We start from the raw sequence: 144,179 nt of genomic DNA on the forward strand, positions 1-144,179 counted from the left end.
CCTAATTAACTTAAAGTGCACAACATACTTCAGTTTTTAAAATAACATCTTACCTTTCAAAAAGAAGTTTAAGTTGTCAGTGGAAATGCACTTGAAGTGTACTTCAGGAAGTAGTAGTCAAAATGGCTGTGTTTCTCTCTCTTTCTTTATATATATTCAGGTACATAACCAATCAAATGTCTTGAAATAATAGAAGATAATGAAAGTAGCATGTTAAATGGTTGTCAATTCTAACACGTCATAAGTGTTTTTGTTAGGTAATTTACCCCAGGATATTTAGTCAGGCCTACAGCATAATTTTCTCAATGGAATTCCATCAAATTTGGGTAAATGGTAGGGACTGCTATGTAGTAGGGCCTATTCAATATTTGATGGAAGTGTCTCTAGTGGTTTTTCTGTAAATTACTTTCCCACCTTTTTTTAGCGAGCGCTCACCGGTGCGCTCCCCGGTACGCGAACCGGCAGCGTTACGGGAGTCCTCCATTTTGTGTATCGGTAGAATTGAGACACAAGATGGAGGACAAACAATGTTCGGAATGGGTAGAAGGGGGCACGGTGGACACTTTGTGACCCTCTAGGTTTTCTGAGGGGGACGTAGGACGCTGATATATGCAAAAATAAAAAAATAAAAATGTGAACAATTTTGCGGGGGGAGCGCCCGGTACGCGCACCGGTAAGCGAACCGGGGAGCGTACTTTGGTGAAAAAAAAAAGTTAGAAAAAGATAAACGTTTTGAATGATCAGAGGTAGGGAAGCAATGAAAAGAGCTATTGGGTTCTGTGGCTAATTAAGGTACTTACAAGTAAGTTCCAATGCACAGTTTTAAATTCAGGATGAATATTCTATTCCCCTCATCGGAGAAGTGCACACCATCTCCTCTGTAGATGTCTTGCATGTTGTAACGCAAGTTATTGTTGTATATTAAACCCATTGTAAATTCTCTCATGTAAGCAGAAACAGATTTATTCACATGTTTCCATGCTTTCTCAAATTGTGGAAACAATTGGTTGGACCACTTCCATTTCTGTCATTGGCATATATTGGAATATACCAAGGCAGTTTGGGGAAAAAGTGTCATCAATTGAGGAAAGGTGTCCTTTAAAAGCATTTCCAGACCAACCCCAGTCATAGTCCCAAAATCAATTCCACCACAGAGCACTATTAAGAGGTTAGGGTTTGGCAGATGCATAAAAAAATTATATTACAAACATATAAAATATATTTTTCATTTAAAAGAATAATACATTTAACAGTTTTTGATATTTGCAATAAAAAAACATTGAAATTCACTGAAAAAACCATAGGTTATAGACCATATATAGTTAGGAATTAGCATTTACAAAACCTTGAAAATTCACTGAAACAACCATAGGTTATAGACCATATATAGTTAGGAATTAGCATTTACAAAACCTTATTTTACTCACACAAAACCATTGTAATTCGCATATATAGTTAGTCGCACTAACTATATATCGCGCACCCGCAATCCACTGCTGATGATGTCACATATTACATCATTCATGACATGGTCAGTGACATCACTGATGACATCACTGATGACAACTCAAATGACATCATTGATGACATCACTGATGACATCTCAAATGACATCACTGATGACATCTCATTTGACATTACTCATCACATCACTGATGATATCATTCATGTGATAATACGATGAACCTCTTCAGATTCTAATATAACCTTAGATACAATCAGTGTACACAGACACTCACAGACTGTCACTCATCCATGGAGTTACTCACACACCTAGTCAGTTATGCAAAAAATCAATCACACCTCCATTTCCTTAACTATACAGTTATACACAACTTACTTATTCAAACATATACTAACACATATTTACTCTCTTATACAATCCCTGATACAAGTTTACAATGATCCATACAGCCACTCACACATTTACTGGCTCTTATGCACAGTTATTTATATATGTCAACACTCACATGTACTGTGTTTTACATATGTTCTTACTTTGACATGTAGCACTGAGATATATATTCACTCACCAATACACTCATGCACACAGTCAACCGCCCATACAGCTGATTCCACATGCACTTTTGAACCCATACATCTAGTGAATCAACTGTTCACACATCTATGCACAGAGTCACACACCTCCCAGCCACCCACACACACACACTCAGTCTCCCATACAAATACTTGGGCAACCAATCAATAACCCATATAGTTACTCATATAGCTACTGATCAACACATGCAGCAGTTTACAGAACAACAGACATAATGATGCACAAATTAAGACAGTTTAGTCACTAACCCATGCACTCAGTGAGACACATTTAATCACTCACTCACACAGTCAGTCATGCACCTACTAAATCCTTCATCCAGACACTTATACATCCACTCATTCTTCAATATGTAAGACATATTTTAACTTTACAGAAACATACAGTCACTGGATGTTGTCATCAGTGATGTCATTAGTGATGTCACTGACCATGTCATGAATGATGTAATATGTGACATCCTCAGCAGTGGATTGCGGATGCGCGATATATAGTTAGTGCAACTAACTATATATGCGAATTTCAATGGTTTTGTGTGAGTAAAATAAGGTTTTGTAAATGCTAATTCCTAACTATATATGGTCTATAGCCTATGGTTTTTTCAGTGAATATATATATATATATATAAAGATATATATATTTATATACATATATATATATATATATATATATATATATATATATATATATATATATATATATATATATATATATATATATATATATATATATATATATATATATACATATATATATATAACCTACTGGCGGTCGCCAGTAGGTAGTTATAGTTAGGATTGTTTTCCATAGGAAATCCTCAACATTCTATTTGGAATAACTTTGGCCCTGGTGGATGAGTCTTTGCGAATTTCTCAAAGAAGATGGCTAGGTCCGCTGCACTCCTTCCCTGAAAGTTTGGGGGGGATTGGTCAAGTGGGGGCTGAGATATAAGGGGGGTCCCAAAACGTGTTTTCTCCATGTTATTTTCCTGAGGACCTTTAGACTCGGCTACAGTTTGAATGGGTGAATGAATTTATAAGAAATTTGCCAAAACTGTAGAGTCTTGTTCGCAGATTACGCTTTTTTTGGAATGGTGTAAATCCGTTCAGTAGTTGTTGAGAAAATTAAAGTTAAAGTCAATTATATATCTATAGGCGCGCACACGTGCGCGCACCCATGCGGCTGCGCGTGAGCGGTATTTTTTTTGGCTGCGTGACGTCTGTTAACGTTCGATTCCAAGGAAATCAGGAAGTTTTGTCCGCCATTTTGTCACTGCGAGTAAATATATTGTTCATTTCAAAGCGTTGAAACATGGAAAGGGAAGAAGGTAGAGATTGTCTTGCTGCATAGCTTTTCTCGGGGTGTGCAGTAAGGCCCTTAAACGCAAAAAGATATAATTTTTCTCCGAAAAAAAATACGGGGTGCGCGCACCCGGTCGCGCACACCTATTTACAAGAGTGTGAAAATGGAGGTAAATCAGAAGCTTGAGTGCTTAGATATAAGGTGGCTCTGAAAAGAGCCCTTGTGTTAATTGAGTGTTTTCTGCATTTATAAGTAAGTACCGATGCAGAGCCTGATGTTGCAGAGGAAGATTCTGTTTCCCTCATTCGTGAAATGAACACCGTCTCTCCTATATACGTCTTGCATGTGGTATCGCAAGTTGTTGTGGTAAATAGAACCCATGCTATAATCTCTGAGGAACGCAGAAACAGATTTATTTACATGTCTCCTTGCTTTCTCAAATTGTGCACAATGGTGATTGGACCAATTCCATTTCTGTCTTTGGCATATATTGGAATATACCAAGGCAGATCGAGGAAAAAGTGTCATCAATTGTCGAAAGGTGTCTTTTAGAAGCATTTCCAGACCTACCCCAGTGATTGTGCATAGATCGTTCCCACCACAGTGCACAATTATAAGGTCTGGTTCTGGGAGATGCATAAAAGTTTTCACCAAGGGAATTAATTGGTGACATTTCAATCCTCTTTTGGAAATCCATGTTATGTGTACATTTGGTAAGCTGAGGTTGCAAAGTGAATATAACTGTGTCCTATTAGCCAGACCTTAATTTTCAAGGGATTTGTAGTCGTCCTCCGATCGGTTCTGGAAGTGGAATGGTAGTTAGAAGTTGAAATTCTAAATAAAGAAAAAGGAAGAGGCTGGGTGTGGTTAAAAAAATAAAAATGATTGGTTGATTGTAACAAGTGGAGAGTGAACAGGTTAATGTTTATGTTAAACGAAAAGTACTATTGGGTGTGAAAAAACAAGACATGTAACAGAGTTGTGGATTGGCAGGTGTTTCTGGAGGGAAAACAGTGTTCTTAGTTTGCTGTAGAAGGTTGAGACATGAACTTTTGACCTCTGCCTTCAGCAAGGTGCAGAATGAGGTGTAACCATGGAAACAGCCGGAGATGGCAGTTGGTGATGGGTTCACTCTTTGGTGCCTCTGCATCTGAGTCTGTTCTCTGGTGGCTGGCGGACAACTGTTTGTTATTGTGGAGATGAAAGGGTGATAAGGAGAGAAATACGACATAGCGTCTGGCCTGTAGAAGCGTGGGAGCAGTGATTAACTCTGAGTGAAGCGGAACTGTGTCGGTGCTTAGTAACAGTAAAAAAAAAAATGTTAACAGTGGTATAACTGTCTTTACGGTGCGCGACCTACTAAGAAAGAGTTCACGGGCCGTATTTGGCTTGCAGGTTCTAGTATCAGTAAGTGAGGTCGAGAAAAGAAAATATTCAGGACTTTATTTATGAAGGCCTTGCGCCACCGGTGCGTTACTTTTTCCCATTTTAAAAAATGAGGCACTGGCGGCGGAAGGTCTTCATAAATAAGGTCCTCAGTGACTACAGTTAAGGTTATGTGGAACCCATGAATAGTTTTTCAATATGAAATCATTTCAGTTGAGATTATGGATTAAAAGAGAAACCGTGAATATTTGAAATGTTTATTTAGAAATGTACTATTTTAAAGGCAAATCATTATGTAATATGAGTACAGAAATTGCAAAAAACACAGTAATTGGTATTGTCAGTAGTACATGGAATACAAACGCTATAGTTGAAGAAAAATGAATATAGTTGGAAAAAAACATTGTACAGTCTTATAAGGAAGTATATTATATTTTAATAAATGGAAGAAGGTTTCTGGCCTTTCAGTTTAGGAACGATATATGAAAATGCAAGTGGTTATACATCATTACTTTATGAATCAGCTGTCTAACAACACGAAATCATAATGTCCACTGTTAGTAAAGCAAATAGGTCTGTTCTTCAAAAGAAAATATGGAAAATAACATGAAGAATATAGAAAACCAAAAGGAAATGGGGACGTCAATGGCTTGTTTGAGAGTTATTGAAGCATTGTTTAGGCAAAATAGGTAGCTTCTGCTTGTAACAGGAAATCAGTTTTATCATTTGAAATTATGTCAGCTATCCAATAGAAAAGAGTAAAGCAGTACTGATGATCTGTTATAATCGGAGTCTCTTTTACCATCAGAGGGCAGCTCGGTGGGTTTTCGATGTAGCTCGCTGTTAGGAAAGAGTTAACCGTCCATTGTGTAGGCAAAGTATGCAGCAAGTGCCTCTAACATGAAATCATTGTTATCATCTGAAAAATGTCAGCCATCCAATTGAGAAGATAATAATAATAAAGAGCTTATAGAGCGCTCAGTAACGCCATCACGGCGTGTCCCCGCGCTAAGCTACCAGAGAACCTGCCAGAACAGCCAGCTTCTATGCAGAATATAGGTGAGTTTTGAGCATAGCCCTGAAACGCAGTTCATTGTCCTCCAATCGCAGCACAGGAGGTAATTTATTCCAGTTTTGGGCTGCAAGTAGCGCAAAGGAACGTCCTCCTATTCTCGCCTTCCTAATCCTGGGGACTGTCAGCAGACCGGTACCTTCTGAGCGGAGGGTCCTGGTAGGCTCATAACGGCTGACTAGGTCCTTCAGATATGCTGGTGAGTTGTCCCAGACAATACGGTGGCAAAAAAGGAGGCACTTAAATAGCACACGCTTCTTCACCGGCAGCCAATGAAGCGCATCCAGCGCCAGTTTTGAGCTAGCTCTCCTGGGTCTTCTTAACACCAGTCTGGCGGCGGAGTTCTGGATGACTTGTAGGCGACCTATGCTGCCCTCGGTTGCCCCAAGGAACAGAATATTGCCATAATCCAACCGCGAGGTCACTAGTGCCTGCGTTAGAGTTCTTCTGGCTGATATAGGCAGGAGGTCTAAGGTTTTGTTTAGGGTCTTTAGGACTCCAAAACATTTGCCCACCAGGCGCCTTATGTGGCCTTCATAAGAGAGCGAAGGGTTCATCCAGATTCCCAGATTCTTAGCCTCCTGACATGGTATGGGGGTAGGGCCCAGGCATGACGGCCACCACTCATCCGACCATTTTTCGCTTTTTCCCCCTACCACCAACACCTCTGTTTTGGAGCCATTGAGTTTTAAACAATGGACATCCATCCACTCTGCTAGTGCCTGCATACAAGATTTAAAATTTTTTGGGGTGTTGGCGGTGCTCTGAGAAAGGGAGATCAGCAGCTGAGTGTCGTCAGCGTACGACACTAGTTCCACCCCAAAAGAGTGTACAACTTTCGCCAGGGAGGCCATGTATAAATTAAAAAGAGTGGGGCTCAGGGCCGAGCCCTGGGGTACTCCCTGGTCTAGTGACATCTCCCTTGAGCGGCATGTCCCCTGCTGAACCTGGAAACATCTCTCTGTAAGGAAAGATTGTAGCCAGCCCAGCGCAGGACCCGCGACCCCAGCTTCGTTCAGACACCGTAGCAGGATGGAATGCGCTACGGTGTCAAAAGCCGCGCTTAGGTCTAGCATGATAAGGGCCATTGTGTGGCCAGCATCTGCCCCTGCTCTTAGAGTCTCAGTGGCTCTTAGGAGGGCCGTCTCTGTAGAGTAGCCTGCCCTAAAACCTGATTGTGAGGAGTGGAGTAGATTACATTTTTCCAAGTGCTCCGTGAGCTGAGCATTAACCACCTTCTCGGCTACCTTCGCCACGTACGGCAATAAGGAAATTGGTCTGAGGTTTTCTAATACCTCCATGCTGACGTTGGGTTTTTTCCTTATTGGGAGTACAGTGGCCTTCTTCCACTCTCTGGGGACTTGTTGAGTGGAAAAGGAGGTTTGAAGGACGTGCCTAATGTGAGGTTCCAAGGCTGTCAGACCCTCAGATAAGACCCAGGCAGGGGCCGGATCATTGGGGGAGCCGGACTTGACGCTCCGACAGATGGTTGATAGCTTGTCAGCTGTCGGAACCTCGAAGGTTAGAAGTGAGGAGTCCGGGACTGCCAATGAGCTGTTTGCTCTAAAATCAATGCCCTTAGTTGGAGTATGGGAGAAGGAAGCATAAATCTTCTTGACTTTACTAGAAAAGAAGTCAGCGATTTTATTACATCCCTCCTTGGAAGGATTTACAGGGGAATTGGAGCTAGAAACCAGCGATATTTCTTTGTATATTTTAAACAGTTCCCGTGAGGAGCTCTCGGCATCCTCAATACGAGTCTGAAAATATTTGGCTTTAGCTCTACGCACTGCATATTGATAGCTCCGGTGTGCTGAGCTGTAGCTATTTTTAGCTTGCTCACTCGGATTCCTTCTCCAGGTTCTTTCTAGCTTCTTGCATTTGGATTTGGTTTGCTGGAGTTCAATCGTGAACCATGGGGCCGTGCGTTGTCTACCAGTTCTAACTTTGCCTGAGATGAGATGAAAGGAGCATTCATGATCTGTCATTATTGGGGCGTCTTTTACCATCATAGGGCAGCTCGGTGGGTTTTTGATTTAGCTCTCTGTTAGGAAATCTTGCGCCGCTGCGAATATATTCCAATGACCCAGAACTCCTTGTATCGCTGCAAAGGCCATAAACCCTCCGTTGTAACAAAGCTGTTCATGATCAAGTAACGGATTCATGAGGTGATTGTAATTCGGTTCAGGAGGTACCAAATTGCAGAGACATAAATCTAGGGCCCACGTGAAATCACAGCTCAGGCAATGAAATACAGGCTGCACACAGGTGAAATACGAATATCGAAATGATAATCGATATGAAGTATTCAAAGTTGAGAGTGGTAAGGTGCCGTAGTATAGAAGCATTCTCTGTCGAAATAGTTCTAAGTGGCCCGGCTCGTTTGCGAAGGCAGGAGGGACATCCATTTTGAATTTCCCAAGATGGTACAGGAAACGGCGCAGCACCGCTGGTTGTATAGCAACTCCACAGAATTAGGTCGCCGGCTATGCAGTGGAGAGGAGCAGAATGACTTGATAAATTTTCTAGGAGTCTAGTCACTTATATATTGCTTAGTGGTTATTAAAAAAGTAGCTTTTTTTGAACTGGAGGATGCGTTAAAAAATAGGGGAGTGATTTGAGGGAGTTGTAAAGCAAGGTCAATTTTTTTTACATCAATGCTGTTTTCTGTGAATGTTAGCTTAGTGAAAGATATGTGTGTGAGCAGATGCAACGTTCAGTTTTAAATGTGACAATGGCGGTCTTGTTCATGTCTTCCGATTCAAGGTCGGTATTCGCTGCCAAATACAATGATTAAGAAACGCATGCATGGGGTACATAGTGTGCATTCTTAAAGGAAAGCAAATGAAGGGTTATTTTTACCGCGTTAGCATTGTCGTTTAAAAAGTTATAGTGATTTCTATTATATGTGAAGAAAGTGTCACTGATGAAGACTGAAAATAAATCCTTATAAATGATACGGACTGGTGTATTTTAGAAATGGTTTGTAACATTACATGAATTGTAGAAAAAAAATAATGTAATTGAAAGTGTATGGTTTGAAAATGAAAAGTAGAGGTTTATAGTTCATGTTTTGAAAGCAGTTCTAGAGAGTCAGATGAAAGTGTATGGTTTGAAAATGAAAAGCAGAGGTTTATAGTTCACGTTTTGAAAGCAGTTCTAGAGGGTCAGATGCATGATAGATTTATTAAAAATAGAACATGTTTTTAAATAGTATTTTGGAAAAAATATGTGCCTTTATGTACTATTTACATTATGTGCCTGTTGCGTATTCTTTGAGTTTTAGTAATCCTGTGTCTTATAAGTTTTCTAGGGGCGGTTTGAGGTTCATGGTGGGCTTGGGCAGGGAGGGTAGGTTGGGGGTTTGTAATAGGGGGTTCGGCTGGGGTGGAGTGCGGAGTTTAGTGAAAAGTGAGGGGGGCGGGGAGTTACGGTGTTTGGTAATGGAGCAGAGTCAGAGGACGCCACATTTGTGTTATGGGGTGCCACGGAAATATGTATTTATTCTCAGAGGCTTATTATATTAAGGATATATATTAGCATGGTGGCTCTTGTCGTTTTGTGGTTCTGTGTATGTTTATAATGCTGGCTCTGTAGTTTTTGTTTATGGACCTTATTACGACACACAGGGGACCTACGTTGCACAGTTGGAGATCAGAGACTTAGGAAATAAAACTTTATAATTGTAAGGGCTGTAAGCGATAGAAATCGCCCGTTCTCGGTGTAAAAAATATCACCGCTATTGGTGGTATTTTCTACGGTGTTAGTACTCGAAGGAGAATAGTAACATATATGTGAAATAAAATTATGTAATAGGCTCAGCATTTCACATTATCGCATGAAAACAAAAGTTGCTTTTACATAGCAATAAGTCTCTTATAATTAAGGGACGGAGTGTATATAGTGCTATTTAGTACTCTGCTATGTGATTGATGTCGAATATTTCATAAGAGGAGGCTTTAAAAGTTTTTCGATAAACTGGTTTTCTAGGGAAGTGGGTGGAGTGTTCCGTGTAAATTGCAGAATAGAAACTAGTAAGAACCAATTGGAAGTGTTGTTTTGAAGTCACATGACTGCACATGCGTGTCTCGACGCGATAGGTGGGTGCGCGCACCCGGTCGCGCACTATAAGAAAGCGGCGAGAAAATATCAGCTAATATGCTCTTGAAGCTTGTTTTGGTACAAAGAGTTAGTTCTGAAAAGAACTTTTTTTTTTTTTTTTTTTGGAAACAAGTGTTATGATGGTTTTGATTTCTTAAAGTTGCGACGACATTTTTCAGTATGTCATACTATCCAAATAAAGTGAAGAAATTTAACTTTTCTTGGAGCATTTATAACTCTCAATTGTGTGTTTAATTAGAGTAAAGCTTTGCTCTCCGTATACAAGAAGTTCTCCACAGTTCGTGCATTTCATGTGCACGTTCGCCAGATATGGTCTCAAGTCCATCTCAGCACTCGATGGAGATACAGGTCGTCCACCGGAAGATGTGCTGATTACTTCTGATGGTAATAGCGTGGCCTCCGTTTTTCTTGTCAAAGGTGGTCGCTCATTTTCATCAGATTCGGAAGATGAATGCGGAATGGTAGCCATTGTACCGAAGTCTTCGGGAAGATGTTCGACGTTGTTGTCTCTTGAGAGTAGACAAGAAAGTGATGGTAGTGGGTGGAGTGCTGTGTGTAAATTCCAGAATAGAAACTACCAAGAACCAATTAGAAGTGTTGTTTAGAAGTCACATGACTTCACATGGGAGTGTCAGGTCCTGTACGCGATAGAAGGTTGCGCGCACCCGGTCTCGCACTAAAATAAAGCGGCGAAAAAACATCTTATAATATGCTCTTCGAGCATGTTTTGGTGGAAAGAGTTAGTTCTGAAAATAACTTTTTTTTTTTTTTTTTTGGAAACAAGTGTTTTGATGCATTTGATTTCTTAAAGTTGCTACGATATTTTTCAGTATGTCATACTATCCAAATAAAGTGAAGAAATTTAACTTTTCTTGGAGCATTTATGACTCTCAATTTTGTGTTTAATTAGAGTAAAGCTTTGCTCTCCGTATACAAGAAGTTCTCCACAGTTGTTGCCTTTTATGTGCACCTTCGCCAGACATGGTTTCAAGTCCATTTCAGCACTCGATGGAGATACAGGTCGTCCACCGGAAGATGTGCTGATTACTTCTGATGGTAATAGCGTGGCCTCCGTTTTTCTTGTCAAAGGTGGTCGCTCATTTTCATCAGATTCGGAAGATGAATGCGGAACGGTAGCCATTGTACCGAAGTCTTCGGGAAGATGTTCGACGTTGTTGTCTCTTGAGAGTAGAAAAGAAAGTGATGGAAGTGGGTGGAGTGCTGCGTGTAAATTCCAGAATAGAAACTACCAAGAACCAATTAGAAGTGTTGTTTAGAAGTCACATGACTTCACATGCAAGTGTCAGGTACTGTACGCGATAGGAGGGTGCGCGCACCCGGTCTCGCACTAAAATAAAGCGGCGAAAAAATATCTCATAATATGCTCTTGGAGCACGTTTTGGTAGAAAGAGTTAGTTCTGAAAAGAACTTTTTTTTTTTTTTTTTGGGAAAGAAGTGTTATAATGCTTTCGATTTCTTAAAGTTGCTACTACATTTTTCAGTATGTAATAGTTTGAAAATGAAGTGAAGAAATTTATCTTTTCTTGGGGCATTTGTGACTGTCAATTTTGAGTTTAATAGGAACGAGGCTCTGCTCTCCATACAAAAGAATTTCTCCACACTTGTTGCATTTCATATGCACCTTCGCAAGATATGGTCTCAAGTCCATCTCAGCACTCAATGGAGATACAGGTCGTACACCAGAAGATGTGCTGGCCACCTCTGATGGTAATAGCGTGGCCAGGGCTCTTGTCGATGCTTTTGCATAATGCTCAGGATGCCTTTGTTTAACATGCCGCTGCATGGTGTGTGCAGAAAAGGAATATTTTTTATTTGGATTTCCCCTTGAGAGCTCCGAATTGCATATCGTGCAGGTTACTTTTGGCGCATTCACTTTCTTTTGATCTTCAGGATAAGTGAAAAATTGCCAAATGAAAGATTCCTTTTTTCTTCTTAACGGTGGTCGCTCATTTCCTTCAGATTTGGAAGATGAATCAGGTAGGGCAGCCATTTCAGCAAAGTCTTCCGGAAGATGCTCGACGTTGTTGTCTCTTGAGAGTAGAAAAGATTGTGAGGAAAGTGGGTGGAGTGCTTCGTGTATATTCCAGAACAGAAACTACTAATAACCAATTGGAAGTTTTGTTTTCAAGTCACATGACTTTACATGCACTTCTCAGGACGTGTAGGCGGTGACACTATCTAGTTACCAACGTTATTACATACTTAGGAACTAGCATTCAAAAAAACTATGAAATTCACTGAAAAAACCATAGGTTTTACACACGTTATAGTTAGGAAGTAGCATTTGAAAAACCTATGAAATTCACTGAAAAAACCATAGGTTTGACACCAGTTATAGTTAGCTGGAAATTTTACTGACATAAAACCAATGAAATTCCACGTTATAGTTAGTTGGACTCACTATAACTTGCGCGTGTAATGCACTGCTGATGACATTACATATTACATCACTCATGACATGGTCAGTGACATCACTTATGACACCATCGAGTGAATGTGTGTCTTTCTAAAAAATAAATATGTTTTATATATGTATATGTAAAGGTCGAGGGAAGAATAAATGTTTAAATTATTGTCTTAATGAATGTTTTTTTCAAAAAGAAATGATTGGATAACTGGCTTATTAAGTGTACCTTAGTGAATACATATATTAGCGAGTAATGTTTAAATATTTGAATATATGTATCAGTGTTTCACTTTGTGAATAACTGGCTGCATGGATTGATGAGTACCTACATGTGTAGGTATTTGGGTTCTTAGATGTTTTTTTAGTATCAGTATGAGTGTTTCTATGGTTTTATGGGGGTATTACTAATCACATAGATGCATGAATGACTAACTCTCTCTTTGTATGTGTTTAGAAGACACCATATGTGCAGGACTGTATGGGTGGTTGAGTGTGTATAGTTTTATATGCAAATAAATGGATGTTCAATAGTTTATTTGCATGTGTGAGTATGTGTGTGAGTAACTTTTGGATGATTGTCGGTGTGTTACAGGATGTATAGGTGTATCACTACATATGATGAGTGAGTATATGTATGAGTGGCTATATAGAACTGTTGGTAAATGAGAGAATGTGTATATAGATGGTGGAATTACTGAATTGGTTGTTGTAACTGGTATGGGTATCTCCATTTTTTTGAAAATGTTAATTTCTATTTTCCAATATGTGTTTTAAGGGTTACATTACACTTAAAGGAGGTCTGTCATCAGTGATGTCATAAGTGATGTCACTGACCATGTCATGAGTGATGTAATATGTAATGTCATCAGCAGTGCATTACACGCGCAAGTTATAGTGAGTCCAACTAACTATAACGTGGAATTTCATTGGTTTTATGTCAGTAAAATTTCCAGCTAACTATAACTGGTGTCAAACCTATAGTTTTTTCAGTGAATATAGATATATGTAGATATAGATATATATAGATATATCAATATTACCTACTGGCGGTCGCCAGTAGGTAGTTATAGTTAGGACCTAGTTTCCATACGAAATCCGCAACATTCTATTGAAAATAACTTCGGCGCCGGTCGACGAATCTTCGTAAAATTCTCAAAGAAGATGGGGAGCTCCCCTCCTATCCTCAAAGTTTCGGGGTGATTTGTCAAGTGAGCCTGAGAAAAAAGGGGGGTCCCAAAATGTGTTTTTCCCATGCAATTTTCCATAGGGACCTTCAGACACGCTGAACAGCTCTGAACAGAATTACACCAAATTTGGCAAAAAGGTAGAGTTTTGTTCGCAGATTACGCTCTTTGTTAAATGGTGTAAATCCGTCCAGTAGTTCCTGAGCAAATCAAAAGTAAAATCATAGATATATCTATAGACGAAGTACCATACGCGTATCCTCCCGAGCACGAGCTTTATGCTAATTGGCTGTCAACACTCCAAACCAGGAAGTGTTGGATGCCATCTTGTGCCTCGGTAAAACCGAGGCACAAGAAAATAGAAAAGAAACGCGAAAAAACAGAAAAACGGGCAGGGTAGAAACACTCTGACCACCTAGGCCTGCTTAGGGGGTCCCACAGGACCCCCAAGGCCTCTCAATTATTTTTTTAAAATCGCGGGATACGCGTAGGGTACGCATACCCTGCAAATCCCTCCAAAATAACGAAGTGCGGCTCCTGCGCTTTAATGTAAATTAGCTCCTAGGGGGCCACATCCCGGGGGTTTTACACAAATAAAGTGTGGGGGGCCCAATCCTCCCCCACACTGCCCCAGGGACCGCCACCCCCCAGGGCAAAGTACGTATTATAGCTGGGGAGCACACAGCCCCCTCTGCCCCGGGGACCTCCATCCCCCGGGGCTTTAATATGAAGTATGTGGGGGTTCACAGCCCCCCGCAGCCCCAGGGACCACCACCTCCCGGGGCTTCTTTTAAAAAAAAAACCTGTGTGGGGGTTTCAAGGACCCCCACACGCCCTGGGGACCGCCACCTTCTCGGGGCACTACATATTTAAATTGGGGGGTCCGTGATGGACCCCCCAGCTCCTTGACCACCACTCCCGGGGCATTTAAATGTTGGGAGGGGAGCCCCCCTCCTTGAACATTTTTTTAAAAATGTGGCCATGCCCCGGGGTTGGAGTCCCCGGGGCCTAGATTAGCCATGGGAGGGGGTCCACGCTGCCCCCTTCCCGTTAAAAAAAATTATAATATTTTTTTGGGGTCAGACCTTGGGAGATGGGGTCCTCAGGGCCCAAAAAAAAGAAGAAGAAGCGGGAGCCCCCCTTCTTAAAAACAAAAAAACTGAATCAGGGAGGAGGCCACACCCCCTCCCTGCACCACTCTGCAAACGCACCCCCTGGCGCATTTGCAGAGGGGGAAGTAATTCCCCTTGAATACTAAGGGTCCCTAAGGGCCAAGTAGCCCACCAGGAACCTCCAGTATGCGCCAGGGGGCTGCGTTGCAGAGAGGTGTATATATATATATATATATATATATATATATATATATATATATATATATATACATATATATCAGAATACAACTATCCAGCTCACACACCTTGCAGGTCAAAGGAACGCATGCACCACTACTACTGCACACCTTGCAGGGCAAAGAAACCCATGAATTCCCTTACCACTAGTACATACACTGCAGGACAAAGGAAGCACACATCACCACTACTGCACACCTTGCAGGACAAAGGAACCACACATCTCCACTACTGCACACCTTGCAGGACAAAGGAACCTACACACTCCTACTGCTGCACACACTGCAGGACAAAGGACCTATGCACTTCCACTACTGCAAATGATTGGTAACTTCCAACCTTTCAACCATAGACATTACACTAGCATAAATATTTGCTCAGGGTATCTTCTCCTAACCTCTTCCCACACACAATCTGTTTCACAATCTGCTCCAAGTATTTTCTAACACAGATACACGGTCTCAATATTAAACATGACCAAAACACACTCCTACACATAAAGAAATGTCACTGTGCAACAACAAATGTAATACACACCATACTGTTAGAGACACAAGCACACATCAACAGCACAACACTCACTGCAACAAAAGCTTCCAGATAAAATACATAAGTATTGGCATGAAGTTGGAAAAATTCTTAATGTGGATGTGAAAGCAGCATGTGACAACTGTCCAAAAGTTCAGATAGCGATTTACTGCTCAATCGCAGGCTTCCTGTGAAACGATAAATTTATGTTTTTTAAGATGAGCTTGACATGCTGCAGAAATGAACGGGAACCAGCTTGCAGTTCTCGACCTCAACTTGTCTCCTCCAGGTCACGGTAGAGTAATTACTAAGTTAACAACATGAAAAACATGCCGTCATACAGCTTAGGCAAGTACAGTTTCTGATTGGCTGGAATCACCAACGTAGGTACAACCAGCACGTTCTGAGCCACATGCTTAACTGCCGTCAAGAGATGCCACAGCAATAGCAGCATGTGCACAAGATTTCAGTGAAAAGCATGCTGCAGTCTACTCAAAGAATGACGGGCACCACCCCACCTAGGGGGCGTGGCGCCTTTAGTGGGAGCAAAGGGCTGAGCTAGGGTAGAAATCCCTTCTGGGTAAGGAGTCCCGGAAGAGGAAAGTGAGGTGTTAAAGGCAGGGAAGACAGTAAGCGACGAGACCAGATAAGTGACACGCTGGGGACCCTGATGTAGTAATTGGCGGGGGTTTAAAATACGGAGGGGCAATAACGAATCCCTCTTTGTCCACTCTCCTGCAAGAAGGTCGGAGGTTGCGTGAAGAGTTACACAGGAGGACCACGTGGGCACTGGCGGTCCAAGTGGAGCGACCGCGCGATCCATTTGCAGGTGAGAGGGCCTCACAGTAAAACTAACTGGTGATGTGAACGTAGTATGTTAGTACACTGAATTTAATCAATTTATGATAGTTCGAGTGCGGAGGCGGGAGGGGCTGTGGCCGCGAGTTGTTGAAATGGCTGGTGTGCGAGTCGCACGAATGGGCAGAGAATTGCTTTCAATCCCCCGATCGTGGGACGAATCACAAGTGCGGAGGGGGTGGTGAGAGGCCGCGGTGAGAGGCGGCAGGCGCCGTAATGAGCTTTGGTTAAGGGGGCACTAATAAAATGAGAATTTACGAATCGGAGAGACGGGCTGCTCGTGGGGGGGAGTCGGCTGCTAACCGGGTGGTTGTCCCGTCGGACCAATTTTAAGAGCACTAGATGGTGCTCTGGCCCTTTCTACGCATTGAAGCACTTTAAGGTTGGCAGCGCACTTCTACGGAACCAAATTTCAGTGTTAAATTCAGAGGTATTGGGTTTAGTCTTGTGTTGCCACATAGTTATGGTTTTAATGCATGTAGCACAAAATTAAACATTAGCTGCATATTTTACTCATTTCAACCAAATAAATCAGTTTCTAGCTCAAATGGATCAAGTTACTAGAAAGCTACAGACGTGGTGCTGCATATTGGCGAACCAATTGCAAAGGTTGACTGGAGACATTCCAGTTCCTGGTTTAATCAGAGCTGGGGAAAGAGGCTCATAGGCGGCATTGGGCAAAGGCAGGGCGACAAAGGGGATAAGTACATGGGTTATCAAAAGGGATGAGAGAAGCAAATGGAATGCAGGGTAAAGGCGGGTACTGGTGAGTTTTACTGGCACTAGTAAAGGGGTGCATGCGTCATGGGGGAGCCTCAGGTCCCAGGTCAAAGAGAGAGAAGAGAATGAAGACTAATGCTTTTCTGTTTCCATTAAGTACAGAATGCCACCTAGACAGGCCCGAAAGGGCAAGGACGCCCAGGCCACAAAGAATGACTTTCGCACACTGGCAGAGCTGTTGGAGGTCACTAAAGAAAAAGGCGTTAACTGGGCGTTAAAGACACTGACGCAAGGGGCCGGAACAAGCGCACAGGAAGAGGCAACGCGGGCCAAGCGGGTGCGGCGTACACCAGAGAGATTTAAAGATGCACAACCAGAAAAACGCTTCAGAGCAGGGGACTCTCAGGCCACTACCTCAGGTGAGGCAGGGGTGAAAGACACAACAATCCTGGTGGCTAACACAGTGCAATTGTTGAATGTTTCCTCCATGGGCCTGACTGGGGGATCCAATTCAATGAACAATGTCTCACAGATGGGGGGCTACCAGTCACAACGGTTGCAGCGCCCCCGATGCATATCGCCCCGCAAACCGCTCCACCGGTGGTTGTGCATCAAGGCAGTGGTATAGCAGAAGTGTGGGTTCAGTCAGGGGGTGTGGCTCAATCCCCAGTGGTGGTGGCGGCAACGTCGCAAGGGCAAGCGCACAGCTATAGCGCAGCAGGCTCAGTCGTCCCTACAATGGCTTTTCCTATGGCCGTGCGGTCAACAGTCATGGGGCAGGCAGAACTAGCATACAGCCCACTAATAAATGGGTCGGCATCCATGGCGTTTTCCCCCTTGGCAAGGATCACATGGCACATGCCGATGGAAATCAAGGAAAAGATATTTAGGGGAGAGAATATAGATGTGTTTGATCTCATAAACGCCGGGGTGGTCCCGGGGAAAAACCAGGGTTAGAAGGGAAGGAGAGTTCAAACAGAAAAGGGTATGGGTAGATTGGTCGATCAAGAACTGGATTACAGGGTTCGCAATCTACGCGGCTGTTATGGTAGAGAGGTACCCCACAGTAGCAGCCCAAATAATCAGTTACATATCCATGATTCATGGGACGGCGTCAGAATTCCCACGGAGGGGATGGCTCCAGTACGATAACAAATTCAGGCAAATGAAGGCAGCTCATCCAGAGGTAGCGTGGGACCAGCGCAAGATTAAAATATGGCACTCGGTATTTCACTCAACAATACCCGTGAACAAGACTAGTCAGTCCTTTCGCGGGGACAGGGGGTCTGGAGATGAAAAACTAGCCTGCTGGCAGTTCAACAAGAATGAGTGCAACCGGGGCAGAGCATGTAAGTTTAAACATTGTTGTTCCTTCTGTGGCGTCCCGGCACACCTAGAAATTAGATGGTACAAGAAATTGGGGAGGCCAAAAGAGCAGCCTGCCCACACTTAATCCCAAGCCAAAGGACGCCCTCCACAAGCACCCTAGGTGCTTACCAACGCCCATCCAGCTTCACGTCCTGACACACCTCCTTAGTAAGTATGACAAGTTGCAAGAGGCTCAGTTTTTACATAATGGCTTTAGTTTTGGCTTTCGCATTCCATCCTCGGCTACCCCGTCCACAGCTCCACTGTGCAACCAACGCTCAATGCTCCAAAACCTAGAAGTGGCTAGGCAGAAAATCGCCAGGGAGGTTTCGTTGGGGAGGGTGGCGGGACCCTTCCAACATTTGCCGAGGCCTGACCTTGTATGCTCACCATTGGGGTTGGTACCTAAAAAAGAGAAAGGGAAATTCTGTTTGATTCACAACTTGTCGAGCCCACCAGGGTTGTCAGTCAATGACAAACTTGATCCAGAGCTGTGCACGGTGCGTTACATCCCCTTTGACATGGCAATCCGGAAGTTGCAGGTGCTCGGGGAAGGATCGTTGATGGCTAAATCAGACATCAAGGCAGCCTTCTGCCTCCTGCCGGTACACCCTGAAGACACCAAGTTCCTGGGGTTCACCTTTGAAGGGGAGTATTTCATTGACCTCTGCAAACCAATGGGGTGTTCCATCGCTTGCGCAGTGTTTGAAACTTTCAGCAGGCTTTTAGAATGGGCGGTTCAGCAATTTCTAACATCTGTGACAACTTGCGAAGTGGTCCATTACCTGGATGATTTCTTGTTCCTGGGACCACAGGGGTCCCTTGCGTGCAGGAAGGCCCTGCTGGGCTTCTAGCATCTGGCAAAAAGCGCTGGGCGTGCCTATGGCCGCGGAGAAAACAGAGGGGCCAACTACTTGGTTAACCTTCCTAGGCTTTGAAATAGACACCAGGGAGGGGGTCTGCAGGCTTCCTCAGGAGAAGGTAGCAGCTTTCAAGTCAGCCATTGAGTTTTGTTTGTTGGCACAGAAGGTGACGCTGCACCAATTACAGGTTATGGTGCGGCATCTGAACTTTGCGCTTCGAGTCATATCTATGGGCAGGGCCTTTTCTAGTAAAGTGAGGGCAATTTCTGGTTTGCGCGCCAAGCATCATCACACCAGGCTCTCTGCGGACGTAAGGCACGAGTTAGCTATCTGGAAAAGTTTTTGGGAAGAATTCAACGGGTCGGTGGTCTGGCAACAGCCGAGTCTCCTCAATGCTGATTTGGAATTGTACACAGATGCAGCAGGCAGTAGGGTCTTTGAGGCTGCCTTGGGTCCCAGGTGTTGTATACAGCATTGGCTGGGGGAGTAGGCAATGTCAGGTCTCACCCGCAATATCACCGTCTTAGAATTGTTCCCAATTATTGTTGCATTGCATTTGTGGGGCGACATTTTGGCAAACAGACATATTGTATTTAGGTCAGATAGCATGTCTGTAGTGATGGCCATTAACAATCAGAGAGCGAAATGCACCTGGGTCCTGCGTCTATTGAAGGAACTAGTTTTGTGATGCCTGCAGCGCAATGTACACTTTACTGCCAGACATGTGCCGGGGATGGACAACACAGTCGCTCACGCCTTATCCCGTTTTAAGTTGGTAGAGTTTCGCACCCGATGGCCGCAGGCAGACAGACAGATGACGAAATTCCCGGAGGGATTATGGAAGCTTGGTGCCCCACAGCCCCTGAGTTGATAACGGCGTCTTTGGCCCCCAAGACCAAGAGTATGTATGAGAGGTCATGGCAAGCATACCTGACTACCTTAAGGGGGGAAGGGGCAGTAGAGAGGTTCTCACCACAAAGTGACTCACCACAGGAGTTCATAGTGCAGCAGAAAGCGAGCGGAATCTCACCAGCAATAGTGAGGAGACAACTGTCAGCAATAGCATTTTATGCAGGTTTAGGGGGGGGTGGTAGACCCCACAAAAGTCTCAAGGGTGAGAAGAGCTATGAAGGGTTGGGAGCAATTGGCATCAAGAGTGAAGGACAGTAGGAGACCCATAGATGCGAGCATGTTAACCAGTATCTTGGAAATACTGCCCAGAATTTGCTTTACGCCTTACGAGACGCAGTTAGTTAGATTGGCAAACTCATTCGCGTTTTTTGGGGCATTTAGGATCTCGGAATTGTTACCAGCATCAAAATCAGACAAGGAAGGGGGCATACGCTGTGAAGACGTAATCCTGACCATGGAGTCCTCTCAGGTCAGGGTGCGGAGATCTAAAACGGACCCGTTGGGTAAAGGAACCTAGGTCCAGTTAGGGTCAATAGTGGGGGCAATCTGTTGCCCCGGTAAGCTTGGCCAATAATTTTCTCCAGATTAGACCAAAGGGGGTGACAGCAGGGTATTATTGCTCGCTGATGGCATTCCTCTCACCGGATTTCAGTTCACTAGGATATGTAAGCATGCTCTGGAAGGTCTAGGGGTGTACACAACGCATTTCACATCTCGTTCATTCCCCATTGGCGCAGCTATGACGGCGGCCGCCCTAGGCCTCCCTGAGGAAACTATTAAGAGGGTGGGTTGTTGGAAGTCGACATGTTTTGAGTGTTATTTACGCCCCCAATTAGCATGAGTAGTAAGTCAGTCTTCTCCACTTGTCCTGTATCATGCTGAGTGTTTCCATTTTCAATTTGATCTAGGTCCAACGTTACAGAGGGCCCAGACATGCTGGTGTGGCCACTCTTTTATTCGTAGATCAGGGCACATCTTCCAGAAGTCACGCGAGGAAAGAGTACAGAATGCAAAGGGAATTGACCACCATTTGGTGGGGGTAGGCGGACAATTACTAGCGGAGGTGCCTAACGATCTGCGGGGCGCCATGGCCAGGGGCATGCCGATTCCCGATCTATTGGTGATCCATTCAGTTGGCAATGATATGATCCCAGCAGGAAGGAGGAGTGTAAAGGAGGCCATTTTTTCAGTTTTGTCTGTGGTTAAGAACATGTTGCCCAACACGAAAATACTATGGTGCGAGGTGATACCGCATCAAGTATGGGCGAAGGGAGCGCCTCCGAAGGCAGTTAATAAGTCAGTAAGGAGACTGAATCAGTCAGTGGCCGAAATCCAGCATCCGTACCATCAGGCACAAGTTAATACAAACTTCAAAGGCAGAGCTGTATGCGGCGGATGGGGTGCACTTGTCCAATGCAGGTTGGGAGTTGTTTATGCAGACGGTATTGGGAGCCCTTGCCAAGGAGATAGAATGCGCAGGGGGGGAGGTCGAGTTTGCCAGTGAGTGCCTCGCCCTGTGGTGGGGTCCTGGGCAAGAGAAATGACAAGGACTTCGTTTATCGGTGGCTGCTTGGCCCCAGAACAGGGCTTGAAGTCTATTGGGGCTCCGGGCTGGCGGGAGAGGGGGCTGACCTGCTGGTGGCTCTGGACTCTCTGGCTCTACCCAGGAAGCCGGTGCTTGTCACAAGCAGTGGCAAATTATCTACCTGCTGTTCTGTTGGCCGGTGGGCGGTCAGCATAAGGAGAGCAGGGTATATTGGTTGTGGCCTGCTGGCACAGCCTGAATGTAAAGCAAGAGGACCTGTGGAGAGGCAATTGTAAATACAATGGAAATGTATAACCTGGATATTTTATTTGCCTGCTGTGGTGTTTTAAATAAAGCAAGAATAAAGGATGGTCACAAAATAATAGAAGAGAGGCCAATGGAGTAATTGACCGTATCTCTAAGTTAATAAAGTTTACACTGTGAAGACCAAAGACTGACTCAGGTGTTTCTATGAGAAGGGGAATGTGAGAGGAATGTGCTCAGAAGGCCTGCATGTCAGCTGCCACAGCATGCGCACAAGATTCAGGTGAGGAACACGCTGTGGCCCAGTCAAACAATCACATGTTGCTGTGCATGCGCTGCCAGGAACGGCACGTTGTACAAACCTCCAAAGTCAAATGTACACAAGGATGCGCTAAAGAGGTCAGATTTAACCCCCAAAAGCCAGTACCCTAACCCACATATGTGACCCACAGTATATCCTCAGAAAGTTTGGTTTCACAAAGTTTGCTCGCTTGACACAACTTGCCTGGTCTGGCACATGATCCACATTAAAATGCTTCCAAATTCCCACACACAGCCAGACTACACTGCACCTCACCTCTGAACAATGCTGGTATACGGTTTTGCAACAGTACACCCCGTCGCACAGCATGTAAGTCTGCAACCGCTACCCAACATACACCTCCAATTCAATGCTTCCTGAACATTTGAATGTTGCTAATTGCACTTGAAATAACACTGCCAGTTCACTCCAAATTACTACAGTAATTGAAGTCATCAACACACTCCCTAAACGTGCCAGTGGAGGTTTCCAAATTCCAGATGGCTTCAGATGACTATCTGAAAGATCAAAACGCCCAAAACTTCAATTCAGTGAGCAGTCTGTCTTCAAGCTCCAGAGGTCAAATGTCTGTCGGCTGTCTGTCTTCAAGCCACCTATGTCAAACGCCATTTCTATAGGCTGTCAGTCTTTAAACCACACTGGTTAAATGCCCAATACTTCAATTCTGAAGGCTGTCTGTGGTAATAGAGACATGTGGGGCACCCAGGGTGTTACTTAGGTTTCACTTCAGACTCCAGCTTGCTTCTCATAGGTTTTTGTTGCAGTTTCTTAGCTTTTCACGCATGGTTCTTTTGTTTCAATCATCACCACTTTTGTAAATGAAGTAAGGCCCTTGTAGTTAATCAGTCCAGGAGCCAGTAGTGTACATTATTTAAGTAGGTTCATTTAGTAACAATTGAGATTGTTTGTATTGCCCCACCGGTGGCAGCATTCTGCTGCTCAGCCCATTCATTCCAACTGACCACTCATCCAAACCATGCAGTAATGAACCTCACATCACATTCACACAGGCCGAGCAGCAAGGTACTAGGAGACAACAGGATATAACTGAAGGTACTGCTATAGTGATCCATAAGCATGTAACGGCTCCCGTAAACAAAACCTGGATGGAAAAGGATAGAGGTTATGTTTTTGCAAAGCTAAAAATGAAATCCTCTATATAAATGCTAGGAAGTATATAGGTACTGTTAGAAATGGGATTCCTGTTTGGCTGAGGTATGCACCCAGGCCAGGCAAGAACCACCACTCTAGTTAGGGTAAGCTAGATACACACTAAAGAATAATCTATGCTCACCCTTTGATAGCTTGGCACAAAGCAGTTAGGCTTATCTAAAGAGGCTATGTCTAAAGTATTTGTGCACACACAAAAGAAGCTACTCTGAATAAGTCTCTGATTCTGTACACATAACCAAGCACCTTACATTAAATTGAGTTGGGTACAGGGCATCTCAAAAAATGTAAAGGACTGTCCTCACACACCACCAGGTGTCATGTTTCATCAATGGCAGCCCTCCCTCTGTAGAAGCTGCATTTGGTAGAGAGCAGGCCTACACCTAGAGATAGGGAGGCACTTCTACAAACTAAGTGGGGGCCTGTGATCTAGTAAATGGTTAAAAACCAATTTAAACAGCAAAATACATTTGTTTGTTAGGTTCTTACTCAATATTAATATCAAGAGTGGGGGTATAGGGAACTAGTACCCCATCACCACCAGTGTCATCAACATGTTTCTGCCGTGTTGGCTCTGAAGGCCTGTGGCATTCATCAGGACAAAATAATTAGGGCTCCTATCAAATCTCTTTTGATTGAGCCATTACCACAATGTACGATGACCCATGTTAGCCTCTACCTAACGTTGGGGTTTCTTGAAACCTTTAAAAAAAAAAGGTAAGCAAAGTGTCAACAAAGGTTTATTACTCCAGCATGTAAACAGAATCAGAAAAAGCACTTCATGCATATTACCAAAATTACGCATGTGGATGTGTAACATGTGTCACTGCAAATGTGGCACACATACATGTATCAATAAAAAAAGTTCTGTGAGACCAGCCCACAATCTTACCCCAAGTCAGGAACTGAAATGCCCCATGGGAAAAAGGGACTGACGGACTCCTGTAGTCACACTCTAAAGTCAGAGGAGAAAAGGATGAAAATATATACTGGAAGGTAAATAATAAGATACTGCACTATGTTCACTTGCTTGGATCAGAGTTTAGAGAAAGTGACACCTCTAATATTTCAAGCACACACCCATACACACTCTTACTGCCTCAAGGCGCATCCCTCGTATATCTCCTAAAGGTGTCTTTTTCTCTTCCCCACTGGTAGTGGAATGGGCGAGGACCTGCTGTTTTTATAGGTACCGAGAGTTTAGTAAAAGTAGGTTAATTAGATTAATTAGCGGCACATGATGTGTACTTATGTTGCTTACTCGCCGATGTCCCAGCGATTGCCTGGACATTGCTTATAGTAATGCCGGCGTTCAGTAATTGTATTCAGCTGGAGCCCGGCTGAAGCGGGAGCATGCCCGCCCAGTGGAGATCCGGTGTCCCATAATGATGTGCCTGGAGGCAGCGTCATTTTTGGGAAAGAAGGGCAATTGCGTGTCCCAATCTTCAGTATCAGTGTGCGCTGATGCAAGGACGGGGACGTGGTTAAGGCAGCGCATGAGATTGCCATTGCGGTCGTGTTGCCAGGCGGCTCATGCAAGCAATGTGCTCACTTCACTTGTGTGATAGATCAGCTCACCCTGAATACCATGTAGCCTCTAGTTCCTTCCCCTAGCAAACTCTAGGGGTATGTGTATGGAGATAAAGTATTTGTGCAACACACACACACAGTAGCACAATGAATACACCACAAAAAGACTCTACACAGGTTTAGAGAAATAAATAATATTTATCTGTGTGAAATAAGACAAAAACAACAAAATCCAATTATTAGAAGTTAAGATATGCATTTCCAAAATACGAAAACAGTGTTAAGAAGTCACTAGCAGTCAAAAGGTTACTCAAGGTTGCGAGGGATCAGTGCAAATCCAAAGTTAAGGCCTACCGCGATGGAGAGCAGGCTGGCTACAGGACTCATGCAGGGCCCACTGAGAAAGTACCTTGGATAGAGCAAAGTGTTGATGCTGAGGGCTCGATGCTTCTATCTTTTCCATGCAGTCGGTTTGCTGCATCATCATTGAGCTTTGCTAAAGTGAATGCAATGTGGTGTTGTTGCGTCGCACAGAGAGTTGTCGTTGGACCACACAGGCGAAAGCTGATGAGCTTGACTTTCTCATGTTTATGGCTAGAGGGAAAGTACAAAGTGTGGCTATCACACAACCCAGACATCCATTGAAGACAGGCAGTAAGGCACAATGGCAGTAAGTACCGAGAAATTTCCACGTTTTAAAAGTATAATTTCTAAAACAGTCATCTTAAATCTAACTTCACCGGTAAGGAGAATTTATCATTATCATTCCAAATATATGAAACATGAAAAAGCTGCTCCTCTCTGATCAGGAATTACAGCTTAAATGTGTATTCTGGAATTCCCACTGCTAACCTATGAGAGGGGTAGGCCTCACAGTAATGCAAAATAAAATAGGCTGTTTGTCACTACTAGGATATGCAAAACATACAAGTACATGTCCTATCTTTTACTTACCCGGCACCCTGCCCTTAGGGTTACTTAGGGCCTACCTTAGGGGTGATGTATAGATAATAAATGGGAAGCATAAGGCTTGGCAAGAAGTTTTAAATACCAAAGTGAAGTGGCAGTGAACTGCACACACAGGTACTACCGTGGTAGAACTGAGACAGGTTTAAAAGGCTACTCCTTGTGGGTGGCACAATGAGTGCTGCAGCCTTCTAGTAGCATTTAAAGTACAGGCCCTGGGTATATGGTGTATCCCTTTACGAGGAACATACAAGTACAACAAATATGCCAAACAGGATACACCAATATCTTCATGTTTAGTGGAGAAGAACATGCATTTTTACACTGGTTAACTGTGGTAAAGTCCATAGAGTCCAAAGGCAAACAAAATAATCAGAAAAACGTGGAGGCAATAGGTCTAGAAAAAGCCCACCCAAAAGGATGTCAGGTCTAACAGACTATTAATGATCCTAAACCCACTTTGTTCTCCCGATTGCACTGACCACTGTTAAAATTCAGTTACAGCAGAGTTATATGAGGGGAAGACTGGAATAGTACACAAATTCTGATCCTAGACAGAACAGGCCCACCAGAGACAGGCTGGAACAAAGATACAAAGGTCCTATTGGTAAAGCTCTACGCTTGTATGGATCCTTGGTGCCTACTACACCCAGAATAACAGGAATTCACATTTTATATGTAGCCACACAGTATAGAGAGTCAAACTGATTACTTTTAGTAACAGTGTTGCTATCTTTCAATCTGTCTCAATGTAATATCAATCGCAATGGCCTTTCGGACTACTCTCCTATCCAACTTGAGCTAGTGGTGGGAATCGTCCGACCATCACAGAAGCAGTGGAACATGCCAGTCTGGAAATTTCAAGAGCCAGATGCATTGCAGAGACTAAAGCAACACCTACAAACATACATGATGACAAATGAGGGCTTTGTGGACTCTCCACAAACGTTATGCCCAATCGATTATGAGGAGATCAGCACTCCGTTGAAGACAAATATCATAGTACAGACAACAACTGGAACAGCATGGATGCTATCTAGCAGCTCAATGTCAACGGAACCCATCAGTATAATAATTTTGAGATCTTATTCAGGCCAGAATAGATCTCAACTTCACTGACAGAGAAAGCGTGTGGACAGATATAACACTGGCCTGACGAATTTGGAGAAAAGAAAGGACGGATGACCTCTTGCTCACAAATTAAAACAGATGGAGGATCACAATTCCACACCTTTTATACAAAACCTACTAGGATTAATCACTGACCCAGTGCAAATTTCAGGGGAATCTGTAACCTTTGACAATGACCTGCATTCGTCTACTGAAACTGACATTCCCACAATGGAGGAAACATCCTTTTTTTAACATCTCCCTTTTTTCACCTCACTCACATTTTAGCAAATTACTTATAGGGTGATATAAATGCAAATGAGATCCAGGCCAGCAGGGAAACCCCCATAGGAAGATAGGCTTCCCATTGAGTATTACATAATAAATGCACAGAATATATTTCCATTGTTGGCCAAGGTTTTTAGAGATATGTGCTACAATGATTCAATCTGACTAAATTCAATAGGGCCAACATCACTTTTCTCTCAAAACCGGATAAAGACTTTCTTCAGTGTGGTAGCTATCAACACATCTCTTTAATTAACGCACACTCTATATTGGTGAAGGTGCTGGCCACCTGATAAAAAAAATACATTCCCTCCCTGATACTGAGACTATTAGCACACTTATTTTAGAAAGCAAGGACAGGCCAGGGCAAAAAAGGTGCTATCTCGCCAGACGTCATAAAGGCATTCAACAAATCGAATAGCCATATGCATGTCACACCTTAAAAGGGCAGTCTTTATAGTGTTTCCTCCAAAAGTTCAGATTTCTCTACAGCTCAACAGCAAAAATATTTTGCAACATATTTCAGTCAGTACACTTCAACATAATCAGTGGTCATGAGCAGGGCTAACCCCTGTTGCCACTTATATTCCTATTGGAACCACTGATGACAGCAATATGTACATCCACCGCCTTTGTGGGAATTGACATCCTAACTCTATTCACTAAGCCGTCAATCTCCCGATCTCCTCTCTTAACCATGATAAACACCTTTGGTAACTTCTCTGGAATCAAAATCAATTGGTAAAAGAGTGAGGCATTGCCTCTAAGTCAAGCAACACTGCTGACAACAATGTATGGGTTGCACTGTAAATTGTCTAGCGCCAACATCAAATAATTGTGCATCCAAACTGGCAATGATTTAAAACAAAAAACATATAATTATATGAACAGAATATTGGCCAGAACAGCCCTTGTTTAAAAAAATAGTCCACCTGCTACTATCACTATGGGGTCGAAAACAAACAGTGAAGAGGGTGATCACTCCCCACTGTAATTAAATTTCCAGAATGATCTAAGCAAGCTTCCTGACATATCTGATACATAAACTCAACAAACACCATGGGCCTGACCACGATGTGGGATGGATACACATCTGTCTGACATCGCCGCATTCTCTGGAATGACCAACCTCTGGTCGGCGGTCCCACATCACCATTACAATACGACTGCACATGGTGCGTTCATATACTCCCATTTCCTTAAGGGAGCTTGTGCTGCAGATGTAAACCGGCAGTAGAACAAGCTTCCCTGGAGAAATGGGAGATTCGGTTATTCCTTGCACTGCATGGCGGGAGCCTCAGGGTGCCTGCCACATAATGCAGGGATTAACAGGGGGGCACCAAAGGTGCCCTATCAGCCCCCAACCGGATGCCATGGATGAATGGAGGACCTGCTAGGGGCCCCCAAGTTTCTTTCCATGTCAGAAAGCCTGACATGGAAAGCATGTCGGAAACTGACATTGTAATTTTGACTGTGGGAACACTGTCCTCAGGGGTTACGTTGGGGCCTCCAACTGGTCGCCGAGCTCCCTAAACCCATCTCCCTAAACCCATCTGCTTGGTGCAGGGCTGACGCAGCAGGGCTGCGTCAGTCTCTTTTTTTATTTTCAAAAACAAAATCCTGAAACTGAATTTTTTTGTTCAATAGAAAAAATATAAATGTCGTCGCCCATGGGAAGGGGGTGTTATTAGCATTTTACTGTTGCTCAATACCAGGGTTTGCCTGGCAGTGACAGACAGTAAATAAAAAGCTACATGTCCCCTCATCTTGATTAGGGGGTCGGACATATGAGCGGCGCCACCCGCGCCTAGAGGCGTGGCACCCTTAGTGGCATCCGGGGGCAGAGCCGGCAGGGATGTTTTTAAAGTAGGTAACCAATCAGGGCAGGGAAGAGCCAGCATACGACGTCAGGGAGGCAGGGCTGACCGCCCCTCCCCCGAGGGTACAAAGACCCGGGGGAGGCTGAACTGATCCTCTTTGTCCTCTTCCACCAGCTCCGGCGGCAGCAGAGCAGCAGAAGAATCACGGCGCCAGCAAAGGAATTACGGTGTTAGCTGGGCTGCTGCTCGGGGAGGAAGGAGAGGGCCTCACAGCGTAGTCATGAGGTTTTAGGTGAGTGTTATTGCGACATGGTGTGGCTGATAATGCCGAGCGCTCACCGAGCTCAAGTTGCGCTTCACGTGTGATAGTGCGAGAGTATTAGCCTAACCGATTTTCATTTCCTTTACTTCGAGGAAAAGCGCTGTTTTTTAAAGAATGCAGTCCGAGAAGAATCCCAGGAGCAGGAGCCAGCCGGTAATATAAGCACCGAACAAAGGAGGAATCCACAGAGCGGCATGCAATGGCGGGAGCTGAAGGGATAGCATTTAATGGAAGCGCTCCAGCCCCTGCCGTGTGCTGCAAACAATCGCGGTAAAGTACATGAATGGCGCGAGTGTTCCTTTTGCTGCGGGAGAATTGCACGGTGTAATTGTTGTGATAGAGCCTTTTTGTGTGCAGAGGTGCAACCCGTCCGGTGGGAACTTAATACGCAATCCTTATGACCTGCCGACTGTGGCATATTAGCATGGTGAAAACATTTTAGTGGGTGCCACACAGTTCCTTATTTATACTAAGAGTCACATTATTGGTGGAAGTAGCACACGGAGTTCAGTCTGGAATTGTGTAGTTTTAAGCCGTGGAATGAACTGTGTGCGCAAGCCGTGAAACGAACTGCGTGCGCAATGAACGGAAGTTATAGGGAGTCAGCAGTGGTCTGCCTGCGTGTGCCTCTTAATTATCCTGGCGCAAATACTTTAACCCTCTCTGTGTGGGGCACGGGTTCATAAATATGAGGTAATTCAGTTAATAAAGCGTCTTGGAACTTGCCATCCGTTTTCACAGTGAACCCGGGCGTATTAGGCGTTTTATGGAGTTCAGGCCACAACATGATGTGGGCCCCTTCTCTGCGAGCTGGACCTGGTGAGTTCAGGTCATCTTTGGAACACTTTAAAACTGTTGCATGTACAGATACAACTTGCTGCCTAGAGGGTTCTTCTGTGCAAATGCTGCCTTAGAGTTCTTCTCCCTGTACCTCTTGAGTGAGCGAAAAAATGGCCTGTTGAAATGAAAACTAGCTTCGGTTGGCTGACAGATATAATTAGTGATGCACTCTCTGCCCCATATCGAGCTTACCTTTAGTTTCCTTGGTAATGCGTCATCCAGTAAACAAAATACCGCAGGGTGATGTTTAATATTAATGAATCATGCAGCATCAGAACGGAGGGTATTGCATGTTCCCACATTCTGCGACATTTCAAAACTGAACATGTGAAAGCTCAGAGGTTTGATATTTATGGTAAATCTTAGAATCTCAGGCTTTATGAAAAACCCCCTTTGTTGCATCCGAATCATTCGATGCACAGACTTAAGTTTAAGTTACAGCACAAGGATATAATACAGTTGGAAAATATTGGCATGCAGCCTGCAGGGTTGGCACCATTCCCTCAGCCAATCTTTCCCTTTTAACAACAGATCTGCCTTTTCCAAAAGAGCCCAACAGGTCAAGGGGTGTCGCAGCTATTATCAAGGGCAGTTCGTAGCATAGAGGCTTAGCGTTCCGGGCAATACATGCTTAATAGACGTCCCGAATACCTTCACGCCGCTAGAAGTAGTGGCCAGCATGTTGTAGCGCCAGGAGTTTCCGCCGCGATATGCGGGCGACGTGCTCCGGGTGGAGTAGTGAATAAAATACACCGGAGCACCGCTTTTTACTCGTGTGTGTACGAGCACGGGTTGGCCTCTGTAAATATCGACAGGCAGCCTGGTTAAGGGATGCAGTCGTAGGGGTCAGGGCCAGGTGCGGCCATTTTGGGAACTTCGAGTGGGTCGATGTCCCTACGCGTCCATCTTCTAGGATCGAGCCCAATAGGTCAGGCCTTTGGTGAACGGCAATTTCCTAAAGTGATTTCGTCACGTGTGGCGTTGGTGCGGAGACGGTTCGGGACGGCCTGTTACTTTACAGCCACTCCGACACTAGCGCATCCAGATGGGCATTGGTATGTTCCCTGGCAAGTCTTAGGAACAGATGCGACTTTACGGCACCCATGGTAAGTGTGTGGGGTGTGAGCCGTTTATCGAACGTGTGCCCTGCAGAGCAAAGAGAAATGGTCCCAAGAACGCGAATACCGTTCTGTTAATAATTAGTTTTTTACATAGCGCTGTGCGTCATACTTCTATTTTGAGGCATTCTTAGCACTGTAAATAATTCATTTATGTTGCTGCTACTCAGTTAATTGAACTCACTATATCAACCTCAGGAAGATGAACTACTGGGTTTGCCTATCTGGAATTCTCACTTGTGACCTGCAGCTCAGTGCAGATATCAGCAGTGAGCACTGACTCGCCTTCGTAACTTGCAGGAGAGAGGGTAGTGAGGCGGTGGACAATCACTAACCTCTGCTGTAGTTCAGAATAGGAAATCTAGGCGGCAAGAGACAGAATTGCAAGAATTGTTCCCCAGCTCTTAAAAAGTGTGTTCTGGGCTGCGCCGTGCTCTGCACTGGAACTAGGGTGAATGTTAATGAGAATCACCCGTCGTGGCAGCGCTTTCCTACACAGGGCTCCAGCGCTCCTGTGGGGGAGCGGGGGGTGAAATAGCAGTAATAATTGGCTGAATATCTGGGAAATCCTAACAGCCTGTGAAGGTCCGCCCATCAAAGTCATCCCCGCATCCTAATGGGAGCGATCCTCGAGTCCGGAGGCGCTCAGTTAATCCTGTCTGACGCCGACTGCCTAGAGGAAGAATGGGAAACCAGCCCCTTTTGCTGTAACTGTTAATAGATCGGCTGGTTTTTTGCGCAGTTCTGCAAATAAGAGACGCATCTCAAACTCGCACAAATTGCATATGGTATTATTGCCAGTTTGGGACAATACAGGAATGGTGGCATAATAAAGGGGTGTATTTGCATTAAACACAGTTCAAAGTCAATTACCAACCTCCCTGTTGAACGAATGTTCCCTAAAGAGCTGTTTTAAAGAGCTACTGGCGAAATAGATACTTCTCTACAGTCTTAAAAGCAAACTGGCTTCCTTGGTTAAAACATCAAATGGGTTAGTTAACGGCGTGCGTAGTTGGGGTAATAAGGTGCTGTATGTGAAACTGATCCCCAAAAATGCTCATAAATTTCAGAGTAAGTGTGGTATTCGGGGGTGGAGTTTGCAAAGGAGTCATGGCTCATGGCTTCTTAACATGCACCTGAATGCAATATTTCATATATGCCGACATGTTTGAAAGGGAAACATTAATTTCTATGGTAATAAAGGCAAAAGAATAGAATTTTGTATTCAGAATCAGGAGTTTTACGACTGAGTATGGTCAAGGGGCATGTAATATTGGTATCAACATAACTTCACCCAGGCAGTATACGCCTATCTTATTAGAAGTCATCAGGGCTCCAGGATGGCGGGAGATTTGGGGCTGACCTGTGGAAAATTAATACGATTTGGTAAACATTATCTGCGCCATCTTGCCTTCTCTCCCGATGCCACACTTTTTTGTCGTGAACTCCCGCCATTTTAGGTACCTTGGTCAGAACCACCCTCTGCACGCCACTGACCCCCAGCACGGCTCTTCGCCCTCACAAGCATCCCCCACGCACTGGTCACCCCCGCTCTCTCATGCATGGGCCATAAACCCTCCCCATCTGCGCGACTCTGCCTCGGAATCCTATCCTGTTCCCAGCGCGACACCTCCCTTCATCCCTTTCATGGTCCCAGGTCCTTTGACGCAAACCCCCTTTTTCTGTGCCCGTTTGTCTTCCTCGTTCCCAGACCCCCACCTGGCCCTGCGGATACTGTTCATTGCCCCCTTCCTCCTGTACAGTAGGAAACACCCCCCCCCCCATCAAAGGATCCTTGAGCTAATCAAAGCCCCCACCCCATGAGATCCGATCAACCTCACACATCCCGTGAATCGGCGGAATGTCCAGCTGCGCGATAATCATCATCTGTTGTGGCCGGGGTGGGGACTTTCACTGTAAATGTGTGTGGGAACGGGCCTGACGCGGGGATTCCGAGGATGTCTTTCCGTACATCAAAGGGTTGACAGAGATGTGTTTTATGCAATAAAGTAATAAACCTGTGTATAAGAGGCCAGGCCTCGGAGATGCAGTTAGAGCACCTCGTGACGATACTTGCTGTCCGAACTGATGTGTTTCTCCTCCGGAGAGAATAAAAACTTCTGTTTCCTGCCTTCCAAGTCTCCAGCGCCTGCCTCTTTGTTTGGTAAACTTAAGTGGGTATAGAGGCGGCTAACGCCGGGCAACTTCGGAAAAGGTCTTCTGCCTGTACCTTTTTCAACAATTGGCGTCCCAAACGTGGGGCCCATCAGCGACACGTGGATCCAGTGAGAGAGGTACTGACGACAGAGTGAACGACTGCAACGATCGGGAGAGCTTCTGCCCAATAGACCCTCGTCTGGCAGCCGATCATCCGAACTTCACTGGTTCCGAACAGACCTCTCTCGAGTGATCTACGGTCCTGACTGGGAACCATCAGGAGTGCCGCGAGGAATACGAAGAAAAGAGGACGATCGGGCGCTGGATTTGGAAGACAAGAAACTGACCATGCGGTCCGGGTAAGGTCGTGTAAACACGACAAATTGCGAAATGATTGTTTGATTGTTTGGAAAATACTAGTATTACTCTTTGCTGATTTGTTTGGAGGCTCGCTGTCTGCAAACGGAGAAACAACCGGCTCTCTCTTTGCAAGCAGTGAAGGATAGGAAACGCAGCCGTCGTGCCTATCTTTCTCCCCCACTGATTGATTGTTTGAACTCGAACTACGGTTCGTGGATTGTTTTCGGGAGATTTCCCTCTCCCACACTGATTAATTGATTGAACCCGAACTACTGTTCGCGGATTGTTTTCTGGAGATTCTCTGTCTACAAACAGGAAAGAACAGATTCCCTCTTTGTAGATAGTGAAAGGGTAGGTAACGCAGACCTTTGCGGGCCTACTTATTCTCCCCACTGATTGTTTTGATTGACCGAACGTTTTGATATTGGTTCTTGAGATATTCCCTGCCTGCAAACAACGTAGAATAGAAATATTCTGTCTAGTCTTTGCACGCAGTGATGAGATAGGTAGTGCTGACTTTTGACCCCGTTGTGATCCGTCATGTCTATCTTCTCCTCACTGATTGGTAGCTGGTTCAACCCGGACCGTTTATTAGAGGTGGACCATCTAGCTCCGCTGGAAGGCACCCCTAATAAAGACATGTTCACAAAGTATGGATTAGTTACCATAGCTTATAGTAAGCTATGGCACAAGTATACCAAAGTAAATCAAGAGAAACAGTGGCCACTCATAGGATCCTTCGACCTTGATAAAATAGAAACGTTAGAAATACTCCTTTGTAGTAGTAAGACAACGCCTATTATGCTCGACAGTCTCGGTATGTGGCGCAAAGAAGCAATGCTACGAAAAGAAAGAGACAAAGTCAGAGTAGGTAAAGAAACGAGACAGACAGCTTTCCAAGCACCTGATAGGCCAAAGGAAGAGATAGCGGCGACACGGTTTCAAGGAGTAAACACAGGAAGGGAACGGTGTAAAGGGATGTACCGACAGGACAACCCCAAGACACGACGACCGGAACATAATCCCCCGACATAACGCGCAGGACGAACAGACTTAGGACAAAATCAATGTGCTTTTTGTAAATATTCCGGGCACTGGAAAGCCCAATGCCCGACTCTACTGAACACAGGTAAGAGCAGAGAGCCGACAGAGATAACAGGCCGGCAGAAAGGGAAAAAGCGTGAGACAAAGATGAATCAGACTGATACAGACAGGCCGGATAGAACCACCACGTTTGATTACGCCCGATGGCACAGATTTCGCCAGACTGATTTCAGCGACATGTTTGAGTTCTCATAGATCGAACAGCGCTAAGACGGGAAAACCAGTCAAGCTCTAGGTTACCCGGTGACGAACCCCGTACTACCGCTACTGTTCCCGAACACAAAAGCCACCCTTTCGGATAAACATACAGAAACAACACACAGAGTAGTTTCGGACAGATTAGTACACATTCCATTAATGAACTCAAACTTTGAGCGCAATGGGACTGATTACTCTCTGCTGCCCCCACTCTGTGGACAAAAGCAGTTACAGGCCCGCGTAGACAACCCCCCGTTCAGGAAAACTGTCCTTGTGGACACCCCACCCCCCCATTACCCAGGCATAAACACCTACCCCCACTGCAGTGAGGTTCTCGTAGTAAAAAGATTCAAGGAAGCCAAGTCTCTGTCAATATAAGTTAAGATTTAATTCCAGTAAAGTAAAACCATACTAATAGGAGCAATACAATACATATTATGCCCACTCCGGAAGTTCCCAAAATGCAACAGGTCACCGGTCACGCCCATCCGGAAGGTGAAACACACAGCACGTGTGGGGCGGGGTCCTGCCGACAGCCAGCAATCACGGAGGTCGCCGGTGGGATGCCCAGAAGGCACCATGGGCCCGGCATGTCCCTTCCTCTTCTCCCATATGGTCTAGCGGTTAGGATTCCTGGTTTTCACCGCCGCGGTCCGGGCCACGAGTAGGGAGGGGGCGGATGCAGATGACCCCCTCCCTCGTATCTTCTGGTCAGGCCATCACGAATACCTCCGCTGAAAATTGGTGCAGGGTGGGCTGGGAGAGGGAGGTGACGCGAACGAGCCTCCCTCGCCTCCCCAGGTGGAGGTTTCCCAGCCCCGGCCCGGCGCAGAAATCCTCCAGCCGGGCGACGACCCTACTTGCGCAGCACAGAACATGGAATGGCTGGCCACCCTACTTGCGCAGCACCGGACATACGATGGCCGGCCACCCTACTTGCGCAGCACCGGACATACAATGGCCAGCAACCTTATTTGCGCAGCACAAGACACACAATGGCCATCATGTAGACCCGCACAAAGGGGCGGCGTGGGGTGCACTGGGAGAGGGAGGCGGCATGGACAAGCCTCCCTCGCCTCCCCAGGTGGAGGCGCCACAGCTACACCCTAGCGCCCCGGGCTTAATGTCCTGCTCCTTCGGCACGGTGTTCCATTTTTTTCGCCCTAAGAAGTCCATGTAACCAGGACGCTTGCCCACCTGGGCACGAGTCCCCACCTCCGACAGCATCTCCATGACCTTGAAGATTCTACAAGAGTCCCAGGAGCCCTCGGCCCCTACAGGCTTCCGGTGGGGAACAACTGCTTTGATCACTAACGACGTAGCCGCAAGATGGTGGTGCTCTTGTGCCAGCGCCAGCTTCAGTCTGAACCATCCAGAAAGATTGTGGGCTAACAAATTCGAGCAAGTTCCGGCTGAACCTCAACGCGACCCGGTAGGGGAAATTTTGCTTCCCTCCCCACCCCCTTTTTTGATTGATGGTCCACATTGCCTGCCCCTTCTGTTAGCACGAGTCTTTTTGAACTACCGAAAGGAACTCTGGTCCAACCGCCGGTTGTTGGAGACATTTTGTCCCTGATGCTGCTTCCGGACTAACCCGGCCTCGCCCAAAATGGCGCCGGTGTCAACAGGAACTCACGAACACCTCGTGGTGTTTTTAGCTAATAAGACTTGATGTTCTGAAATATGTATATGATCGTTTGTACACTTGACGAAAAAGGAGGGAGGGTTCACTTGGCGAACATGTAAAATGATCCCGTTAAAAATGTTGATTTCAATGTACGATTTATTATGATATTATTGTGACTGATACATAACGTTGCTTATGACACCCGCCCACGGTATGCATCTAGGAAATTTGATTGCGACTAGTCTAACTATGCTTCCAATTACGAAACGAATGCCCCCTGATCCCTCAACTATTGATAGACGTTTTATTCTCCTGCAAAATGACAAAACAAACCCTTTTTACACGTTTTATTAAAAGCTGCAAAATAACCCCCTACTGTACGTGCTTCAACCAACGCTGTGTCCGGCCAAATACGATTGCACTCTCATATTTTACATGCTGATCAAATCATGTTAATAAAGGTTTTTCAAACTATGAACAGGTATCGCATACTTTTGTAAATGTGGGATCAGCGGGAAGGTTTTTCTGCGCAATCTGTTTTGTTCTCTTTTTAAGGTTATTAGAAAATGGTTACCCAGCCCTGGATTAACGATCGAATCTAAGGCACGTTTCGTTGCCCCCAAATGTGCGACTGACCCAGGAACAAATGCATGAAGAAGGACCTCGACTTCTGAGAACGGGTAAAGTGACACGGTGTAAATGATAAAATGTTATAAAGGTATGATACACACAGGTACTAAGGAACAGGGTTGGCCGAAGAGCCGATATGCCTTAGGACATCACCGCATTGGGAATGATTTAAGGATCCCGATAGCTAGATACATCTACCAACTAGATACCTCGCACTGAGCACCTCTGATTTTTAATTTTTCCCTACACACGACCTATAATGCCACACTCGGACCGTCTCCCTCATGAACAACCTATCGCTTGCCATCCTTACCGCACTGCCCGCCCCCTGGCTTCGGAAACCAAGACCTCAGGGATTATAACCCGAGGGGATAAGACGAGTAGGTGGTAAGTAAAGGACTTTCGTGCCCGTACATGTGATATGCTCGAATATTGTTCCCCTCCCTTCCCTTCTTTTCCTCCCTCTACAGGTTACATTGGAATCCCGACTGAAGTATAGCGAAGATCTGAAACCACGCCATGTCTGATACATGAAGCGGACTCACGCTGCAAGGTGGCACCTAAAGACACCCACAGACTACTCTTGTGACGAAAGAGCCAGTAGTTGTATGATATGATGAGACGCGATCACCCCTAACCCGTGTTGCGTGAATGAGCACGTGTCACGTATGTCTGAAACTATGAGGAAATGTTTTCTGTGCGACTGAAACAGTGACTTAACTAGGCAAAGGACCGAGAGTGCGAGAAGCGCAACACTATGGTGCTTTTTACTCAATGCATGTCCCTCTGTGCCAGACCTAATGCTCGTCTGTCCCAAACTGCATGCTTTCTATATTCTAACACAGATCTGTGATGTCTCATGTTGTGTAACGCGCTGAATGGCCTATCTTAGTACACGGCCACTCTCCATGTTGCACGTGTACTATTTAGCCTATTGTTGCATATCTCTCTCTCTCTCTCTTTCTCTCTCTCTCTCTCTCTCTCTCTCTCCCTCTCTTTTCCTCTCTCTCTCTCTCTTCCACACTCCCACTCTTCCTAACGACTGGCACCTAATTGGCGAACCACCATCCCTGGTGCACCACCCAATTGGCTCCAAATACCGCAAGTATTTGAACAAATTTGTCCTAAGTAAAATCACATTGATAACATTGATACCTCTCCTTTCTGCTAAATATTGATGTAACTTAAATTGGCCAAAAAGGAAAGGACAGGTAAGACGACTGAGGTTCCCTAATCTGGCCCGTAATCAGGGAACTACATGTCAGTGGCTTCTATGATAAAAATGCCTCAGGTAACGCGACCCTTCCCCGTCCCGAATTATCTCAATGTCCAAACAGTAAAAGTGATCGAAGCATCCCCGTCTTCCCAGAACGCCCCCAGTCTTGTATCAGCTGCCCCGGACGAGAGTTTGAAAAATGTGGCTCACCCCTGGTCGTAAGAGATGGGTCGACTTACGGCTGACCCAGGCCAACCGTTGTTCCTAGAAATGATTTCTGATAAACAAGCTACAAAATTTAGAATTTAAGAAATGTCCCTGAACGCTTACCAACTGAACTATAGCCTTCTGCTAGATAACGCCCTTGCGACTCAAAGCAAGACGATAGTCCCTCACCCCAGTTCGCTATGTTCCTAGTTGTTTTTCATAAAACCCCGGTCACCCCAGAGATGAGTCGAATAGTTATCGCAAGCCACCCCCCGTTTTTTTTTTATGAAGTAGCCAGGTTGTAAGAGACTACGTAGAAATTAGAATGATGTTTGCAAAGTTAAGATTAGATTGAAACGAAGAAATTGTTGCAGTAAACCCTGTTGAGAGTAAAATGCTTAGCTGAAAGATAGGATGCATCGATATAATGGAAAATTGTTTAGCCCATGTTCATTTCTCAGAAAGATATCCATCAGGCCATGGTGATAGCACGTTGCACTTTTTCATAAAATACACAGCCCTGAAGAACGGTATAGCCTTGTAAGACTCGTACTAGAAAAGTGGGTCTCTGCCAGTAGAGCTGACGTGACTGTAATAAACGAATGCAATGAATAGGTATCAGACCTCGTACCACGACAATGAATGTAATACTGACAAATGCCAAAGAAATAGTTACGATGGAAAGTTGTAGAGAATCCAGCAAACCTATCATCAATTATTTATACGTTGGTCGTAAACCCCAATGTAACGGATGTTTCCCCAGTTGCTTGGAGTTGGGAGAGAAATAGACTTATGTGATTACCTTCTTCTGCCAATTCTCTAAAGACTGTCTTTTCAAAACTCATTTAAGGGTACCCCTGTCGGAGAAGAGATGGACCGGATGTGGGAGCACGCGGCCTGACTACAGATCGCGGAACACCTGCGACATCGACCAAGGCGGGACTGCAACAGTAAGGAGTCGCAGGACAAGGCACTGTTTCCGACAAAATGAAAGGAAAGGGCAGACCTGATTCCCCTGCTCGATGATCAACATGTGCCGAAAAGTCCCCGCCCTCTGAGCCCGGTCATGGGCCCACCTACCTGAAATTTTCCGTCCCCTTGGTCTGTTCCCGATCTGGCCCTGCTCCATCCCCTCTTCCCCCGACCTACCACAAGGACTACCCACACACCCCCTTCTTCCACCTGAACTCTTTGACAATCGACTCGAAAAAGAGCAAGAACTGCTGTCCGATTGACTAGGGTTTTGTTGCAAACTAAAATGAAACTTGGGTGCCCTGTCTAAGGTACCCATGAAAGAACAGTGAGGACACAGGGCGAAAAAAAGGACCTTTTTGACCAGAAAAACAAGGAAAAGGTCATGCCCTGCAACGCAGGACCTGGAATAGAGCTGGACGCATAGCTCCACCGCCGGTGCTCAACAGTACCAACAGAAAACGACAAAGAATGCTGAGAACTCACTAATAATGGTCCACGACAATAAAACACTGGAAAAAGCAACACCTCTCCTCTTCGAACAATGACACCCCTGATTATCGTTTTTACTACGTCTCATTTCTCTCCCAGCTACCATTGTATTGATTATGCTCCAACCAAGTACAAAATGACCTCACATATGTAATCGCCTATCAGTTCATATTCCGAATGACTATAAGCATCTATGAAATGTACCCAACGCTTTCACTACAAAATCATTCTTGTCCGATATTGCATTACTATGACTTTCTTGCAACGAGCTCAGCGATGAGCCCGCCTCCTAAGATGAAAGATTTTAAATGTAATGTTTATGCATAACTCCTTCACCTGGGTTCCTACTTCTTTACTTATGACTGCCACAATCGACATGATAGGAAATAGGCCAGCAAGATGTCTTAGGAATGTTAAAGGGAGGACTGTGGAAAATTAATACGATTTGGTAAACATTATCTGCGCCATCTTGCCTTCTCTCCCGATGCCACACTTTTTTGTCGTGCACACCCGCCATTTTAGGTACCTTGGTCAGAACCACCCTCTGCACGCCACTGACCCCCAGCACGGCTCTTCGCCCTCACAAGCATCCCCCACGCACTGGTCACCCCCGCTCTCTCATGCATGGGCCATAAACCCTCCCCATCTGCGCGACTCTGCCTCGGAATCCTATCCTGTTCCCAGCGCGACACCTCCCTTCATCCCTTTCATGGTCCCAGGTCCTTTGACGCAAACCCCCTTTTTCTGTGCCCGTTTGTCTTCCTCGTTCCCAGACCCCCACCTGGCCCTGCGGATACTGTTCATTGCCCCCTTCCTCCTGTACAGTAGGAAACACCCCCCCCCATCAAAGGATCCTTGAGCTAATCAAAGCCCCCACCCCATGAGATCCGATCAACCTCACACATCCCGTGAATCGGCGGAATGTCCAGCTGCGCGATAATCATCATCTGTGGTGGCCGGGGTGGGGACTTCAACTGTAAATATGTGTAGGAACGGGCCTGACGCGGGGATTCCGAGGATGTCTTTCCGTACATCAAAGGGTTGACAGAGATGTGTTTTATGCAATAAAGTAATAAACCTGTGTATAAGAGGCCAGGCCTCGGAGATGCAGTTAGAGCACCTCGTGACGATACTTGCTGTCCGAACTGATGTGTTTCTCCTCCGGAGAGAATAAAAACTTCTGTTTCCTGCCTTCCAAGTCTCCAGCGCCTGCCTCTTTGTTTGGTAAACTTAAGTGGGTATAGAGGCGGCTAACGCCGGGCAACTTCGGAAAAGGTCTTCTGCCTGTACCTTTTTCAACAGACCTGCTGGTGGTCCTGGACTCCTTACACATACCTGGGTAGCCGTTGGGGCCACAGGTGGTGGCACTTATTGATTATTGACCTACGACTCCGTTCCCTGGGAGAACGGGCACTACAATAGAATGAGTACGTATTTACGTGGAAGTATTTGAGTATGTGATGTTCCTGAGTGATACTCAATCTATTAAAGAGTTTACAAATTAAGGAAGACAATGGAGTAATGGGGCTTCCCTGTTTGGGATCTATGCCCTAGTTAAGCAGCATCCTCAATCCTAGTCAGTTAAAGGCAGGTAACCCCCAAATTAACCTGCGCTTGCCCTATGGTAGCTCGGCACAGAACAGTCAGACTTACTTTGGAGGCAAGGGATAGAGTAGGCGTGCAATTTTCCTCAGCAAATCAGAGTATGTTAAATGTAGTGACCTGATGCTTCTGCACTATTGATTCTGCCGGAGGGACTCAAATTTCAGACGGCCTCCATTAACAAATAATGCTTGGTAAACATTACTCTATACCTTTTCTTAATAATCCAAACAATGTTTTAAATGCCGTTATTATTTGGGTGGGTTACTAACGGGCAATGTGCTTTTCCGCATTAAGTACCCACCGGGCCATGGCTATCCCGTTCACGATATATCGGTAAACAATTGCTTTACAGGCCAGGCACTGGGCCTTCGCCAGTGGCGTGATAATTTTATACAATGTTTACATAATCGGTTAGATCGGACCTCCGTACAGGGTATGCTTAGAAAGTTGGACGTCATGAGTACAATTAATACGCAGTAAAGGGTTGCATCCCCCCCCTTTTAAGCAGGAATATGGACATATATGCAATTGGCCCATAGGCGTCATTCATTGGTGTCCTTACTAACCAGTGATTGCATTCACAATAAAGGTAGGTTAAACTAAGTAAAGCAAATCCTGTATAGCGAGGGGAATTGAAGCATTTACTTCAGGGTGTAACATTGCGGAGCTCCTCTTCCGGGGGTCCTTTACGCTTCCTTCTTTGCTCCGGTGTCAGGGATAGCGAATAATCGAAATAAATACACAAAAAGTCATGGACGGAAGGCCAGAATTAATGGCAAATACGTATTAGCATCCATCCCAGTTTATTGGAATAGCCGAACATGGTACAAAGTTTCCATTTTCTGCATAAACAAACGAGCCTATCTGGAAGTGTCCATGTCACACGGCCGCGAAAGGTTAGGCGTGGGTTTGCAAATATCAGACTCATGTGATTATGGGCGATATGCCCTGATGGTAAAGCGCAAAGGTCACTGACATCATGGGTCATGGCTCAATTACCAATAGATTAGCTCCACCTCATCTCCGGGAAGAGATGCTTAATTTGTGTCCCATTCTTTCAAGTAGTATGATAAGTGCTACGTTAATAAGTACGTGTAACTTTTTTAAAAGACGGTAGGTCCTTACTACGAATAATTGGTTAATCAGACTATTTACCAAGGGTTCATATGGTAATGAAGGAAGAATGCGTTCATTAGACATGATGTCCTTTATGATGATTACCCACGGTTACTAAGGGGCAGATGTTGCAGTTACTACAATACCCCATTGGCTAAGATTAGCTCCGCAGCCACGGGTTATGCGTCACATTATTCATGCCCAGCATCATCTTTCCTTGGGCATCATATTCGACAATGAAGTAAAGTAAACTCCTAGAACATGGAATTCCCAGAGGCGTCCCAGGTCTGCAGTCATCTATGTTTGTATCAGAAGATCAGTACTGCCAGGTAGCTTGGCAAGGAAGGCATGTCAATGCAAGAAGTTGCAGCCGACCCGGAGTTACTTTATCAACTGTCCACCTTCGACGTAGTTGATGTGAGGCCTTGCGTGCTATCAGCCCTGTATTCATACATGAACAGGGAGTGGTGTGAAGTGGCTCCCAGCAACTAAGGTGGGTAGGGCGGGGGGAGGGCAAGCTCTCCAGTTAGCTACTCGCCCTGTGGCGGGGTCCCAGGCAAGAAAAGGGTGTGGACTTCCCCCTTTTGGTATGGACTGGCTGCCCATGGAAAAGGGCAAGCAGTCGTTGTGGGCCTCTTGGCTGGCGGGAGAGGTGGGACTGACCTGCTGGTGGTCCTGACCACTCCTGCCCTACCCGTATGACGGGTTGTCAGTTTATAAACATTGGAGGGGGTATACCCCAGTATGTTGGTCACCAGTAGTGACAGATTATTTACCTGCTGCTCTGTTGACCGGAGGGCGGTCAACTTAAGGGGAGCAGGCTATTTTGGTTGTGGCCTGCTGGCACAGCCTGAAGGACAAGCAAAAGGCCGCCTTGGAGAGTGGGGTCTAAATATAATGACAATCTATAACTTTGAGACTATCTAATAAAGTGTGTTGATAAGCGAGTAATTTTAAAGATTTACCTTAAACCTTAATCAAGAGGAATAAAAGATTAATGACACTGCTTGAAGTTTAAGTTAATAAATAAAAGACTACGCGGTGAATGACAACAACCTGTTTCATGTCTTTTATGGGAAGGGGGGCGACTTGCACCCGGTAGGCACACTATGAGCGGCGCCACCCGCGCCTAGAGTCATGGCGCCCTTAGTGGCATCCGGGGGCAGAGCCGGCAGGGATGTTTTTAAAGTAGGTAACCAATCAGGGCAGGGAAGAGCCAGCATACGACGTCAGGGAGGCAGGGCTGACCGCCCCTCCCCCGAGGGTACAAAGCCCCGGGGGAGGCTGAACTAATCCTCTTTGTCCTCTTCCACCTGCTCCGGCGGCAGCAGAGCAGCAGAAGAACATATAGATGTTTCTCCAGTTGTGGAGTAGTCAAACATACAGTCCACTGCATCTAAATCGGATAGGGCAACCATTATGTAGGGGTAAGGATCCTACACTACTGATGCAAACATAAATCATCCCCTTGGTAATTTTAGATTGTTAGAAACTACCAGTAGTCACCCCAGAGGATTGAAGGAAGCAATCCTACTAAGTCGTCGGACTGTTGGAGATGTGGCCATCCTGATGGCGACAAAGTACATTTGTTGTGGTCCTGCACTTCTGTAATACATTCTGAGCTGATTTTTCTCCATGATACCCTGGAGATGCCTGACCTCGATCACCACACAAAAATGTGGATTTACACAGCACTGTTGGTGGCCAAGATTGCTATTCTCAGGTGATGGAAGCAACTGTCACCTCCCATCCATGAAGACTTGATGCATGACAGTGGCATTATCCCATGAAAAAATAATTATTCGGATGCTAATCAAACTCCTGTATTCAAACGTATTTGGTTCTCTTTTATTACAAAGGCAACCATATCTCTAACTTTCCTTACTGTCAGCCCGCAAATCCTTTACCCCCTCATCACACCTCTTTATATATATGGAAATGTCTGTATTCCTGGTTTCTGAATACCTTGATGTGGATTTAATAATCTACAGAATCCCAATCTATTCAACTTGCAGACCCCTTTTGAATTCTAACAGTATTCTTTTATGTCTGTATACACCACTTACATCTGGAGATGAACAGTTTGTAAGTCATGCAAAATGGTTATAAAATTTGCAATAAAGAAATAATTCAAAAAATATTATGTCACTTTTTAATCTAAAATCCTAATAGAAATAGCAGACAGGAGAGAAATTGAACAATGCTTAGTTGGGCTCAGGTATTAGCTAAATGTGTGGCACGTGGGATGAAAATGTGAAAAAAGGAATAGACTTTACAAGCTGTTCTTTGGGCATGGTTTTTCAAGGTCACGTGACCCAGTCTCGAGCGAGCTGTTTGACCTTGTTGGCCAATGGGAAGTGGGATGGAGGAGGGAGGAGAAAGTATGCGGTTCCCTAAAAGGCTTTCAGCCTTAGTTCGAGGTCCAAAATCTGGAAAAGATACAGTCAAACAAAAAATGGTACACTTTTTCCCTTTGTTGATGAACTTCTAACATTTCCTATCAGAATCAAACACCTGTCTATTATAGGTAGTATATATTATTCTGAATTATACTGTTTTCTGAGTTATTGATGGTTGCACTCAATGTGCAAAAATGAAAAAACTGGAATATGAATCATGAAAAAAGCATTGATTTGATTTAGCAAATTGTCAAGTTTTTATTCTAAAGTCCGAAATCATCTGTATCATTTTTTCGAGGCCTTAAACATTAGGATAAGTGGAGACTACTGGATAACAAAAACGCATTTGAGGATTTAGGGTTCTTTAAGTTATATATAGCTTTTAAGGACTTAAGAGTTAGGTACAAGACACCAACCACCTAGGGACGTATTATACATTGTAGCTAGGAGTGCAACAGGCATATGCGTCTGCTTTTTAGGTCTCGCCTAGCATTCCAGTGCAAATGTTCTGCTATCGCTTTGCGAGGCATGCAGTATGCACTATAGTGTGGAAGCTTCGTGGAAGCTCTGCCCACTCTCTGGCTAATCTTCTTTATGGACTTAGGTTATAAATGCTGCCTTCTGATTGGCTTTAAGCTTGTTAGTCCCTCCCCATTACAGCCATGTCAGTCATTTGTATCCTTCCATGGGTAATGGTCCCTTTACTCTTCAGACTATTTTCTTCCCGTCCTTCTCCCGCTCCCACAGTCCTTGACTTCTTGGGGCCCCCACCCCACTCTTGGACGCTCCCGGTCGTGCTTGTGCCTTCTCACGCCCGCCAGCAGTCCTGTTTTCAATGTAATAGGTCTCGCGTAAACGCTATTCCATTTGCATTGCCAATGCTTGTTTTACAGGAGACCCTTCTTTTTCTGAGTTCAGCCCATGGGACACTGTTGAGTTGAGGATTACAGAGGTCTCGGCTGGCCTGATGTAAAGAGAGGGGGTTTCCGCTCCTTCTCTTTCATTTGTCATCAACATTTAGCCTGCCGAGACGAGCAGTTTAACTTTTTAGATAGTAAACACAGAGTCACGAGTTCCGTTGTGTTTACTAGTATTGTAGGGCTGACAAAACAGGATTGAAAACCACTATCCAGCAGGCACGCAATGCCCATTGAGCTCAAAGGGCTTCAGCCCCCAGGGCTAACACATACGAATGTGTTAGCCCGGGCTGAGACAGCTTCCCAGGCACACCCGAGTACCTCATAGGTCTTTAAAAGACCATTTGCTTGTTAACTTAAAAGCTCAAACAGCGTCAACCCTACAAGATGGCTACCACTTACGAGTGCTCAGAGGAGGAACTTGAGCCGACAGTCCCTTTTCGCTGTTTTGTGCTTTGATCGTGAGGCAATGCCTGCAGCCTGGCTGGGCATAGACCCATCGGGCATGTCTAACGCAGCAGGATAGTAGGTCGTGGGTTACAGCTGCAGGCAAGTGGGTGCATTACTTTAGCTAACCTAATCTCAGCATCGGGCAGAACAGTCACACGGCCTGGGGGTTGGGGGTGGGGGCTCTAGGTAAGGTGCTAACACACAATAACACAACGCATATAGGCGCAAGAATGCAGAGACACCCTGCCACGGCCTGGCTGGCTGACGGGGACGGGTATATGTGTGTGATGGGGGCATGGGCAATGAGGAAAAGAACCCGGTGAAGGGGATGGGTTAAGAGCCGAGCCGGGGATCCACTGTCACCTGTAGGGGGCAGCTGCACAATAGACTTCAGTGTTCTGATCCTCTCGGTTGTTGGTGTGAGAAGCAGTACTACCAGGTCCACAGATGCTCCTGAGGTCAGAAGTGCATGCCTGGTGATTTAGGGTTGCAGATCCCATGGGGGAGGGTGTCACCATCTCTAGGATCTTTGTGGCCCTGATGAGTGCCCAGGTAGCAGGGTTTGTTGAATAGGATATAACCTGTACCCCTATCCATGGTGTCTTCTTGGCTGATGGTGGATGTGTACAGAAACACCTACGAGGGGCCTCCTGGGATGTGGCTAGTGGTGGTGAAGGGTCGGCAGTGGCTTTCTGCACAGCCCCCTCCCCGAAGCTCCACACTTCGAGGAAGGCACTGATGCCCCCATACACCGCTGTCTATTGTTACTGTGCATCTGTGCAGTGTGCCTGTATCTGAGGGTTACCCTGAAGGACTCGTAGAGGGCAAGAGATGGCAACCAACACCCCATTGGTCTACTGTGGTCTTTGTGCCATCAGCCTTCTTGTGCCTGGTTCCGCTGCTAAGAGGATGGGTACCTCGAGTCCTATAGGTGTGTTGTGTGTCATGGAGCATGTAAGCCTGTGCCCATGGCCAGTGTCACACAGGATGGGTGATAGGTAACCTCTATCACAAGAATATATTAGTGGAATGTGTTTTCATATGGCCACGATATGGAAAGTTGAACCATAGCATGCTCTGTGTACATGTACGTTAGCGCTGTCTCTGTGTTTGTCCAATGCCCATCCTGACTGTCTCAGTACATCTTGATAATGGCGTTTGCACATATGGGTTCCTATCGGTGTCTCCGGGTGTGCTGTGCAGGTTTCTGTTATCAGCAAGAATGAAGGCTCGCGTTCGAGAGCTGTGTCTCGATGGAAACTACCCAGGAGCGCTGCATGAGTGAGTAAAGTGTGTCTGCGACTCGAGTACTCCCTGCTACTGTCACAGGTCTCTGTGTGCTCTGTATATGTTATGTACTTGAGCTGTGTATTGTCTGTTGGCATTTCTGTGCTCAACTCTGTGCTCCTCGTTTGATGTATGTTTGACTATGTATTCGTATATCCCAGGTCTGAGCATCTGTTTATGTACCCAGCGTCGGAATGTGTTATGTTTGTGTGCATCTCTGTGTGCTTATCTTATGTTTGTGTGCTTGTGTGTTTGTGTATCAGTCTATGGTGCCTCATTGTACAACGTCTGATTGCACGCTCTCTGTGTATAAGTGTTGCCTGTGTACATTGTGTATAGGCATATGTTGGTGCTGTCTGTGTATATACTTTGTGTCGACATGCTCCGTGGGTACATTGTTTTGTGTATTCGTCGTTCTGCATGTTTTGTTGTGGTGTGTCTGTATGCTTCTTTTATGTCTTTGTATCTCTTTGCATTTGTTATGTTTGCTCTTCGGTGTCCATATCTTGCCTTTGTTTGTTCCTGTTAGATTTGGGTCTCTCTAGTTGATAGAGGTAGGTACCTTTGACCAAATAGGGACCCTTGTGTCCAGTCAAGGTAAGGGGGTACACTCCTAAAATAACCCCTGCTTATCCCCTTGGCAGCTTGGCACGAGCAGTCAGATTTATCTCAGAGGCAGTATGTAAAGCATTTGTGAACACATAGAGAAACCCAGTGACAACCCTACAGATGGGTACCACACAGGTTGTATAAAATAAGTATTTTTATATAGGCTTATCACAAGACCGTAAACAACAAAAATCCAAATTCTGCTTCAAAAATTATGCTCTTTGTAGGAATACTTGAAAATCAAAGTTCATAGGAGTCAGTAGCTTCGTCCGGCTACCACTATGTTAAAAACAACAGAGTCTAGCAATTTCAGCTGACCGCGTCGATACGGGTCAGCACCAGCGTGAACAGACTCAGTAACAGTACCTTTACTTGTTGTGACGGGCACAGGCGTTCAAGCCGGATGTGGCAACCATTGCAGTTCCGTTGCAAGATGGAAGCGGTGCAGGGCACGGTATCTTCTCAATGCGGTGCAGGCAACTGCTTGGTGATCTCGTCGGGAAGGCATCGGTGAGACCAAGGCGTGCGGTGCAGGGTGAGACGGTGCTCGGTGCGGTGCTGGCAGGTTGCATTGCAGTGACAGAGTCGGTTGGCGGGAGCTGGCGTCGGCCTGCCCAGATGTGGTGTCGAACGAGGTGGTGCATCTTGAAACTTACGAGCAGGGCACCCGTCACAATGCGGTATCGAGAATCGAAGTCAGCAGTAGCGACAGCGTCGGTCAGACCAGTTCGGTTCAGTGAAGTGAGGCGGTGCGAAGTGCAATGCCCACAGGTCACGGTGCAAGCAGAGGCTCGGTGGCGGTGTCCTCGGACGTTGTCATCGGTGAGACCAGGGTTGCGGTGCGAGATGCCGGGCATCAGAGTCGGTCACAGCTTCTGTGACCGACTCTGACTTCCTCTGTTTCCAGAAGTGGTTGGTGAAGTCTAATAGCCCTGAGACTTAAGTCAGGAGGCAAGCTCTCTCTCAAGCTCATGGAGATCCTTTACAAGTTGACGAAAGAAGCACAAAAGTCCTTTCTCCTCTCTTTGACAGTCAGGCAACCACTGCAGGCCAATCCCTCACGCTTAGGGATAGTCTTTCCTCAGTCTCTCTGGTTCCTCTCCTCAGCAAAGATTCTTAATGTTTCCCAAAAGTGATTTAAAGTTCTGGGGTTTGGGTCCCCCCTTTTATCCTCATTTTTTCTTTGTTCTTTGAAGGCAGAGAGGCCTTTGCCTAGTCCAAACCAGTTCTGGTCAGTCCTGGAGCACTTTGTTGACAAGACTCCTTATTTCCTTTCACAGTGTAGGCCAGAGACATCAGTCGCGCCACAGGAGGTGGAGTCAGCATTGTGGAGGTAAGGCACAGCCCTATTCAGGTCCCAGGTGCAATTCATCCCACCCATCTACATGCATATAGCTCTATTCATCCCTGTGCTGATTCACCCTGTCTCGGGAATCCCCCAACCCTGTCACACAAACTCCAGACAAGGAATACACAACCTAGCAGAGGCAGGCTTGGATAGTTAGGCAAGAAAATGCCTTCTTTATAAAAGTGGTATTTTCAAACCAAGAATGTTAAAACCAACTTCACTAAAAGATGCATTTTATCATTCTGAGTTAAGGCATACTAAACTCGAATTTCTTCCATGTTCCCTGGGTCAGTTAGGATTATTTTAATTGTTATAATCAAACTGCCCATTATGGCCTATGGTAACAGTTAGCCTTTTAATAGTGAGAAACATAAATTGATGTAATTCACTATCAGGACATGCCACACACATCAGTGCATGCCCTACCTTTTACCTACAATGCACCCTGCAGTTGAGCCTCCAATAGGGGTTACTAATATGCAGAAAAGGGAAGGTTTGGGGACTGGCAAGTGGGTGAACTTTCCCAGTCAACATGGTAGTACCAGACTGTACACAGGCTCTGAATTGGCAGGCCTGAGACACACTTTACAAGCTGGTCCGATGGGTGGCACAATCAGTGCTGCAACCTCACCAGCAAAAACAACAGTTGATGGACAGAATGCAGAACAATGTCATACATTCACCCCAGTACAGAGATCTGGGCCTAAATCCATAGTTTTGTTGCACTCCACACCACCCCAGTTCAGACATGGCCATATGCAAATCAGCCTTGACCCTGTGCCTCATGGGAACAGTCCAGCCCGAACTGCCAAGCCATGTCTTTCCTGGACCGGAATCAAGCATCCTAGGACCGGTTTCTGGCTATCAGCCATCTTCAGCCAGGATAGCTTTAATCCAGTGGTGTGGAGAGCATGGGACTCACGTCTGAGCATACCCCTCCCACTCGGGGTGACAAAGGCAAAAACAACAGTTGATGGACAGAATGCAGAACAATGTCATACATTCCCCCCAGTACAGAGATCTGGGCCTAAATCCATCGTTTTTTTGCACTCCACACCACCACAGTTCAGACATGGCCATATGCAAATAAGCCTTGGCCCTGTGCCTCATGGGAACAGTCCAGCCCGAACTGCCAAGCCATGTCTTTCCTGGACCGGAGTCAAGCATCCTAGGACCGGTTTCTGGCTATCAGCCTTCTTCAGCCAGGATAGCTTGAATCCAGTGATGTGGAGAGCATGGGACTCACGTCTGAGCATACCCATCCCACTCGGGGTGACAAATGCAAAAACAACAGTTGATGGACAGAATGCAGAACAATGTCATACATTCACCCCAGTACAGAGATCTGGGCCTAAGTCCATCGTTTTTTTGCACTCCAAAAAAAACGATGGATTTAGGCCTACGGGTCTAAATATTGTATATTCATTGATATGACCATCAAAGGCCCTGCTTTTATATTAAAAACAAAGCTTTTCCAGTTCAGAAGCAATATTTCTCTCCATGTGTTCCCATACGGCATGCCACGCAGTTTGGTGCTTACTTTCCATCTATGTTAAAGTACAGTAGTTTTTTCAGCACCCAGGCTAATGTGCTGCATAGCTAAATACATATAAGGTCCCAAAGGAGAGACCAATTGCATTGCAAATGCTTGTTCTATAATACTGATAGTGCTCGGCACATGTGGCGCGGGAGCTATAATGAGAGGGCATTTCCTCATGTTCATGAGGGCGTGCCTCCATGCAAAGGAGGAACTCACTATTCCTCTGCTGCTGTCCGGAATTACCAATGAGGGCACAGAGGTTAACATGCCGTTTGGAGGTGCACTGAAAGCGTGACACAAAAAGATAGCGCACTTCAGGTCACCTCTTAAAGACAGCCCTCTGCGGAAGAGATAGGGGGTCCCAGGGACACCCCCCCCCCCCCAGGCATGCCCCTGCAGGCAGGAGCAGTCACTGTCTGCTCCCCCCTGCAAGGGAATTTCTCTCCCCTCTTGAACGTATAGCAGGCATGATGCTTGCACTTTGAAACACAGGGAGGCCTTGAAGCAGCTCCTCTGTATTTCACTTGAATGCAGTGCACCCAGGGCAGCGCATGTTCACAGCTGGCCTGGGGCAGCACATTCTCCATTATACAGTGCACTTTCCTTGTTTGTGACCGACGCACCTTTTGAAAGGTGTGCCATGTTGCAAACCGAAAGTGTGCTGTATATGTAGTACTGCCCCTGGTTGTCATTCAGTTGTACCTAACTGAGTTATTAAATCATTTGTCTGTGTCTGCAAGTCATGGAATAAAAAAAGTTTCACTGAAGCCTTTACAGATATGGAACTGCTCTATCAAATCACTAGCAATCTCAACATTTCCCCTTTTCATATGTGAATCAACTACAAATACTGATGCGTAACATGGAATAGAATATCAGAGCAATTGGAAGACACTGTTAAAAGACAAAACTTGCAACCCAGACTCATCTTAATTGATGTAGTGAAGTGCTACTTAGAGTCGAAATGTTAGAAGCAGTAATTGCAAATTCAACAGTAGATACACTTCACTTATGGTATGGAGTATCTAGCTTCATCATTGGCATCAACGCTATTCCCCACAATAATTAATCTCCCACCAGCAATGCATAGAGGGGGGCACCCAAAAATGTTTTTAGATCAACCACATTTAACTAAGTGACATAAAAGCTGTGAAGCTATTTGTAACAAGCACTAAGCAATTTCCTACAGTGGAGGTGATTGGGGGCACAGGTAATGTATGGGGCAAAGGAGCTTATGCGTGGTTTTGGAGGTGGTGAATGGGCTAGGATTGTACCTGAGCCCCTGCACAGAGGTCCCCTGATTTTCATGGTGCAGATTCACACCCGGTAATCTCAGGTCCCACGCCAAACCTCTTGTGTTCAGGCAGAGGGGTAATCCTTTTGGGCACACAGCTCTGAAAATCTCGTAATCGTGGCCTATATGGGCTCAAACATAACTTAATGTGCTGAACTTTCAAAAGGTGGCCTGTCAAGTGCTACCAAAGTTAAAATACAAAATTGTTAACAGAAATATGCATGTTCGTGTTGAGGCAGATGGCTGTGCTACAAGCTTAAAGCTGATCAGTTAAATGAAGTTAATGTAAAACATTAATGCAAGCACATATTAAGAAAATGTATCTATTCTGGATTTGGAGTGGAGAGTAGGAAAATTAAGGTAAACAAGCACCAGGGAATATTTTTAAGTGTTCCAGATATTATTTGTGAAAAGTCCTTGTCTTGGATTTCCGTAGTCCAGCTTTGGATAAGGGAACGGTGCTAGCATGCCCAGATAAAGGGCACTATATACTGATGCAGCTGCTATTGGAGCAAGGAATGCTCACATTGGAACAAGGATAGCTTCGAAAAGTAGCTTATGGCTTTGCCTTTATTGACGTTTGTAATAACAAATTACCGGCAATTTCTCCTCCTTACGAAACTAAATAATTCCTAGTTTATTCTTCTCAATGGTAATGGAGGACTGTTTACTCGTAAAACATGGTGCTTGTAACTGGATCGTCTGCAGTGATTAGACCTAAAGAAATAAAATAATGGCAGCACCCGGCTCTATAAATCAACGTTTTAGGTCTTGTCTGAGACAGCGCATGTGCTGTCTCTTCGAGAAATTTAGTAAGTGGCTTTTGAAAGTACCACAAGAGGGTTTTGCTGGCCTACAGCTTGCGTTCATGAGCTTGTGCACGTACACAGCTGCCATCTGTGTGTGTATTGCTGTAATCAAGGTCCTCTGCTTGCACTACCCCCTCCCTTTTCCCCCTCCCTCCTGGTCAGCTTCATTTGTGTCTTCTAGATGTGAATCATGCTCCTCTGCTCGCACTTCCCCCTCCCTTCTTCCCCTCCACCTTCGTCAGTTTCATCTGTGCCGTCTATAACTGTGAATGCTCCTGCTTCCACCTGGCATACACACCATCAGTCGTCAGTGCACCCTTTCACCAGGCACGCACACCATCAGCCGTTAGTGCATGCTTTCACCGGGCACACACACCACCAGCCTCACTGCATGCTTCCACAAGGCACACACACCACCAGCCTTCAGTGCACGCTTCCACCAGGCACACACACCACCAACCGTCAGTGCACACTTTCACAAGGCACACACACCACTAGCCGTCAGTGCAGTCGGCAGGATCTTCTCAGAGTTTTTTGGTAAATATGTGTTAGATGCCTGGGAGGAAGTGGGTCGAGTTTCCTTAAACCATGCTGAGTATGCAGGTGCAGTGCATGAACTCTTATGTGAGTGAGTCATGCTGCCTGGGGCTTACTCACTCCACACTTGTAAATTGTGCCTGCACCAGACTTTTTCTCATTTGCAAAGTTTGGCACATGCGCACAGCTAGGCAGCCCCCACACCCCCGGGAATGACTGCTTCCTACAACCAGAATGGAAACAACATTCAGAGCAATGAAAACAAGTTCATTTGATGCAAAGAACTGTTAACAAAAACAATGTCCAGCTTTTGTAGATCTGGCAACTTAAAAAAACAGCAACCAAAAACAAATAAGCATTGCCATAGCCAATTAGGTCTCGCTTTTTGGACCCTATAAGTATGTAGTTAACTGTTGCTTTGCTAAACACTTATAAGGTCCCAAATGCGAGACCTAATGGCTATGCCAATGCTTGTTTAGACATATTGCACAGCAGCGAGTGCTACTGTGCATTATGTCTTAAAGAAAAAAAATCGTATAACGTGTTCAGCATTAGCAGCAGCATTGCGCTTTTTTCTTTACTTCAAATCTTGTTGCACAGTCGCCCACAATACTAAAAGATCATTGATGATCCCAAAGTATCTTGCATATGAGAAACCTATTGGCTTTGCCAATGCTTATTCAGAATACAATGTCACGCAGCCTGATCACAAACCTGTGCAATCTGAAAGAAACTCAGTAGCACAGATAGATTTTAAACAGAGTAAGCAAGAGTACTTGGTTGGACCTGTTTTGAAGAGATAAAATATATAACTAAAGTATGCTGCTCCCTAATGAATTACTCATGTTGAATTGTACTTCAGTGTGTCAAGACAAGCTACAAACATTGTTGTAGAGTATCTGCACTCACGAAGATCCAAAACACTAGCTAAAAATCAAACATTTGGAAAATATTTCAAGGAATATTCTAAGGCCTCAAATATAACTTTTTTTAAAGTACACATGCCAATATTTGTTTTTGTTAATAACAAAGAACCCAGCCGTTTCACAGTAATCCGTGTGTTCTTTTCTCTAGGCCCTTTTCTTTATCCTAGAGGCAAAGCACTAGTATGAGGCTGCTGAATAAAGGATTCGGGGGCATATTACCAAGCAATAGCGCTAATTATCGCTATTGCTTGGTTAGCGGTAAAAAATTATTGCCGAGCTGCGGCGATTTTTATCGCAGATAAACCTTGGTATTACCAAGGTTTATCGCAAATGCGATACAAAATCGACACTAATGCATGAAAGCGATATTCAGGCATTACCGAGCTAATGCTCTTAGCCATGTTATCCACCTCCCATTGGATAACATGGCTAAGAACTGCTCCTGGGCAGGTGTTAGTTTTTGGAGATATTCGCGCTTAGCGCGAATATCTCCAAAAGTTGGTAATAGGATAAAGCGATGTTAGCGACTGTTTCCAGTCGCTGACATCTTGGCACGCCCACTTTGCATGTCATTAGTGATACATTTTTCTGACATGCATAGCGGGGCCCAGTCGCTATCTCCTACTAGCTGTCGCTAACTGGTGTTAGCGACAGCTAGGTAATAGGGAGATAATTTTATCTCCGCTTTCTAGGCTTTTAAAGCCAAAAAAGCGGAGATAAATCCCTTGATAATATGCCCCTCGGATCGGAGAAATTAAGCAGCATACATTGAGCAGTTGTACCTACACTGTTAGTAATTATTTTCCTTCAGCCTGTTCATTCGCTTTACATTTTTACCAGAATCTTCTCTTATTGTGCCTCCCTCTTTTTCTCTGCTTTCTTTCATTCGCCTCTGAAGGCGGAACAAGGGTCTGAATTTTCAAGGTAGCAGAAACCCCTTTAAGTTAGTTCTACTGTAATGGGAAATTATAGGCACAGAGGTCCCTCTCTTTCTGAGCCCACCCCCTTATGAAGAAAGTGTCGAGGGGGAGGGAAAGAAATCGCTGTGAATCATGAATAGCCAATGAGAGACCCATAGTTGACTCTCAGCAGCAAGAAATGCGGCACAAAGCCATGTTTCTAGGCGCTATTCTGCACTTAGATAGCTTATGCTATTAGATTCGTCAAGAGAGTAATTCTTAGGTCAATGTAGACTTGTTCTTGTACTGATCTGTGACATTTTGAGATATTAGCAAAAGTAACTCAGAAATGCTGTTACGCTGACAAAGGACCTCTTGGCGATCGATCAGGAACATTTTCACAGTTACGGATACTGCTGTACAGACTTGCCTGTCCTGCCACCACTTAAGTCACCCTGCGCCCTGGGAATATAATCATGTGACACATCAGGGTTTCTGATATTTCTCTAACAATTCTGCTTCTCAGTTCCCTTTCTTCCTGACATGTCTTTAAAAGGACTGCCATCCTTCCATAGCATAACATACCATGTATTTGTAAAGCGCAAGTTCGCCCAAGCGTATCTTGAAGCTGAATAAAAGATGTTTGTTGTTACCCAACACATTGTTACTCATAATATCGACCTCATAAAGATGAAAGGCTAAGTGGACCAACCAGGATTTGAATTCTCATCCTCTTCAAATTATATTTATCCAGCACTTTCTTAGTCTTTCATCAACCTCAACTGTTCTGCTCTTTACTAAGTCACATATCTGTCTGAAGGAATTCTAGAACTCAGAAATCTTCTAAAACATTTCTTGTACCGCCTGCTTGTTGTAGTGTCCAATCCACCTTCATTATCTCCAGCATAACTGAAGTAAGCCTTTTTTCACTTTCCACTTTCCCTACCCAGTCCAAATTGGCAGCCCCTTAACACGTTGTGGGCACTACACAAACATATTGTCCCTTTTGTGTGTATCCCTTCGTTGAGGACTCACTATGCTCACCATCCTCAACTTTGCACCTTCTGCTGTTCATCCACCTTCCTTTGTGTGTGATGGCCAGTGTTGAATCTGTGATAGAATCAGTGCTGGTGCCCAAAGCTGTGCACTGAAGCCTGCGGCTAGTGCAATTAAATGTCAGCACGCCAAATACTAAGGCTGCATAGTCTTAAATCTACCTCACACCAATTTAATCCACTACTAAGCATCCCTGCCCCTTTCTCTAGGATCCTAGGACTCTGCTTTCACTCCTTCTGAGGGTTTTTCCTTATTTATTTTCCTCAATCTTACTGCATTGTGAGCTTTTCCTTCTGCTCTTCTGCGTATGGGTCCCATGGGGAAAACTAAGTGTGAGTCCCCAAAAGTGAGCGCCGGGAGCCCCCACCGTAAACAGCCAGCTCAATTAAGCGCTGATGAGGGCTAAAAAAGGGGAAGAAAGCAAAAGCAATCGACCAGTGATAGGTCCAGTGACCAGGGTTGCTTGATCTGATCTGGAGGCTTTCCTACATTGTAGTCATATTGCTGCATTACATTTCTCCCATACTATCAACTGATCTTCATTCATCCTGGAGCAGAATTACTCATCATTCTGCAGCTGGGTCACTCCCCGAAAACAAACTTTGAGAACTTTAGTGCACCCAAACACATGAACAGCAATAATTTAGATGATTTTTGCATTGAACACTTTAAAAAAATCTAAATGTATGTTAAATGCTTGATGGCACTCTTATTTCCTCGCCAAGACGCATTTGTACTGCATTACAATATATTTATCTAAATAACATTTACATATATACATTGATTCCCTTTCAAAAATGTTCTCTATGGTGAACATTATAAAATATGCTCCTAGCAGATTTTCCCACATTGTCTTCCTCAGTAGGAGTCTTACCCTCTTTCTTGCATCACTGACCCTGCTGTGTCTGGATTTTAAAACTCTCGAGGAAGAGGTTGTTTGAGTGCAGGTGGAGATAGAGTCTGGAATGCCTAACAAGGCCTCCTACATGGTATTTACGACCATTTCCATTCATACCCATACTGGAGGTACTACACATTAGTCTGCCATCAGCCGCGGCTTGTGCAGGTAAGAGCGTTGGGGTGGTGGGGCCGGGTGGGGGTGGATTTCAACAGGCCACGACGAAGGAAAGATAAATAAAGAATTAATTTACCCTTGTCGCCTGTCAAAATTCCCCCACTACCCGGCCCCACTACCCCATCCCTCTTACCTTCATGGGGTGCAGGTGGCTGCCATATTCTTAGCGCACCCTGACCAGCGTCTATAAATGGTCTGTTAAGATTAGCATTAACATTTGTCACCCTAAAGCACTTTCCTGCCTTGCTCCTGTCTGCTATCCCGATGAACGTCTTTGTTTTAGTTTTTTCCCTGTGTTGCCTCTTTTCCCTTCCCTTCTGTGCTAGGTTGTGTTACGACATTGCATTTTTAAAGTCCTCTGCTCGCTTTACCCATTTCTCCTACTTACTTCATTTTTTCATTTATCCATGTCTCTTTTTTTTAAAATCCCAATGTGCCACACTATACATGTATTTTTTCTAATCTAATTGTAACCACTCCTTGAGGCACTTTATGACACTTTATGCACTGCTTGCTCTCTTTTTCTAGGCTTCTCTCAAGAGTTCCTCCATAGCCCTTCAAAAAGGCGGGCCATATTTTGTTTCCCCTATTGTAGCCATCTTGTCCACTTCAATACCTGCTTTTTTTGGGCATTGCTCGCATGCTCTCGTCGAGGGAGACTTTCCCATCTTTTTTTCTGCTGAACCTTGTGTAATTTTCACTCTCGGTCGTATTGTATGTTTTTCAGCTCGAATTCCATTTATTCTTTACTACACCCTCCTGGGGCATATTCTCAAGAACTTGTGATAACCATTGCAAAAGTAACAATGCAACCTCCAATATCGCAGTCTATTGCGAGAAAATTATGCCATGTTAACTAAGTATTCACAATTCAGTGGTACAATGCGGTAGTCTACAGATAACGCATCAAATGACCGCAGTAAAATCAATGCCATGCCGCAAAAAGGCGAAACACGAATGCAAAAAAACTTGCGATGAGGCCAATTGCGATACAAAAAGCAGCAAAAACCAGCGACAGGCCTGCAAATCCCACGCGTCTGGTGGGAAAATGCACCATAAAAGCAGAGTAAAAAAACTGTGAGATGACAACGTACAAGCACAACCCCACAGCTGTGACGCATAACAAATGACCATTGTACAAATCAGATAGGCATTTCCCTAAAAACAGCCAAAATGTACATGGACATGCATTCAGTATGTAACTTGCGCCAATGTGGAAACAAACATGGAACGCACTGTGAAACCGCATCTCCACTTCACAATGCAGAAGGACAAACAACACACCCTGTACACCAAGGTGCCATGTCCATGCTCAAACAATAATGAAAGCATGGACCAATGTAGGGGCAGTGACTCCCCCCTTACACACAAGTCGCCCATGTCATGGGAATTGAGTCACAGGGTGCATCCCTGCATCATGGCGGCACAAATCAGAGCCCTGTTGTCACTTGTAGGTCACAAATGACAGCCAAAATGGAATTAATTGGGACATATGTGAAACGCCAAATAGTGTGATACCATAACAACTGTGACACACAGAACTGGCGATTCGAATACGTGACACCCTAAACAGCCTCACTGCACAGAGGTGACACACCCACCATCCATCCACATATTCCCAAATTTACAGCACAACATGTCGCACCCACACCTGCCTGAGTGCAATGCCTGAACAGATAAGTGACATGAATGCAGGGAATGTGTATTGGAATGCATTTATTTGCATATGCTGCTGTCATCGCACTGTCCCATTATTGCTAAGGACCCCCACAATGTGAAGTCAACCAGAGAAGAAATTGTCAATGATGTAGTCCAGACCCGCTATTCCTGCTGGTGCTGCAGTGGGGTGTGGTCCATCGGCCTCATCTTCATCATCATCGTCTGGTGCATCTGGCCCTCGTATCCATGGGTCTTTGCTGCGTACACATATGTTGTGCAACACACAACATGCAATGATCATCTTGCACACAAAATCTGGGCTGTACAGGAGCCTTCCACCTGTGATGTTCAGGCACCTGAAACGTGACTTCAACATGCCAAATGTGCGCTCCACGATGCCCCTGGTGTGTTTGTGGGACAAATTGTACTGCCTCTAAGCCAGCGTGTTTGGGGCTTGGAGGGGAGTCATCATTGAAGTGCATAGTGCATATCCTTGGTCACTTGTGACAGAGAGACATGAGTCAAGACTAGGTACTGCATGATATGTTGGCAGGCTCACTGGTTCATTGTTGGGGGAAATGTGTGACTTAGTGATTCCTGTAGGACATATACTGCGTGTTGCACATGAGCGGCATCTATGTGTATTATATAGCCTCACTGCTTCACCTCCCTCCCCTCGAGCACCTACACTAATGTGTGCAGCGCGATTGCATCACATGCAGTGTAAACGCACACCATTGTCATGACTGTCTGAGCATGTCCACAAGCCTGACTATGACACAGTGATGATGCTGTGCAGAGTGTGGTCGCCCGCGTGTGCATAGGCCCATTGCAAGGACAGGGCTGACACAGATGTAGAGCACCTGCCTGGCTGCACTCGACATGCAGTTGAGAGTACATCTCCGGCTTATGCTGCACTAATAGCAACACATAACAGTTGGCATGTGTGATCCCTGACCCCGAGCGGGCATGCCCTCACTTATGTACCCCTTCAGTCGAGCACACACACCGAGGGCATGCCACAAAGCTACATTGTCCATTGTGGTACGGCGGTGCAGACACTACAACAGAGACACACGCTTCAGCCACATCCTTGGCAAGGCCTACATTGAACCACACCCTGTACCATGTGTGGAGGAGCCACATACCTTCGCTGTACTGTCATATGCCTGTCCACCCGCCTACGCTCACATTGAGGTACGAGATGGTTACATGTTCCAGGTCTACACCACTGCCTGCAGTGACCTGGTTGTGCAAGCTGTACACAGCACAATGTAATGTGGAATGGCCCCGTTCCCTCATGCATACATAATGACCACACGGACACACTGAGTAAGTTTGTGGAACTGGCTACGGGCACGTGCACCTGGCCTTATTTATTGCCAGGGTCAAATCTCCAGTGACTCCTGTGCTGGATGGGTGTTGGGTAGTGTTAGCCACCACTCAGGGGTTTGGTAGTGGTGTAGGAAACTACAACAGTGAGCAGAAAATCAGCAGTATAAGGTACGAACAGCAAGGGTCCCTGCCTTGAGCAGCACAGTGTTATTGGCCCCGGTTACACAGTGGCCAGCACAGGCACACTGCCACAGGATGGTGACTTGTGGGGCACTGAGGTAGGGACACGCAAGCTGAGCGTGAACTCGTCGATCTCCAAGAGGAATGTCGCGGAGGTTTGCGGGGAACAGGGGAAGATGTTGTTTCAGGGCATGATGCAGAGGGCAGAAGCGAGCAGAAACAGGCACATGGTTAAGTTGAATGCTACATACTCCTATTTTTCACCAAGTCAGTATCAGCTACATGAAGATGAATACAGCCCATGGGTTCAGACTCCACCGACGTTCAACCAGAGATTGCCCATGAATTTCAGAGCACACACTCAGTGGCACCAGAGCTGGAAGGGGATGCAGTCTTTGATGAGGCCTGTACAATGACATGGACTCTGCCATGTAGAGAGCAAGACTCAGTTCAAAGTGTGTGACCCACTCCACCACAGTGTGTGCCTGAGGCAGCAGTCAGCAGTGGCACACAGCCACATGTCTTAGGCCTGCGCAGCACAGAGTCAGTGTCATCAGTGCAGTTGTTGGTAGTGTCCCATCACCTCCATAAGGATGAGCCTTCTTCTCCTCTGGACTGAAGCGTGTCTTCCTCTTACTCCTCTCCTTGCGTACTGTGACATGAACACTGCCATTGAGCTATCTAGACTTAGTTCCACAAACGGACCTACTTCTCCGCTGTGTGTGCTGGTGGAGTACATCAATGAGAAAGGAGTTCCATGGGCCTGTGTCGCGGAGGCCACGATGGTCTGAGGAGGCAGCCAGGGCCAGGGGCCTCGGACTTGGGGCTTGCAGCGGCACATGGTGGGCCCAATTTAACAGACGCCGGTGTCGGCAAGTGAGCAGTGAGGCCTTGGATGTGCAGGGGCGGGCATGGCGGCTTCAGGGAACAGCGTCCTGGGGTACAGCAGGCGCACAGGATCCTAGGCCCAGCACTCACGGCATAGGCCTCGTGGTGGAGTGAGAGGTGCTGCCATGGCAGGGACATTGTTATAAAAAGGGGGGTATGCCCAAATGACCCTCCTATACCTGGGCATGAAATATCAAATGTATAAACAAAAGAATGGTATGGAGGGATTAATCACTCATTTATTTTCCACTCAAGGCACAATTAATTACCCTGATGGTATGAATTATTTTCAAAAGTCACTAAGAGCAATTCAGTAAGATACATATACTATTCGGCAGGACAGTGGGATACAAAGACACAAAAATTCATAACAAAAAACATCAAACTTAATATACATACGACATAAACAAATACATACATCACTGATATAACATCACTATAATACATATACTCAATATATACAATCTAAACACAAACCCTAATATCTACAACTACTGGTGCACACTCCTTAATCTAAGTGATGCACTATGAGGTAGACCTCATAGCGCCAGAGTTTTCAAACCTCTCTCTTATTCCCTAATCAGTGCCCAAACTAAAGTATCCAAAGAATGAAATTCATTGAACTCCTCAATTGTCTGTCGACGCGGTTGCGTTTCAGCCCACAATTTCTATAGGCCTCTACAGGACAAGGGAACAATATATCTAAAAAACAATAAAAATGTGAAAAATTACATATAATTTGTCTACCCAACCTACAGGGTCCTCTCTCTTATCCGCCCATACTTTGCTCAGAAAAAACTCGGTGCAAACAATTCTAAATAGAGGTGTAACTTAATCCAAATAGATCCAACCATCACCAAAAAACAGTGGAAAGAACACCTCAAACGAGCCCCAACTGAAATGTCCTCTTTCTATAGAGGGACAGATCTGTGGTCAAAACATCTCGCCGAATCTATATAATGACCACGACACCCACCAGTGGTCTACTCTCTAGAGGTAGGGGGCTAATACCTGTATTCTTCTCAGAACTCTCAATTTCAACAACAGTTCATAACCCCTAGGGAATCAACCCCCTTCAACTGGGATATCCAAAGTACCACTTTTTTAACCTAAGTGAGAGACAAGGAAGGATAGTACATCAATCAAGCTCCTGAGCCTGAAAAATAGTGGAGTAATAACATTAACTTTCTTTTTTTGCCGGAGCAAGAGCACACATTACCTTTATACTTCATAATGCTGTGTTAACAGGAAATCGGTCGCCCTCCGGAGCAGGCTTTCCAATCGCCTATCCCTTTTATCTGGAATCACATATATAACAAGTCAGGCGCTTAGGGGCCGAGTTACCCCCTTGGCAAATACAAAACTATCGCTCTCCTTTCATGAGTGCCTACCTTCCGAAACGCACCTCTGGTAACTCTCAACAATCAGCCAAACTCCTGTCAGGTTGCATGCTCGAAGAACGCACTTGGCAAGAAAACAAACACTATGCGTGCGTCATCGCGCCTTGCGTCGAATAGCATTAGACATGGACAACAGACTGATTCTCACTGGTGCGATTGCCTCGTAGTCTCACAAGTTGTTTATGAAAGAAAGACTCAACGAGTCTCAAATGGCATTCCTACCAATGCGCAATAAAAGCTCATCATATAAACAGCGCAATAAATTATCACTGACAGTCCTTCATATAAACGGGTTTCTATCTAAAGAAGCTCCCACACCCACCCACAAGGACTTTGGGCATTCCAGAAGAGGACCACGGCCAGAGTTACGTGCTTTTTATTCAAACCCCTACGCTGGCCTTGCAAACGCTGGGCCAGACCACGCCGCTCACCCTTATGGGGGGGGGGGGCATAACAAGCTACATTTCCTTGATCTCCCCACTGACTGGGGTGACATGGTTGCGGCTTCTGTCCACCACACTCCAAACACTATGGGTGTGTGTCGACATGGATATGTCTGTTTTCTGCATACTGCAGTCTGTCTAGCACATCCACATCACACTTGGCATTGTGAACATTCTCATTCATGGGTCACTTGCCCCCTTCACACGTGCCTAGTTCCCACCTCTCCCCACAATCTGCTATTGTGTGGCTGAGGTGCCATGACGTTGATGCCTCGTATACATGGCTAGCCCAGGTTCCCACAGTGAGTTGTGCTGTTGTGTCTGGTGTGTGGGCATGTTGCATGTGACGTTGTGACTTGTGCATTCCCAGAGTTGTTAGTTGCATGATTGTGGAGTTGAGGTGTGTGGTGTGTTCATTTGGTACTTACCAACGAGCAGTGCATTTCCGTAGGTGCCATCCTGGAAACGCTGGTTGATGATGGAATGTCAGAAAATGTAGGAATCATGCACACTGCCTGGGTAGTTGGGGACGACGTTGGTGAAGAGTGGTACACTATTGCCTGCACATTGATGAAATGCGTGTGCTTTCTATTGCGGTAATTGTGTGCAGTGTCAGAAAGGGGCACAAGTGTGTGCAGTCAATTGCCCCCAACACGTGCAGGAAGTCAGCTATGGTGTTGAAGACTTGCTTGGTCTCCAGCTATTCCTGCGCAGTGTGGGGGAAGTATAGGTACTTGGCTACCAAGCTGATGATGGCATGTTTTGTGTTATTATCGCCGATCTGGCTGGTCATTGAGAATGTTGCCGGGTGGTGTTGTCATGGCTTTTTGCAGGGGAATGCCTACACAGCATCTCATTAGCGAGAGTTGCGGGGGTCCTCTATGGCGATGTTATTTGCGACTGCAATCACAGGTAAACCAGTGATATGGGCTGTTAGTACCAGCTTGTGAATGGGTGATAAATTTATCGTGACTTTGGCTGAGACAAAGTGCCAATAACTCGGCGATAACTCCTTGAGAATATCCCCCCTGTCTCCTTTCTTTCTCTGGACCTTTCGTCTCTCTCACTGTATCTTTCGAGATATTACATAACAGACGTTCAACTCTTGCCTGACTTGCTTCTGCTTCTCTGTTCATAGTGCATTATACCTCACTCACCTCAAGGCTGTTTGAGTTGAAGTCAGTCCTACAGAATTTTTAACTCGCCATTTTGTCAAGCACTCTTGTAATACCTTCTCTTCCCTCTGCAATAGCTCCAGCTATGACTTTCTTTAAATGTAACCTACGTTTTTTACTTGTCTCCACTTCAGCATATTATCTGCACCGGAGCTCCTGGCCCTGCACCTTTATAGTCTAATGAAGTAAGCACCCAGACCCTCCCATCCTTCTCTGGACTAATCTGCCATTTGTGCCAACCATCACCTGTTCTTTATATGGGGGCAATAATACGGCCAGTGTGCTACCACAACTTTTCTGCTCTACAATAACAGTTGAATCCTATCTGGCTTTTCCCATGCTTCTTACACCATACACAAAGGTATGTTTCCCTTCCATCATTCCCTTTTTCGTTGCTCATGGTACATCGCACAATAAAATGTACTCGCCTTGACAGTGAATTTCCCTGCTTCTTCTTTTCCAGTTGCTGACTAACCATCACAAAAGCCTGGCAGTTGTGCCCCATGTCCTTCAGTTTCTGACCACATCCTTTACCCCTTGGTGCTTCAGAGCAGAGAGTGATTTTGATTCCCTTGATTTCTTGACACCGTTTTTACATCTGTCCAATAAGAACAATTCTCCACATTATATTTATACCTAGCATGGCACAGCATAGTAGATCATGCTCTTGCTATAAATATGACATAATTATAGTTCTTCTTTTACTTTACAGTGGAACTGAATTCAGCAAAGTCTTGTGAAGTCATTTCTGTGTGGAGAAGGGTGTAATATTTGCCCATTTCAGATTCTTTGTAAACAGCAAGTCCCTGATGACATGTCTCTAGTAATTCACCTGACCCCCTTTCACCATGGCACAGCAAGGATGTTATGATCCCAAAAGCAAGCAAGGAAAATGGGTTTCCTGCCCACTTGTTGAGCATAGCAAATGACAGCCATAAATGGAGTAGAGTGGGTGTCTCACAAAAGACCCATGGTACCACTGTACCTAGTGTACTATTGATGATGATGCCTTTTGTAAGCAATGGTGTTACTGGTTGAGAAAAGTGGAAGTCCCACTCATGCAACAACCACAATCCTTGTCAGGTTGAACCAAAAAAGTCACTAATTTAACTAGTGCATAACCATCTGGCAGCTTGGCACAACACAGGCAGGCTTAGCACAACACAGGCAGGCTTAACTTAGAGGCAATGTGCTGGAATGGAAATGTCCATTGCATGGTAATGACCATGCACCCCTGATCTGAATGCCCAACTCTACTGATGTCTGGATCCTTAATGCTGATTATTGCTGTCATAGACAAACATAGATCATTATTGTGTGCCATGATATAGGCCTGTCTCTCTGACTGTGGCCTTGCTAGACAGGGAGGAGTACCCAAAGAGCTATCCCTATAGTAATGTAAGGCTAATTCATCAAGAGCTAGGCAGCACATGCGTGGTAGTGGCACCACACCATATAGTGATCAGTAGGAATGAGCAGGTCTTTTTTAACCTATGTTACTAGAGCGAAGCCTACAGGATCACTCATTTTTAAAAGAAGTTATTAGGATACGCCAGGCAATTTTTACTCACTCTTAGTCCCTAGACCATAGCTTAAGAGCTCCGCTTACAATTGCGTTGAGCCCACCCACCCACCCATACTAGGTGAGTAGGTTGTGGATCTGATAATGAAGCAGGCCAAAAGTGGTACCTGTGGGTGAGGACCCAACAAAAAAAATCCCAGAAATGTGCTGATCACACCGATTCACGGACATACTAGGTGCCAAATAACTATCTTGCACAACAAAACCAGATTTAAAAAGATAGGTTAACCCTCCTTAATGTAAATACTTCAGATAGATTGGGAGGTTGAGAATTCTTACCTAATCATAGCTGCTTACTCCTCTATAGGGTTGGTCTATGAGAGAGACAACAGTGAAAAACGACTTTAGGAATTTTCACTATCTTGACATGTAAAACTAAAATACACATGTCCTATATTTTGAATACCATGAATTATGCCCTATGAGCTCTTAGGGCCTATCTTAGGGGTAAATTATAAGTATTGAAAAGGAAGGTTTAAGGCCTGGCAAAAAATGTTCTTGTTCCAGGTCGAAATTGCAGCTTAAAACTGCACTACATATTGCAGTGGCATACCTGAGATCTGTTTTACAGTGCTACTTTAGAGGGTGGCACAATGAGTCCTGCAACCCACTAGTAGTATTTAATTGATAGGCTCTGGGTAAATGTAGTACAATTTACTAGAGACTTACAAGTAAATTATATGTGCCAATTAGGTGTAGTCCAGTTTTCCCATGTTTGAAGAAGAGAGCACTAGCACTGGTTAGCAGGGGTAAAATCCTAAGGCCAACAAAATGAGTCCAGCAAAAATCCAGGAGTGAAGGCAAAAAGGTTGGGGGAATATTTTTTCAAGAAAGTGAGGTCTAACAGCCTCGCCCATACAAAGTACATTACTCCTTCCCATTTTTGTTGGCTGAAATAATATAAATTGTTGTAGTTTTATTGTTTCATTGGCGTCAGATTCAATACTATGTTTAGACTAAGCATGGGCGAAATTTGCGAATTCCCGATCCGCGAATTTGCGGATTTGCGAATTCGCGATCCAAATTTTTTTATTTATGCGTGTTCGCGAGGCGTTTTGCGTGTTCGCGGGGCGATTTGGCTGTTCGCAGGTTTTTTTTGTGCGAGACCACGATGCGCCCTCTGGTTAATCACTGCCACCCTTTCATTTTTTGTGCCCTTCTGCCCTCTGTACCACTCGTTTTTGTGCATTTCTGCCCTCTGCCCCACTAGTGTTTGTGCCCTTTTTGCCCTCAGCCACACTCGTTTTTATGGTCTTTTGCCCTCTGCCCCACTCGTTTTGTGCCATTCTGCCCTCTGCCCCACTCGTGTTTGTGCCCTTCTGCCCTCTGCCCAACTCGTTTTTGTGCCATTCTGCCCTCTTTCCCCACTCGTTGTTGTGCCATTCTGCCCCTTGTCCCACTCGTGTTTGTGCCCTTCTGCCCTTTGCCCAACTCGTTTTTGTCCCATTCTGCCCTCTGCCCCACTCGTTGCTGTGCCCTTCTGCCCCTTGCCCCACTCGTTTTTGTGCCATTCTACCCTCTGCCCCACTCGCTTTTGTGCCATTCTGCCCTCTGTCCCACTCGTGTTTGTGCCCTTCTGCCCTCTGCCCCACTCATTTTTGTGCCATTCTGCCCTCTGCCCCACTCATTGTTGTGCCCTTCTGCCCTCTGCCCCACTCATTGTTGTGCCATTGTGCCCTCTGCCCCACTCGTGTTTGTGCCCTTCTGCCCTCTGCCCCACTCGTTTTTGTGCCATTCTGCCCTCTGCCCCACTCGTGTTTGTGCCCTTCTGCCCTCTGCCCCACTCGTTTTTGTCCCATTCTGCCCTCTGCCCCACTCGTTGTTATGCCCTTCTGCCCCTTGCCCCACTCGTTTTTGTGCCATTCTGCCCTCTGCCCCACTCGTGTTTGTGCCCTTCTGCCCTCTGCCCCACTCGTTTTTGTCCCATTCTGCCCTCTGCCCCACTCGTTGTTGTGCCCTTCTGCCCTCTGCCCCACTCGTTGTTGTGCCATTGTGCCCTCTGCCCCACTAATGTTTGTGCCCTTCTGCCCTCTGCCACACTCGTTTTTGTGCCATTCTGCCCTCTGACCCGCTCGTTGTTATGCCCTTCTGCCCTCTGCCCCACTCGTTGTTGTGCCATTCTGCCCTCTGCCCTACTCGTGTTTTTGCCCTTTTGCCCTCTGCCCCACTCGTTTTTGTGCCATTCTGCCCTCTGCCCCACTCGTTGTTGTGCCCTTCTGCCCTCTGCCCCACTTGTTTTTGTGCCATTCTACCCCCAGCCCCACTCATTTTTGTGCCCTTCTGCCCTCTGCCCCACTCGTTTTTGTGCCCTTCTGCCCTCTTTCCCACTCGTTGTTGTGCCATTCTGCCCTCTACCCCACTCATTGTTGTGCCCTTCTGCCCTCTGCCCCACTCATTGTTGTGCCATTCTGCCCTCTGCCCCACTCGTTGTTGTGCCCTTCTGCCTTCTGGCTCACTCATGGTTGTGCCATTCTGCCCTCTGCCCCACTCGTTGTTGTGCCCTTCTGCCCTCTGCCACAGTCGTTGTTGGGCCCTTCTGCCCTCTGCCCCACTCCTTGCCTTTTATGTTAGAATGGCGCCGGCAAGCTGCCAGCGCCATTCTAAAATCGTTACTAAGTTAGCTTCATCATGAAGCACTAATAGATAAAATAAAGCAGGTGCTCGAGTTGGAGCTCAAATTCAGTTAAACTCGAGCACCTGCTTCATTTTATCTATTAGTGCTTCCTGTTGAAGCTAAGTTAGTAACTATTTTAGAACGGCGCTGGCAGCTTGCCGGCACCATTCTAAAATAGTTACAAACACTGCGCTTGAACTTTTGACCCCCGGATCCGTTCCGCTCGCGGATTTGCGAATTTACGGCAAATTCGTGGGAATTCGCGGATCGCGAATTTGCTGAAAATCCGCAAAATACGCGAGCGGAACGGATTTTGCGCCCATGCTTAGTTGAGACATCCAAGTCAGACAAACTTTAAATACATAACAAATCCTAGTCTGCCCTCATGCTTTCTACCAGTCCGTGAGGGACAGCAGCGTTCCTGCAACATTTGGGGACTCCAGTTCCCAGAGTCCCCCCGCAGCGCCAGTTGAGAGCGTCATCTGCCAGCGCCAGGAGGCACGTTTAAACCGGAACAGAGCTCCCGCTGCATGGGACGCGCAAACCGCCCGTCCTCGCCAGGTCGTGGCAGAGCAAGGCAGGGCCACGTTATTTATCACTGATCTTCAAACCCTTTGGAACTTATAATTAATAACAGAGGACAACTTTCATCTGGACATTACAGGGACTGCAAGAATCCCTAATTATTAGAAACAGTGAGTAGCGTGTGGTTTGACGTCCTGAATAGCAACCTGTGTAATAGTGCCATCCTTGTGTTACCAGAGCATATTTCTAATCCCAGGCGGGATAGTAGAAGTTTATACCATGAATATTGTTAGTATCGTTTTCATCCATTTATGTCTTTTTTATGCCTGTTGCAACTTTTATGTAACCAAGGTGCAAGGTTGTTGTCTCAGCCTCCATTAGTTTGCTCCAATATAAGTCCCCAGGAGGTTGTTCTAATTCAATATAACTAACCTCTAGTTTTGTGCAATTCCATATATTTTACACATTTGTTATAAGGGCAGAATGTCTAAACGTAAACTTTTGAAGACCCCTAAAAATAAGGATATCCATGGCCCAACTATTGATGATTATTTAGTTAAAGTGGTTAGTGCCATTGATGTCAAAATCAATAGGGCAGAACGCCCCCTGTCTCTCAGAGTTGGCAACGGTATGGAGAATCAACCGGCCCGGGAGTTAGTTGACGTCATGCCAGATAATGCCCAGGAACCCACTACCATGGTGTGTCCTGAGAGCCTTAACCACCCTCAAACTCTACCTATGCAAACTGTGATCCCCCATACTTCATCTCCAAGTGGGTCCCCAGTACCGAAAAGGAAAAGAAATTGTAGGAAAGACCAAATTAAGCCAGGGATTTCCTGTAAATCTAAAAAAGGGCCATCCTCTCTCGTTATAGGTTGATGGAAGAACAAACAAATTCTATCATATCTATCCTGACACAAAAAATAGAAATAATGATTAAACCATTGGTTGATAGAATAAATTATCTACACGCGAAGGCGACCAAATTTGGTATTATTCTTAAAGACGTTTGTGGACCTGTAAGGTTACCGGCGAATGATCCTCTTGAAGCGCGTAATTTAAACCTAACAAATGCTGCTATAACCAATCCACCCTCTTGCAATCCAGTTATACACCATGGTCCCATTAGCAAGATTGTTGATCCAGGTCTATCAATTATATATCTATGACAGCCAACAATTTGTTAGTAAGTGTGAAGAGACAGAAGGGATCCCAGAAAATTGGGGATGTAGCATTAAATAAACACCAAACTCCGGCCCGAATAAATCCAGGAAGAGAGATGAGCCTGAAGGACCCATTGCAATATCTATTAACCTACCACCAGAATGTAGTCCATATGTGGCTGTTATGGTTAATGTACCACCATTAGAAGTAGAACAAAAAGAAAGGTATGACACCTTAAAAAAAAAGGTGGGGCACTGGTTGCACCAAAAATTTGATTTTCCTGTGGGTCAGGCGGACCAGGTACTCTTCACCAGAAGGGTGAACTGTATAAGGCCCTCAAGAAAGACCCTGTATGGGGATTGTATTATTATTATTAACTTTAACAGGAAACCACCGTCGCTGTTCAGCAAAACCTGCCTTGAACGCCTTGCACTGGCTGCCCGTTCAGGAGAGAGTACAATTCAAGGCTCTTTGCAATACATATAAAATCCTACATGGCAAAGCCCCACCAATATTACAAAACCTCATCACACCTCACACCACCAAAAGAACGCTTCGCTCCTCTAACTGCAATCTAGCCTCTGTTCCTAGAATTAAGAAAGCCCGCTCTGGCGGTCGAATGTTCGCATACAATGCCTCCAAATTATGGAACACACTACCTCCAGACATCAGAGCCCAACCCTACCTTCTCTCATTCCGCAGAGCTCTTAAAACTTGGCTGTTCCCGTGAGGTTCCATCTACCTCTGGTTCCTTGTCATTTAGCGCTGGGACGCTCACGGGCAGCCATGCGCTCTACAAATCGGTAAAATAAATAAATAAATAAATAAATAAATACACTTTAAGAACCCATCTTGGGTACGAACGTCCCTTGAAAGAGCAGCTATAAGTCCATATGTTGAACGCATTGTTTTGCTGTATCCCCTTGGCTACTTTTATAGACATCTAAACCATCCATCGTTAGGGGACAGGAATACTGGTTTAAGTAGACCTAACACAGTGTCCAATCAACAGATATACTCTGGCTTGCCTACATCTAATAGCTTTCAATTACTTAGCACCTTGGATTGTAATGATTGACTGGGTACAGTTATTACACAAGAAAGAGGAGTGGAAGCTACCAGGGCCTTGGATGTAGGTCCGCCAATAGATAACGGGCCTGTCAAACACTTTGATGCCATCACTGTGTCTAACTTTCCTTTAAGCGATAATATTGTACCCACACCCCAAGATAAATATGAAACCTCCCAAAACAGGGATAACCTTGATATGACTAATAGGCATAGTACAACTGTGAATTCATGCTCCAGTGTTTCATTAGAAGATAGTATAGAGGTCATAGGTGAAGCCATCATCAGTGTCCCTATTTGTCAAGAAACCACTCCATCGGTATCAAATCGAGGAACCCCTTTGGCTGAAGGTTACACCATTGTTAGCTTGAATATAGCCGGAATTGCAAAAATGTTCGATGAGCTAGGGTGGAAGGAGTATATCAGCTCATTCGATATAGTATGTTTGCAGGAAACCTGGAGTACTGTAAATGTTTATTTTGACGGTTATACTGCAAATAATCTACCCATACTTTGCTCCCCATCGGGAAGAGCAGAGGGCGGATTGCTAATCTTATTAAAAAATAACCTACCGGTGAAAGTTAAAAGAAGTAGCAATATAGGGCATCATTCACAGTTACTCTGGTTGCAAAATGGGGAAGACCAGGATGTGTTGTTGATTAGCTTCTATAATAATATACTTGATTCTACCCGCCATAGTATAGTTTTAGAATTGAAATTAGAATTATGTAATTTGGTTATCAGGGAAAGTATTTATCCAAATGTAGTTTGGCTCGGCGATTTTAAGGTTAATATTTGTCCTTTATCGATGAAAAAAGTGTGAGGGTGCCAAAATGAAGAGGGTTATGATTTTTTACATTTTACACATACTCTTTATGGTAATACCCTGAATGCAGTACTGACTGAATTTGTTTTGGATATTCTGCAATGTGCCAAGGACGGGAGTGGACAGGAGATCCCAACTTTTACAGGAAGGTCTGCACATAGTTGTATTTACCACGTTATAGTCTCTGCTAATATTACAAACCTATGTTCCACCCTGCAGGTCGTTGATTTGTTTATGAGTGACCATAATTCGATTACAATGTGCATGCATATATGGGGGCGCAAGTCAGCCGAATCATATACTGTTATGAAGAACATCAGTTTGTCACGCCTCAATGGTACTAGAATAAAATGGAGAGGCGCCAACTCCTATGAAATGTAAGAAAAAAATTGTACAGGCATGTGGCATCGAAGTAGACAATAGCTTATTAGCCGGGACTGAACCATACATGATCCTGTCTAATATTCATAAGATCAATGCTTGTATCACTAAACTACTGACCGTGACGTCAACAAGGAAACAAACACAGGCCAGGGGCTGGTTTGATCACTCTTGTACTTCCTCTCTGAACCGTTTGAAAATAGCACTTACCAATAAACCAAGAGACAGTACAGCAGTCCACGCACTTAGATTAGAATGGAAGTTTAACTTAAAACGTAGGAAGAAGGAGCTTCAACAAGAGGCTTGGGACAACCTTGTGTTCGCATCTGAAACCTCAAACAATAAACTTTTCTTGGATAAAGTGAATTCTAAATTACTTAAAACTGATTCTGTCCCAGAACTTTTGACCTATGTAAGCTGTGAGGAATGGGGGACCCATTTCTCCTGTATTTTTAATCCTAGCTGTATAACCTCTGTAGATTTCAATACTCAACACAATTGGCCTATTGGCCCACTTGACATAACCCTGGATGAAGTTTTGTTGGGCATAGCAAATAGTAAAGGGGGAAGTCACCAGGTGCCAATGGTGTACCCATTGATGTATACAAATCCATACCGGAATTGTGGGGACCCATTCTTACGAGAGTATTTAATGCAGCTGTAACTGTGGGTTGTCTGCCCTCTTGGCGGGAATCTGTTATTATTCCCATTTTTAAAAAAGGCGATAAATCTGAAGCAAAAAATTACTGCCCGATCTCTCTACTCGACTTCTCAGTAAAAATTATGAGTAGAGACATACTGTTAAGATTGGAGGAATGAATTTTGGATAATGATATTATTGCACAGGTGCAATACGGTTTTAGAAAAGGGTTAAGCACGTTGGAACTGTGTATTAATTTGGAGCTTTTAATTGGTAAATATACTAAGTCAAACAGCGTCGGCTTTTTCTATGTTTTGTGGATTTAAGTAGTGCATTTTATTTGGTAGACCATGGAGTTTTATGACCTGTTTTACTCAATCTTGGGGCCCCTAAACCTATTATTTATTTTTTGGCCAGGTTGTACGAAAACCTATCAACCAAAGTCCGCTATGATCAGAAGGGTGAATGTACCCCCAATTTTTATGTAAAACGCGGCATCCGCTAAGGCTGTGTTCTTGACCCATTACTTTTTACCTTATTCATTAATGAAGTTGATGCTATACTTAAGAAGATACAGGCAGACTCCCCAATAGTGGAGGGCAAGGACGTGACAGTTCTGCTTTACGCGGACTCTGCCGTGCTTTTATCTAGAACACCGATTGGCCTTCAGAGGTTATTAGATGGTTTTGCAGCTTTTATTAAAAAGAGGAAGATGATGATTAACAAAACAAAAACCTTTTCAATGGTTTGTGGCCAAAAACCTAAATGGCGGAAACCCTTTTTTATAGAGGGTAACAAAATACAAAATGTGGATAACTTTTGTTATTTGGGTATTTCCTCCTCTACGGATGGGAAATAGAATTACGAAACACCTCAGGTTAAGGCCAAATTGAGGAAGACCGTATACGGTGTTTTAAAATTTGCTACTAATCTGGGGGATCACCGTATTAAAGATATGATTGAGATTTATAAAGTGAGATGCACATCTGTGGCACTTTATGGGGCTAGTCATTGAGGATATGAATCTTGTCATGATATACAGGTGGAAGAGAACTCCTTTTTAGAGAAGCTTTTATGCCTCCCCGCCACAGCTTCCTCAGAACTTACCCATTTCGAGGTCGGTCTTAACTATCTGAGGGATTTAATAGCCTTGAGACAGCTTCAGTTATGGAGATCACTATGGCTAAAAGAGGAGACTATTTTTACTAAGTCCATTATAAATGATTGTTTACGCATGGAAAATTACATGAAGATACTTTGGCTAAATTATTTAGCTAAAACTTAGGGGTTCATCTTTGATCAATCTATTTCAGGATTGCATAATGAAACTCCAACCATGTCAAAACAGGAGTTAAAAAGCACTTTTTTGTCCCATAAGAAAGTATGCAGGAGGGAAACAACAAGGAAACAATCCATGTAATCAGTTTTACCATCAATACATAGATACAGTGGGTTTCCAAGCCTATCTTTCATTCATTACAAGATCTTCCCACCGTTATGTTTTAACAAGATTGAGGCTAGGTCTTGTGCACCATTTGGTTGTGTTTCCTATGATGAAACAGTACCCTGTTTCCCCTGCCCCTGCGATGGGATTACCAAACAGAGCACGATGCACTTTTTGTTTTTATGTGACTTATTTGTGTCGCTTAGGATTGTATATTTCAAACCTTTGATTAAGAAATACGAAACTAATACCATCAATGCTGCTTTGACCCTACTTCTTGCACTTAAAGAACCAGATATTTGTTTTTATACTGCCACATATATCTTAAGCGCAATAAAGACCAGAAAGAGTATGCTGTTCTAATGTAAATGTACCCTATGCACCCCGCACTTTAGATATTGCACTTTAAGCCCATGTGTTCTGACCCTTTGTTTTTATAACCATGTTTCGCTGCTATGAGTCAATTGTTTACATCTGGAGTTATGATACAATTTATGCACTTTAAACTTCTCTTTGCTAAGCCCTGGCGATCTTTTCAAGTTTAATTTTGTAAAGTTGTTGCGTGCTTATAATTTACACTAAGAGAACCAATGCAATGTTTGACACATATTGGAAAATAATTAACTGTATATCATTTTATCATGTACGTCGATTTTATTAATTTTAAACTGTCACATGTTATATTTTGCGCTTTTATGGTTATTTGTCTCAACCGAATAAAGCTTGTTTTGAATTGAATTGAAAATACATAACAGATTGCTGTGCTTTATGTGTAGCAATGCAAAAATCACAGTTGATGGACAGAATGCAGAACAATATCATACATTCACCCCTTTATGTGTACAGCCACTCTAAAAGGACTGTTGAAGCGCCAGCGTTCTCCCCCATTGTGTTTCAAATGAAACAGCAATTTGCATCATCACAGTGGCGAAATCATCAGCTGCATGAGCACCGTGATTCAAGTATTTATGCGGAAAAAGGGGAGGGCATTGTAATTATCTCCACTGTAATTAATTTTCTGAATATTAAGCATAAATTATAACTCCATGGGAAGCCAGCAACACTGTATGAATAGCAAGCCAAGGGGTGCCTTTCCCTGTTTCATGGGTGAATGTTTTTTTGAAACACGTGAAATCGTGTTCATGGATTAATGCGACACAAACTAAACTTTCAAAGTGGATCTCTTTGTTTCTCTCGTTAGATCTTGAAGCTCGTAATTGCTTTTATGCTGGCTGGGTAAATCCAGTGCCACGGGGACTCTCGGCGGAGCTGGCTTTGCAAAGAGAATGTCTGCAGCCAGGATCTACATTTTTATGGGGTCGTAAAAACCCCTGCTCTTGATGAATGTTCGCCCCAGTGGCCCATCTGCCTCGGATGCAGACCGCACAGAGCACTGTAATCCGCGAGCAGGTACAGGATTTTGCTTGATAGCATTTCAAATGTTGTTTATGCTCCGTAGTGGTTTTACAGCTTTCCATATGAAAACCTATTTCCCCTCTAAATACCTAGGGTCTAATTGAAAACAATAGTATTGATTTGGCTTCATTCTCCAGCGCCGCGTGCTGTCCAATATTGTCTGTGCAAACAGGCTCCTTTAAAGCCGCAGTGCTTTCAAAGCTTGACAAAAACATCACTTCGGTAGCTTCTGCTCGCGTTCTCTCTAGCTTCTTGGTGTTCGCTTCGTTTTTGGTCTTTAATATAAGCAACCTCTTTAATTTCTTTCTCAAATTCAAATTTCATTTTCAAAGTGCAGAGCTAATTAAAACCATTACACCGACGAATCACGAGGGCAAAAACATTTATTTATGAGCGGTGCTGATAAAATCATATGCAATATAGTTACTCGTTCATTTAAGCCTAAAACAGTTCAAGTGCATTTTAATTTTTTTTTTTTTTAGTTCAGAGTGTTTTTATTGAAAAATATATAATACAATACAGTACAGTATCGATGCGGGGCACTTACAGACGGTCAAAGGGATTACACAGTTGAACCACCTCCTGCTGGGTGGTCTAAATATCCGGAATTTCAAGACCTTCCAAACTACGTGCCTAGCGAGACAGGGAATACAGTGGCTGACCTCCTCCCCGGACTATGAGCCAGTATTGCTTGAATTATAGAAACATATCCTAGAAGGCGCCAACCCCGTAGCAATGCTCACGGCCAATAAGCACCCAAAGGCGAATAACGCAGTGCTCAAAAACACTAAGGGGCAGATTTATGAGGCTGTTGCGCCTCTTTGCGCCGCAATTGCGTCACTTTTTTTGACGCAACTGCGGCGCAAACAATGCACCCTATTTACAACGTGACGCATCTAGGAGATGCGTCACGTTGTAAAGCACTGCGCCATAAGGAGGCGTTCCTGCGCAGGGGGGGGGGGCGTTCCTGCGCAGGAACGCCTCCTGAAAGTGGCTGAGTGAAATCTATGAGATTTCACTCAGTCACTTTCAGGGCAATGCTGCGTCAAAACCCTGCGCCTGCTTGAAGCAGGCGTAGGTCTTGACGCAGCATTGTGCACATGGTGTACCCCCGAGCCTTGCTGGAGCTGCGTCGCGCTTGCGACGCAACTCCAGCAATGCGCCACATTTCCGGCACAGATGCGTCACGCATCTGTGCCGTTTTGGCACCATGGTGCGCCGCATTATAAATGCGGCGCACCATGGGTGGCGCAGCTGTGGCGCACTGTGGCGTATGTTAACTGGCGCATCCCTGGGGATGCGCCGGTTAACATAAATCTGCCCCTTAGATAGCACTGTTGCAGGTAGACAAACAGATGGAACACCGCATTAAAGGTTCAAGGTGGGAGTCGATAAAGTGCATTTTAAAATACGTCTGATCATAACAGGCATGGCCACTCGAAGGGCATGGAGCTCGCTTGTCGCTGAACTGGCCCGCTGTGGTCACGTTGTTGACATGATCAGGCTCGAAGTCTTTTTGAAGAGCCACACCTCTTCAATCTCCGCTGTAGGTTTTTTTTTTACTTTTATTTGTATTTAGTGCATTTTTATAAAGCGCGGACATTAACAGAAAGTGTCAGAGCGCTCTAAAATAGAGCCAGTTACGTTACAAGAGAAAAACGTTACATAATAGAAAATTACAAAGATAAACAGGAGACTTAAAATGAAGGGTACACAAACACAAAATCCAATGCAGCACGCAGGGGTGAGGAATGTACAAGAAAAAATACAAATTTACAATGAAGAGCGAACTTCCTCGAGGCTCCTGAGAATGAAAGAATTGGTTCTGAAAGTGCCTGGAAAAGAAGAGATTTGAGGTCAGATTTGAAGGTCCGGGTAGAGGAGGTGACACAGAGCAATGGGGGAAGCGAGTTCAAGATTCTCACCGCATTGCCTGAGAAGGGTTGTGCCATCGATCTTTCCCTTTTGAAGATGGGGGCGCACAAGCAGAAGCTTTCCGCATTGTGAAAAGGTGGAGCCTCAGGACAATTTTAATTTATTAGCCAGGTAACGAGGGGAGGACATGTGTAGGGCTTTGTGTGTGATGCAGGCAGGTTTGTAAATAGATCTTGCCTCGATTCGAAGTCATTGAAGAGAGGACAGGATAGGAGAAGTGACGTGATCGCTTCGTTTAGACCCTGAAGTTAAGCCTGGCTACTATTGTGCGTGCAACTCTCGCTAAGGTGCAGTCACATTTTTTTGGGGGGCAACTCCCGGTGTCAGGTCTAATTTACCAGAACTGCAGGGGACCTATATGTCTTTCTTGTACCTTCATTCTGGCTTCAAAGATTTTCAAGCGCTTTGGCACCCTTGGTGAGGTGAGTGGGTGAATTCTGGATTGAGTGCAGTAATAAGAGCTCATCTGCATGTAGGAATAGATGCCTGTTTAACGACGTCCTGCAACATAATTCTACAATCTTGTAACATGGCCGGACAGATGCAGAGCGCGTGTTAGCGTCTTTTTGTCTGCACCTCAGAGTCTGTAGATCAATTTGGCTGGTGCTTGCCAAAGGGGTGATTGATCCAAGGTTGAGTGAATGCCTAGGTGGGGTCGCATGAGCTTGCATTTTGGTGGAATGGTAGTCCCAGGTCAAAGTATACTTGTGGCTTTAAGGGCTCATAAGAGTTAATATTTTGCCACGGCATGTGCGAGCTGTGACAGGCTCACATTGGGCCATATGTATGAAGCAGGTTTGCGATCGCATACACTGCGCTTCACAAAAAAATGGTGTATGCAATCGCAAAACACAGCTTTGCTATGCAAGAGCCACGATCTGTACACAAAATTGCTAATCGCATAATCAGCGATTAGCAAATTTGCGATTCATACAATTTAGCGATTATTCTGCGAATTTGGAAAATATAGTTCAACTATAGCGAATATTGCTAATGTTGAACTCGCAATTTGCTAATTCTCAAAACGGAATGCATGAAAAGAATCGCAAAATGTGATTTGATGAAATTCGCATTTTAAAGAATCGCAATTACCACCAAGTCTGAGCAGGTGGTAACCAGGTGCAAACTATTTATGGAGGCCCACAATGTAACAGATTTGTTCCACAATGTGATAGCCAGGAGGCTGTGACTCAGAGCTGCTGCTCAGAGAAGGAGACACCAGGAAAGGATCTTTCGCTCACGCATCACCCTGTTCCAGCGGACTGAGGAGGAGATCCATACAAACTACAGACTGGATGAAGAGAGCATCCTGGATTTAATAGAGGAGCTTAAACCTATACTTGAACACCCCACGCGCAGGACACACACCATCCCCACCCACATCCAGGTCCTGTGCTCACTGCACCTCTTGGGATCAGGTAGCTTCCAGGGGGGATAGCCTTAGCAGGAGGGGTCTCACAAAGTGCATCGTCGCGCTTTTTCCACGCGTTCCTTGGTGCCATGGTACAGAGGCTGCATCACCACATCCACTTCCCTAGCACACCACAGGCACTAGACCAGACGAAGCAGGAGTTCTAACAAATTGCACAATTCCCCCATGTCATTGAATGCATTGATGGGACACATGTCACCATATCACCCCCTTCCCAGAACGAGTATGTGTTCAGGAATTGCAAATCCTACCATTCCCTGAACATAGAGGTGGTGTGTAATGCCAAGCACAGACCGCACAACGCTTTCATCTTCCGCCACAATGGGATACACAGTCAACTCACAAGTGGGGAGTTTGGTGAGGGATACCTACTAGGTAATTCCATTTGTACAAAGGACACACTAGTAAAGGACAGCATTGGCAGGACAGTGTCAAACCATATTCCTCCCACCCCACAGGTGACAGTGTGTATGCGGTCCGTGATTTCATACTGACTCCTTACCTTAATCGTGCCAACGCTGGGGAGTGGAGGTACAACAGTGCCCATATAGCAACCAGATGTACCATTGAGCGGACCTTCGGCATACTCAAGAGCAGATTTAGATGCCTAAATAGGAGTGGAGCGGCACTACAATACAGCCTCCAGACCTGTTGCAAGATAGTGGTAGCATGTGCCATGCTGCACAACATCGCCACCAGGAAAGGCACACCAGTGGAGCTCAGTAAATCGGATTCATCAGATGAGGAGGGCCCAGCACCGGGACGCATGCCAGCTGGTGTGATTGGTGCAGCTGCTCGGCGCCAGAGGCGAGATGAGATAACACAGAACTGTTTCTAGGCAAGAAAAAATGACACAATGCTAAATTTCAATTATGAAACTGTGTTTTATTTATTTTACTTCAGGATTAATAACGGCACACAGCCGGTGTGGCACACAATGTATAGTCCAATGCCAAGCACATGTTAGGGTCACAATGCGAATAAACAATCAGGAGCAAGTGTCCATGTAAACTGGGTTGATGCACCCATCTCCTTGTCCAATTCCGAGCACCTCAACAGCGGCGCTGTCGGCCTGTAGCCCCTGGCTGTGGGTGCACGGTGTTCTCCACACCTGTCCCAGAAGCCCTTCTGTGACTGCTACTACAGCTCCTATCTGGGGGGCGAGGGTGTAATGCTGCTCCTGCCAAATTGGGCGTCCTCGTCTGTTGGAGTGAGGACTCCTGGGCCAGTAGTGCGAACTGCCCGCATCTCATCCACAGCACATTAATTAATGGCTGTTGTGTGCCACCTCACACTGCCTTCTAATGCTGTGCCTTGACAGCACATTGGTTGCTGAGGAAAGGTGGTTGACCGCCCGGGTGTAGAGGTCTCTTTGCTGCATCTCCCTGCACCTAGCAGCATGATCAGCCCTCAGTTAAGCACAGAGTGCCTCCAGGGCACCCGTCATACCCATTAATCCAACCGTGATTTGCCTCTGTAATGATCTAATGTTTCTCGCCTGCAGGCGCTGGACTTCCAACATGTGCCCCTCCAGCCCTCCGAGACTGTGTCCTTTCCTGGGACTGCTGCACTGGTGGATGCACATGCCTGCGCCTGGATGGAATTGTCGGGATCGGATCAGCACATGCTCGAGCACGGTGTTGTGCCTCTGGCTGTCCCGGGACTGGTTGGACATCGCCATTGGTCTCCTGGGCTTCCTCCTCCAGCGGGGGCAGTGGTGGCACTACATTCCGCCTGCTGCGCTTTGGAGGGATTACTGGGCTGCCCTCCTCCTCCGTTTCCTCCTCTTGCCCTGTTGCCTCTGGGTTAGGGGACTGATCCTCGCCTCCACTGTCTGTTCCCTGTGTTTCTGATGGTGCTGTGGACGTAAATGCACACATTATTTTCTGTCATGACTTGCACTTTTCATGCATTAAATTTCACTGTTTGGAGTTACATGGGTCCTGTCTGTCCGCATTTTGCCTTTCCTGGTGCAAACATACTGTTTGGGACTGGCTGAGTGTCAATGCTCCACTGTAATATGCATGTGACTACATCTCCTATAAAGCATTGCTGTGAGTGCTTGTGGGTATCAGGGGTGTGATGACATTTTTCTTACCTTGTCTTGGTCCCGAGGGTCAGAGCTGTCCAGGTCTGCCACGTCCATCACACTCTCTGGAAGCAGGGTCCCCTCAACCATTTCCTCTAGTGGTGTGGAGGTGGTGGCAGTAGAGGTCCCATCACTGGTCTTCTTAGCCTGCTCCAACATGGCAGCGACCTTCTCCTTGGAGCGCTGGCGCATATTGTACCAGCGCTTCCTGAGATCTTCCACGCTTTGGTGTGGGATGCCTATTGCGTTTACTTTGCGCTGGATATCAGCCCAAATCCTCCTCTTGCGTGTCTCAGGCACCCGCAGGGACTTCTTTCCAAAGAGATGCTTGTGGCTAACAACCATTTCCTGAATCAGGACCTCCAGCTCAGTTTCAGAAAAACTTTTGTTTTCTTTTTCTCTGTGTCTCCACCTGCTGCTGTTTGTCCTGACCGGCCACGTATCCAGTGTCTGCAATTGTTTGTTGCACTGCAGAGATCCCTCAGCTCCACTTCTACTCTCTCACTGTGCTTCTGAAACTCAGGTGCAGCATGGGTAGTCACACTTCCTGGTTGTGATGTCATCAAGCTGCACCTGAGTTTCCGATTCTCTAATTTGCGAATTTTGCAAATTTGCGATTTTTTGGAATAAATAATCGCTATTTGTAATGTCGCAATGAATTTGATTTTTTATTCACATACCGTTTTGCGATTCTCAAGTTGCGATTTGCAAAATATCACAAATTGGGAATCGCAAAAAGGGAGTGTGATACATATGGTCCTTTATCCCCTACCAAGGATAGGAGTCTGGTTGTTTTGTTGCTTTTTTTTAACATGCTGAGAGAGAGAGGCCCTGGTGCTCCAAAATTCAAAAACAACTGCAGGGCCTCGTGAAGGCAGCATTTGAATGTAGATTTTGAATTTAGCTTATTTATTTCTGACCAGATGCACAGAGCTAATGTGTTGTCCTCCGCCCGTCTGAAACTGTGGCACAGTTAAGAAAATAAGAGGTTTTTATGGCAATAGATTCTTTTGTTAGGTCTAGCTCTAGACGTAGTTGGGCATTGGATGTGTGGTTTGGGAACCTATAAACGATCCAGTAGGGTTTTACACAGTACTTAATCTGATCAGGTGGTTTCCCGTGCTCGCCACAGGCACTTAATTGTCAATACTGTTGCCTGTGACAGTCTGACACAAGCTGGCGCTGTATGGCTAATTTACAGATTATTACAACAGTTAATTATTAATTCTATATGCATTAAAATGACTATTACCTGCCACTCAAGCCATTCTTATAGCTTTGGCGGCTTGAAATAATCCGAATTGTCACACTTGTAGGAATACGATGGTTAGTAGTTATATTGTTACAATCATTGGCAGTACAGCTGGGGTAATGTGTGGTTCAAGCTGCAGTGCCCTCCTGACGAGGTCCCTGGCACTTATTTATTTTTTACAAATTAAACACTGATTTTAGAGTTTGCGGGGCCAGCAGTCTTGCCACCTTCTCTTTTGTCATTACTTAGCAGCCATATGAAATGGACAGAAGCAGCTTTGCAGCCATGGCCTTTTGAAGTGGGCCAAAGTTTAGACTTGTAAAGGTTTTGAGAGAGTGCGTTAACTAGAGGTTAGGGAGGTGGTTTTTGACTTAATGATGTCCACATGTGCTGCAAAGATGCCTCCTGAGTCAAATAATATCCCATGATATTTATATATTTTTTTCGACTGGTAGTCTGAGTCCGTCTATAAACCGAGGTCCAGATATGTATATTTCTTGCTGAATTTCACCACATTTGTTTTTTTATAGTTGATTTCAAGTTTGTGTCCCTTGATAAAGATTGAGAGGATACTGAGGAGCCATTGCAACCCACAGGGATCATGGTCATCAGGAGCAGATCATCAGCGTATAACATGTGTGTTAGGCAACTGCCCGAAGTTTGGGGGTGTGCATTTGTAGAATCCAATTCTGTGGAAAGGTTTGAGAGACAGTTGTTGAAGAGTAAGTGTTAGAACTGGGAGTCTCTAGTTGGCTGAGGTAGGTACCTTAGTCCAAATAGGGACTCTTGCTTCAATCAGGTAAATGAGGGAAACACTCTTATTTAACCCCTGCTCACCCCGCCAGTAGCTTGGCACGAGCAGCCAGGCTTATCTCCAAGGCAAGGTGTAAAGTATTTGCAGCCCCACTTCCAGTAACACAGTGATAACACCACAATTGGACACCACACTGTTTTTTATAAAAATAGTGGTATCTTTATCAAAAGGAATACGATGAGACCAAACGATTGAAATCCTACATATGCGTATTCATAATATTTCACTTTACCGGTTATTAGGCCAGCAATCACTTAGAGGTTCTTGCGGTATTAATGAGCAGTTGAAAATGTTCTACTGCAGTCCTAATGCAATGCTATGCAGTTCGTAATCCAGTTTGTAAGGTGGTAATAACACAGTCCTTAATGCATGTACTAATGCAGTTCGTAACGGAGGAATAATGCAGTTCGTTATGTAAGAATAATGTGATTTGTAATGCAAGAATATGGCAGTGCCTAATGCAAGAATAAGGTGATTTGTAATGTAAGAATCAGAATCAGGCAGATTGTAATGCAAGGAATACTGCGATTCGTAATGCAAGAATCAGGCAGTTCGTAATGCGAAGAATAATGCTGTATGCCAATCTGCGCTGTCAACTCAGTCCTCCACTAGGCCCCAACAAACAAAACAATGGTCTGGCGCTATATAAGAAATATAATAATAATAATAATAATAATAATAATAAGAATAATAAGAATAATAATAATAATAATAAAGGGGTGGCCCCGGTATTACTTGGCAGGTACGGGCCGCTCGGTGACTCAGCGCGTCTAACGCGGTGCGGCGGGAGAGAGCTCGGAGCACTCCTGTACTCCTCCTGCACGCCTTCCCACCCAGGCCACACATGCTTGCAGCTCCCGACCGGAGTCCAAGCTTTATCTGGGAGGGTGCGCTGCCTCGCTCTCTCTCTCTCCCCACTCGTCGGACGTCCTGATTAGGGGTGGGCGGAATTTGTGTAATCGTATTACGCAAATCTCAGCAAAATGGTAAAAAATCTCCACGAACACGCAGGAATTCCGCGAACATGCGGAATTGCTTGTTCATGATACTTTTTAACTGTTCGCAATCGCTGTTTGCATGCTCAGAGGGAAATATCTTGCGAACACGCATTTGAGAACGCGAACAAGAAAAACATTTTGCGAAGTTGCGGAACGCAGCATTTTGGGCAATTTTCCGTTCTCCGCGGAATGCGAAATTACCCGGAACGTAATTTACCACCCAGGCCTAGTCCTGATAGGTGGCCCAATGAAGTTGCAGCTCTGTTGTTAGCTGACTATGTAGCCGGACAGTTTACTCTGCTGCCTTCTCCTTCGTTGACGATCTTGGGCAGATTCCTCTCCATGAACAATGATCACGATCCCTTTCACCTTGCAGCTTTTGTAGCTTCAAGAAATCCTTTAGCACGTTGCGGCTCGGGCCGGCGGAGGTGAGCCTTACTTGCATCCTCAGTTACGATGACGGCTCAAGCCACAAACAGTAATGCAGCAGCGTGGACGATGTTTCACGCTGCGGGGGCAATGCGATCACTGGGCACCTCGTAAACAGTACCACGGACCACACAGCAGTCTTCCAGATATCCTGTAGCACGTTGCGGCTCGGCGCGGCTGCGATGATCCTTACTCACAGCCTCAGTTATGATCAGGGCTCGGGCCACAAACAGCAACACTACAGCGTGGATGATGTTTCACGCTATATGTTCATTAGAATTAAAGGATTATTTACCCTTTGGGCCCAGCCCTTGATTTTGACCTCTTGGAGCAAGTTCTCTGGGAAGGGTTTTGATTTAACCTGAAGATTTAGTTCCAGTAAGATGTAAAATGTTAACCCTCCTTTTGGGCAACCTTTGCTGCTTAGTGTGTTGATGAACTTCCAGGTTTCCACATAGCCCTCCAGGGGCAGCCGATGAATCGTACAGCTGGTACAGTCCAGTGAGGCATTTTCTCTGGAAACGCTAGTTCCATGTACTCCTGAGTCAAAAATAATGGTGATGGGTAGCGGTTGTCATTGAAAGGGGAGATCTTGATGCCCAATTCCCAGAAGGTTTCTTTTTCTCTTAACAACTGTGGAGCTAGATTGCCTGATGCCATGATAATCAACGTAGGTTCTGTAATTTGGGTTTTACAAATGCTGCCAAAGAGATACACAACTAATTTAGGATTCCAAGAGACTTAATGTTTTTGAAAAGCTTCAACAGGTTGCCATGATTTAATATGTCATACATCCCTAATGAGACCTATTGGGGCACCAACAGGACTTTTTGTCTATGTGATTCAATGGTGGCCCATCAGTGACCGGGGGGTTGTCTGTTTTTGGAGCTGGACTAAGGTCAATGTGTACCATTTTTACTTCAGTTGCGCCACGCTTCCTAACTCCATGATCCATTAAGAGTTGATGTAGTAACCCTGGAGGCGTATTTGCCTGTAGTGATCTAACTCGGGCTCTACCGGGGCTTGGAGTGGGAAAATCACTCAAGAGAAAGTTATTCTCAATGTGACAGGGGCAGTGGAGGGGTATCCTGTGGCATTTGATGCTCCTACCTGAGCTTGATGTTTGGTAAGGATTGGAAATAGTTTCTCTTTGAACCCTCTGTTGACTGGGTGGCTGTTTTGAAGGTGCACTTACGCTGTTTGTGCAGCTTAAGTTCCCTCTTTTCAGGGTCCCTTTATTGTCGACTTTGGATGGGAGCCTCTTCGCCCCAGCCTGCATCTTCCAGGGGTTGGAGCTCTGGGCTTTTGGGTCCTCCTACAGGGTCTGAGTTAATTACTGGCTGCTCTGAGGCCTTGCGAGAGGTGTCAAATTGATGGGTGATATTTATTTTGTGTTAAAGCTGCTGGGGAGGTTGGTTGGGTTACTGGATTTTCAGTTGCCTAGGCTTGCCCTTGACATTGTTGGGTGGCGAAGCCAACTGTGGCACAAAAGTTGCACTAAGTTGGAGAAGGCTTGAAGACAAGTTTGGTGCTTTAGCAGAGGGTTTTTGGGTTACTCCAACCCTCAAGAGGGTGATTTAAGCGAAAGTGAGGAGGTTCGCTAGGCAGGTACTTAAAGTGGGGGGATCTTGGATGTGCACCTTGTATGGTCTCAAAGGGGATAAGGGAACAGGTAATTAAGCAGGTGATTGCATTCTTTCTTTTTTTGTTACTGGTTGTTTATACTTACTTGTATTTTTGTGTGGTCCTTGATGAGGCTATTAAAAACTGTGGTATAGAACGCTGTTTTCCAGTATGGACGAGCAGTGGCATGAGGCAAGTGGCTTCTAGGTCTCTCTGAACTCCGGTGATTCACTTATTTAAAGCTTCCAATTTGGTGTCTATCCCTGAGATTTAAATTTCCATTGTGTTTAGCAGGTCAACTTGTAACTCTACGTTTGCTGAGTGAAAGTTCACTTCCTCTATGATTGCCTGGAGTGTGTCTACAAGTTTTGATTAGCATTCTGGGCTGTTGCTGGATCCCCCCCAGGGGTTGGTACTTGAGTATGGGTTATAGTGACTTGAATGTTTGGGGTGAGGTGTAGAACCTGTGACCAGATTGGGCTGGTTAACAGATGGGTACCCGGGGGTTATATTTTTGGTTTCCTCTGTCACTTGCATTTTGCTTAAGGCTGGGTTGTCTACATTTGAAAGGAAGGGGGATTGATTGCTGGGTCCAGCTGATTAGCAGGTTCCCCCAACCCCCTTCTTGTCTGGCTGCGCTTTGCAATGAATGTGACACTGGGGGAATGTAATTGTGTCTCCCTAGTCTTCCACAGCCACAGTGTAGAGACGGAGGTAAGTATGATCATGGGGCTGTCACTGTCAGTTCTTTGACTTTTTGAGTGTATGAGGTTGGTGAGCTGGGCATGGGCTGGGGAGACAGTTGTTGCAGCGAGTTTTGTGAATCCGTGCCTTTTATTTCTACATCCAGAGGGAAACATCCTTTACAACGCAACTTTTACCACGCAATGCTTTTACATCGCAACTTTTACAATGCAAACCATTACAACGCATTGCGCTGGGGGGCGCTCTAGGATAGAGAATAGATTTAATTTACTATCCAACACCTTCCCTACTATCCACGGGGACTGGAGTTGGAATAGTAAAGTAAACTATTCACTATCCAGCACCCCTCAACACTAAGTGTTGTAAAGGCATGCGTTGTAAAACTTGCTAAGTAAAAGCATGCGATGTAAAAGCATGCGTTGTGATTTCATACATCCACATCCAGAGAGCTGGTGACTTTACTGTTTCCCAAGGCCGTGTCAGCTGGGGCGGGGGGCAATTCTAATAAAGAATTCAAACACTGAGGAAGAGGGGAGGTGTTAGACCTGACATCATTGGCTTGAGTCTCTCCTCCATTTTTTCTGTTTGCCTCCTCTGTTTACGATGGTTTGCTGGTATATCGCTCTGGGCACTGTGCCACTGCTGATCGGTGCCGCAGTGCAAGTGCTCCCTATGTTAAATTACTGTATTGATTGAATTCCATGTTTGGCTTATTTGGTTTACTGTCAGTCCCTAGTCTAGTGCACGCGGAGTGCCGGGGCTTGTAAATACAAATGCCACTAGTGGGCTTGCAGCATGTGTTGTGCCACCCACACGAGCGGCCTGGTAAAAGTATGTCTACAGGTCTGTCATTGCGAGACCTACGTACAGTCTCGTACTGTCACACGGGCAGTACGCCTACTTGCCAGTCCACCAAACCTTCCCTTAACTTCATATTAGTCACCCCTATGGTAGGCCCGAGGGCAGGGTGCATTGTAAGTATAAGGTAGGACAAGCCTGACGAGGTTGGCATGTCCTAATAGTGAACTACCGCCATGTTCGTACGTCACTATCGTAAGGTAGCCTGCTCTCCATTAGTTAGAATGGGCCGCCGGGATTATTAATGGAATGATCCTAGCTGGCTCGGGGAGCATGGTGCAATGTCGAGTTTGGTATCCCTGAACTCGGGGTTTGATAACGCATCCGTTTGTGTGGATTGTTTTCGGACTGTGGGTTTGAAAATAGCACTTTTAGAAAGTGACTATTTTCTTGTCTAACTATTTCTGGTTTCTGCTGGGTTGGTGTGTGTGTGACAGGGGCTGGGTGGCTCCAGAGTTCTGAATGAGTCAGTGTGGGGTGAGTGGTGCATTTGCATTGAGAGTAGGGGAAGAGTAGCTCTTGATAGCCGGCCCTGCCCGATACAATGCTGGCTCCACCTCCTGCAGAGCGACGGATAGCTCTGCTCCTGCCAGTGACAATACTGGCTCCACTTCCTGCTGGGCATCTGAGGACCGAGCCCTGCACCGTGAATTGGCCAGGTGTCACCACCTGGCTACACCCACCACAGACCCGGAATGAGGGGGAGTTCCCCTGCATGGACAAAGGGATCAAAGCCAAAAAGGGGTATAAGAGAAGGACCCCTGAACCAAGACTTTAGATCAATTCTGACAAGGACCCCTGAACCAAGACTTTAGATCAATTCTGACAAGGAACCCTGAACCAAGGACAAGAAGCCTGCTGATCCAAGGACTTGCCTACCCCTTCTGCCAGTGTGCTGTTTGCTGGGGGGAATCCTGTAGTTGCTTCTTTATTTTTGCCAAGGAACCAGGAGAGAGGAACTGAGTGTGTACTCTCGAACTTTGCCAAGGAAATCTCCAAGGGCTGGAAGAGTGCCAGCCTCCTGTTGAAGTCACAGGGCTAAAGGACTTCACCGTGCTAAAAGTGCTTGTTGCTGGAACCTGAAAGTCCAGCACCTCTGAAAGAATCCAGCAATCTCGACGCCGACGGACAACGCCAAATCCAACTCGACATCGTGAGTAACGGCTCCAGTGTCCCGCTTCCTCGGCGCCTGCCGCCCGGCCCGATCGACGCCAGTAGCAACGCAACTCCAGTGAGTAGTGAGTTCGGCTCCAGCTCCTAGTGACCTTGTGTCTGCACCGCCGCTGATCGCATCGACTTCGAGCCCTCTCGACGCCGTCAGCGCTGCTCACTCTTGCAACATCATCATCGACATCGACGACTACTGAGACCTGATCGACACCGAAGATGCGACGCCAGGGTCCGTGTGACTCCGGGCTCGATGTAGCGCTCCTCGCGGTTGACGCCGAACCTTTGGATTAACTTTGCCTCGACGTCGTGTGACTCCTGTGTGGGTTACATTGTTGCCAAGAACTGTGATCTAAAGAAGAAGAGTTGCTTTTGTTACTAAAGACTTTGTGCTAAGAAGGAACTACGCTTGAACTATTATTTTTCCTTCCAAGAGAATTTATTAAGATTGTGGTGTATTTTTGTCATTATTTTGTCTTGTGCTAAGCCTTGTATAAAAATCCTTATTTTTATAATACTACTGTATCGTGTCCATTCGTAGTGTCTTCACTTTATTACTGTATGTGGTCGTAAATGCTTAACGCACTGCCTCTGAGTTAAGCCTATCTGCTTTGCCAAGCTACCGAGGGGGTGAGCAGGGGTTATCTAAGTGTGTGATCCCCTTGCCCTGACTAGAGGAGGTGAGTCCCTATTTGTCAGAAGTGTATACCTCTGCCAACTAGAGACCGCCGAGTCTAACAGGAGGCTTCAGGTAGATCTATGAATCTGGATTTGAGACTGCCTTAATGTAATTGGACCTAACTTAGGGTGTTTTCCTTAAACATGGTTTCTCCTTTTTCTTGTTGTCGACACTGGTGGAGCTGGTCTGAGTTGTCCAGGCCTCATGTTAGCGGCCCTTGACTAATAATTAGTGTTAGACTTGGCATCCTTGGGGTGGTTTCCCCTGACTTTTTTTCCCCCTACCTCCTGTATTTTTGATGCTGTGCTGGAGTTTGTTTTTTGCCGGCTTGGATGCATTGAGCACTTTGACACTGATTAACAGTCCAAGATTGGCATATTTGATTTACTGATAAGCCCCTAGTAAAGTTTCCCTAGGGCTTGTAAATTAAGTACTGCTATTGGCCTGCAGCAATGATTTTGCCACCCATACAAGGCGACTTTTAAAAATAACTCAGACCTGACACTGCAGCGCCTGCGCACAGTTTTTACTGTCATGTCAACCCGGCTAGTGCTCCCACTTGCCGGGTCCTAACCTTCCATTTTCCTACATATCAGACAGCCCTCATTTAAGCCCAAGGTAACCCCATGGACTGGGTGCAGTGCATGTGAAAGGTAGAACATGTACTAGTGTGTGTGGCATGTCCTGATAGTGAAATACTGCCAATATTGTTTTTTTATTATTGATAGGCTATCTGTCCTATAAGACAAGATAGAGGAATAATATGTATGCTCCCTAAACTCAGAATCTAATAACAAATCTAAAGTTGCTTTCAAAATTGTGTGTATGGAAATGCCACTTTAAGAAAGTAGCCATTTTTTTGGTTAACCATTCTGTGTGCCTCTGCCTGATTGTGGATTGTCTGTCTGGTTCTGGAGTGACAGGGATTAGGGATGTCCATTCACTGTAGACAGCCACTGAGGGGTTGAGATGTGCCTGGCCCTTCATGGATGACTCAGAGCTGAGCTGAATAGACCTTGGCTGCATTTAGAGTAGTGGGAGGAGTTCTCATTGCATCTGAAAAGGGCCGGTCTACTTTGCGCAATGCTGTGTTCACCCGCACCCACAAAGAATAACAGCTCAAACAATTTTGCAGAAACTGTGGATGTCTCATTAAGAGCACCTCTAGGAAACCAAAGCAGCAAAAGACTTTGAGTGCCTGGTGGGAGCCCAGAGAAGCTGGAGAGGCAGATGCAGATGTGGATGGGGTTGTGCCAGAGGGTAGCTTCAGATCACAGGATTTGGCTGTTGGGAAAGCAGCCTCTTTAGCTGGCAGCAATGGTTCTTCCAAGAATATGTCTCCAGAGGAAATGGAGGACAGGCAAAGGATCAGGGATCATGAATTGGAAGTTATGAGGCTCCAGACAAAGCAACTTGAAATGGAGAACCAAAAAGCTGCCATAGTGAAGAATAAGATGGCAGAGGAGAGTGAGAAAGCTCGTGCCTTAGAGGGGAAGAAATTGATCTTGGCACATGAATTGAGCATGAGAGAGCTGTACGTCAAGGCCAATCAGTTAAAGTCCAGTGCAAATGGGGTTAGTGTGCAGTCAGTGCAAAGGGGTCAACTCTACATTCCTAAAGACCTAGTACAGAATTTCGAGAAAGGGGCAGACATATATGCCTGGTTTGCAGCTTATGAGGCAGCACTACGTATGAATGAGGTCCCTGAGAAGCATTGGGAGCGGGCCTGTGGAAATAGTTTGAGGCCAATGGGAGGAACACCCTCAAACATTTGGAGGAGATGGGTGCTCTGACCTATCCTAATATGAAGGAGGCTTTATGCCTCAGGTATGGGCTCACACCTGATCAGTATAAAGAAAAGGTTAGGTCTTTCAAGAAGCTGGAGTCCAGTACAGGCTTGAATGTGTGAACCGTTATTACAGAACACTGGATGGTTGCATAAAGGGCAGCAAGGTAACTGGTTACTAGGGGTTGTACAATCTGATTGGTTGGGAGCACTTGAATAGTCTTTGTGTTCGAGAGCTACACCATCATTTGATGGATAGTAGGCTGACTGACCCCAGGAAGCTTGCTGAAGAGGCAGACCACTGGATGAGTACCAGGGTCCACAAGGGTTGTGTGGAGAACCCAGTCAAGAGTAGAAAGGGTCCCCAGTAGAAGAGTGGGCAGAACAAGCGTAACCAAAAAGAGTTCTCTAAAGGGCCGCAAAATAGCTTCCACAGTAAATATTTCCAGCCTCCCAGTGGTAGGAGGCCATGCCCACAGGGGTAGTCCAAGCAACAGGGTTCCCAGGAGGTATTACTCATGTGTTCAGGAGGGCCACATACCGGGGGATCCCAAGTGTCCCAAGCCACCACCACCACCCACTGCTTCACCATCACCGGGGTTAGTTAGTACAGTGCTGGGGAGGAGTTGGTTCCTAGTGAGGGTGGGGAGCCAGCTGTGATGACCTATATCTCATTAGGAGATAAAGAGATGGTCCAGGAAACATGCCTGCTGGATAACACTAAAAAGTACCTGCAGTGTGTGACCATCAATGGGAGCAGGGTGCAAGCTCTGAGAGACACAGGAGCCATTGTGACAACTGTCAGGCGACAATGGGTGTCTGAGGGGCAGGTCATCCCCAATGTACTTCTCCATGTAGTTGCTGCAGACAACTCTGAGCACAATCACGACTGGTATAAATCGCGGGTAGGGGGTTGCACAGGAGGGTTGTGCGGGGAGTGGGGGTTCATAAATTTAAAAACAACCTTTTGCAGGGACCCATGTTTTCCTGCTTTCCTGCCTCCTGCAAGAACAGGAAGCAGGCAGTCTCCCTCCCTTCCCCTAAGCCAATCCCAACGCTGCCATGGCACAGGACGCCGGCCAGCCAGGCACCTACCGGGTGGCAATTTTCTCCATGTAGGGTGCATGCTATCTACATGGAGAAAAGGCAGAGTGTGCATGACTGGTTTGGTCAGCCCCAGAGGGCTGACCAAACAGTTAGCGCAGTCAGCAGTGGGCAAGCTACTCATCCCCTGCCCATGAGCAGGCCCTCCCACCTTCCCACCCCTGGTCCCAACCAAACCCTCCGGCTTTCTAAGTGCGAGATGCAGAAACATAGAATGGTAGTTTTACCATTTTATGTTTCTGCTTCTCACACTGCAAGAAAGTAGTGGGGCGATGCTCCTCCACCATAATGGAGGAGGCTCCCCTGTCTGAGCACCTGAGTAAGGTGGTGCAGGTTCTCTTTGAGTTGGGGGTCCTCATGTCCTTTGAAAGTCATTTTGCGTCCATCCATACCTGTTGACTGTCCGCTTGGCAATGACCAGGAGATTTCCCTTTGGAAGGAGGTGGAACAAGGGCTAATTTGGAGAAGCTGGGTTTGCCTGAGTGGGCATGTGTGCCACCTCAATCAATGGCAGCAAGTTAAGGGTAGTCAAAAGGACCGGGAGCCTGAAACAGTGGCCCAGGTACCTGCCAGAAAAAGGAGGGCAGAAGGTACAGGAAACCCACCCCAGAAGTTCCCACAGTCCAGGAGGAAGCCCTGGAACCCATAGAGGAGCAAGTGGCCAAGCTGGGAGACCTGCCTGAACTGGCCTATTGGCAGCAGAAAGGGGGTCCCACCAGGGAGGAGTTCAGCAAAGCGCAGTTGGAGTGCCCTACTATTGGTTTGGGGCAGCAGGATGCAGACCAGGCAGCAGGTTATCAGACAGGATCTCATTGAATTTGTGGGGAGATGACTCTCCTACATTGTGACCCTAAGCTGCTGAGCCGGGATCAGCCACTGTGCTGGTGGTACCCTAGAGCTTCAGGACCTTTCTACTGGGTCTGGCTCATGGTGTGCCTTTGGCAGGATGTTTGAGGAGTGACAAGACTTTTCACAGATTGTGGCCCCAAATGCAAAGGCACACTGACTAACATTGTAGGACTTGACAGACTTTACAAAAAAAAATCTTTGTATTTCTTTAAAAAAAATGTAAATCCTCATTCGCCTCTGACTCCAGTCGACTAAAACAAGTAGGATGTCAATTACTGTTACTCTATTTTAAGAGATGTAGGAAATTGAGATGAAACCCGAGGGATACCACCCGCCTACCGGTATATACACAACCTACAAAATGTCGCTGACCTCTCTTTTTAAAGGAGAGGGTGTTCATACTCTCTGCTGAACGTGCCTGAAGACTGTAGCTATTAACCAGCAAGATGTAGGAACTGGGAGAAAAGCAAAGCCCGCACAGTTAGAGAGCTTCCAGCTTGGGGATTCAAAGCCTAGTTTTCAAAGTGATAATTCAACAACTTAAACCCCTAAATAGATAAATAAACTCGCCCAAAAACTAGAAAGGAGACCAATTAAGTAAACAATCCCATAGTGCTTTCTTTTTACAATTCTGCAATCTACCCAAATCTTGGAGGTCTAATATAAGGAGGGCAGCCAATCTGAATGAGTGGGGGGTGTACCCTCTACCCATCTCCTATATATTTCTCGTCTGGTCAGCAGGATTGCCTAGAATAGAAACCCCCTAGCAGGGCATGTGACTTCACTGGCTATGCCAAAGATGATCAGGGCAAGGGAAATTTGGACTAGGGTTCCCAAAATGTCAGCTAGGGTTGCCCCTACTTTCTCCCAAAATTCAGAAATAGCTGGACAATCTTTAAACATATGTTTATCTGAGGCATTCACCAGGTCGCACTTCTTGCAACTGGAAGGGGGGCCCTTTGCTATCTATTTTAGAGGGTCTAGAAGGAGATAAATAAGCTCTGTGTGCAGTGAAGTAATGGTTCCTCCTAAACTACGGTGGCTTTACAACTGTGAACAAGGCTATAAAGGAAGTTTGCCACAGATCTTTCCAGTCTTCACCTGGTATAGAAGCTCCCCACAATTCTCCAGTTTATTTAAAATCACCATCAATTACTTCCTTTATGGCCCAGTAAAAGAAGGCCACCTCCTTCCTTCCCGCAGGCCTCAATTTCAATTGCTCCTCTAGAGTGTTCCCTTTGCCTATAGATTTTTTAAGATTCTGGGACCAACTCTGCAGTTGCAGATATTTAAACCTGGACATGCCCTCCTCTAACTTATTATCAAGTAACGCCCAAGACAAAAGTGAACCATCAGCAGCCAAATCTCCCCACACCAAAATCCCAGCTGTTTTAAGTGGGGCTTCAAATTAGACTTGACAGACTTGTCAGGCAAGCGGCAAGAGTGGAGGGAAGTGTAAGGCTCCCCTCTAACCCTTCCTTGTGGGGAGCACCCCTTTCGAGAGGGTGGGCCTTGATATTGTAGGGCCCCTGTAACGTCAGACAGCCTTAGGTAACAAGTATATCTTGGTCTTGGTAGACCATGCTACCCGGTACCCGGAAGCTGTCCCTCTCAGGACAATCAAGGCCTCTGTGGTGAGCCGCACATTGATGGGGATCTTTTCCTGTGTGAGGTTCCCCAGAAAGGAGGTCGCTGACCGTTGTACAAACTTCATATCTAGATATATGATGTAATTGTGGGAGGAGTGCAGGGTACTGTACAAATTAATCACTCCTTACCTTCCCCAAGGAAATGGGTTGGTTGAGAGATTTAACTGACCCATGAAAAGCATCACCCCATGAGATGTAAGTGGAATGTCTTCATACCATGCTTGTAGTTTGCCTACATGGTTGTACCTCAGAAATCCTCAGGGTGAAGTCGCTTTGTATAGGCAGACTGTGAGAGGGCCTCTCAGTCTTGTAAAGGAGAGCTGGGAAAAAACTCTTGGTAAGACCCTTCCAAGATGTGTCCAGCTCCATGCTGGCCTTCAGGAACCAAACTCAGCGCTTCAAGAAGATGCTCAGGCGAACCTGGAAGCCAGCCATGAGGAGATGAAACTTTGGTGTGACCAGAATGCCACTGTGGTTGAGTTTCAGCCTAACCAAAAAGTGTGGGTGAAGGCACCAGTGGAGCTTTAGGTGCTCCAAGACATGTGAACTGGGCCATTTGTGGTGATGGAGCACAAGAGTGAAGTAACCTTCTTGGTGACCTTGCAGACTCCTAGAACCCTTTGAAGTTCCTGCACGTGAACCACCACCAACCTCACTTTGAGAGGCCTGAAGTGACTATGCTCCTGGCTACAGATGAAGGAATGAAAGAGGAGAGTGAGCCTCTTCCTCACCTTCTGTCTGCCAAGGAACATGATGGGTCAGTGGATGGTGTGAACCTCTCTCCCACCATGACCTCATAACAGCAGAGGGACTGTCACCAAGTTTTGGGATTGTTTGCCTCCTTGTTCTCCCTGACTCCAGGAATCACCAGTTGGTGTGTCCATCATGTGGAGACTGGAGACAGTTTATCTGTAAAACTCAAGTTTTACAGGTTGGCTGACAAGGTCACAGCTAGCATCAATAAGAGGTTTCCAAGATGTTGGCGTTAGGGGTGATCGAGCCCGCCAGCAGCCCATGGTCTTATCTACGAAAGCTGTGGCACCCGGTGCCACTCCTGAATTGCGGTTCTCTGTGGACTACTGTGGGCTCAATAACGTCCCCAGGACTGATGCACACCCCATCCAAAGAGCTGATGAGCTCGTTGATTGGTTAGGAGCTCACCTGTATCCTGTTATTGCGGAGATGATAACCGCTGAGGGTGACTCCACGAGTCTCTCACTTCGCATTGCCTCACCAGACAAGATGACTCACCACAGATGCAGCTGACTTCTCCTCTCCTGGAATGGACATGTCGCCTCCTCGTGAGCCTGATGCCTCACCTCCCCCTTGGCAGCGAGGGAGCCAACCTCGACCTCAACACTGATGCCTCATCTCCACAAAGCCATGCATTGTCTAAAGACTTAGTTCCAAGTTACTATTGTTTGGGGGTCCGTGTGACTCTGTGCCCGATGCCATCACCTGGCGGCCGGGGCCATACTTTGGATTATTGCCTGTCATGACATTATAATAGAATTACAGTAAGAAGGTGAACCCGGTAGTCAAGGGACCTGGGTAGTAATATGTTATAGAAAGAGTGGTCCCAGACCTAATGGAATTACTTTATGCAATAACAAATTTTCTTAAACCAATTCTTTTAAAAAACACTATTGTTTATTCAAAATAGTGTATATACGTTTTTCACTGTATTTTTTCTTTTTAGTGCATATATACATATAAATAATTGATACACATCTTAACAGTGCCCACTGTACAGGGAAAAGGGGAAAGGAGTGCAGTGTTGGGAAGGTGTGGGTAGGTTCAAGTGACAATCCAATTGTAAATTGCTTCTAACAATTGAAAATGGCTTCACAGAGGAGCCAAAACTGAGTTAATCAAAACACTCACGATAAACATCAATACAGCATCATAAATGACAGGTGTACTTAATCCCACTTCGGCCATGTGCTGTGGCTGATAGTCGACGTTTCGACCCTCATTGTAGGGATATTCCCCCTTACATGGCGGGTCCTCGTCAGGACAGTGAGAGGGTGGGGGGACTTATTGGTGGGCGGTTCCTTTCTTCGGCGTAATGTTTTTTGGTGCTGTACAATTGATGTTTTGTTTTGAACTATAGACACTTTATGTCCAACGAGTTTGATCATCAGCTTCCAAGATGTCAGAGTAGTGGAGATCCCGGATCATGACCTGCCAGTCCAACTTTGGCAGGACAGGACAGTAGCCCGGAGATATTTCTCCGCTATGGTTGTGCGTCACTATATCGCAATGAACAACTTTGATAGTCACTGCATTGTGGTCATCACATCAAAAGTCCCTACCTAAGCAGTACCATTATAGTTCAATGTTGCAGGTAAGTTCATATTTTTTTATGTTTCTACATATAAGTTTATGCTTTTCAAATGGTATGAAAAATAAACATTGACCCACTTTTTTATCATATTTGATAGTAGATCCCAAACTCTAGAGCCAGCAATATAGGTACTCCTGATGTAGAGCCTTCAACTTAATGGAGGTATACCTCTAGTATACCGTGTGCTCTGATAGACCTGGCATCTTTTGGCATTGTTACCACTGACTTTTTGCCTTCAAACCCCTTGTTTTTGACTGTTTGCTGAACTTAGGGCCATATTACCGAGGTGAAGAATCGCCGCTTTTTCGGCAAATTGTGCCAAGAAAGCAGCGATACTTTTAGCGCCCTACTAACAAGGGCATGCTAATGCCTGCCTCTAGCCCACTTTGCATGTCAGCAAGAAACATCGCTAAAGACATGCAAAGTGGGCGTTCCCACGTCCAATCACATGTAAAATGTGGTTGGAGGTGGTAACACCCTATTACCAAGGCAGGCGTTGGGAGAAGAAACTCGTTTATCACAGGTCTCCCAACGCTCTGATCAGGTGTTAGGCATTGATAACATGGGGTTGTGGATCATAAAGCTGAATCCACCCCCCCATATTATCAAGGCACACATTAGCGCGTGACAACAACGCTTGTTTTCACGCACTAATGTTCCTATCGCCGGATTTAACATCGCCTACGTGTTGCGCGTTGATAATGATGTACTAACAAGGCGATAAAATCCAGTGATAGGGAAATGTGCGAAGTGCGTTTTTTAACGCACATTTTGGTAATATGGCCCTTAGTGTTTGGTGGCTTTAGGATTCCCTGCACTTATTCTCTGCTGACGAGTGCTAAAGTTCATGTGCTCTGTGTCTAAAATATAATGATATTTGGCTTTTCCATGATTGGCATATTTGATTTACTGATCGGTCCCTAGTGCAGTGCTCTACATGAGCCAAAGGACTGTAAATCAAATGTTCCTAGTCAGCCTGCAGCACTGACTGTGACACCCATGAGTAGCTCTTTATAACGTGTCTCAGGCCGGCCACTGCAGAGCCTGTGTGTGCCATTTTGACCAGGTAAGTTCACCTTCTTGCCAGGCACAAACCTTCCCATTTATACACTATGTCCAGGGTTAATGTTAACATTATATTTTTACATGTTCAATTTTTAAATACCATGCACCCTGCCCTGTGGGCTGCAAGAAAAGGCAGATTTCCTACATCTACCCAAACAAAAAGCCTGTCAGCCTGTTGATGTAACTCTAGTCAATTTTAATAAGTATGCACAATTATGTAATAACCCTCTTGGCCTTGTCTATGGAATGGTGTAAACTGTGTCCTTGCCACCTGCTCATGTAAACCCAGCACCTGGTGTTAGACCTGGCATATATGGTGCGGTAGTCCCCCAGATGTTTTGCCTTCTCTTCCCAGTTTCCCTGGACTTGTTGTTGGCATTAGGACTCTATGTAGTTCATCCCTGCTAACTTGTAACAAAGTGCTTGAGCTCTCTCCCTAAAGCTTGGTAAAATTGGCCTATACCTAATTTGCATGCTTAGTCCCTAGTACTATATATCCCCCAAGCTCTGTAAATTAAATGGTAGTATCAGCACCCATTGTGCCTCCTACTTAAGTAGGCTGCAAACATGTCTCAGGCCTGCCATTGCAGCCTGTAGTGCACTTTTAAATTGCCATTTTGACCTGGCAAAATAAAATGTTGAAATAATCAAAATGGTCTAAGAGGAGTGAGTTGCCCCAGGAAAACCTAATTGAACTTGGAATCCTTTCAGGTATTTAAAAAACCCTCATCCACCATGGTTCACCGGTGGCATGCTTCATCATCGGGTAGGTTCTCCGGTATGATTCCACACCCGTAGAGGGAGAAACTTGACTACACCGGTACACCCGGTACCATCTTAACAGAACCCTGGCATCACAAAATTGATGCTGCATCCACAGACACAACTCTAGCCTCCTGCTGCTGGATGGAACTCCAGCAGGGGAGGCTGGACAATAGGTTTGCTGTCACAGTGGGCGTAACTACCTCCCAGACAGGCTTTAGTGTATTGCTGCCTTGGTAGGTACACTCCAAGAGTGCTTTGATGTCTGCACTGAGAGCACATTTGGTGTCCCGGTGCATAGTCCAGCTAATACCGGTTGCAGGGGCTACCAACTCCTGCTCTGGAGTGAAACTGGACAAAGGAGATGGGTGTAGCCACCCTTCTAACCTGACCCTCCCATAGGTGGGTCCCCAGAGTTTGTCCCACCCCTTCCTTGGGTATAAAGTAGGAACCCCTGACTCCAGGACTTTAGATTTACCAAGATGAAACTCTGCTACAGCATCCCAGAACTTCAACTATCTGCACTTCGTTGGATGACCGAAGATTCTCTCATGGAGTAAAGGAGTTACTCCCCTTCAAGGCAGACATCAAAGATGCATCTGTTTGGTTTGCAACTATGCAGCTCTTGAAGGATTTCAAAGACTTTGCAAAAGAGGAGGTGAGCTTCCAAGCTTCCCTGAGGTCGATCCATGCTCTAAGAAAACCTGGGATGCAACGCCCTCGTGGGGACCCTGCAACCCAAACCCCTTGGACACCGTGACCATTTGCAGCTGCATATGCTTCTTGGTGATCCCTGAGGCTGTGCATTGGGCTACTTGTAGTCCAGATCCCAAGTAGTGATTCCACTGAAGATTCCTGGCCTAGACTCCACGCGTGACCCGTGGGCTGGAGTTTAGTGATTCCTCTCGAGGTCCCTTCACGATCCCTTGTCCGTCGACTTGAGGATCCCTGAGAAGGGTGCTGTAACTCTGAACAAACTTACCTGGTTGCTCCAGATGTGCCCAGACTCTCAATCACTTGGGGAGTTGGCTGGACCTTGCTGGTCCATCCCAAAGCCTTTTTACTCTCACCCTATGGGTTACTGTTGCCAAGGCTTGTTGGTCTCCGATACGGACACTGACCCCTCAGCACTCGACATCCTTCATGGGACAGCTCGCCTGCAGACTCTGGTCATCATCAATGTCTACTGTTTCCCGTGGCAGGGGAGTCAAGCTTCACCTCATCGTACCTGAAACACCCGAAATTGGTGGGCATTGGTCTACCGTGCCCCTGGTCACCCTGAAGTGACCCAGACACTGTCCCCTCTGCTTTCAGGTTCATCACATCTCTGATCCAGGCTTGGATCACCCCAGACACTTTTCCTTTCCACAGCAGCAGCACTTTACAGCAACTCGACATTGAAAACAGCGACGATTCCTGACACTGTGGTGGTTATGGACCTATCTGATTACAACAAGGAAATCTTATCACAACTCAATGATCACACGTGCTATGAAGAATTTGGATACAATCCTATGGGTCCCCTGTGCACGGAAATCAACAAACAACTACAATGTTGGCATTCAACTGGTTTACTTGATGAAGACGAACTTGCATATCTAAAAATCACTCGACCAACCTATCCCATCCTATACACCCTACCCAAAATTCATAAGATTCTCCCTTTTTCACCTGGAAGACCGATTGTTCCTGGCATTGGTGGGCCGACAGAAAGAATCTCGGAATATGTGGACTTATTTATTGGCCCCTTGGTACAAACTATGGCTAGCTACATCCAGGACTCGAAACATATCATGGGGATACTATCTGACTTACAATGGCAACCGGACCTAGTACTAGTCACCCTGGATGTCGTGGCCCTTTACACCAGCATTGAACCGAACTTTGGTTTGAAAGCAATCACAAGACTTCTAAACAACAGACCAGCTTCCCAATGGTTTCACAACGAAATGCTAATAGGAATGATGAGAATTATCCTAGAGAACAATTCCTTCCTGTTCAATCACAAATGGTTTAAACAAAAGAAGGGCGTGACGATGGGATCCAAATTTTCACCGTCTTTTGCCAATTTGTTCATGGGCTGTTTGGAAATGGATGACATCTGGGGACAGAAGGGATCACCATGGATCAACCAGATCATTTACTGGGGTTGCTACATAGACTGTTGATATGGTCAGGCACTACCGATGAACTCCAGAGTTTCAAGAACTTTTTGAACAACAATGAGTATGGCATGATCTTCACTATGGAATACAGCAGAGAAAAAATACTTTTTCTGGACATTGAACTATACACAGAAGATGATAAACTACAAAGCCATCTTTTCAGAAAAGACACCTCTTGCAATTCCATTCAACATGCCAGGAGTAGCCATCCTCCACATCAAATCAATGGCATTCCTTTTGGAGAGTACCTAAGAGCCAGGCATAATTGCAGTAAAGACACTGAATTTGAAAAATGCAGAGACAATATGGTACAAAGATTTCGCAATAGAGGATACGACAACCATGTTCTGAAACAAGCGGCAAAGAAAATCAACAAGACCAAAAGAGAGGATACTTTGAAATCTAAACCCCCTCGTACAAATGATTCCACCTCAGTCCGGATGATTACTGACTACAATTGGCTCAACATCACACTGAGAAAAAGCATGACAAAGAATTGAACACTACTCAAGGCGGACAACATTTCAGGACCAAACATCCCCACACGACCAATGATCACCTTCAGAAAAGGCAGGACCCTACTCACCAGACTAAGTCCATCTTTACCTGAAGAACCACGAGTAAACACATGGTTAACCCAGCGTTTGTTTGGTTTTCACAAATGCGGTTTCTGCAGCATGTGTAAATGGGCACAACATAAAGTGAAAACCTTTAAGGTAAGGGTCCAGACAATCTGACTTACACCATCAAGGCCCACATGAATTGCACGTCACGATTCATTGTGTACATAATTACATGTAAATGTCAAAAACAATATGTAGGGAGCACCATAAGACCTTCGAAAGTAAGAATTATGGAACATGTCAGAGCACTCAAACAAGGGGATGCCCGAAATCCTGTGGCCATCCACGCAACATTGTTTCCAGCTCAGGGGACACATAAACAATTTTCCTTCTTTGGAATTGATCATGTTGAACAGCACCCAAGAGGAGGTAACAGAGAACTACAACTTCGCAAAACTGAGGCACTATGGATTATGCGTCTTGATTCTGTGAAGTATAGGCAGAACGAGTTAGTTTATATCGTGTAGTATACAGTTGTAGTTACCTTTCATTTTTTTAGAATAATATTCTGCTGTTCCCTTCTACGCCAGTTGCTATCGCCGTACATTTTTTCTCAATAGCATTTTCAGTCACCTTTCTTCACCATACAACGCTTTTACTAATTTTTTGTTTTGGACATACAACCAGTATTACTGATGATCTCATTAAATTATAACTCTTCTTATTTCCTGTTTTTCGATTTCCGACATTATCACATTCACTTCCGGCAGCATATTTCTTGCAAGGCCGGAAGTCCAAGATACGGTCTAGTCGCCCTCGTTTTTCTCGTCACATTGAGGGCCCGCCCTACTTAGGCATCAGGGGGAGTTTTTCAAATTCGTAGATGCAACCATCACCAGACCAAGGATGCCGGTACGAGCTCCTGGACCATTGACGAGTTAATCATTCGATTACTGTTTCCAGGCTTCACACTCACGGCTATCCCCTTTTATTTTGGGGTCCCGTTCACTCGCATTTAATTAATATCCTTGTAGAACAGAGATGGTGGCTTATGTACTGTTTCTCACATGTTTAGGATTTTCTGCAGAGCTGAACACCCATTGTGGTAGCGGTTCCCGTCCCGACTTGAACATTATATGTCATGTGAGTGTGTTCTGATTTCTCTTGTACGTTTAACAACGATGAATAATAGAATAGCAGGAGCAATGAATAATCAGACTGTATGTATATATTTTTGAGTATCACTAAATCATGTTAACATCAGTGTCATCGGATATCTCTGACAACAGATACGAGTAGATTGTGCGACCAACATTCAACGTAAGTGGAGGTTAATCCAAATGGGCTGTATAGTATTCAATATTGTAATATTCAAGTCCCACGAACACCCCCTTTCTTATATTCTTTGTTCTTAGCTTCTATTAAGTTCTGCCCTCATCGGTCCCGGCCTATTATCGGCGCAAGACCCGGCGTTTTGGAGTTTCACCACAGGTGTGTACATTATGCTGTATTTGCGTTGTTAATACTAGATTAGACACCCTTATTTGAGGCTGTATAGCAGCATTAGTCTTATCTTGGACGTTGGCCCAGTATACCAGTTGCATGATTTCCCGACTTTATTTTCATCATTTTGATTTATAATTTTGTGTGAATTAAACCAGACTTTAAGGAGCAGTCTTGGGCTATTAACTATACTCAAGCACTCCTAGCATCCGTATTCTCTTATGTTGGCCCTTCATCCTAGATCATAGTTGTTTTCTGATTGCAAGCTTTTCTTAAGACCAGAACCATGTTTCTGAATTGTCCTGAACATTTTCATTAGGCAATTGGCTATCACACTTACTGTGTACTTTCTCCCAACTCCTCATATGTGACCTCGCCTGCTCCAGTTCTTATTTGTCTATTCACCTCTGTAGGGATTATCCTCCTCTTCCATTGGGATCTAGGTATGTAACTTGCATGCCAATTTGTGGTGCGGAAGACAAGACTTTCACCTTTTTCCTTCCTGTCTCCTTTCTCTTTCATCTGGGTGGCCATTAGAATTTTGGGATGACACCAGAATGTTTGAGTCTCTTTTGAATTGGGCACTGTGGGTCCTTTCTGTTCAACCCCTTTTCCCTTCTCACGCGTGTGGGTGGCAACTATCACCTGCTGAACTGTGAAAAAATTGTAATTAACGAAGGCAAAGACACCTCAGTTTTAATTGAATTATGCTTAGAATAAATTCTTAAGTCTTTCATTTATTAACACCAGTATGTATTAAAATCGAATATTACCCAGTATACTATGCTGTTGAATCCTGTGGGTGCTAACATATGTTAAAGGCTCACACTTCTTCATTGAAGCGCCGTATTTTCGTCACTAGTATTTTTCTTGCCTATACACTCACAAAATGGGTCTCCTGCTTGTTGATTCACGATCGGTTTTCTCTTAAGTTTTCCTAAACTAAGTAACTATTAGCAGTCATATGTACTGCACACGTCACTTTGAACTTTAAATATTTGTAACATTATGTATAATATTTGGTCTTTCAACGCATAGCACTTGTAGGTGGCTTTCACTCTACATCCATTGGATTAGAGTTGTAACTAACATTCTGGCAAAATCAGCCAGCTAAGGTTCCTTTTCTTTCTGTTTTTCTCCAGCCCTGAAGATTTGGAGTGTACTCCACTCCAATGAAACACGTGTCGGCTGGCGAAATAAAAACAAGTGCAACATATTTCGACTGCCCTTCCTCATTGTCTCTAACAACACTAAAAAGTTATTAACTGTTAATATTTATTGTGTGCGCACAGGTTGTGTCTCTCAAATTGTAAATGTATGCCTAGTAATACATTGTCAAGGGGTTGTTAGGGTCACCCCTTTCCGAGTAGCACCACATCAACCAAACATGTCTTTTTTAACCTAACCAAATATCCAGTGGACCGCAACTATTCCCTTAACCTCATAGATGCTCGTAAACATCCCTCCCCAGTGCTGCGCTGTCCATTGGAACTAGTGCTGAATGGACGTCCAATGGTCGTGCGCAGCACTGGGGAGGTAGTGCTGCCGTCGGCCAACGCACCGACGCAGTACTTAAGGGGTTAGACTAAAGTGCCCTTGTCATGTTAAAACGTTTCCTGACACCATTTGGCACCTATGTACCCGGCTTTCCTGGGTGAGGTAACACGAGTACTCCGGTGCTCACATGGGTGCTGGCCTTAGAACTTTCTATGTCTGAAAGCGTTTGCTCCAAGTCATCTCGGAAGTGTCCTTAATCTTTAATTTTCCAACTGCGACCTTAGGATTGTACGGAGCTCGCAGCTGCATTCTCATACTGCACGCATCCCCGTGGGTCCCCTGTGTCACTACCTTGGGTGGTTCCTTGGGGTCCCCCCAATTCTACGTGCTCTAGGCACTGTGTCTAGTCAAGTTGTGGTTCTTATACCACTTTCTGTTTGAACAGGGGAAGGTTGTGGCAGTCCATGAGGGCGAAGGGTGTAGACAGTGGAATTGTTGATTTTCTTGTTGATCTCCACAGTAATACTAGAGCAAATGTCAGATATTCCCAAGATATGAGCGTAACAAACTGAGTGAATGCCTCCATTTTTAACTTTGCATCAAAACTGGGAAAAAAACATACCGGTGCCATGTTGAAACTTTATAATGCCAAATCAGTGGCAACTGCCACATACGGTAGAGAAATATGGGAGTGTGTCAGTGGTGAACAGCTGCAGACTGCCGAGAATTTCTTTTTAAAACATCTCCTGTGTGTACCCGTAGGTACGTCCAATCTTGCAGTTCACGAAGAACTGGGGGCTCAATATTTAAGTGACACTTTCTCCTTAAGCCCCCTGACATGCTGGATAAAACTATGGTTGAATCAGGACATACCACTGAGACATCTGATTGTGAGGGACTGTCTGATCCAGGATAAGGTATTGGACATAAAATACCTGAAATCCAGCTTTACTAGGCTTGGTCGTCTTGACTTGTTCGAACACCCAAACCGGATTGTCAAGGGGGATCTTGAGGTACTGAAACGGGCCTTCCTTGAGGATAGGAAGATCCTGAGGGAAGGAGTTGAGCTCCAGAAACAAAGTGTGAGAACATTTGTCATGCTTAAAACGTGAGAAGCCACTGAGCCATATTTATTGGGCTTACTAAGTTTGCATGAAAAGTTCCTGCTAACAGGGTTTAGGTTGAATCTTTTTCATCATCTGCTGATTAGGCCAAAAACGGATATTTTTAACAGGTTCGCAGCACCCTGCGGCTGCGACGGAAAGTCTCTGCAGGACATGCTGCATTTTATATTTTTATGTAGATTTTATGAATATCCACGCAAGCGCTATCTGGTGACTCTTTTAAAAATACTTAATTTTACTCAGATCAGACCTGCCTTGCTGTATTTACAACTTTTACACAGTGACAGCATTCTCCAAGTTACGGAATTTTTAAAATTGACAGTTAAGTTGAGAAATTGTTTGGATCAGTAGTGAACCTTTGTGATGAATGCATTCATTCTTTGTGGTTTCAATGTAATGAAGATAGCACATCCCTGCACCTTTGCACTTTGTCAGATATGTGTGTATAACTAATAAGTTTTGAATTGTGATGTTACTGTATATGTACTTTTATGGTTTGAACAAAAACCGAAATAAAGTTTTTATTGAATGAATACCACTTTCTTAATATATGGTTTGGTCTCCCCTGGGGTCCATTGTATATTATGCTATTTACTAAAGTTCTATCGTGTTGATATTGTGTATCTTGTCCTCTAATCTCATAAAGAGGTTAGTAGAGAGTGTTTAGTAATAAATACATATATTTTATATATACCTTGTGTGGTTCCCCTTCTTTGGTCATTCAAGAGGTTATAATCTGGCAAACCAAACCGCTTTACACTCCTTCAAGACTTAGCCTGAAGGCTGCTCTCCATAGCTACCAGTAGGATAGCTTTCAAAGTGATTGACTGCTGCTTCCTTGTGGCTCAATTTATCTGCATGCTCCAGGGTGAGGAATATAACCATGTATGAGAAACCGAGAATTTACTCACTGTCAAGGAAAAGTGAGGCATTCTAAGACCTCAAATCATACGTGGTGACCCAAGTTCAAGCACAAGGGTTGTTCTTTGCAGAAGTTGGAGGCGCTGCCAGGTATAACAAAAGTTTTTTGAACGGCAAGTGCTCTTGATGGCAGGAAAAGGGAGCACAAATACAATGCCTCCATGTTCCTGAAGACACCACCGCCTTTCAACACTTCTAAGAAGCAGAACTTTGGTGCCAGGTGGGCTGCATGTATTGAAACATTTGATGATTTCATAGATGCGCTACAAGAAGAATATAAAAAAGATCATCAAATACTTTAAAAATCTTTCAGGTGATAGAGTGAAAGAAGTGCAAAAGGAAATTGCACAAACTGAGCTAAAATCCTACCAAAAGTAAAAAAAATGTTAAAGCCAAATTCAAGCAAATGCAGAATGATCACAATGAAAGGTAAACCTTCAACCAAGAGTAACAACAGGTTGGTGAAACAAAGAGTGAGGTTGTCCAAAGACTTGATACACTCATTAAACATTGCAATTTCTGTGAATTCACCGACAAAGAAGCTATGCACCTCATAGTCATTGATGTCTGCCTTTCCAATTTGTTTACAAGGCACATTCTGTGAGAAACACGCAGTCTAGAGAAAATGCTGATGGCTGCTATAGTAGAAGAGCGATCAGACTGAGAAGCTGCTGAGATGGAGGTTGGAAAAACCTGCAATAAATTGGCCTTGACTGTGAAACGCAAGCACAAGCAACAGCAAGATGCACATCTTCGAGAAAATAAAATCTATGCCTTAAATGTGGATTTTTGTTTCCCCATGAAGGTGAAAGTCCAGCATCAGGCAAGCCTGCAAAGGCAGTGAGAAAAGCCAATCATTTCATAAGTTTGTGCTGGGCAATTTTTTTTTTTTAAAACAAGTGCGCTACGATGGAAAGAAAAGATGGATGCAATAATGTTCCAGAAGCACTCTCACCACACCCACAAACCAAAAGGCAACATCAGCTATGACAAATGGAAACCAGGCAGAATCAGTTGTCATCAAGCTCTTCAAACAAAGGCTCTTCAACATCACTTTTGAGTGCCAGGGAAGAACATGGGTGTGCACTGATGATGTCTACTGAAGAAAGGCATGCACATGTAGGGTTAGCTACCTGTAAAGAATATCACAGGGCAAAGAAAACTCACCCAACTAAGAGAAAAACTTCATTTGAATATGTCCTAAAATCACATTGAAAGTAAACAGTCACCCAATAACATGTATGATAGACACTGGTGCGTCGATTAATATTATGTCTTTCTAAAAGCTTTAATGGCTTATTTCCTGTGCCTCGCCTCACTCTATCAGGCACAAAGGTGTACACCAGTGCAGCTTCAAAGCCACTGTAAAGCCAAGGGTCTATCATCATGGCATTGCAACACAAAACGATATCAGTGCAAGCCACCATTCATGTTCTACAAGGGACTTTGTTGAGTGCCTATTTGCTCACTTTTGCCAGCGATGCAGACATGGGGTTAATATCCCTCAACTACAATGTCTGTGCTCTGTCTGAGATCACAAGCTGGTTTCCATTGTTGTTTCATGGTTTAAGACAACTCAATAAAGTGAAAGTACAGGTTCATATCAATGAAGAGATTTGTACTTTTTCTCAGCGACACCGTAGAGTTGCTTCCCATCTAAAAGAAGCTGTAAAGGAAAAGTTGGAAATGCTTTTAAAGCAATACATCATTGAATGTTCCACAGGCCCCACAGCATGGGTATTGCCCATAGTCATAGTACCAAAAAAGGATAGTAATGGAGCACTGTACATCTGCATTGATATGAACCAGGCAAACAAAGCCATAGAGAGGAAGAGACACCCTGCTAAACACATAGCGGGCCTAATCATGCAATTGAACAGAGCCAAAATGTTTTCCCGTCTTATGCCATCAGCTTGAACTGGAGAAAAACTACAGATACATTATTACTTTTGTGACTCATGTTGGTTCAATCAGATATAAGAGACTGGGTTTTGGTGTATCCTTTGATGCTGAGATATTTCAGGATGTTATTCGCCAAGTTATTTAACATATTACACAGGCTTCCAAATCATGACATACTGGAAGAACACAAGAAAAGAACGATAAAGCCCTTAACTAAGTGTTCCAGTTACTTGCTGATACCTTTCTCACCCTTAACCCCTCAATTGCCCCCCCCCCCCACTAGGATGTTACGGCCATTTCTAGGCACGGGCAGTTATTGCATAAGATGCATTTGCAACTTTGCTACAGTGAGCGCCCCATTAGGAGACTTGACAAAGAAAAATATACCCTTTTAACTGTCTCTAAATGCAATAGGAAGGAGATATTGAATATGTGATTTAAAATGTAACTGAAATGGTCTACTTTGACCCTAAATTACATCATGAAATGACGGTTGATGGAAGCCTGGTAGGGCAAGGGGCAAGCCTTGCTCAACACATCAGGCCATCTAAGTGCTCAGAGACACATTGTAGCTAATGCCAGTCAGGGCCTGTATGAGACAGAAAGTGCCTAGTCTCAGCTGTACAAGGAGAGACTGGCTGTGGTGTGGGCCTGCGAACATTTTCATGTATGTCTCTACAGAAAATGATTCACTGTCATCACAAATCACAAGGCAATACACAACATTTTTTGGGAACCTGAACACATTGAGAGATTGGGGTTCAGTCTGCAAGAGTATGACTGTTGGACTTGGCCCCTTTGGCAGTTTCACCCCTGAACTTTTTGCCTTTTAATCTGACATTATGGTAGTGATTTCTGGTCTCTGCACACTTTAGCACTGTGTCCCAGTGTAAAGTGCGTGCGCTCTCTGTGTGGTGAGATTGGCCTGCCCTCCCATAGGAATGCATGGGGAATATGTGAGTCCATGGTAGTTCCTGATGTGTGGGGAGTGCAGGGTCGAGTTTTGTATGTGTGAACTCGTGAGATTAAATGCTGCACGATGATGTGTGCAGATTTAATGTGTCTAGTGTGGAAGTGCCACTTTTAGAAGTTGGCATGTCTGTGCAGTAAATGTGAATTGACTGTCTGGCTTATGATTGGCTGGAGCTGGCTGGGGTGCCTGGCTCCAGGAGTCAGGATGGGTCTGCCCCGGTGGTGAATGGAGAGATCTACATGTGATGGGAGGGAGGAGTGCACCTGGGACCTGAATAGGGCTGGGCCTTCCCTCCACAATGTTGGCTCCACCCCCTGTGGTGTGTCTGATGTCCCTGACCCATCCTGTGAATAGACAGAGGGGCTGAGCAAAACAAAGTGCTCAAGAACCAGTTGCATCTAGTTCGCCCCTTGCCTGCACCTTTGGAAACAAAGGATTTCTCTGTATAAAAGAGGGCTGTGACCCCATGAACATGTTCGTGTCTTGTACTTGAAACTACCAGGGGCATGCTGCTGCTGGGGCCCAGGGGAAGGCCCTGCCCAGCCCCTGTTTGCCTGATGGACTTTGTTACTGGGATCCCTTTTGCTTCAGGGGTCATTCCTGGGTCCTTTGGGGTTTTTATGCCCCCCAGCGCCTCGTGAACGCTTTATTTTTACTTTCTGGCAGAGCACTGTATTTATACCAAGGGGAAGCACTCCTGCCTTACATTCGCAGCGCCGGGCTGCAGTCTCCACCGTGAGGACTCCCCATCACTTTTTGCTTACTGCGGGTGCCACCCCGCTTATTTAATTGTTTAAATTCGGGTTCCCACCCTGATTATGGGCGTATCTTGATTTTAAAATTCCCAAGGGTGCCCACCCCGTGTTTGGTGATTGATGTCCGCCAATGAAAAGATTGCCGCCACCGCCGCCCGTGGCCCGTCTGGTTGTGGGCGGGGCCACCGGATGGAAGCAGAAGTGCGGCTGGACGTGAGGAGGAGGTGGGAGGCCGCCTGCAGGGCTCCCGTCTGCTGGTAGGAGCCCTACGCCATGCCCGAGAGCAGAGTCCCGGGTCCCGAGAGGGGACCCGGGTGAAGAAAGGCAGCCACCAGCGAGGCTCTAAAGAGGAAGAGAGAGACCACCTGCTGCCTCGTTGACGCCAGCCGAGGCTCTCCTGAGCGAGGGAGAGCCCCGGCAGACCATGAGGAAAAGGCCACGTCCCCCGCTGCCTCCGGAGAGCAGCCGGTGAGTAGAGCTGTCTGGAGGGAGGGCGGGGGGGAGAGTGCCAGATTGAGGCACCACGCGCTGGATTCCCTTTGTTTTTCAAGCAGCCCCCGCATGATAGTGGGGCTGCTCAGCGATGGGGGCATAATTATTTTAAGAGCCAGTGCACTCCACAAGTGGCACCTTATTTGTTCTATGAGCCCTGTGTGGCTCTAACTCTGTGTGTCACGATTTCCTGAGCCTGTGTGGCTCCAACAGGGTGCATGTTTGCTTCAAGAGCCCAGGGTGGCTCCACCAGTGGGCATGTCCTCTTTTGAAGAGCCACAGCGATAACTGGCTCCACTACAAAACTCTGCATTTTTAGATAGTCACATCAAAGGGATTATCGTTTCTAAGTTGGTTCTAAATTTTATTTCTTTGGAAATGTGTTTCTTGTGCACTGTGAGTTTTATGGATCACCAGTAAGGGTGGGATGCAGTGGAAGCAGCAACATTTTGTGGATTCACCAGTAAGGGCGGGATCCGGTGGTAGCAGCAAAAGTGTGTCCAGTGTATGTGTTCCCCGTCCCATTCCCAGAGTGTGGTACCTGGTGCTCAGTAAGAGGGGTGCAGGTTGAGATTCAGGGACAGTAGATACTGTCTCACCGGTCTGGAGGGGTGTGTTTGGATGAAGGGTGTGTTGCACTGGACGAGTGAGTGTGAGTTCTCTGGAATGAGGAGCTTACTGAATACTTAGGTGTGAGTTCTCTGGAATAAGGAGCTTGCTGAATGCTTTGGTGTGAGTTCTCTTAAATAAGGAGCTTGCATTGGGGAGTGAGTTCAAAAGGAGTGGCTGAGGTGTCTTCCAGTCCAGAGTGGTGGAAGAGGTTCAGAGTAGCCCAGCTAGGTCCCGGTGTAGGGGCCCACGTCACGTCTCTGAGGAGAAGGAGTGAGTGGGACTGCGTGTCTCCATGTGCCTGAAACCCTGTCTCAGGACCTGGGTGGTTTCTTTAGGGAACACCAGGTGGGGAGCCTAGGCTGTACTTGTAGACCATTTGAGGAGGATCTCCCAGTGGGTAGAGAACGTGGAACATCTGTAAGCAGGGTTCCAATAGTTCTAGTGTCTGGCGGTACCGCTCCATTTAGGAGGGTGCAGAAGTCCAGAAGGATGGGTGAGAGGGGGAAAGGCTCTCCAGTGGAAGAACAAGTGGGTCAGGGGCCAGCCATAAGGGCTGTGTCGCCAGTGAGTGACCATGGTGACACCACTTTTGTCCTGAGAGACAGGCAGACTATCACACAACACATTAGTTATGTGTCACCCTCATGAAGTCCTGTTGTGCCAGGCATCTGACCAAAGGGTGGTGTCCTGGGTTGGGGAGCCAGGTTCAGGTGTTTACCTGTCCTGGATGGAAGGGCAACTGTAATCAGTGTCCTGGCCGGTTTTGCCTTTTAGGGGTACCACTATGAACACAGGTGGGGCTCATCTTAAGTGAAGAGACCCTGTGTTTTCCAGAAGGGCTGGTACAGGCCAAGCAGGGATCTTTAGGGTTCTTGGCTGAGTGTTGTGGTACTACCCTGAGAGCAGGTGGGGCCTACCTTAAGTGGAGGGACCCTGTTCTGTAGTGGGAGGGTGCAGAACTCTGGAAGAGGGTGCAGAGGGAGGGAGACCTCGCCTCTGACCTCTGTGCATCCGGTGAATATGGATCCAAGGTGGTGGACCATTTGATGGAGAGAGGTCCTGATCTGGTGGTAGAGTTGTGTTCTCAAGGGTGCTTCTCCTGGGAGAGTGTGCAACACCAGAAGTAGAGGTAGGGTGGGGCACTCTGGCCCATGACCTCTGGTCAGCCTGAGGGTGTGGTCCCTAGGTTGAAGGATCAGTGGTAGTTTGGAACTACACTGAGAAGGAAGGTGGAGAATGGCCATTGTATGCCAGGAGTTACTAACCCCCACTCTGTGGATTGGCAAGGACCAGTGGTATCTGGGTGGCCTAGGGCCTGGTCCTAGCCGTGGACAACTAAGGAGTACCGGTGGGGTAGACTAGTTGGGCCTGAATTATTTTTTTTAGTGTGTTTGTTTTGCGTGTTTTGAGGAACCATGTAGCGTAGAAAGGGAGGGTGTCCCTGCATTGCGGACCCGTAACCGTTTTCTATCGCACCAAGCAGGGAAGACCATCACAGTGGTGATTGGTCTGCCCTGCGTTTTGGCTGGAAGGGGGTTGTGTTGGACTTGGCCCTTTTGGCAGGTTCACCCCTGAACTTTTTGCCTTTTAATCTGACATTATGGTAGTGATTGCTGGTCTCTGCACACTTTAGCACTGTGTTCCAGTGTAAAGTGCATGCGCTCTCTGAGTGAGTGTGGTGAGATTGGCTTGGCCTCCCATATGAATGCATGGGGAATATGTGTGTCCATGGTAGTTCCTGATGTGCGGGGAGTGCAGGGTTGAGTTTGGTATGTGCAAACTCATGAGATTAAATGCTGCTCTATGATGTGTGCGGATTTAATGTGTCTAGTGTGGAAGTGCCACTTTTAGAAGTTGGCATGTCTGCAGTAAATGTGAATTGACTGTCTGGCTTGTGATTGACTGGAGCTGGCTGGTATGCCTGGCTCCAGGAGTCAGGATGGGTCTGCCCCGGTGGTGAATGGAGAGATCTACATGTTGATGGGAGGGAGGAGTGCACCTGGGACCTGAATAGGGCTGGGCCTTCCCTCCACAATTTTGGCTCCACCCCCTGGGGTGTGTCTGATGTCCCTGACCCATCCTGTGAATAGGCAGAGGGGCTGAGCAAAACAAAGTGCTCAAGAACCAGTTGCATCTAGTTCGCCCCTTGCCTGCACCTTTGGAAACAAAGGATTTCTCTGTATAAAAGAGGGGCTGTGACCCCATGAAAATGTTCTTGTCTTGTACTTGAAACTACCAGGGGCATCCTGCTGCTGGGGCCCAGGGGAAGGCATGCCTCCCTGGGCCCTGCCCAGCCCCTGGATGCCTGATGGACTTTGTTGTTACTGGGAGCCCTTTTGCTTCAGGGGTAATTCCTGCGTATTTTGGGGTTTTTATGCCCCCCAGTGCCTCATGAGCGCTTTATTTTTACTTTCTGGCAGAGCGCTGTCTTTATCCCAGGGGGAAGCGCTCCTGCCTTACATTCGCAGCGCCGGGCTGCAGTCTCCTCCATGAGTACTCCCCGGCACTTTTTGCTGACTGCCGGTGCCACCCCGCCTTTTTAACTATTTATATTTTGCTTCCCACCCGATTATGGCTGCATCTTGATTTTAAAATTCTAAAGGGTGCCTACCCCATGTTTAGTGACTGATGTCCGCCACCGAAAAGATTGCCGTCACCGCCTCCCGCGGCCTGCCTGATTGTGGGTGGGGCCGCCGGATGGAAGCAGAAGTGCGTCCGGACATGAGGAGGAGGTGGGAGGCTGCCGGCAGGGCTCGTGTCTGCTGGTACGAGCCCTGCGCCTAGCCCGAGAGCAGAGTCCCGGGTCCGGAGAAGGGGCCCGGGTGAAGAAGGGCAGCCGCCAGCGAGGCTTTCGAGAGGAAGAGAGCGCCCCGCCCTCTGCCTCGTGGATGCCCGCCGAGGCTCCCCTGAGCGAGGGAGAGCCCCGGCAGACCCCGAGGAAAAGACCCCGTCCCCCGCTGCCTCCGGAGAGCAGCCGATGAGTAGAGCTGCCTGGAGGGAGGGCGGGAGGGATAGCACCAGATTGCGGCACCACGTGCTGGATTCCCTTTGTTTTTCAAGCAGCCCCGCTTGATAGTGGGGCTGCTCAGCTATGGGGGCATAATGATTTTGAGAGCCAGTGCACTCCACAAGTGGCACCCTTATTTGGTCTAGGAGCCCTGTGTGGCTCCAACGCTGTGTCTCATGATTTCCTGAGCCTGCGTAGCTCCAACTGGGGGCATGTTTGCCTCAAGAGCCCAGAGTGGCTCCACCAGTGGGCATGTCCTGTTTTGAAGAGCCAGATGGCTCCAGGGGGCACATTCAGTTGTTCTAAGGGCCAGTGAGAGCCCATGCCCCATTTTCCTTTACAGATCCCAGCTGCCCAGCAAGTAGTGGGCAGCTGCACCGTTTAGGTATTTTCTTTAAGTGGACCTGTCTTTGTGAATATAGGAGTGAGGCGCACTCCTTTGCCTTCCACAGCTGCGCAGCACTTAGTGCCAGCTGCAGCATTTAGGCCTCCCAGTTCTTGTTCTCAACTGCCCAGCAAGTAGGTGGCAGCTGCAACGTTTAGGCTTTGCGCAGTAGCGCAACCTTGACCTTCGCTGCTTAGGCAGCAGCCCTGACTCTCTGGACATAGGGCGTTTGAGTCCCCTTATTTGAGATGGCCAGTTGGCTAGGAGGGATTGTTACATATATAGGGCGCAGGCCCTAATATGATTTGTGTCTTCTGTTGTTCCTGAGGACGTCCTTCATGCGGTCCTTGACAGTACTGGAAATGACGTTTTAACTTGTCTGGACGCAAGGGCGTCAAATGACCAAGTAATGTCTGCCTTTGGGAACATCTGTAACTCATTGACACTAGCCTGACAAACAACAAAAAACTGTCAAAGCCAAGAGAGAAAAAGTGGTTTGATCATGCGTGTTCAAGAGGGATCACTGAAATAATATCGACTGACAAAATATCGACTTGCCAAAATATCGTGGACAAAATATCGACAGTCAAAATATCGAGTTTGTATCTACAAACAGGTAAGTACAAAAATATCGAATACAAAATATCGTTAACAAAAATATAGATGTAAAAAATATCGACTTTATTAAAAACAGTGTTAAATTAAATTAATATTATATTTTAATTACTAAAATATACTTAAAACGACTTAAATTAAATTATAATAATAAAATAATAAATGAAAATAATAAAAATAATTTTTTAAAATCTTATTTGTTGACCCTGAACCCTAAAAATACCCCTTTACCCAAAAACCCAAAACTGACCCTGAACCCTAAAAATACCCCTTTACCCAAAAACCCAAAACTGACCCTGAACCCTAAAAATACCCCTTTACCCATGACCTGAAAACTGACCCTGAACCCTAAAAATACCCCTTTACCCATGACCTGAAAACTGACCCTGAACCCTAAAAATACCCCTTTACCCATGACCTGAAAACTGACCCTGAACCCTAAAAATACCCCTTTACCCATGAACTGAAAACTGACCCTGAACCCTAAAAATACCCCTTTACCCATGAACTGAAAACTGACCCTGAACCCTAAAAATGCTCCTTTACCCAAAATTTATCAATATTATTTAATTACCAATTAATTATTAATTAACAATAACAATAAAGTAAATATATTAGAACATTAGGTGTAAATATTTTAATAATTAATATTATTTTTTCAAAATTAATTACTTAAAAATAACACAAAATTATATATATAAAAAATGTACTCTAATTAATGTAATTAACTAATTACAATTAATTAATTAACAATTATTTACTAATACAAAATATATTCAAAATTATATTAATTAATTAACTAGTTAATATTAATTAATTATCAATGAATTATTAATTAAAAATATTAACAAACATATATTAATTAATTAATTATTATTAAATTACTTCCCACCCTATTCCCCTATAAACCCACAACCCGCTACAGAATTACATTACGCAATTATTATCAAAACAAAATTCATGTAATAAAATATTTTATAACATTAATACACACTATTCACACATATTATTACATAAAAATACACTATAAAATATTATATATTATTAAAAAATCGATATTTTTGCTATCTATATTTTATACAGTCGATATTACTTCACTTACCTGAAAAACGATATTTTTGTAGTCGATATTATGTCCAGTCGATATTTTGTCCAGTCTATATTTAAAACTCGATATTATGTCCAGTCGATATTTTGGAGTCGATATTTTGTCTCTATACCGTTCAAGAGCTCACGCCGACTTGCTTAAGGCCCTTAAAGCTGTCCCTAAAGACCGTCCATTAATAACCATATTAAGATCTACGTATACGAAAGCCATAGAGAATAGAAAGAAGGAGATCAGGGAATTAGCTTGGTCAGAACTGTCTGACCCTGAGTTTGTTAAAAATAGTGCTGATTTTTTGAGGGTAGTTAATCAGCCTTTTTTCTCAGATAAGAATCAGGCTTCCCTTGAACTAAACATCTCGGATGGTGAATGGATTATTCATTTTGAGACGATATACTCGAGCAACCTAGTTGATGATTTGGTAGATAGTCTTTCCTTTTCTCAGGAGACACAGGGTGTTGTTTTTGAGGCCTCGGAAGTTGAAATTGCTATTGATCAGACTTTAAAAAATACGGCCCCTGGGCCGGATGGAGTCCCAGCTGACTTTTTTAAAACGGACACAAAGCTTTTGTCAAGGGTGCTGTGTGGTGTCTTTAATGCTATAACTAGAAACAGTATTCCAGCTTCCTGGAAGGAGTCCGTAATTATCCCCGTCTTTAAGAAGGGAAGTAGGGTAGACCCAGCATGTTATCGCCCGATATCCTTAATTGATTTTTCAGTAGAAATTTTGGGCAGGGTCATCCTACTTAGACTTCAGGCTTGGCTCGATGATAGAGGGGTCCTATCCAATCTGCAGTACAGTTTTAGAACTAAACGGGGTACTATGGACCAGTGCCTTAATCTGCAGATGTTAACAGATAAATATCCTAGGGCGAAAGATGGGTCATTATGTTTAGGGTTCATGGACCTATCTTCGGGCTTTGACCTCATGAACCGTACCAAACTGTGGCACATCCTTGCCGATCTGGGTCTTGATTGTGCGCTTGTTAATCTTTTAGCCGATCTCCACTCAGACCTCCAGGCCTCTGTTAGGGTTGACTCAGGGGGGCGACGCACTAGTCGTTTCAAGTCCAAAAGAGGGGTGAGACAGGGGTGCATTTTGGCACCCCTGCTCTTCACAGTCTATATCAACGCTCTCAAATCCGAGCTGAAGACGGCAACGCTGGACACACCGCGTATAGGGGAGACAATTGTTCCTGTCCTCCTGTACGCGGACGACGCGGTGCTTTTGTCCCGCACAGGCCTGGGTCTTCAGCGGTTATTGGATGCGTTTGGCCGTTTCATGACTTCTTTAGACCTTAAGATAAACGCCAAAAAATCACAAGTTATGATGGTGGGTAAAGGCTCACGCTGCAAGAAAGCTAAAACTTTCTATTGTAGCAAGGCAGAAATGCATAGAGTATCAACATTCCCGTATCTAGGAGTTACGTTTGAAGATAAAGGGAGCTGGGGCCCTCAAATAAGAAACAGACACAGTGCCCTAGTAAGAACATCTTCTGCCATTTTGAGTTTCAGCAGAAGGTTGGGTGCTAGGCCAGCCCCAGCCCTCATGACTATCTATAACGCCAAGTGCGTGTCTGTTGCAACCTATGGCTGCTCTTTATGGGGATATGGGTCGATAGACTGCCTCCAGGCCTCTGAAAATAAATTTTTTAGATCAGTCTTGTCTGTACCCCAGTCAACACCTTCTTATTCTGTTCACTCTGAATTGGGGGCTGATTTTATAACAGACAAAATTCGAGTGGCCCCCTAATTATGTGGCTTAAAATCTGGCTTAACAGCGAACTATCTCTAAATCAGGCCATTTTGAGGGATTGCCTCCTACTTGATAACGTCCAAAAAATTAAATGGTTAACTTATGTTAGAAATGGTTTAGCGCTCTGGGACGACCTAACCTCTTTTCCTCACCGGAGTCTATATCCCGGGCTGACATCGCTAACACTAAAAGCGACATGCTATTGAGGCTAACGCTAATAGGAGAGGAAAAGGAACTAATAAAACCTTTGGTTAGAGCACACCTTTTGGTCGCAAACCCACCGGGTCCTGAATTCTACCTCACTCTGGTTAACCGGCCCTTTCATAGGTTTTTATTAACTCGTTTTTGCCTGGACATGATTCACTTGATATTAGGCCTGTACACATCCTGGTGTAAACCTGATGAATTTCTTCCTTGTTCTTGTGATAGCTTTTCTATCCAAGATACTATGCATTTTACCATGTTTTGTGGGCATTTTATAGTGGAAAGGAGGAAGTATCTTGTGCCAATCTTAAAAAAGGCAGGGTTTCTGAAAGTTAGACCTGCACTTCTTTACTTGCAGCTGCTAAACGACCCTAGCACTGTCTTTCATGTAGCCAACTATCTGGTGTGTGCGGTGCGCACCAAGAAAGGACTTATGGTGAAAGAGAGATTGGTCACATTGTTATGATGTATTGCACCTTGCACTTTACTGGTCAAATATCATTTCTGTTATATATCAGGATTACGGGGATGGCGGCACGATGTTTTTTAACCTTTTTATGACAAAGTTAATAGTGATGATTTTTAAAACATATTGAATTTTTGTTTTTAATTAAATCATGATATGTGGTTTTTAATTCTAAAATTGTACGTTTTTAATATTGTATACTGTATGTTTCTTTTTTTTTATGAATGTATGTTTCTTTTTGTACCGTGCCTTTTTTTTATATTGATTTATCGAATAAAAGATCTTTGACTGACTGACTGACTGATTTATGTGCTATTGTGATTTATGTGCTAATACTTTTTGGGTGCTAGGAAATGTGTGGTGTGTAGTATGTTTTGCGCTCCCTGTTTGATGCCTCTGGATATGGTTTATGCATAGGAGGTGTTTTACCTGTTTAGGTTTTTGTTAGAGAGATTATTCTTCCCTGTGTGAGATACGCCCCTAGTGTAATGTTTACTAAGGTGGTTAGGGTCTAATGTATTTAGACTTGTGGAATCGTGCCTGTTATGATTTATACTACAGTTTGACGCTGAGTATAGTGTCTGCCAGGGATTACTGGCTGTGTTCTAAGTGCATATATAGTCTTTTACTATTTCTTTACCAAGTTCACTAAGTGCTAATTCTGACAGTGGCCCACGTGGCCCTGTCCTATGTAAATAATCCCTTGTAAATATTGCCCGTGCCTTTTGGCACAATGTATATGTGTGGTTACTATCTGATGTATTTTGAGAATACAGAGGCTATTTTTGATATAACCTTGTGTGGAGTTCCTTTTGTGGGGGGCCTGCGTTGTTGTTGCTGGTGGGTGCGTGCACAAATGCTTTACACATTGCCTGCGGGATAAGCCTTACTGCTCATGTCACATTGCCAAGGGGGTGAGCAGTGGTTATCTTTGGAGTGTAACTCCCTTGCCCTAACTCTAGTGGTGGTTTCTGCCTGGCTTAGGCGCAAGCCTCAGCCAACCAGAAATCTCATTTCTAACAATGACTTTGAAATCTTGCACAAATCGGGGAAGTATCAAAACCCAGCAGATTACTTTTCACGAGTGCCACTAAATCCTCACATTTCGATATCCAAGACAGCTGAAGCATATCTCAACTTTGTTGTGGGATTCAGAATACCAGCAGCTCTATCTGTGGAACAAATCATTTCTGCCACCAATGCTGATTAAGCTATATTCATTGTTAAATAACTTATTGCTATGTAATCATAGAGGAGAAGTACACACCCCCTTGCCGATGATGTTGTAGTTCAAAAGTTAAAAAATGTGCAGTGTGAGTTAGCGTTCACCCAAGAAGGTGTGATACTGAGAAACTCAAGAATCCTCATACCTTAAAGCCTAACACTGCCAGTCATCGAGCTGGCCCATGAAGAACATTGTGGTATTGTAACCACCAAAAGAGCCCTCCAAAAACGAGTGTGGTTTCCTGGACTAACATCAATGAGTTTTTTCTCCAACTTAACATTAAACACCAAAAGAGTACACCCTCTGGCCCTAAGCCAATGGTGTAGTTGAACGATTAATGGTCACCCTCAAGGGAGTCAGTCATCCATGGAAGGAATAGATCTTAACAAAGCCATGTCAGGACCTCTAGCCCCATTGATCCACTCTTCAGTCCACAAGTGGTGAGAATCCAGCCACCTTGCTATTTGGGGCAGCCAGCAGAACACAATAATTTAATGAACCTTGGATTGATGAGTGAATACTGACCAATTTGGAGAAACTGGCTCGACTTGGAAAAGGGAAATGATAACACATGCTAATCAGCGTTAGACAGTCTTTGGTAAAGGAGAATGGATACTGGTGAAAAAGAATTGAAGACAGAAAACAGGCACTCCTTTTTTTGATCCGCCACAGGTTGTGGTGTGCAAGGGAAATAGGATAATAGCACATTGTCATGCACAACCCATCACTCTGGACGTGTCACATTCCAAACACCTACCGCACCACTTGTCAAGTACTAAGACCACGCGTGAGGCAGCCCTGCCAGCAGGTCCGGCTCAAGCACTTGATCCAATGTCACTGTTGTCTGGTCAGGGTGGACCGCGATCATTTCAGATCACCCAGTCCCGCAGACAAGTGCGAGCACCTTGCTGACTGATTGAAGAAATGTGATTTTCATGATGTTCACCTATTTTTATTTAAGAAAAGGGGGAGATGTAGCATATTGATGTAATATGCTCTAGGGCCCTCATGGTTAGGGGGCCGACTCTGAACAGGAACCACATCATATATGGGAAGGTGTCAGTGTGTGGCTAATCTTGAGTATGATGTAATGCACAGTGTGTGAGTGTATGCTGAAAAATAAAGAAGTGTTTGCCTGCAGCTTCTGTGTAGTGTAATTCATCTGCATGGTACCGGGGCTGAGAAGATACTACAGGATCTGTGAGATGTGTATTAAAATTAGCTCAAACATCCCAAACTGGTTTTATTGTCTTTCCAAGGCTCAGGGTAAGGTTACAAGAACTGTGGGATGTACCTAGGGATAGTAATGTTCCCTGACATCACTTGTGTGATTATGGTCCATATGTTTCAGCCACCGCAGCCCAGACCAGGTCTTGTGGCATTCCTCAGGGCCTTACTGTGACAATATATCAAACTTAAAATTCAAAAGTGAACATTATCCTGCATTATGTGTTCAAAAGACCGCAACTACTAAAGTGTAATTGTACAAAGTGAACCTCATAATTCATGCAAGTCACTGACTTACACCATTCCTGGGTATACTGGACCAGTACTTATACGATGAAAAGAGCACATACATCATAACAAGATATTGGTTTTTCAAGTCAGAGTTCTCATGGTGGAAAAATTATTCAGGAGCCCAAAGTGCATACTCACAATGGTGGATATCATGGCATGCTCTAAAGTAAAATTTGATATGTGTTGACTGACATAAAAACAAAGACAGACATGGCGTGCATATGGTTATTGTTATCACTCTTGGGGTAAGTAATACCCTTTTCTCTGTTGTGGTAGCCCCATGGGCTATGCTAGACCATAACATTACATGTGTCAAGTATGGTGAGCATTCCTTATGAGTGTGGATAAAAATGTTTTATGTGTTTAAATAACTTCTAAGGGGCTTATTGAGGCACAATAGGGCAACTTAGAGGCTGGTGCACCATGTAGTCAAACACTGCAGGTTTGAAAAAGGATTGTCACCAAAATTGTTTCAAGGTATGCTATTTCAGGAATGCCCACCCCCTAGCACGCTTCACTTGTTTTGTCGATGGTTTGTGCCAGCCGCACTACCTACTGTGATCTCTACACTCTGGAAATTGAAAAGGACAGTGCTCTGCAGAGCTAAAAGAACGCTGAACCCACATGGTGCTCAGTTGCTATGCCCTTCTTGTGTGTGCTGTGCACTCACATCATGTGGGGGAGCAAAGTAAAAACTCCCACGTTTGGTAACAGCAATGTGCATGTGGGCATGGCCACAGTGGGACCCTTTGTACAACTCAGTGGGCAAGAGCTGCAGCGGCATTTATAAACGTGCGTTCATAATGGGTTAGGAGACATAATATAAGTCATGAGGATAAACGTAAAGTACAAATCATAGGGGAATCTATATTTGAAATGCAGATGCATAACAATTTGTGTGGAGCTGCTCAGAAAAGACGTACAATGGAAAACCCCAGGGAAGTCATAACTGAGATTTGTTATGCATCCAAGGTGGATGGATGTAGTTTCATTTCTTACACAATGCAAAACAAAATGGATATCTCGCTTGAGCACAATTGAATATGGTCTTAATAAGGAACATGAATTTCATAATTTCTTATAGATTACCATTTCCATTTATGGTTTGACTGTTGAGATGTTAAAGTTGTCAGGGATAATGTAATGCACTATTGCTGCTCTAGGGATGGGAATGCCTGCAATTTGTTGGTGTGTTTATTTGCTAAACTTTGCTACAAGAATCATTGTTGATATGTTTCATTGGTTAACAAGCAGTTGAATAGTTATCCCAAAAGAGTATTGTAAGAAATGGGGGTCTCTAGTTGGCAATGGTTTTCACCTTTGTCCAAATGGAGACCCTTCTTCCAAGTCAGGGTAAGGGGGAAATACTTCTAAAGGAACACCTGCTTAGCCCCTTGATAGCTTGGCACGAGCAGACAGGCTTATCTCAGAGGCAGTGTGTAAGGCATTTGTGCACACATACAGTAATACAATGAAAACACGACAAATGGACACCACACCAGTTTAGTCTAAACCCAACAAGACCAAAATTACCAAAATCCACAATACAGTAATCAAAACATGACTTTTAACAGGTAGAAACAGTTCTGTCCATTGCAAATATAGATGCAACACTTTCAACACAAAGGACCTGGGATGCGTCAAAATCAAAAACAGCAACAGACTAGGTGATGCGTCGGTTCCTTACACTCAGGGAAGGTGATGTGTCGGTTCCTTAGTCCAGGGGAGGTGATGCATCGGTTCCTTACTGCCATGCAGGGGAGATGATGCGTCAGTTTCTTACTCTTCTTCTACTTGTTATATTTATTGTGGTCTTTTGCTCTTGTTGAGTAGTTATCCCAATAGAGTATTGTAAGAAATGGGGGTCTCTAGTTGGCAATGCTTTGCACCTTCCTCCAGGTGGGGACCCTTCTTCCTAGTCAGGGTATCAGGATATACTTCTAAAATAACCCCTGATCAGCCCCTAGTTAGCTTGGCACGAGCAGACAGGCTTATCTCAATGGCAGTGTGTAAAGCATTGAACACTTTCAACACAAAGTACCTGGGATGTGTCAAAATCATAAACTAATAAACAGGGACAGGTTAGGTGATGCGTCAGTTCCTTACACTCAGGGAAGGAGATGGGTAGGTTCCTTACTCAAGGGGAGGTGATGGATCGGTTCCTTACTGCCACCAGGGGAGGTGATGCATCGGTTTCTTACTGTGCAGGGAGGTGATGTGTTGCGTTCTTACTGCGTGGTTAGGTGAGGTATCAGTTTTCTGCTGAGGCCCGGGTGATGCATGGGGTTCGGGGATGCGTCAGTTCGCAATGCGGTGGCAGCAACAGCACTGTGTTGGTTTCATTCAGCCGTGGTCTCATTTTTACCACTGCGAGCATGCGCTGTGTCGGTTTCTCAGGCTCATGCTCTAGGCTCATGGTGGCCCTGGGCAGGGAGCGTAGGTAGGGGGTCCCGGAAGAGTGGGTCCGGGAGGGGCGGAGCACAGAGGTCAGTGAAGAGGGGGGTCAGGGTGTTTGGTAGTGGAAAAGAGCCGGAGGCCGCCAAATCCTTGCCAGGGGCCGCCACGCAAATATGTATCCATCCTCAGAAAATTATTATATTAGCGATATATATTGGCGTGGTGGCCCCTGGGTTTTGATGGCCCTGTGCAGGTGCACAGCTTGCACATGCCTAAGGCCGCCCATGGGTTTCTTCAGCAATTCGTCGGAAACAGGTGCGGATGCATTGCACTTCTCATCATTGCATTACTTTTCCAGCTCCCAGCAGCAAGAACAACCTGCAGAGGCCTAGAACAGCAACGGGCACCTCTTGGCAGGTCAGAACTCCCAGCAAGGAAGGTCAGGTGAGCTGGGGGGTGAAGTCTTTGTATCACTGAGACTTCAAAACAGGAGGCAAGCTCTATTTCAAACCCTTGGATATATTTTTCAAGCAGGGGACATAGCACACAGGAACATCCTTGTCCTTTCCTTGACAGAAACATCCACTGCAGGCCAACCCCAGACAGCAAACATCAAAGGGACAGTATTTCTCCCTCAGTTTCTCCACCTCTTTTCCTTGGCAAAGGTTCCTCTTGAGTCTAGAAGCATTTTAAGGGTCTTGGGACTAGGCCCCATTATTTATATTCCATTTCTCTTTGTTCTCTTCTGGCAGAGAGGCTCTGGGCTCTGTCATAACTAGTTCTGTCCACGCTTGTCCAGATTCCTGGCAGGAGGTGGAGACAGCATTGTGTAAGACAGACCAGGCCCATTGAGGTGCAAAGAAACCTCCTCCACATACTCTAAATGCAGCCCAGGTTTATTCAGCCCAGCCCTGACTCACACAGGAAAGTCAGAATACGCCTCACCCCCCACCAGTACCTGTCTATGATGAATTTACATCCCCAGCCCCTGTCACTCTAAAGCCAGACAGTCAATCCACAAACCAGCAGGGACACACAGGATGGATAGGCAAGAAAATACCCACTTTCAAAAGTGCAAGCTGCACAGTGACATTTGCCCAGGTGAGGGCTGAATGCTGGAAATTTTTCTCCATTGAGGCACACCCCTTCCCCCGATGCAAGCTCACGAGGCCTGTTTTCAAAAAGGGAACAGTATGCCAAATTGGTCTTTTTCTTGGGGTACAATGATAACCCATCAAAACAGATTAGCCTATTTTTGCAATCTGTTTTTAGGACAATAGGCGTATTACATATAAGAGCTTAGTTCATTTTTTTGAGTGTAGTAGGGATCATATTAGGTCCTGATGAGTAAAGCAGGGGGGACTGCTTACAAAACATGTCGACCACGTAGGGTATATACACCCTACCCCTTTTTAACAATTGCAGCTAGAGAAGGGAATAAAATATATTTTTCTACTAGCCCGGAAATGTTTTAAAGGCCTTCTTTTTTCACTATCACAACCCCCACCACTTTCACTACCCACACCACACATAGCCTAATACAAAATCAAGTGCTCCCACATATTTGTTGGTCGAAGCCCGCCCGCCCCGTAGAGGGACGGGAAGACCCCTATGATGAAGCATGACACTATGGGACTCGTAGTGTGTGAGGGGTATTTTAAAAACACATAGTGCTTCCTTGGGGCAACTCCCTGATAAGCTCCCTGTTCTTAAACACCACATTACGAAACATTAGATATAAAAGATATATAAACAATATATCTAGGGTAGAATCTTTTTGGTTAATTAATGTGTACAGGAGGAGGATTCTACTTAATTACCTCTACACTCCCCTTTTTTGATATTTGTGGATATCAGTCCGTTAATACATATTTGGCTGTATGTCAGAGGTACTTATGTAAAAAGTTACAGCCACATGGAGTTGAACGACATATGGATTGCATACCGGATTCCTATATAATATTCTTTTAGAAAAGCAACGCTTTAAACTGCATAATAACATTAGTTTAAGTTTTGCTTCTTGGTTAATTAATACAAAAATCCTAGTCATGCCTCTACATCATTTATTTAGGATTGGCACTTACAATGTTTACTTAAAAAAAGGGGTCTAGTCTGTTCATCAATGGACAAGGCTATAGTAAAGTTAACTTGTATTACTTACTCAAGTGTTACAGAAACACCACAGACTTTTTTTGCAAATGGTTTAAAGGGAGTGAATACAAGACTTGTATCATGCAGTTATTAGTGATGTATGTTATTGATTGCCAATTTATTCTCTTGATTGAAATATAAGTGTAATTGGTACTCATACTACAAATGAGTTTGTTTCTCTTCTTGGGATTTTATTTTGTTAAAACTCTTTTTTACAATTGATTCAGGTATATTATAAGTGTTTTACTATGAATTTTGTATTGTGTTTTTTTTTACTTATGTCTTTTTTACGTAGATTTTTGTGCTTCAGATACATATTCACAATTTTTTGTGCATTGCATGTCGCTTATGTTAGTGTCTGAATATATTTTAACAGCCGTAAAGAGTTCCAATGTGTAAGGGACAAAATACGTTGGCTGTGTTCATGTCCTTATTGCATTTCTCAAGAAAAAAATATGGAAAGAACTTTTTAATATACTTGTCCCTGGTACCATGAGCAATGAATTGGAATTTCTGTGCAGGCTGCACACAAAGGGAAAGATGAACAAGCCCCTTGCATCACTTTTGTGAAGCAGCGGCGGGGTAAAAAAATGCGGCAAAACTACAACATGATGCATCTAGGGAGATGTGTTACGTTGTAAAGCCCTGCGTCACATTATAAGTGCTTCAGGTATAATGTATGCAGGGTTCCCACACAGGAAAGCCTTGTAAAAGTGATGCAGTGAAATCTACAGGATTTCACTGAGTCACTTCTAGGACACCACTGCATCAAAACCTTACGCCTGCTACAAGCAGGCGTATGGAGTGATGCAGTGTAGTGGGAATATGCCTCAAAATGCATTGCTGGAGTTGCGTTGTGCTTGCGACACAACTCCAGAAATGCGTGACTTTTGCCCCAACAGATGCATAAGAATTTCTGGCCTCTCTGTCAATCCTTACGCCATGATGCGCCGTATTGTAAATACGGCATATCCATGGTGGCGCAGGAAAAGTGACGCACCTCTACAGATGGGTCACTTTCTTATAAATCTGCCCCAAAGTTCTTTTATATGAATTCATGCAGCTGATAGGCTTCCATATAAAAAATGGCCCTATGTAACTCATTGGACTTTAATATTTTGTTTTTGAATTTGATTTTTTTTTTACTTTTTCCAAATTGTACTTATTTTATTTATGATAATATAATTGGTTTTTCAGACTGTCACTTTTTGAGTGCGTCTCCCCTTTAAAGTGTTATGGCCCAGCCTGCTGTTATACATCAAAGCAGCAAGTAGTGGTGGCCATGGTTGTAGTTTGTAGATGCCTCCTTATTCTCCTTTCTGAAATTATAGGCATGAGCTAAATGCATGAAGCGACTAGTGAGTGCGTCCCTTGTATTTAGCAACAATCAATCAATCAATCAATCAATCAATCAATCAGTCAATCATAGACATTTATAGAGCGCTCTACTTACCCGGAGGGTCTCAAGGCGCTAGGGGTGCTGCTACTACCCGAACAGCCAGGTCTTGAGCTTCTTCGTGAAGGCGAGGTGGTCTTGGGTCAGGCGCAGGTCGGGAGGGAGGGAGTTCCAGGTCTTGGCGGCCAGGTAGGAGAAGGACCTTCCTCCTGCTGTCGTTCTTCGGATGCGGGGGACGGCGGCGAGGGCGTGACTGGCTGATCGGAGGTGTCGTTTGGGAGCGTAGAAGTTGATGCGGTTGTTGAGGTAGCTCGGGCCTTGATTGTGAAGGGCTTTGTGTGCGTGGGTGAGGAGACGGAAGGTGATTCTCTTGTTGACCGGGAGCCAGTGCAGGTCTCTTAGGTGTCCGGAGATGTGGCTGTGTCGTGGGACGTCGAGGATGAGTCTGGCTGAGGCGTTCTGGATCCGTTGGAGTCTCTTCTGGAGCTTAGCGGTGGTTCCGGCGTAGAGGGCGTTGCCGTAGTCCAGTCGGCTGGTGACGAGTGCCTGGGTGACAGTCTTCCTGGTCTCGGTGGGGATCCACCGGAAGATCTTCCGTAGCATGAGCAGGATGTTGAAGCACGACGAGGAGACGGCGTTGACTTGCCTGGTCATGGAGAGGGAGGAGTCCAGGATGAAGCCCAGGTTGCGTGCGTGGTCTGTCGGTTTGGGTGCGGTTCCCAGGACGGGGGGCCACCAGGAGTCGTTCTAGGTGGAGGGCGAGGATCCCAGGATGAGGACTTCCATCTTGTCCGAGTTCAGCTTCAGGCGGCTGGTCGACATCCACTCGGCTACCTCTTTCATTCCTTCGTGAAGGTTGGCTCTGGCGGCGGCGGGGTCGTTGGACAGGGAGAGGATCAGCTGGGTATCGTCGGCGTAGGAGATGATGTTCAGGTTGTGTTGGCGTGCGATGGCCGCGAGGGGGCTCATGTAGACGTTGAAGAGGGTTGGGCTCAGCGAGGATCCTTGGGGTACGCCGCAGATGACTTCGGTGGCCTTTGATTTGTACGGTGGTAGGCGGACTCTCTGGGTCCTTCCGTTGAGGACGGAGATGATCCATTCCAGTGCCTTCTCCTGGATTCCGACGTTGTAGAGGCGCAGCACTAGGGTGCGGTGGCAGACGGTGTCGAAGGCCGCGGAGAGGTCTAGGAGGATGAGGGCCGCTGTTTCTCCGTTGTCCATCAGGGTTCGGATGTCATCGGTGGCAGCGATGAGGGCGGTCTCGGTGCTGTGGTTGGCTCGAAAAGCCAGACTGTGAGGGGTCGAGGGATCCGTTCGTCTCGAGGAAGGCGGCCAGTTGCTTGTTGACGGTCTTCTCGATGACTTTGGCCGGAAACGGGAGCAGCGAGATGGGGCGGTAATTCTTGAGTTCGGTGGGGTCCGCTGTTGGTTTCTTGAGTAGAGCGCTGAGTTCGGCGTGCTTCCAGCTCTCAGGGAAGGTGGCGGTGGTGAAGGAGGTGTTGATGATGTCCCGCAGGTGGGGTGCGATGACAGCGTCGGCCTTGTTGAAGACGTGGTGAGGGCAGGGGTCGGTCGGGGATCTGGAGTGGATGGAGTTCATCATGCGGACGGTGTCTTCGGTGCTGATCGGGGTCCAGGCGCGGAGGGTGGTGGTGGGGGGCGTTGGTTCGGTCGTGTCGGACGTGGCGTTCGTCGGTTGGGTGTTGAAGCTGTTGTGTATGTCCGCGATCTTGTTGTGGAAGTAGGAGGCGAGGGAGTTGCAGAGTTCTTGCGATGGGGTGATGTCGTTGTTTCCGGCGTTGGGGTTGGAGAGCTCTTTCACGATGTTGAAGAGTTCCTTGCTGTTGTTTGCGTTGTTGTCCAGCCGGTCCTTGAATGCAGTTTTCTTGGTGGCGCGGATCAGTTGGTGGTACTTCCGGGTGGCAAGCTTGAGGGTGGTTATGTTGTCCGGTGTTGGCTCCCTTCTCCAGGCTTTCTCGAGGGCTCGGCAGTTCTTCTTGGAGCTCTTGAGTTCGTCGGTGAACCATGGGGCCTTCTTGCTGCCGGGTCTGCTGGGCGGGGTCCTCAGTGGGGCGAGTTCGTCCGCGCAGTTGCTGATCCACTTCGTGAGGTTGTCGGCGGCCTGGCTGGGGTTCGCTGAGCTGGCGGGAGGGTGCTGGCTCAGGGAAGCGGCGAGCTGGTCGGCTGTGATCTTGCTCCAGCTTCTGCGGGCAACCTGTTGCTGGTGGTGGTGGATCGTCGTTCTTCTGAAGGTGAAGTGGACGCAGCTGTGGCCCTCCAGTGGAGTCCAGTGGCGTGGCTGAAGGCGATGTCTTTGCTGGATGAGAAGACGGCGTCGAGTGTGTGTCCGGCGAGGTGGGTGGGAGTGGTCAACAGCTGCTTGAGTCCGAGGTTGGCAAGGTTGTCGAGCAGGGTGGTGGTGTTGCAGTCGTTGTTGTTCTCCAGGTGGAAGTTGATGTCCCCCAGGAGGATGTAGTCAGCGGAGGGGAGGGCATGCGGAATGACGAAGTCGGCGATGTCCTCGCTGAATTGTGTGCGTGGTCCCGGGGGTCGGTAGATCAGGGTGCCTCTGAGGGTGGTCTTCGGGTCGGTGTGGATCTGGAAGTGTAGGTGTTCGACGGTAGTCAGGATGTCGTCTGTGTTGGTCGTGATGCAGATGGTGTCCCTGTGGATGATGGCGATGCCTCCTCCTATCTGGTTGGCGGTGCGGTCCCTCCGGGTGATCTTGTAGCCCTCTGGGATGGCGATGGCGATGTCGGGCGCTGAAGAGGCGTTCATCCAAGTTTCCGTCAGGAAGGCAACGTCAGGAGCTGTGGTGTTGAGGAGGTTCCAGAGTTCGATGGCGTGTCTGTGGGCGGAGCGGGTGTTGAGCAGGATGCACTTGAGGTGGTTGCTGCTGTTGGTCGGCTTGGCGGGTGCTGGTGCGAGGCAGGTCCGTATGCAGGTGAACTTGCAGGCGGTGCAGCAGAAGGGTCCGTGGGAGCGTCTCGGGGTGGCACGGTAGCATCCCGGGACTCGTCCGTTGTTGAGTGCGTTGAGGGTGGCGGCGTCGTACGTCCGGCGGGTGGGCTGGGATCTGCGGGGGCCAGGGGTCCTGGCACTGGGCGCGGTCCAGGCACGGACGGGCGCAGACGGGCTTACCTTTGGCGCACCTTCGGCGCTCAGTCGGCGCTCCCGCTGCGCGCGTCCGCTGCGCGGTCGCTGAGGGGGCGTCATAAGAAGGGAGCCGGGAGGGCGGGTCAGCAGGGAGGCGGGGAGCGCGTGGTCCAGTCGGCAGGCGGGGGGGCGGGGTCGCGGCAAAACCGGCACAAAAAACCAGGCGGGCGGCCCTGCGGCGGCTGGGGCTCCGGACTGGATCGGCGTCAGCAGGCAGCAGGTACAAGGCAGGCAGCAGGCGCGGAGCGTGGGGGCAACCAGGCCGAGGGCACAGTGGTCGCTACTGATCCGGGGTCGGGGTCCCCTTAAGAAGGGAGCCGAGAGGGCGGGTCAGCAGGGAGGCGGGGAGCGTGTGGTCCAATCGGCAGGTGGGGGGGTGGGGTCGCGGCAAAACCGGCGCGAAAAACTAGGCGGGCGGCCCTGCGGCGGCTGGGGCTCCGGACTGGATCGGCGTCAGCAGGCAGCAGGCAGGCAGCAGGTACGAGGCAGGCAGCAGGCGGGGAGCGTGGGGGCAACCAGGCCGAGGGCACAGTGGTCGCTCAGTTTATATCTAGCAGCACATGGACAGGAAGGCGGTTACTACCCAAACCCTTAATGTTACCCAACATAGACAGACAAATGGACAACTGCCCCTGTTACTTCATGTCCCTGTTCACTCTCTTACTGATGTTAGCCTTAGTTCAGAATAACAGTAGGTAATGCCTGCATTCGAAGGTGCCTCATGGGCTTGGTAAAATCCTTATCAAAGATAATCCTCCTTTTTCGTATTTACCCCAACAAAGAACCTGGGAAAACAAGTCCTTTTTAGGTCGAGCAGACCTACCCTCAATGCGTGAGCATTGAAGGTGTCTGCTTCAGACCTATTGTGGCCCGTTAGGCCCGTTATTGGGAATGTGGACACCAATCTGACACGAGCGTCTTCCTTCGCAGTTTTCACAGCGGGAGCGCGCGTCTGACCCGCGCATGCGCAGAGTTCCCGCGCATGCGCAGAGTAACTCACAGCCCTTGCTCACACAGACGCAGGCAGGCAGCCCCCACCCCTCTGCATGCACGCACGCACACACAGGCGAGCGCATGCACACGCAGGCACACACATACAGGCACACAGACACTCGCTCACACACACACACCTCCCCCACAGTCACACGCACGCACACATACATACAAAGCCCGCCCCCCCCGCCCGCACTCGCGCGCGCACATGCTCCCCCCCCCCCCCGGTCAGCAACCCACTCACCGGCTTCCTTCGTGCGGCGGCTCTTCTCAGCTGCAGGGCCCGGCAGCAGGACTCTTCTTCCCTCCTTCGGCACCGGGGCGCAGGATAGGCTCCTGCCTGCTCCGGTGCTCCAAACACGGCCCCCTCCAATCGCGGCTCTTCCGTGGGAGGCGGGGTAGGCTCCCGCCCTCCTACTTCCTGTTTCCTGTTGTCGCGCCAGCCTGCCTGACTTCCTGGTCGCAGGCCGGCAGAGTGACGGCGGTGCTGTGACTTCCAGTTCAGCTGATACTTCCTCAGATGGCCCAAGGAGGGGTTGATGAATCAGGTGTAGAGGTCTGTGGTGTACTCCGCCACAGTGCTGCTCCATGTAGCTCGTGTACAGCTCCTCGAGGCTGAAGGTAAACTGGAAGATCCTACCTGCGCCGCATTGTTGTCTTGTTTACTTTGAGAGCATTCTTCATGCATCACTTATTTTAGTCCGGTCAAAGTTGGATAAAGGTTTTAGTCATTGCCCCTCATGGTTAATAATCTAGGAGTCAGAATGGCACTAGTTTCGGGGTTTTTCGTCTTTTAGTACAAGGGGTGAGGTTCATGGTGGTAACAGCCACGCACGTATTCATTTTTTGATTCAACCATGGCCTTAGTGTAGTGTTTTGTCATGCTCGGTATTAGAAAGAACGTTTTCTAGCAGCCGCATTTCAGTTTAGGGTTTCCATCAGAGTGTGCTATTTGACCGTTCAATCATTAAAGCTCCCCGCAATGTTTGCGTCAAGTCAACTTTCAATGTCTTTGAGACTCCTATATTTGAGACCGACTTTCCGGTCTTCCGGTTGTCACGGAGTATTAGGTGCATGTCAGTCAGTGTGGGACTCTTGTCAGTTGCAGAACGGTGAGAATTTGGGTTTGTTAGGCATATATACTTGAGCCCGGGACATCCACAGATGTCCTTAACGACGGAACTTGTGTTTCTTTTTAGTTATCACAGCTTCTTGTTCTATTATGAACATTGGACGTTGGGGCATTCCCCCATCCTGGTTTAAACACCACTTCTGGAGGTTGTTTTATTGCCGTAGGACCACGCTTCAGTTGAGGCTGCATATTCACTTTGCCAGGTAATTTCGGGTTGCACTTTGTGTATTTAGTCGTTCCAAGGGAAATGTATACGTAGATTCATACAGTACTCTGCTGGTTTTTTATAATAGGATCCATTCCCATTTTACCTCACGACATTAGCAGTTTCCTTGTACGCGGGGTATTGAGACTTCAGTGGTGCGTCTTTGCGTACATGCTCAGAAAGGTAGGGTATTTCATTAATTTGGTATTATGGGTACCAGCGTTTGTTCATTTCTGTCAGTTTGAACAATCATACTTCTTTCCCCTTCTGTTCAGATAGCAACATTCAGTTCACATCTTCAACATTAGATCTTGGTGTTCAGCACGTAAGCTACCAGTTAACATGGATTTGTGTTTCACTTGGTCTGCAATACAGTGGTGCATGAGTTCATATTATTGAGTGTTTACCTTGAGATGCAATCTGAGCGTTCTTTTGTTGTTGGCTCACTTGTGGTGGTGTTGAGCATGACACACATGGTGTTTTCCCGGTTTGGTTTTGTCTCTTAGGATTATTTCCGAGGCACGCTCCTTTAGTCACTGCTCGGGTTTTCATTCTCTGGTTGCCATGTTTATGTGCATTATTGGTGCAGGATTCACTATTTTAACCCCTATATGTTGTATATATTCAAGTGCTTGTAGTTATTATAACCAGTCCTTAATTTTTAGGTCTCGTCTAAGGCATTGTGTTAGCAATGCTTTGGCAGAGATATTAAGTAGGGGCTCTCAGAAATGCTCCCACTGAATGCAACACACACTCCACACAATACCCCTCAGTGCCACATAATTACACTCTACTGAATACAACACACACTACAGACAATACCACTCAGTTCCACATAATTATATGCTACATACTTACACTGCGCTCAACACAACATACACTCCAAATACCACTCAGTGCCACATAATTACACGCCACATAATTACACTGCACTCAATGCGCGACATACACTCCAAATACCATTCAGTGCCACATAATTATATGCTACATAATTACACTACACTCAATGCAACATACACTCCAAACAATACCACTCAATGCCACATAATTACACGCCACACAATTACACTCATAACATACACTCCTCGTAATAACACTCAGTGCCACATAATTATATGATACAAAATGTCAGCGCGCTAAATGCAACATACACTCCAAATACCACTCAGTGCCACATAATTACACGCCACATAATTACACTGCACTCCATGCAACATTCCAAATACCACTCAGTGCCACATAATTACACGCCACATAATTACACTACTGAATGCAACACACACTCCACACAATACCACTCAGTGCCACATAATTATATGCTAGATAATAACAATGCACTCAATGCTACAAACACTCCAAATACCACTCAGTGCTACATAATTACACGCCACATAATTACACTGCACTCAATGCAGCATACACTCCAAACACCACTCAGTGCCACATAGTTACACGCCACATAATTACACTCTATTGCATCACCACAGCACTACCACAGCATCACTCGGGGGCACCACAACATCACTATACGCTACCACAGCATCACTGAATGCCACAGCATCCCTCGTCACCACCACATCATTCAGCGCCACCACAGCTTCAATCTGTGCAACCATTCAACAACAACTGGTTCAAATATGTTCTCTCAATGTTTCTAGCTTTATTACAAATGTCACAAAAAAATGTTAATATTTCACTTCTGTTCTTGGATTTTCGTCACAATAAAATACACTTAACATAATCTTCACAAAAGTTATTTACAAAAGTTTAAGATATTGCCATTATAAATTACAATATCTTTTATTTAAGTATTAATTATTTAAAAAAATTAAAAGCAATTGTTATTTGTAATATCAATACATCTAAGACACGTAATACAACACATATTGCATTACAAATGCTATAGGTGTCACATTTGCGAAAGTTAAAAGTACTGTCTTTGTAAATGACAAAGCTATTAATTTCGCTATTTTCAAAGCCAACACATAAATAAAAATGTGTCATTTACAATACCAACAGCTCAAACTTTCCTAATGCGAGACCTATTGCATTGCAAATGCTTGTTTAAGATAGCTTTCGAGCTTTTAGTTTACTTATTTGAGTTGCAAACTTTGAAAAAAACAACTCCCTTGAATTAAAATGCATGAAATATTATCAAACGATGCAGCGGGAAACATGCAACCTCATAAATGCATCTTCTAATCCTTGAACATACTGCTGTGAAAAAGGCAGATCCTTGAAGATGCAGTGACAGCTGCCAGAACATCCTGGTGGTAGATTTCTCAGTGATGTTGTAACTCAGTTACAGATGTACCCAAAACAGAGGAGTGTTGGTTTGAAGAAAAGTGAGCAGTCGAATGAAGTAAGCACATCACTGAAGCGGGGTAACTGTTACAAGAGAGCATTCAGAAGAAAAAAAAGTTAATTTATAAGTTAATGAAGAACCTGCATTACATATCAATTAAAATTGCCCGCCTTCAGTGCTGCAGATCGCTCTCTGTGAAATAATTTTTCAATCAATTTATGTTTGCAGATTCCACTGGAATTTTATAATAAAAAAGTGCATCTTTCAAACGAAAGTGATGAAAGTAAGGAGACCTGGAATAGACTCGGCCTTGGAAGGAAATAACACTAAGGGGCTCATTTATGAAGAAGTGTCGCAGTGCAGCACAGCACAGGAAGTCACCTTGCTGCACAGCGTGAGAAGAAAAGGGCAAGGATGTGTTGTATTGAAGGCAGTATTGTGTTTTTCTGTCCTTTCCCATGCTCTGGTGAAGTGTGGGCAGCCTTGTGCCAACACTGGCACCCTTGGACCATGGTGCACGGGTTCCTGTGTTGCATGCAGGATTGTTGTTGTCCAGGAAGAGGCATCATCCTTCCCAAAAACAATCTTGGGAGCAGAATGCAGCACACATAGAAAGATGAAGAAACAAGGAGAAATAGATCTATTTCTCCTCAATACGCCTCCCCTGAGAAGGTGTATCTTTTGGCACATTACCACGCTTATTAGTTCTTGTAAATTTTTGAATGTATCAAAAACTATGGGAGTTGAATAGGAACACCCATGCAAGCCCATGGGATGCTTTCCCAGAAGTAAGGTAAATCAATGCACCGATTTGCACTTTGGTGCGTTATTCCATATTATAAAGCCACTCAGGGACATGCAAAGTGACTTTGTGTGGCTTCATATACCTTACTTAAGGTTTGTGTCGTGCATATACCATGTTGTGTGGTACCAACACGAAGCAAACTTCCTCATAAATATTTCCCCTGAGTTTCTAGCGCATACCGATGGGGCCATGAAAGGTGGAAATTGTCAGCGCAGCATGTTGTAAGTCTTTTCTGGATCGAAGAGCCATGTATGATGGAGAACTTGGTTCATATTAATTCCAGTATAGAAAACAATACTTACTTCTCAAGTAATCTACGTTTGATGAAGCCAGCCTCCATGGACTCATGCTGACAATCCAAAGAAACAAAATGTCTTCATTAGACCTGTTTCATTCTACATTGACTTCAGAGTCATCACCCTCCATATCCCCTCAATGTCACCCTACTTCTAAACTACAGCCTGAAAGTTGAGCAGTACGCAAATACAACCAGGAACATCTAGATCTTGAATCCAGACTGCACATTCTTTCAGAGACCCACACGTGAATATGTGCTGCTCATGTCTATTGTAACTGTAAAGGTGGCAGTGATTCTCTTACAAAAATCGCCACTAATCACATACGGATGCATAACTTCATCCAACCCAATCTGTGCAGCCAGCTGTCTAGAGGACGATGAATGGGCCATTGGCAGCTGGTAAGTGGACTTCACTCAGGTCTTTCCTTGCGCTCGTCAACTTTGTGAACATAATTAAATACATTGTTAAAATTTGTGCATGCCAACATTGATATCATACATGGCCATTATTAATTCCTCCCCACTTGTCTTCATTGTACGCAAGTATTGTTGTGACTATAGAGAATTCCATCTTACCAGAGGACCTTTGGCACACTTGTAATACACCAAGACCATTTAGAAAAAAAAGTGTGTGGAGGGGTCAGAATTTTAATTGAAACAAGGGGGATATGCACAAGAAAATATCGGAGAGCAGTGTAATGCTAAATTTGGTAAAGAGGAAAATACGAAGCAAACTTAATATTTTACCCTCGTATCACCATCCCAAGACCAGGTTTTACCTGGCCTTCATTTTTGGTGCCGCCCCATCCTTGTAAATATGTGGCAGCGTAAAAAAGCAGTGGGTGCTGTGATGGAACGCCCCCAGCAACACCCTTTGCATGCTCCTTTGCTGAAACGGACTGTAAATATGTGGTATGGAGCAATACTACCGGAGCGTCAGAAAAAGTGATGCTCCGCTGGTGTTAGGGACTTGTAAATATGCCCCAAGATTCCTTGGGCCTTATTTATGAAAAGTGACGCATCGCTGCGTGAAAACAGCGATGCGTCACTTTTCACTGCGCACTCCTTGCGACACCAATGATGCGTCATATTTAATGTATGACGCATCATGTCGCAAGGAGTTACAGATACGTCAGTATTTCTGACGTATCTGTACGCGCAAAAGTGACGCATTGCTGGAGTGTGTCACAAAAGTGACGCAACTCCAGCAATGCGTCCTTTCACATGGGGAAAGCCCCATGTGAAAGGGCTTGCGTCAGTCTTACGCCTGCTGTGAGGCAGGCGCAAGATTTTGATGCAACAGCGTCCTAAAAGTGACGCAGTGAAATCTCATAGATTTCACTGCGTCACTATTACGAGGCTTTTTGCGGGGGAACGCCCCCTCTGCATACATTATACCTGACGCAGGTATAATGTGGCGCAGGGGTTTAAAAAGTGACGCATCTACCTAGATGCGTCACTTTTTAAATATGGCGCAACAAGGCGCATGTTTTACGCCGCCGATGCGTCACAAAAAGTGACGCATCAGCAGCGCAAAACTGACGCAAGGCCTCATAAATGAGGCCCTGTATGTACAGGATCTTCTGAGCCGGAATGTAAACATGCACGAGCAAGGCGGGGCTTAATGTCTTGACCAACACTCCAGTAGAAGAGTTGTTGAACATTGTGACATAATACGAAACACATCACTGTGGGAATCGGGCCACGCAATAGGTTAAAAAGGAATGCTTTGTTAAAATGGGCATTTGCCATAAATGAAAAGCAGGCCTTTTGCTTCAAGGTTGTGGCTCAGAGGCAAGTGTTCCCCTAATAAGCCCTGGTTGCTATGGAAAAGCTGCATTGGTATAAATAATAGAACTCTAAGATCCCATTTTCCTGAGCTTAACGAAGACAGATGCCAACACATCACGAAAACCAGGCAATAAATCCCAGGCTAATCTGTAAATAAAATAATGTTTACATATTTGATATTTAAATGTGAGGCTTTACGTTGTAATTAATTTGGATCCTGCCAGGTCTAATAGGAATGCCGCAGTCCCTATTTCCGGATAATTCATCAGTTGAAAGGATTTGCTCTCTCAAGTCAATGTCATGGCGCCGACAAATAATTTAGCCGAGCTTTCCCGTGATCTGCATTTTACAAAAGCCTTGAAGACTGTTCCTCTCGCATTCTTTCTAGAGGGTATCAGAACAGATTGTGGGTGAACAAAATGACATTTCCTATCAAAGCAGTCGTTATGGCTACTAATTGGCATAAGCAGTCGTGATTGAGGTGGCATTTGTCACTGCGAGGGTAGCATGCACAATAAAATTGATAACTGCCTTACAGGATTTTTATCACAACACCTGTTATTAGAGAGACAATAGAATGCATTTTTATTCGCCTCTTTCATTTCTCTTATGCGACAAACGTTGTCAAGATTGTGTCGCATGACACTTTTTTTTAAGGGGATCAGAGATTTTAATATCCATAATACATTTATAATATGATAACAGTCATTCATGGATGCAAAACATTAACAAAATTAATTGAGTCACGTTCTTGTTGATGCACAGGACATTGCAGACAAAAGTCCATAATAGGAAAACAGATTTGGTTAAAACTATATAGATTTTTTACTTTTTTAAGGAATGAAAAAGCATGTTTTGGTCACGTTATTTTGAACTCCAAAGTAAGCAAAAAAGAAACAGTTTTTCAACAAAAAAAACTTCTGTAAACAAAATACATTAAAAATGCGGTAACCGATTTTTGCATTTTTGAAGCACCAATTAGGCATACAAAATTAGAATGTTCTTGCTTCAGACTTGGATTCATCTTTCATATTTGAAAGAGGGAGAACAAAAATATGTGCTACATTTCATGATGTAAACAGAGCAAATATTTTTATTTTACGCTATTAAGATGTAGCAGGCTATACCGGCTATTAAAGGCCCACTCCAGCGTTAAAGGCCCGAGCTGAAGGCGAGGGACTTTAACAAGGGAACAGGACTTTAATAGCCAGTATAGCCCAGCTACGAAGGGCTATTAGAACATGTTCCAACAAATAAAACAAAGGCCTCTCTGAGGGAGGGGTTTAAATTCCCTCTGGCTCCAAGAGGCCTTTGAAAACAACATTGGAATGTTGCTTTTCGGGCCTTTTCCGGCCTGTAAAAGCATGGCGGCCCCCATTGTCATCAATGGAGCTCCCAACATTCCAATGTTCTAATACAATTTAATGCATGAAATTAAATGCCTAAAACATATCCATCTATGACATGCTGATACGTTGTTAACATGTTCTGTCTGCCATGTTTGCTAAAATACGGGTGAAATGTGTGGCTACATTGTGACAATGTGTGGATAATATAATGGCTCAAAGTGCACGTGCGAAGTTTGCAACCAAATCATAGTTCATATACAGTGATGGCCGTCATTTTAAATAACCTTATGTGAGAGGCAGGCAAGAGAGTGGGTGAGTTACAGTCTTTCGTGGTTGAAATATGATGGATCGAGAGAGTCCTGCTGGTTGTTATATTCCTCAAGCAAGGCGACCATGAGTGTGAGAACGGGACCTGTTAGTCTTTTTCCTACAACCCATTCCATGGATGTAAACAGATTTCCCTTCTCTTTCTTGGCTGTAATTTGATAGCTAGGCCAGAGCGAGAAAAAAATCCTCGGAGAAATAAACGTGCGATGTGCAACATCACAACAAGCAATATTATAGGAAAGAAAGAAAATAAAGAACATATAAAGTAGGAACCATGAAAACGACATGTATTCCATATACTTATAATTGGAAATGATAGGATCAGGATATCGAAAGAGATTGTAAGGTAGGAAATGGGGAAAATAATGCTCCAAGAAAAAAACGGCCTAATTTATGACAGGGTTATGTCACATTTGCAGCACGAAACGTGGTACATGCATGAAGCAAAACTCTAAGTTAGATTAGATTTTTGAAGCCACTCATGCCTTGCGTGCCTTCAAAATTGTGGAGGAATTCAATGCAGCTGAAATCGCCGTGTTGTGTTACTTTAGGTGTTCCATGAGTGTTGCGTGGGCGTTCCAATGCAACTCCCATTGATTTTGTCAGTCCCCAGAATTACAAAATGTAAACCTGGGGATGCTCCTTCCCAGGCAAGGCGTAATGAGGAGAAATATTTATATTTCTCTGTGTTTCTTCTTCGTTTTATGTGTTTCAAATTGCAGCAAATATAGAAAGTGGAATATGCCTCCCAGGATTGGATTTGTGTCCTGCACAAAAACATTCCTGCCTGCAACACAGGCAACCTTGTACAATGGGGGCCTACATTGGCGCTAGACTGCCGCAGGGGTGCCAGCATTTCTGCCCTTTCCCTGTCACGGAGGGCAGAGCAGCAAGGTGACTTGCTGCCTTATACTGCGTGGCTTCCTCATAAATGAGCCCCATACTCCTTTACCATAACCAAGCACCAGATGTCAGCCGTGCACTGATATTTTTCATTGATTCTACCCACATGCTAGGATTGATGAATACCCAGTTATTTTGAATCAAAACGCACTGCCCCAACATTGGCCACTTTATAAAAGAGATTCAAATAGATCTCAAATGTGTTCACAGAGTGCAAAGTGAGTTCTGTTTTCTTGGGGATCTCCACATAGTCATACTTGCACGACTGTTCTTCCAAGAATTTCACAGATGAACAGGTCATCAGAATTAACCCTAGCCTCACGGGATCCTTCGTAGGACTTCAGGAAACGAATTTTAGCACTTTATGTACTTAATATTTTTAAAGTGGGAACACATCCTCTCGGGGGGCAGGAACTTTTCAGCATCCTAGCACGCAGCCCGCAAAGCAGGCTCCATCTAGCATGGAGATTTCCAGGCACATGAAAATTAAAATATTCCTGTAGACCATACTGGGGAACTGTCTTCCTCAGATTGCTGAATACATCCTGGAAACATAGACTTAAGGTACTAGTAGGAACCAAACCATTTTGTTGTTCCACTGGCAGGAATTAGAAATATGCCTTACAGAAAAACAAGATATTCCTTCTACTCATTTCAAGCAGGTTCCAAAGTGCCAATAGAGGAGCCTGCATTCTATACCAAACAAATCTATAAAATGGTCCCTAATTTCCTTGCTCACTTTTGCTTCAAAGTGAAACAGTCCCTTGTCTATTGATACCATGTTTTCTGAAATCCTAGATGACATTGAACAGACTGATTTCTCAGGAGTCACTGTATCCCTCCCGCCTCAACCCAATGCTGAGTAACTCTACCCAGGCTATTTCAAAAGGATGTCAGCACAATCTGAGAATACACACCAGGGCTGTACTCTGGAACAAAAAGCAGCCCAGACAAATATGCTCATTCCAGCCCCACACCCGTCACCTCCTCGTCCTGCAGCTCTCTGTTCATCCATCCATCCATTCTCTCTCTCTCCTTCACTTGTCTCTCAATTCTCTCCGTTCCCTTTCTTTCTACCTCCCCTTCCATTCCCTTCCTTTCTTTCTCGCTCCACTAGACTGCCCGTACGTGCTAAAATTAATCTTGGGCATCTGGGAAAAGTGACCGAAGCACTGATGTGTCACTGGGCTTTTAAATCTGACCTCCAAGGGCAGCCCACCTGGCCAGTTCGTGGCCTGGAGAAATCAAAGGCCTGTCCGGCCCTGGCACTGGCATGAGAAGTCTAATTTGTCATTGAGACTGTCTGTCTTGTAAGGTCTTCTCCAAGAAAGGAATCACTTGAAACCAGCCCTATAAAATCCCAATTGTTTTGGCAATACTCACATGTTTTTCCCTCTCCCCTCGTCCTCACTTAGGTGAGTGTACTTTGCTTTGACACTTGAGGCACACGTCTTTCATGAAGAATACTGAAAGGCATGAGATGAAACTTGCTTGCCTGGATGGACTTTGAAGCAGTTGTGAAAGTTGCCCTCTTTAAGTTTGCATTTTTAGGCTATTATCACTGGGTTAGGTCAGCTGCTGCCCATTCAAGTGTGAGCGAGGGACAATGGGGCAGGGTTGGGGGGGGGGGAAGGTGTTTGCCAG

This window comes from Lissotriton vulgaris, chromosome 7, assembly GCF_964263255.1.
Source record: "Lissotriton vulgaris chromosome 7, aLisVul1.2, whole genome shotgun sequence".
NCBI classification, from domain to species: Eukaryota; Metazoa; Chordata; class Amphibia; order Caudata; family Salamandridae; genus Lissotriton; species Lissotriton vulgaris.